Below are 144,179 nucleotides of genomic sequence, written 5' to 3' on the forward strand. Positions count from 1 at the left end.
CATACGTTCACACAGACACACACCCCAATCCTGAACTCTTTCTCAAAAAGCCCTTATTCCTGCATGGGTGAGCCCTGCCAGAGTCCCTATCGCTGCTGGTCGGACACTCCCAGGGACGCACGTCTGTCAGTGTGCCCCACCTCACAAACCCTTGTCCCACGTGTGTGACCCTGTCCTGTGTGTGTTACTGTGACCGAACCCAGGCCTCTGCCTGCTTCCCTAGCTCAGAATCTGCCGTCCTGTCTTGGGTGACAGCCAACAGAAGCACGCCCCTGTTCTTTTAACCCCACATCAGAGCTTCTTGTCATGGCCCTGCTCACCCTATATAAGACCATCACTAATTTGAAACAGAGCCCTCGGTCTCCACTTTGTGACCTCAACCCAGTGTCCATGTCCCTGCATTCCAGCATGATCTCAGAAAAGAAATTGGTCTCACCATAGGCCTCTCCCCACAGGCAACTCAGAGTCCTCGTACCTGACTTTGTGACCGCGACCTCAGAGACTTTTCCTGTGTGACACAGGTTTGTACTCTATCTTTGATGTGACCCACCTTAGTCCTTGCTGTCCCTTACCTGACCTTACTTCAAAAACCCGTGCCCTTACCTTTGTCACAACCCCTCAGACCCCATGTTTTTGCCTCTGTGACCTCCACAAGGACCTTTGAACATGACCTTTGGTGACACGCTTCAGATCCCCATGACCCTGCTCGTGTGACTCCACTTCAGTTAGTATTTTGAGGCCGGATTTGAGTCACACCCGGTGGACCCAGAGGACCACGTGAGGCCAGGACTCGAACCCTGGGCTTCGCTTCTGAGACCAGATGAAATTGGTGCCTTCAGGGTGGTGTGGTCATAGACCCTGGACTTGGCAATGCAAAACATTTGCCCACGCCCACGGAGTCCTCTATTCTGGCTTAAATTTAAGAATTCTTAAAGTGTGTTTCCTCTTTATTACTGTCAAATGCATACATCAGAGAACCGCATTCCAGCTTTGATACTTAGGCACACCTAGCAATGCTCAGGTCATTAGTCTGATAGTGTCTAACACTTTCTAAATTATTTATTAGCTGTCCTCCCGTTCATCGATTTGCTTGGCGGGCCCAGTAACGTCTCCATTTTGAGACTTGTTGTGACTGTGTTTGGCATATCGAATACGTCACGGGTAGCTTTCCTGGCTTTGCCGTAGAGGCGAGATACTGTGGTGCCTTTGCTCCTGCCACTTCTGACTGTTACTCTTTTTATTTTTTTCTCTTCCTATTTGTTTCATTTTGTTTTGTTTTGGGGCTACAGCTAGGAATGCTCAAACGTTCCTCCTGACTCTGCACTCAGGGATGTTTGGGGGACCTCTGGGGCGCCTGGAATTGAAACCCGTTGGCTGTGTGCAAAGTCAGTCAGAGCCCTCCTGCTGCCCGATCTATGCTAGCCCCCTGTTCTCTTTGTGACGGGAGTGGGAGGTGTTGGGCACAGGCAAGGTGCTTGCATATGTATTCCAGCGACCCTGTTTCCTTGTGGCACTCCCATGCATTCTGTTTGTGATGTTGACAGGGCTTGCTGCAATGTCTGTCACTTGGGCCATGCCCCCTCCCCCCGGGATTATAGCCCTTGGTGGCTGGTGTTCCACTGCACTGGCTGCAAAGAGTGTAGAGGGCTGGGTTTTGAGCACTGTCAGCATGCGCTTGGTGTAGGCCACGGCACTGGGGTCCCAGTCGAGGTCTCGTGGATGCCAGGCAGACTCACTACCCAGAGAAACCTCTCCCAGCTTGGCCCTCGGGGTCCAGCGGCTCCAACAAAACAAAGTGGGGATTCAATAGCCAGCAATGTGCTCAGCGACTCCATGAATGCTTGGCCCCAAATTTTTCAGTTTCCATGAAATCATCGAGGGAATGTGCTAGGAGGGTGATGCGATCACGAGCCTTGCGTCCCCATGAATGGAATCGTGTTCTTTGGAAGGAAACCCAGTGAGGGGCTGGAGAGAGAGCACAGGGGTGAGGCACTTGCCTTATCAGCGTTCAATCCCCTAGACTGCCCAGAGTAATCCTTGTGTACTGCTGGGTACGGCCTCAGAACAACAACAGAGAGAACAGAAGAGAGCCAGGGAGCTCTTTAGCCCCTGCCACGGGTGAGGGCCAGCAGCTGGCCAAGCCAGGGCTCTCAGGGGACACCCCTTACTAGTACCTTGAGCTTGGGCTCCTAAGCTTCTGGAACTCCAGTCAAAACCCTCGTGTGCTGTTTCTGAGCCTTCAGTTTGTGGACAAAGGGACAAAGAACCAGGACTTGCGCCGTGACAAGGCTGTGCCTGGGCGTTCTGAGCCAACCACAGTGCCGGTCTGGGTAACTGTGTCGCACCCTTTCCAGAGGCCTCGCAGAGACTCGCCAGCCCCACATCTGCCCCAGACCTTTCCAGACCGGGGTGTGTCCCGAGCATCTGACAGCTGCCTCACCCTGCTGTCTTCCTTTCAGTGCTGCTGAGGGTCCCTGTGAATTCAGCACAGCTGGGTAGGTTTGTTAAATTTTGTTCCACTTTGGTGGCCGTGCTCAGCACTTACTCCTGCCTCAGTGCTCAGGAATCACTCCTGGGGGACTCGGGGGACCACATGGGATGCCAGGAATCAAACCCAAGTTGGTCACATGCAAGGCACTTACCCGCTATACTATCACTCTGGACCCTCCTTCGTTCTTTTCTTGCACCACTTCACTAAAGCTGGCGGAAATTTACATTTCAATATGTATATGTCTCCTTTGACATTATTGGATTCTGCATCTTGATATTCCCCCATCCCTAGTGCCTCCCCAAAGCATATTCCCCTTCCCGCCCCCACACACCCACAGGCTGAGGCTGAGCCAAGTGAGATGACTTCAAGGGGTCCCTGTGAGGCAGAAGTCTCATGTGGGCTCCTGCAGAGGAAGTGCATTGAAAGAGATCTGGGGAAAATGACTCAGCACCCTGGGGTGCTTCTCATGACATTCCCTTTGGCTTCTGAGATGGTGGGGCAGGTAGGGGCCACAGGTTGGGCCCATGCCACAGAATGTGGCCTTATTTGTGCGTCTGCTGGTGATGGCAATATCATTCAGACCATTGCGCCAACAGCAAAGGTGGTGTTCCAGCTCCTCAGCTAGCCAAAATACTCCACCCAGTGGCTTGTGAATCAGGCTCAAAAAGAACAGGAGCCTTTTGCCCTGTTAGTAAAATACCAAGAAGAGTAATTGCAGTAATTGCAGTGTGTCAAATTGGCAAGAGCGGAGGACGGTACCTCACATAGTGAAGGCGGTTTTGCAGTGCGGTGTGGCCAGTTCTTATTGTGTGGGAGGTTGGTGTGGGGTGGGGGAACCTCCTGAACTATACTCAGAAGCCCCAGGGGCCCCTTCCCAGAGATTTTCTGCCAAGAGGACCAGTAGTTCAATACAAGGGGCTGTGGTAACGGCTCATGCCCTGCAGTACCAAGGATGACCCAGACCACCGAGCGAGGCTTAGGGGGTTCTCCAAGGTTACAACATATGGTACTCCCAGCCTCCAGGACTGTACCCCAGGCTGCTTGGGGGAGCCTGTGGCGCTGGGGATTGAAGTAGCGTCAGCTTCCTGCAAGGCACGTACAGTAAGCCTGTGCTCTTTCTCTCTCTCTCTCTGTCTCTCTCTCTCTTTTGGGCCCCACACTCCTCTGTTCTCTTTCCTGGGGTCCTACGTTGCATGGTTTTGGGTGTCCATTGTATTACTGGGAAGAATTGGAGGAAAAAACAATATTGTAATATAGAATAAGTAGTTTCTCATCAGCAAGAATTTAGGAAATATCTGTATTTATAACAAAGAGAGTATAATAGACTTGCCATTCTTTTACCTTGAGGTTGAGAATGTCAGAACACACACACATACACCTACACCGCACAGATGCCAACACCCATGACTGGTCAGAGGAACTCCCAGGCTGTTGAAGAGAACTGGGTACCCTATTTCCAAAGAAGGTCACCTTCTGAGTTAATGTCTGTCAATTTTTTTGTTTGTTTTTCATTTGGGGTGGCACCCAGTGGTGCTCAGGGCTGACTCCTGGATCTGCCCTCAGGAATCATTCCTAGAGGTGCTCAGGGTTCCAGATGGAATGCCAGGGACTGAACCCAGGTTGCCTCATGCAAGGCAAACACTCTCCCAGCTGTATTATCTCTGCGGTCCAAAAGACTTTTTTTAAAGAACACGGTACTGTCCCTGTCAAGAAAAAGCTCGGAGTCTTTCCCACTGCAAGGCAACTTGGCGCATTGATTACTTGTATCAGAAACTTCCCTGAGGGAGCCTTAGGCCAGCTTCCCCCGTGATCCATCCACACCTTCCTCCTGTCAGTTTGTGGGGTACTCCTCTTTTGGTCTCTTGCAATACAGTTCTGTGCAGCCTGCAAGTATCAGAGTTTGCAGTTTGAATGGCTGTTGACAATGGCCCTTCGCAAGTCCCTCCTGAGCCAGCCCAGGGGGTTGGGCGCTTGCCTTGTGTGGAGCAGCCCCAGGACTGTGTTCCCTTGTCTTGGGAAACGCATCGTGCCCAGTGTGCTTCCCCACCTCAGACACCCGTATATCTGCTGTGTGACCCCACATCACTGCCCCTTTTCCCTGCCTGTGTGACCTCAACTAAAAGCTCCCTATCCTGCCTCTTTGACCCCACACCAACGCCCCAACCCCTGCCTGTGAGGCCACAACAGAGTCACTACACTTGCCTGCATGAGCTGACCTCAGCGCCCCCTACCTTAGTACAAGGGACCCCACCTCAGATGTCCCGGTGCATGCCTTTGTGACCTCACTTAAGACCTACTTGTTCCTGACTCTGTGACCCCACAAAGACCCCCCACATGAGAGCCGTTGTCTCTTGCACTGACCTGCTTCAGAGACCTGGTCCTTGCCAGTGTGACCTCACCTCGTATCCCCCTCTCCTTGCCTGTGTGACTTCACCTCAGAGCCCAGGTTTCTGCCTGTGTGACCTCACCTCAGAGCCCTCTGTATAACATCACCTCACAGTCCCCTCCATCCCTGCTTGTGTGACCTCACGTCACAGCCCACTGTCCCTTATGTTTGTGATTCAATCCGTGTTGCTTGTCCCGGCTTCTTTGCCCACTTTAGAGTTGCCTGTGATGCCCAGAGAAGAACTGTTACCCACCTACGATTTTCCAGACCAGCAAGTGTGACCCCATGTCAGAGTCCCTCTCCGTGTCTGTGTGACCCTCTTCAGTCCCTGTCACCGTCATCACAAAAGCCCTTATTCCTGCGTGGGTGAGCCCTGCTAGAGTCCCTATCGCTGCTGGTCGGACACTCCCAGGGACGCACGTCTGTCAGTGTGCCCCACCTCACAAACCTTTGTCCCACTTGTGTGACCCTGTCCTGTGTGTGTTACTGTGACCGAACCCAGGCCTCTGCCTGCTCTCTTAGCTCAGAATCAGCCGTCCTGTCTTGGGTGACAGCCAACAGAAGCATGCCCCTGTTCTTTTAACCCCACATCAGAGCTTCTTGTCATGGCCCTGCTCACCCTATGTAAGACCAACACTAATTTGAAACAGAGCCCACGGTCTCCACTTTGTGACCTCAACTCAGTGTCCATGTCCCTGCATTCCAGCGTGATCTCAGAAAAGAAATTGGTCTCACCATAGGCCTCTCCCCACAGGCAACTCAGAGTCCTCGTACCTGACGTTGTGACCGCGACCTCAGAGACTTTTCCTGTGTGACACAGATTTGTACTCTATCTTTGATGTGACCCACCTTAGTCCTTGCTGTCCCTTACCTGACCTTACCTCAAAATCTCGTGCCCTTACCTTTGTCACAACCCCTCAGACCCCATGTTTTTGCCTCTGTGACCTCCACAAGGACCTTTGGGCATGACCTTTTGTGACACACCTCAGATCCCCATGACCCTGCTTGTGTGACCCCACTTCAGACCTTCTTATCTCTTTTTGTGTGACCTCACCTCAGAGTCCAGTGATCCTGCCCATGTGATTATACCTCAGAGACCCTTTTCCCTGCTCGTGTGACCTCCCCCCTCAGAGCCTCGAATCTTGAAGTTGTGTCCCCATATCAGAGCCTTGTATCCATACCTGTGTGATCGGAACTCAACCCTCATGTTGTTACCAGTGTGATCATCCACCTCAGATCCAGTCAATGCCACCTCCGATCCCCACAACCTTGCCTGTGAAATCACAACTGAGCATCCCATGTCCCTACTTTTATGACCTCACCTCAGAGTTGTATGTCCCTGCTTGTGTCACCTCACCTCAGAGCTGTGTACCCTGCTTGTTTATCCCTGCTTTAGAGTACCACGCCCCTGCTTGTCTTTGAGGTCCCTGTTCTGCGAATACACCTCAGTGCACATATTCCTGCCATGTGGCCCACCTGAGTCATTTCCCCTGCCCGTGTGATCCACTGCAGTGTCCCGTGTCCCTGCTTGTGTGACATCTCCTCAGAGCCCTGTCCCAGCTTGTGTCGCCACCCCTCAGAGCCTTGCTTTTTTGACCCCCCCCCCCAGCGAGAGTTCCATGTCTCCACTACTTTGACTGACCTCAGAGCCCTGTGTCCCTGCCCATGTGACCTCAGATTCCCATGACTCTACATAAGAGACCCTACCTCAGAACTATGTACCCTAATCTTTGCCCGTAATCAGAGCGCATGTCCCTGCTTGTGTGACCCCCCACTTAGAGTCCCATATCCTAGACATGTAACCTCCCCTGTGTTCTGTGTTCCTGCCTGTGTGATCTCAACTTAGATCTCTGTGTCAGAGCTGATGTCAGTGGCCTATGTCCCACACATCTGACCACCCCTCAGAGACCCTTGTTCTTACCTGTGTGCCCCCTCCACGGATCATGAGTCCCCAACCATGTGATCCAACCTCAGAACCCTATGTTCCAGTGTGTGTGAACCTTCCTCAGAGCCCTGTGTCCCTCCAAACTTGAGCCCATCTCAAAAGCCCGTGTCCCTGCCTGTGTGACCACACCTCAGATTCCCATGACCCTTCATGTGCGACTACACTACAGAGCCATGGACCCTGCTTGAGGGTCCCTACTTCAGAGAGCCATATTCCTGCTTGTCTGACCCACAAATGTCCGATGGATCTGTTCTGTGAGGCTAACTCGATGCCCTGTTTTCCTGACAACTGACCCCCACTGAGTCGGTTAACCCTGCTAGTGTGATCCTTCCTCAGAAACCCTGGCCCTGGCCCTGTGACCTGTCCCCAGAGCCCTCTCTTCCTGCTTGTGTGACCCTTGCTCAGAGCCCCGAGTCCCTGATTGTGTGACTTCAACTGAGAGCCTCTTACTCTACTCATAAACCCTCCATCCTCAGAGCCCCATGTACTCATCATGTGACCCCCCCACCCATTTCTTTTCCTTGCTGGGTGATTCCATCTTAGAACCCTGTGTCCCTGCTTGTGTGATCCCCACTTCAGAACCCATGTCCCTCCCTATGTGTCGCTCTTCAGAGACCCGTGCCCATACTTGTGTGACCTCACCTCCGAACCCCTGTCCCTGCCCGTTTGACCCCTGTTGAAAGCTCCGTGTCCCTCTTTCTCAGAGTCCCATGTCCCTGCCTGTGTGACAACTTCTCAGAGCCTGTGTCCTTCCCCAGGTGACCTCTTCTCAGACTCCGTGACCGTCCTTGTGTGACCCCTCCCCAGAAGCCCAGGTTTGTCCTCTGTGACCATATTTCAGAGCTCTGTGTCCCTCCCCTGTCACCACACCTCAGAGCCACGTATTTCTACTTATGTGACCTGTTCTCAGAACCCCTTGTCTCTCCCTCTGTGACCTCTCCTCCGAGTGCTGGACCCTACTTGTGTGACGCATCTAAGAGCCATGTGGCCCTACCCTGTGACATCCCGTGAGCAACACCTTGTGACCCTCTGCTTTGTGTCCCTCCTTTGTGTCCCTTTGTGTCCCCCCGTGACCATCCCTTTGTGATCCTCAGCTTTGTATCCCTTTATGACCACTCTTATGAGGAGTGGTCGTAAGTAGGTACAGAGTCCCATGTACCTACTTATGTGACCCCTCTTAAGAGGCATGTGTACCTCCTTGTGTTATGCTTCATCGGAGCCTCCTGTCCATACCGTTACACTTGAGAGCCCTGTGGTGCTCCCTGTGTGACCCAATCTCAGAGGTGCATACACCTAATTTTGTGACACCTCTCTAGAACCCTGTGACAGCCCCCCCCAGAGGTCTGAGAACCTACTTGTGTGAGCTCTCCTCAGAGCCCCAATCCCTTCCCTGTGACTGTATGTCAGAGCACCATGTCCCTACTTGTTTGACTCCTCAGAGTTCCCTGTATTTCCCTGTGTGACCCTTCCTCAGAGCCCCGTGTCGTCCCTGTGTGACCCTTCCTCAGAGCCCAATAGCCCTGCCCGTGTGAGCCCACCTCAGAGCCCCCGTGTCCCTACTTGTGTGAGCCCACGTCTGATCCCATGCCCCTTCCCGTGTGACCCCACCTCAGAGCCGTGTCCCTGCCTGGGTTCCGGAGGGCAGGACCATGGCCCACCTTCCACTTGTCCCAGAGGAGCCGGCCGCTTCAGGAGGAGGCAAGTGTCCCGTCCGCAGGAGTCGTTCAGGTTCCGTCAGGTTCAGGATGAGCCGTGGCTGTGCCGTGCTCAGTCACCCCCTTGAGTCCCTCCCAGGCCCTGGGTTTGATTTCTCCACGCCGAATCCGGCTCCCAGGTCCCAGTCTGCCCGGCCCCTGCAGTGGGGGCTGCTGACGGTGAGCAAAAATCTGTGCAGTCCTCGGGGAGAGGCGGGCGGTCCTGGGGTCGGCTGCCTGCGGCCTAGAGGCTTTAACACATCTACTGATCCCTCCCACCCCCTCCCCTAAGAATTGATCGAAGTACTTCCAAGTTTGGCACCAGCCCCGGTGTTGCTCAAGGTCACCTCTGACTGTTCTCTCGGGAGTAACTCCTGGGGGCTGGGGGCAGGTACGGGGTGGAACATGGGTGGGCCTTGTGCCAGACCAATGCCCGCCCACTATCCTCAGTCTCTGGCCTCGCCCCCGATGTCTCAATCCCAGTGTTGGAGGTGTTTGGATTTGGGGCTCACGGGGAGTGAGCCCAGGGCTGTCTCTGCCATGCGGGTGCCTCCACCAAGCCCCCGCCCCGTCTCTCCCCCTGGTCCTCAGCCATTCTGCTGCTTGGCTGGAGAGCACAGTGGTGCTTAAGATGGGGGAGGAGCCTGGCCTGGGACAGGGCTGAGTAGAGCTGAGGCTACCACCAAGGGGCAAGTACCCTCAGCATGGAGGAGCAGGGAGATGCGCTGAGCTTCTCAGCGCTCAGAATGGGGAGCACTGCAGAGCAACCAGCTCCTCCTTGCCCTTCCTCACCCCAACGGGGCGATGCCCGCTCACCTGCTCGGAGAGAAAAGCACAGTGCAGGCTGCACACACGTTGCAACAACTTTATTTTAGAGAAAAAAAATGCTATCATATATTCTAAGGTAAAGAACAGATTATATCGTGTGACTCATACAGAGCAGTTGATCCAAGTCATTTCTGGAACAATATGGATGGTAAAGGGAGGTGCTGAGAAACCTTTCAGACTGGGGGGCCCCAGGGTGTCTGAGTGGGGGTGTCTGACCGTGAGGCCTCGGGCCATAAGGGCCCCATAGGACCGCAGCCCCTGAGCTCTGGGACCCCTATCGCCTAAGCTTCCGGGCTGGGGCACCCTGACGCTGCTGCCCATAGGGGGCAACAAGTGACCGCTGGTGCCACACCAGCTGGGTGACACTGGCGCTCGAGCCCTGCTGGGTCACGCAAGGGGGCACACGGTGCCACGCAGGTGGGACCTGGTTGGCATGATTGATAAGTGCCTGCTGGTGCTGTGCGTGTTGGGTGGCACTCCTTTTCGAGCTCTGTGGGGGTGCGGGCACATGGGGGGGCACAGGATGCAAAGCAGGTGGGACCTGGTTGGGGGCCGCCACAAGTGGCTGCTGGTACCACATAAGCCAGGTGGCAGCACTGGCTGAGCCCTGCTGTGCTGCGGGCCTAGGCTTCAGAGTAGCAGGAGCCACAAGTGGCCTCTGGTACCCGCCCTGCTGGGTGGCAGCACTTTTCAAGCCCTGCTGGGGTGCAGGCACATAGCGGGGCACAGGGTGCGACACTTGTGGGATCTGGGTGGCGGGTGCAGGCATAGGTGCCCCCTGGGTACCGCGTGGCCCTGGTGCCTTGGGAGGCACAAGCTGCCTCGGAGGTGCAAAGTGGAACACTGGTCCGCCCTGGGGACCACTTAGCCCCGGCTCGTTGGGAGGCCCGAGCTGCCGCGGAGGTGCGAATCGGAAGGCTGGCATGCGTGCAGGGGCACCTTGGGTGCCACTTGGTCACGGAACATTGGGGGGCAGGGGCTTCGGCGCCGAAGGGAGCTGCATGGCAGGCACAGGCACAGGGGCGCCCTGGGTGACATTGGGGCCCAGTCCAGCGCCCAGCTGGTGTCTCTTACTTTGTGGGCCTTGTAGCTTCGCACGGTTGTTTCTCTTCCTCTTTGAGCGCTGCTGCGATATCCCTAGGCCTGGACGCGGGTCGCCTGGCCCTGGGGTGCAGCCATCGCAGCACGTGGCTGGGTCATGGGGACACTGGGTGGATCCACCTCCATGTCGCTGAGTGGTTCCCCTTGGGATTCAGCGTCCATGTCGCTGAGTGGTTCCCCTTGGTATTCCGCATCCATGGACTGAATGCTGCTCCCGCAGGACACAACTTCCATCGATTCCACATCACTGAGACAGGCCTGCGTGTCCTTGGTGGACACAACCTGGCCATCGTCAGGGTGCAGCTGGGGCGGGCACTGCCACCGGGAGCGGAGGCGGAGGGGCCTCCTTCTGGGGCACTGGGGCCCCCTTCTGCCCTGGGGCGGGGGTCACCGCCCGGCCATGAGGGGTCTTGTGGCCTAGCAGGGCCTGACAGTGATGCGTGCCCCTCTGGAAGCAGGGGGCTTTCCGTGGACAGTAGACCACAGCCTCGCACCAGTCTTCCTCCTTTCGAACGGGCCATCCATGCTGGTCAGAGGGTACTAACTGGGGACTCTGGCGGCGAGCCCGCTGGCCATAGTAGCCATGTCCATAGGCCCCTGTGGGCTGGCCACTGGGCCCCGGCCATGTGTAGTAAGTCGGCGGGCCGTGGACATAAGGCCCTGGATTGTAGGGATAAGGGGCGTGGGGCTGAGGATGCCCCACAGATCTGGGCCCACCGTAGCCCCGTGTGCATGGCGCCTGGGCTGGTCACGGCGTCCCCAGGTCCTGGTAGAACCACATGTCGCACGGTCTCCGCGTCATCCCGGGTCAGGGCTCTGCAGATCACAAGCCACACTCAGACCCTGGCAGCCCAGAGACGCTCACCCCCTCCCTGCCATTGGGGCCCTTTATGCACCTTTGGGTCCCCAGGTGTCACACAAAAAACATTTTATTATTTGGTCAACTTTGGGGCCACGCCCCATGGTGCCCAGGGCTGACTCCAGGTCTTCCTCAGGGGTCCCTCCTGGTGGGTCTGGGGGCCCATCTCTGGAGCCCGGGAGCGAGTTCGGGTCATACAAGTCCAGTGCTGTCAGCCTGGAAGACACCTCCTATCTGGGGACTCCCATCCTCCTCCCTATGGGCTCCCTGGACTCCTCCCTCTGGACTCCCACCTTCCTCCCTTGGGATTTACCACCCTCTTCCCTGGAGACTACCACCCTCCTCCATAGGGGCTTCTCTACCCCCCTCTTGGACTCCCACCCTCCTCCCTAGAGACTCCTTGGCGTCTTCCCTCTGGACTCCCGCCCTCCTTCCTAGGGGCTCCACACATTCCTCCCTCGAACTCTCACCCTCCTTCCTAAGGGCTCCTTGGACTCTCCCCTCTGGAATCCCACCTACCTACCCTAGGGTTTCCCTCCTTTCTCATTCGAGACTCCCACTCTCCTCCTTAGGGACTCCTTGGAGTCTTCCCTCTGGTCTCTCACCCTCCTCCCTGGGGACTCTCAATTTCCTCCCTCACTGTTCCCCATTCTCTCTGGCAATTCCCATCATTTTTCTAGGGGCTCCCCACCCTCCTCCCTTGTGGCTCCCCACCCTCCTCCCTTGGCTTCCCTCCTTCTGTCCAGGGGCTACCACACCCCCTCCCCTGGGGCCTCCCTCCCTCGGGCTGGCCCCGTTTCCCTGACCCCTGGTCCCCCATCCCCGCAGCCCCAGGTCTCTGTCCCCCCCTTGGGCACTCACCGTGGGCGGAAGGGTCTCAAAGGGGGTGATCGAGCTGCGGACAGGTGCGGGTCTGTCGCGGAACAGTCAGCGGGCAGCCCCAGGCGCTGGGAACCAAGCTGCGTCTGGTCTGACGGAGGAATTCACGTCCTGTCCCATGTTGCCAACTAGCGTCCAAGACTATCTTCCCAGTGGGAGTGTGCCAGTGCGGCGCGTCCCTAGGAACCAGCGTTCCTTCCTGGATACCCTTAGTGATGTCGGGCGTGGCCTCAGAACTCCGGGTACGGGGGTCCCGCGCAGTGGAACCACCCCATGCCCCCCCTGCCATGTGCGCGCATGGTACGGTCAGGCGCACAGAGCAGAGGGCGTGTGGGCTTGGGCTCGTGCACAGAGCGCCCAGGCGAGGGGTCCCACTGAATTGGAATCTTCCCCGGGAGCCTCACACACCTGGTACCGGGTCAGGCTTTGACCCGTTGGTTCTGCACGTGCTGGGCCTTCCCCTTCCCACTAGGAACTTTGTGCCCTCATGCTCTGCGGCCGCCTCTGGGCACTCTTTGCATCCTTCAAGCAGTGCAGGGTGCGCCCAACGGATAGGCATGTTTAAGACGGGAGTCCTTGAAGTGGGGTCCATTGGATTCCCTCTTAGGATTTTGGGCAGGGTTTGGGCAGTACCGGCCACTGCCCCCGGAGATATTCAGGGGACCGCAGCATATAGGGAATTTCACGGGACCCTCTGTGATCTCTCTGGGTCCTGTTATGGTTTAGGGTCCACCTCATTCTGTCCTGGGGCTGCCACGCCCCCTCTTCTGGGCTGCCACGCCCCCCTTGGGCCTGCCTCCCTCTGGTTCATCCCATTTCCCTGAGCCCTGGTCCCCTTTTTGTATCCTGGGGTCCCCATTCTCGCTGCAGCAGGCCTCTGCCACCCCCTCAGAGGTGGGGGCAATCACCGTGGGCGGAGGGGTCAGAAAGGGGGTGATCAAGCTGTGGGTAGGTGCGGGCCTGCGGTCCAAGAGCCAGCGGGCAGCCGCAGGCGCAGGGCACCAAGCTGGGCCTGGTCTGTAGGAGGAATTCAAGTCCTGTTTTGGCAACTAGCGTCCAGGCTGGAGGGTGCAGGTGCGGCACGTCCCTAGGAACCAGTGTTCCTTCCGGAATACTCTTAGTGATGTGGCGCGTGACCTAGGACTCGGGGCTCGGGGATTCTGCGTGGTGGAACCTCCCCGCACCCCCCACCATGTGCGCACATGGGACCGTCGGGAGCACAGAGCGGAGGGCGGGTGGGCTTGGGCACGGCCACGAGGTGCCTGGACGTGGGGGCCTGCAGAGTTGAGCCTCCCCGGGCTCCCCACCTTCTGGGGGGTCGGGGCGTGGGTGAGGCCTTATATGAACGGGCTTCAGTGGATACTCGGGGCTCATCGGGGGAGCTGGCGGCCAGCCAGGGAATTCAGGCCTGAGATGTTGCTGAGGGGCGCACCGCACGCGGCTGGGAGTTTTTGTTTGCATCCGTGTTGGGGTCCCTCCCGTTGAAGAATACGAGTTGACCCTATTTCTCTTTGCGGATAACAAACTTCAGTGTGTCTTGCCGTTGTATCTTTTTCTAGTAGGGAAGGATGACGGTGTGGGTGTTTTGCAACAAGCAAAGTGTCTCTGTCAAGTCCAGCCATGGTCCAAAGCTACAATGACCCAATCCCTTGAGTGAGTGACACCCTGCCCTCTCCAGCTCAAACACTGTTTGTGACAATGTGATGTGTTTAGCATGGGTGAAGACAGCAACAAAGTCCAAGCAATATGGCACTTATTTTTTATGCTATTTTTATTTTTGGCCCTTCTGAGGTCTGACTCTTGGCTCTGTGCTCAGGTATCACTCCTGGCAGTGCCAGGGGGCCGTGTATGATGTGAGACTGGAACAGGCGAGCACCCTCCATCCGTGCTATACTCTCTCTCTAGTGCCTCTCATATTTCATGTGAGTCTGAGGACCGTTGTTTCTCTCTACAGAGAAAAGACTAAAGCCTTCAAGTAACACATCTCTGTGTATCTCTATCAGTATGTGCTAAATATATATGTCAACCTACCTGCTGTATGCATACACACAGGAAATATATAGTGGGCTAATTATTCATAGTTATAGGATAACAATAAAATGTTATTTTGTAAACACTCATATAAACTTATATAAACGCTCATTTCCTGCTGTTTAAACTCTATGTTACATAAAGCGGAGCAAGGAAAACCTTCTAAAACTCGTGGTACTGGAAAAGCTGGCAGTCACTGTCAAAATATGAACTCACCCATTTCTAATGCCGTGCACAAAATAAAATCAATAGGAATTAAAGACCTGGATATCAGACCTGAATCCATAAGGTATATAGAGGAAAAGATTAGCAGAAATCTCCGTTATATTGAAGTTAGCGGCATCCTCAATGAGGCAAGACCACTGGCCACGCCAAACAAATCAAGAGAAACAATTGGGACTACATGAAATTCAGAACCTTAGGGCCAGAGCGGAGGGATAGGCTGCTTTCCTTGCATATGGCTGACCGGGGTTTGATCCGCAGCATCCTATATATTTCCCCGAGAACTGCTAGGAGTAATCCCTGCACGCAGAGCCAGGAGTAGCCCCTGAGCATCGCCACGTGTGACCCAAAAACCTAAATACATACATACGTACATACATACATACATTTAGAAGCTTATGAACTGCAAAAGAAACAATGACCAGAATACAAAATTGGCCCACTGAAAATGAGTGATGAGAGTAGACTATAGACCGAAAAAGATAGCCATTCAATGGCTCTTTTGCAAACCACGGCACTCAAAATGAGAAAGATAACAAAAGGGAATGCCCTGCCACAGAGGTGGAGTGGGTTGGGGGGATGGGGGAGGGAGGGATACTGGGAGTGGTGGTGTTGGAGTATGGGCACTGGTGGAGGGATGGGTATTCGATCATTGTATAACTGAAACCCAAGCACAGAACTTTGTAAGTCTACAACTGTACCTCATGGTGTTTCACTAATAAAAATTTAAGAAAAATAAAATGGCCCAATGACAAGTGGAAACCATTAATCTGACTTAGGATCAATCTCCAAGTAATATAAGGCACTGGTAGAACTTTACAAGAAAAAAGAAATCCAAGCTCATCAAAAACTGGAGAGAAGAGATGAGCAGAAACTTCCTCAAAGAAGAAATACAACCAGCCAAAAGGCGTGTGAGAAAATGCTCAACATTGCTCATCATCAGGGAGATGCCACTCAAAACAAGATGTCATCTGATGCCAAGAGACTGGCACACATCCAGAAGAACGAGAGCAACTGGGCCTGGAACGACAGCACAGGGGAGGGCTTTGGCCGACCAGGGTTTAATCCCCTGCACAACCATGTGGTCCTCCGAGCACCGCCAGGAGTAATTCCTGAGTGTAGAGCCAGGAATAACCCGAGCACCACCAGGAGCAGTAATTCCTGAGTGCCGATGTAGGTTATTCCTTGCATCTCCAGGTGTAACCCTGAAAGTCTAAAACAAGAAAACCAACCAGAACAAGCAGTGCTGGTGTGGATGCGGGGACAGGAAGCCTCGTGCTCACTGCTGGGGCAGTGTCTACTGGCCCGGGCTTTTAGGGAGACAACAGGGACCTTTCTCAATCAACTAGGAATTGCACTTCCATATGACCCAGCAGTAGGTTATACACTGGGGTCCAAAACCACAATGCAGAAAAGACTTCTACGCTCCTGTGTTCATTGCAGCACTAGTCACTCACAGGAGTCAAAATGTGGAACCAACCCAAGTGCTCAAGAGCCGATGAGTGGATCGAGGAACCCTGATACACAGTGGAATACTACTCAGTCATAGGAAAGATGAAGTCATGTCATGTGCTACCACATCAGTGGTTCTGGAGAGTTTCAGGCAAAGTGAAATGCGTCAGAGGAAGAAGCACAGACATGAATGGTCTTCCTACCGTGCAGGATATGAAGAAACAGAGTCGGGGAATAACACAAGGCAACCGAAACAGAGAATGAGAACCAGTTTCCAGCAGAAAACTTGCTAGTTGTAGGGGCTGGGGCAGGGGAGAACAGGCTACAATATGCCGTTGGCGGGGGCAGCGGTCACTTGGAGCAGAATGCAGTGCTGAAAAGAGGCAGACAGTGCGTCCACGAGAGACAGGCTCAGGACGGAAACTGGGGACACTGGTGGAGGCATGTGAGCACTGGTGGGACTGGAATGGAATATCCTATGCCTGAAATTCAATGATGAGTAACTTTGCAATTCACCATGACTAAAAAAGTACGAAAGAAAGGAAGAAAAGAAGGAAGGAAGGAAGGAAGGAAGGAAGGAAGACAGAAAGACAGAAAGAAAAAGGAAAGAAAGAAAGGAAGGAAGGAAGACAGGAAGGCAGGAAGGAAGGAAGGAAGGAAGGAAGGAAGGAAGGAAGGAAGGAAGGAAAGAAGGAAGGAAGGAAGGAAGGAAGGGACACCATTATTTTGGCTACAAAAGGATAAACCTGCTGTGAATACTAGACAATCAAATTCTCTACTATTGTGTGTGATTATAGAGAAGAGCGTGTAGGGTAAGTAACCATCTCTGAAGCAATCGCCTTAAGGACACATGCCAGGAGCACCCAGTGCAGAGTCTGACGTGGGTTCCCAGTGTTCCCACAACCATCATGGACGTTGTGAGAAGGTTCATGCGGATGCTGGGTGCGGTGGGGAAGGGCAGCCATCGACGGGGGTGCAGGGCAGAGGGCGCACCCGTCCCCTTCCCCGTCAGCCCGCGCTGGGGAGGTACAACCCCTGGCACCGGAAGAACAACCTAACTCTTCCCAGCTGCAGCCTCTTCCCGCTTTGCAGCCTGGATGCGGGGCGTTTGCAAGGTCATTTAATGCTGAGTTTCCTGCAGACCAGTCACGCAGCCCAACCTGCCCCCCCCCAAACCTGAGCAGCTGCTCAGTGGAACAGGAATATCTTGGCATTGATGGGAAGGGGGAGCCGCTTGTCTGAAGGGCAGGCGCTGTTCCCGGCTCAGCGGCCCCGCTTGGCCTTAGCAGGAGGAAAAAGGCCCGCAGCGTGGAGAGCGGCCACTGAAGGCTCCTGCTGGTGGACGCACAGACGGTGTGTGGACACGATGTTCAGGGGGCAGTGAACGCGCCTGCGCGGGCATCTCCTCCAGGTGTGCGGGGGCGCGCTGAGGTGGAGACAGCCGCCATCTGCCCCCTACCCGGGGGCACAGAGGTCCCGCGCCATGGACTCTGAGGCCACTGCCGGGTCGGACACCCCGAGAAAGCACCCGCAGCATCCTCATCCATGGGTGCAGGACTGAAAGCACAGACACGCCCACCCACAGCTGACCAGGGTCCGGAGTCTCAGCAGGGCTGGAGCCCCCAAACACTCGGTACTCCGTGCTCAGGGCTGGGCTCAGCTGGTCCGGCCACACTCGATACTCAGTGCTCAGGGCTCAGGGTGGGCTCAGCTGGCCTGGCTGGCCCAGAATTTCTGGAATTGGGGTTGGGGCTCCCCTGCCTCAGACAGACATACAAGCCAAGGAGAGAGACCCCCTAGGATGGATGTGGGGCCATATCTAGTGCCTTTACAGCCCCATGCACGGATTTTTCCCACTGAAGACACGTAATGGCCCAATCGCTTTCGTGGCAAGACACGGTAATATTGCTTCTGGTTTCTTGGCGTGTGGGGGTGGGTTTTCCTTCCTTTTTGGTACTCGCATTCATTAGGCTGATTCTTGGTTTCACAGGTATGCCAGTGGCTGGGCATTCTTCCTGGCTTTCCTGTTGAGTTTGCTGTGCTTGTGGGTGTGACAGTGTCGTCAGTGCTGGTGGTTGTATCTGTGTTGCTCGTGGTTGTGCTGTTGTGTTAGTGTTGTGGGTGTAATTTTCATTGTTGGTGGTGTCAAACCGGGCCGAGATCTCCCCAGAGCACTCACACGAAGACAAGTTGCGATACAATAAGCAAAGGGTTTTTATTAGCTAGCTCGGCTAGCTCAAGCTAGGGCCCTCATCAAGCTCACCGACACAGTGGCAGCCTTCTCAGAACGAGTGGCCCCGAGTCTCAAAACTGAAGGACTTTTCTCCCATAGCATCATGGAACAGGGACTTTCCGCAGACTACCATTTCAGCTGCAGTATGAGGGGTTTCTCACTACTTGTACTTAGCTGATTGGGTATAAGTTGGAGTTACATAGGGAAGCTTCCCTACCTGCACCTGATTGTTAACCCATCATTGACCTCACCCAGGCTATCTTGCTTCAGGGAAATCATGACTCAGCTCCAGGTATCTGTGCCCAATTCGCAGGAATTCCTGAACTGAAACCTACGCCCAGCTTTTTCTGGCTTCTGTAAGAGCCTGTCATGGCGCTGCATTTGCTTCTCTGTCTCTCATTCCTCCCTTTTCTTTTATGCCCGTGGTTGAGCACGGTTAATCTTGATTCCTACAATTGTTTCAGAGGGAAATACTTTTCTGAGTACCTTAAGATGAATGGTACTGACACGTTCTTTCACAAACTCCATGCCACCAACTCATCCAGGAAACAGGGGCCCACAGTCAGGAACAGAAGCAGGAGCACTAGGGGTCCCATGAGGGGTGGAATCAGGGTGAGAAGTTGACCTTCCCAGCTCCCCTTCCATAACAATATGCCTGTACCGGAGTCAATGAGATAGGAAGGGGACAAGCCAGACGTTAGGAGGTCATATGTGCAAACAAACCAAGTCTTCTAGCTGACCCTTGGTACAATTGCTGGGAGTCTATCCTATATTTCTGGGTTAAAATCGGCTCAGCAGGGGGAATCTTACAAATTATAGGTCCCTAAACAAACACAAGTCCCAGGATGGGCCATAACTGGTACAGACCAAGGTGAAACTGTGTAGTCTCCGTCTTTCCTGGGTGTCATTGGCTATAATTCTACCCGTCATAGTGGCAGAAAGTACCCAGTGCCAAAATTTGGGATCATAGTGAGTTTGCTTCACAGCTGAGCAAACAGAAGCAGAGAATAACCCGTGCCACTCCCTAGGATCCCTTCAATCTCTTTCTTCAGTTTTATCTTGGAGGAAGAGGCTCCAGTTGGAAGGACACACCACTGGCCGTTGTCGTCCTGTCTTCAAGGGGGGAGGCAGTTTTCACATGTGAAGCATGGACCCAGGCTTTGATTCTTTCCACCTTCAGAGTGAATGGCATGATCAGGGTTATGGGATAGGGACCTCTCCACTGAGGTTCAAGGATGGCAGTCTAATGTCACCGAACCTAGACCAGGTCTCCCAGTGAGTATAGGTGAGGAGTTACCGATGCTTTGGTCATACTCTCAAAGCCCCATATGGAGCTGGACCTGAATGACCTCTAGGGCCTGTCATAACCTAAGGTTTTTGGGGCGACCTCTAATAGCCCTTGTAGGTGTTACCATATTTGAACCCTATCAGATATTGTACGGCAATTCCGGAAGATGGGTATTTAGTGCCTTATGATGGGTCCCGTGGCCGCGAAGCGGCCGCGCGGGTCCGGAAAGTGTCCTGGAGTGTGGCGACGGCTGGGTATTGGAGGTAGTGTCGGTAGTGGAGGTCTGCCAGTGGGGTATTTATATGGTCCCGGTAGGGGTAGTGTGGGTCTTCTGTGCGCATTCCGATCCCTGGGTCTTGGGTGGTTGGTGGAAGCAGACAGGCAGGGTATTGTGGGGCTCCTGATTATAATCCCTTTGTCACCTGCGGTTGGTGGGAGCAAGCAGAGAACCTCTGTTCCTGGGTCCGTTGAGCCTGGAGTCCAAGGTCTCAGAGAGTTCCGCTTATCTTGTTCTGTGGGTCTTCAGTCATGCGTGAGTTTCGGCCGGAGCTGCCGAGAACCATTTATTAAAGGGATTATATAATGTATTCTGACCTTTTCTCTAAAGTATTTCACTTGATTTATTTCTTTCACCTGTAAAGGTGATTAGAGGCTGCCCCAAAAGCCTCCATCCCTCTCGGAGAGCCCGGCAAGGTACCGAGAGTATCCCGCCTGCACAGCAGAGCCTGGCAAGCTACCCCGTGGTGTACTCGATATGACAAAAATAGTAACAATGATGGTCCTCATTCCCCTGACCCTGAAAGAGCCCCCAATATGCCATCGGGCTACAATAGCACATGACACGGATGAAGAGAGACATTACTGGTGCCCACTCAAGCAAATTCATGAACAACGGGATGACAGCGATACAGTGACAAGGATAACATTTCTGACTTTAAAGAGTTTAGCCTTCTTTATTTGGAAATATGTAATTTTGGAGAACTACAAATCATCCCTTAACTTAAAGTTGTTTTTCTGTTTTACCTACGTCTTTTACCTTCCATTGAACACAATGCCTGCCAAGACAAACAGCCTTTCTATTTATTCTTAGTGATATTGGCAGTATGAGTATTATTCCTAAAAAATAAAAAATAATTAAAAAATATTATTCTTCATTCTGGGATAACGCTATGAGCTCCAATCATGTTAATTAAGTATGAAACTAAAACTGTTAATGTAAGCTAGTACTTAATTAGTGCTATGACTAATCCTCAAGTCCCTATATATTGAAATATGCATCACCCTCCTCCTTCTTCATGGAGAAACCTAGAGAAAAGTCCTTCAGAGTTTCCAGCATCTCAGACATTGTTTAGCTAGTTTCTGCTGTGTCTACTTCTAGTCGTGCCAAGCCTCAGCTATTCATGATGCTGCTTCCTTTCGGCAGAAACAAGAAAAGACATTTCTTATATTCCACTGGACCTCTCAGCACAAGCCATTACCTGGGTCTTGTGTTAGAAATTTGAAATTTTATCTGATGCTTCCTTTACTTTAAGAATACTGGGGCGGGGCTGGAGAGATAGCACAGCTGGTAGGGCGTTTGCCTTGCATGCAGCTGACATCGCCAGGTGTGACCCAAAAAGCAAAAGAAAAATGAAATAACTGTAATTTTGACTGTTTCAACGTAGTTTTTTACCCCCCATTTGATTGTTTGAGCCTCTGTGATTGAAAGGCAGTTAATGGTGCTTTGCGTGCACATCATCCCAACACACATCTGGCACTGGGTGCCCACCTCCCTCCCCCAAGGGCTGGGCTCAGTTTGCCCGCGTGTTGCCTTTGGCCCTCCTTGCTCCCTGGCTATGTCTCTGTAAGTCCTGCAGTGACAGAGCACCGTGTCAGCCCCTGTCCCTCGGACTGGCTGGACTGCGCATGATGCTGATGGCTCCATTCATGGGGCTGCAGGCTGCATGATTTTGTTCGTAGAGCAGAGCGGGTCCCACTGTGTGTCTATGTCTCACAACTTCTTCATCCCTTGGTCCGTGGTTGGGCCTTTGGGTGGTTTCCACGTCTGGACTCAGCACTGCAGTGGACACAGGCGTGCACGGGTCCTTTCGAATGGAAACCTTTGTGTTTGGGACGAATCATGACCTTTCAACGGAGCTTGGAGACTCTTACGAGCTGGAAGAAGTTCCTTTGGGCCCCGGGAGAAGACTCACAAAGTTTGGGCACTCTTTGCATGTTGAAAGCTCAGACTTTGAGGCTCTGGGGCCTCGCAGCAGGAATACTGAGCCTGGAGTACTTCTGAGAGCAGAAACAAATAACTTCCTGTAGCTTAGTTGTTAGTAACATGCACAGTTGTTCTGTCTAATCCAGACCACAGAAATGTCCTATTGAGGCGTAACATCGATGACGCTTACATGAAAGATATTTCAGTCAAACTTTGAATGAGATTAGTGGAAGAATTTTCTCCTCCAACTCCCATTTTAAATGAATCTATTTGTCCGGAGGTCAAGGTTTCTCAGCTTTGACACTCGATCATTTTTTTGGTGTTTTCAGAGGGTGAACAGTCGGCAGTGCTCAGGGGGAACATGCTTAGGGGGTACTCGTGGCTCTGCACTCAGTAGTTTCTGCTGGCCGTGCTTGGGGGACCAAGTGGGATGCTGGGCATCAAACCTCAGACTGCCGCTGCAAGGCATCCCACCAAATGTTCTGTTGCTCTGACCCACCCTCCGGATAATTTGTTGTTGTTTTTGAATTATCGAATCTCCCTGAGATACAGTTACAAAGTTGTTGCTGATTGGGTTTCAGTCATACAGTATTGCAATGCCAGCCCCTCTGCCATATTACATTTCCCACGACCAATGTCCCCAGTTTCTGTCCCGCCACCATCCTCCCAGCCTGTCTCTATGGCAGGCACTTTCCTTCTCTGTCTCTGTCTCTGTGTTTGTCTCTCTCTCTGTCTCTGTTTCTTCCCCCTTTGGGCATTATGGTTTGCGATACAGGTACTGAGAGTTATCCTGTGTGTCCTTTGCCTCCTTTCGGCACAAAGCTCTTGTCTAGAGTCACCATTTCCAGCTGTCTTTGTCCTGGTGGTCCCTTCTCTGTCCCCCTGCCTCTCCCCCAGCCCCTGAGGCCCGGTGGGTTGTTTGTTGGGGGCTGGCTGGCAGCAATTCTCCCCTCTTCCACCCGGTGGCAGTGGTGCACTCTCCCATCCAGGTAGTGGGACTGGTGGTTCCGCGCCTCCCTTCCCCTTCCCCTTCCCCTTCCCCTTCCCCTTCCCCTTCCCTTTCCCCTTCCCCTTCCCCTTCCCCTTCCCCTTCCCCTTCCCCTTCCCCTTCCCCTTCCCCTTCCCCTTCCCTGCAAGCAGACCGGGTGCGAGCAGCAATTCCCAGTCACCGTCATGGGTCCTTCCTATTTTATTCATGGCCTCAGAATCACAGCCAAAATCAGATCGAACAGGACTGAGCACGGCTCCTCATGATATTATGCCCCCGCACGGTCCCCTGAGCCCCTCGCAGGTAAGACCTGAGTGCAGAGCCAGGAGTCAGCTGGGCATAGCCCCAGCGACTCCCAAAAACCAATAGAAAATCATTATTATTTACATATACTTTTCCCCTAAAGGCACTCTTCTGAACCCAGTAACTATTATTAGGTTCTAAGAAACCTTCCCAGGCAGCACATTAAAAACAAATAAATGTGCCTTTCTGACATTATCCTCAGAATCTTAGATGTAGGTTTCAGATTTTCTGGATACATGGCAAGTTTCTACTGTGTAACAAAATCAGCTCTTTTTCCCCCAAATTCTAACCCCTCATATCCTATGTCCTGTCTTGCAAAGTAAGCAGCTGAAATAGTTCATCGTACTGAAGGAGTTAGGATGTGTCTCAGAGAAGACGGTTTGAACCACAGACGAATAAATTGCTGTAGACATTTGTACGCTTGCTGACTCCCCTGCAGAAAGTGGTCACTGAATGAATGTGTCCATATTTATCATAAGTTGCATAAAGAAGAATAAACTGACATCCTGTTGCTCATTGTTCAATTTTGAATAAAGTGATGGGCTGTGCTGTATCGAATTGCAAGTTCTTACCCCACAAGAGATGTGATGAATGATATCCCCTTTCAACAAATGTATCTGCTAGTTCTGGCCTCTGGGAAGGAATTAGGAGACATCTATAAAAATTCAGACACTGTCCCATTAATCCGGTGAGACTTTATGATCTTACTTTTCCTCTGTAGTGAATAAAGAACACAAACGTGAAAGATAATCACCCCAGAAGCCTTCCCGTTTTATGTGTTCTTTATGTGTTTTTAACAGACAGGAGAATACGGGGCATTTTATAAGATGAAATACAGCGAGGCTGGCTGCAATTTAATCAGCACGGTATTCCCTGTGTTAGGACAGAAGGTACCTTTGTGACTCCATTGCTAATCTGCCTCCAGTAAGCAGACATCTTAATCTTTTCACAATCTAGGTCTTGTTCAGCCGGCTCGTTGATTTCACAAGTCAGAAAACCGACTCGTCTGAGCTGAATTGATGATGGAGTTTGTTGGTATCAATCCCTATCTTAAACCTTTCAACATCCTGCCAATTCTACCCAGGTAGAGGGGATGGCGGTAAATAATTCTTGCCCTTGCTGTTTCTTCCTTTGAGTGAAAAGCTCATCCATAGTGTTAAGAGCCACCAACAATCTTTTCTTTTGCCTTTGGTCCCCAGACTAGGGCTTGCGGCAGATCCAACCTGTCTACTGTTCTTGTTGATAAAGTTTTGTAGGGACACAGTTGCATCGATGACTTTCTCTCTTGTCCGTCAAATCCAAACTGTCTGCTATTCTTGTCAGTAGTTTTATTCAGACACAGCCACATCTATTCCTCTCTGTACTGGTAAAGTCAAAGTGCCTGCTGTTCTTGTCAATAAAGATTTATTGAGGCACAGCCATATCCATTCCTTTCTCTGCTGTCTGTGATATCTGAACTGCCTGCTGTTCTTGTCAATAAAGTTTTATTGAGACACAGCCACATCCACTTGTCTCTGTCCCATCCAATTTGAACTGCTGGCTGTTCTTGTCTATAAGTTTAAGTGGGACACAGCCACTTGTCAGTAAGTTTTATTGGGACACAGCCACATCCATTCCTTTCTCTGCTGTCTGTGAAACCCAACCTGCCTGCTGCTCTTGTGAGTAAAGTTTTATTGAGACGCGGCCACATCTATCCTTTCCTCTGCTGTCAGTGGGTAATTCGGTGATGGAGCTGGGAGTTGCCATAGGGACAGTTTGAGCACAGGCTAGCAAGTATGTCCTGCCTCTTTCCAAAACACCTTGGCTGGCTCCTGCCTTAAGCTTCTCCCGTGGATTCTCCTGGCAGGTGGTGTTGCTTGAGTCTGGGCAAAGCTAGGTTCACTGTAGGTTGTTTTGGAGGCCACGCCGTGGACTTTGGAAGGGCTTCCTGATGCTAGTACATTTACTACGCTTGCTTCTAGCCATCACCCTTAGCATCTGTTTACCAGATGTGAGCACACCTTTCATTTGCAGCTTGATCAAATCTCACTTGATCAAGGGGATTTTTCCCACCCAAATCTTCCTTGAGTTTTCAACCAATAGAACTCTCTCCTTGTGTCCTAGTTTTAAATTTTATTTACAGTTTTCATGACTCGAAACAGATATTAATTTGTTCTCTTCAACATTGTGGTAATGGCTCACTTCACCAGTTAGAGCCAATACAGGATGCTTTGTTAAAATCGATTTTCAGGTCAATGGCAGACAGATCTTTAGTAGCAATGTGTCCCTTGAAGATAGAATTCAAAGTCACAGGGTGTCTTGTGTTTGAACCTGGCTACCCTCATCCCGAAGGAAAGTTTTAGTACATCCCATTTTCTAGTGGAGGTCTAGGGAAGCCAACCTAGGTCTAGGGAGCACAGACCCAGGAGTTTTCCTTTAGGACAGAGATAGGAGGAATCTAGAGCACAGACCAGGAGTCATCCATGAGCACAGAGCCAGAAGGAGCCCTGAAAACAGAGCCAGGACTCACCCCTGAGCACTGAGCCAGGTGTCAGCCCTGAGCACTGTCAGTTGTATCCCCCTGAGAGATAAGTCAACACAATGGGGAAACAGATAGTTGTTTCCAGAAGGGAGAGAAATGGATCCTGTGTTGATCCTCCTCGTGGGGTCCCGCAGGCAGAGCACTTCCCCGGGACTGTGTGCACCTCCTGTGCCCACACCAGACCCAGCGGGGACAGAGGAAGAGATCCCCGCTCCTGCCGCCCTGTGATGGGCCCTGTGGCCCTCAAGCTCTGTGACCCTGAGCCCTGTGCCACGTCCTGTCTGGGGGACACCGAAGCCCATGGTCGGGACCAGGGGTTGGCCACTCTGGACTGTGCTGTGGAGACTGTGCAGAGGCACGTGGCCGTGCGGGGAGCCGGGGGCACTGTCGGGCCGAGGCAAGGCCTGGTCGGGAAGGACCGGCCTCTGTGTTGGCCCGTTTCCTCCCCAGCTCCTTCTGCTGCCACAAGGCGCAGTCCAGCCGGAAACACCTCTTTCCCTTCCGTTCTGGCCCCAGGGAGCTTTCTCAGGCCGGGGCTGGTGAGAAGGCACTGGGCTGGACATTTATCGCCCGATAATCCCATTGCAGCTGCTTTAAGTCGTGTTGGAGCAATAATGTGGAATCCATGAGGGGTCGTTAGAGGTGGGCTGGGAGGGGGGAAGGCGAGGGCCTTGGTGCAGGGAGGGAGCACAGCGGGGTTGGCGCTTGGATATTGTGTGCCAGAAGCAACTGTTAGCAATAACTTTATGGATAACGGCAGTGTAATAAAAGTAACTTTAAAAAATTTCTAAAGCAATAAAAAGAGGAAGGAAGAGAAGGAAGGAAGGAAGGAAGGAAGGAAGGAAGAGCGGGAGGGAGAGAGGAAGGGGGAGGGAGGGAGGGAGGGAGGGAGGGAGTTCAGGCTGCCTTCATGACACTGGATCTCTGTTGGGGGTCACAGGGTACACAGCATCCCCTCAAACTTTCCCACTTGTTCATTTTGACCTCGCGGCTATTGCTGCCCTCTGGTCAGGGGAACTTTCATGCTTGTGCCACAGCCTGAACCTGCGTTCCCGGACCCTGCAGGCTCCTCAGAAGCCAGCAGCCCAGGGCTGCAAAGAGGCGTTCCAGAAGGGAGCTGCACCTTCCAGAACAATCCCCATGCAGCCCACCTGGGCCCTGGAGCTGTGAAGGGGGAAGAGCCTGAGACATGTCCACCAGGTGCCCCCAGAAACCCACGTGCAGAGCCCCGAGCCCATTTCCCGTTCATGCCGGTGTGACGCAGTGAGGCAGGGAACTAAGCCACCCCCGCTCTGGAAACCGTCCAGCGGCTGGTCACTGCGAACAGGGCTCAGTGTCCAGGCGCTCAGCGTGACTGAGGTACCTCCTGCCCGTGTATGAGCTGTTTGTCCGTGTGGACACTGGGGGGCGCTGTTTCTGCCAAAAGCTGCCTGTGACCTTTTCCTGATGCTTCTTTCATTCTATTATTTCCAAGGTTCAAGGAACATGGAAAAAGAGTGAGAGAAAGAGAGAGAATGGAAAAGAAGAAAGAAAGAAAGAAAGAAAGAAAGAAAGAAAGAAAGAAAGAAAGAAAGAGAGAAAGAGAGAGAGAAAGAGAGAAAGAGAGAAAGAGAGAAAGAAAGAAAGAGAGAAAGAGAGAGAGATAGAGAAAGGAGGGAGGGAGGGAGGAAGGAGGAAGGAAAGAGAAAGAAAAGAAAGAGAGGGCTCTAGAGAGATAGCACAGCGGGTAGGACCAACCCGGGTTCGATTCCCAACATCCTATATGAGCACTACCAGGAGTAATTCCTGAGGGTCCATGCGCTTTCTAAACAGAACAAAGCATCTATATTTATGAAGAGCACCTGTCAGTCCTTTCAATGTTTAGGAACGAAAACCAGAACACAAGTATGTTGATTTGAAGAGCATTTGTTTAAAAATGCCTTTCAAAGTGTCCCTGTGTCACATTTTCATCGTGGCACTTTGGGGAATGGGGAACACATCTGGCAGTGCTCAGGGCTTCCTCCTGGATCAGTGCTCAGGGATCACACAGGACAGCGTTTGGGGGATAAGCGACACGTTGGGAATCGGAACGGGGTTGTCTGTGTGGAAGGCTAGCACTTTGCCTGCTCCAGTGTCTCTGGCCCATAGATATATTATTTTCTGTAAACAACGCATTACCTGTTCCACATCCAAGTAGGCTGCTGAGAGGTGCCAAGTTTAAAGGTCTGTCCTTTCAGATTTAGACCAGACCCTCTCGTGTAGGTCTCCTCTGATTTGCCTGGCCTGGGGCTTCTATAAATGGAAGGTTGGGACCGAGCCAGCAACGTTTCAATCCTGTCGAGACTCGGACACTAGGCCAGAGTGTGGGACAGTGCCAGCAGCCAAGCCCACTGGGGTCCTGGCACCTTGCGGGGTTCCCCAGCATCCTCGGGAGAGATCCCTGAGCTCTGAGAGGAGGCTGGGGCTGAGCTGCAGGGACCCCAGGAGGGGGCCACGAGGCACCATGTGCCCCTCGGGGACCAGGGACAGAGAAAGGGCATCCTCTGGGGTTCTTTCCATCCAGCACCAGGGCCACGAGATATCCCCTCAGTGCAGACGCCTGGACAGTGGCCTGCTCTGTCTGCCCATCCCCCACAGCCTCATCCCACTTTCCTTCCAGACCCTGCCCTGTCCTGATGCTTGGGTCCTAGGCATTTTTAGATGTGAATTTAACTCTTTAAAATTTAGTGCTTTTTAATTTTTTATTTTAAAATCTTAATTTTAAAATTTTAAAATCTTCAGGCTGGAGTGATAGCACAGCGAGTAGGGTGTTTGCCTTGCACGCAGCCGAACCGGGTTCGATCCCCAGCATCCCATATGGTCCCCTGAGCACTGCCAGGAGAGATTCCAGAGTGCAAAGCCAGGAGTAACCCCTGAGCATCGCCAGGTGTGACCCAAAAAACAAAAATTTAAAATCTTTTTTAAAATTAAAACTTTTTATTGTGAGCTTTTAATTTTTAGTTTTTTAATTAAAATTAATTTTATTTTAATTAAATGTTTAATTCAAATTTTAGTTTTAAATTTAATTTTGTTTAAATCCTTTACTTTTCCCCCATTTAATGACGGTGAGATACACAGTGACAAAGTCGTTCACGATTGGGGGAGGGCCGTCATCTTCTGTCCCCCTTTCATGATCTTCCCCTCTGGACCCTTGAGAATACCCTGGGAATACTCTAGAGATGCTGATACAGACTAGATTTCCTGCCGAATCTAGGCACCAAACACGTCAGTCTCATTGCTGGCGATTTGGGGTAAAAGTCAATGCGAAGGGAACTCCTGGGAAGCAGTAGAAGCTGGCCAGCCTGCTGCTGGACAACCTACCTACTTCGAGGCGTTTGGAAACTGGTTTTCTCCTGGCTCAGGACCTTGGTGCAGTCACTGGCAGAGACACCTCTGCTACATCTCAACCTGGATACTGTTGCACTTAGTGAAGATCCCTCTTGAAAGATCCCGGCTGGCTGGTGACTGGTGACTGGTGCCCTACAGGTGCACACACAAACCTGCATTGCACCGTTTCCGAAGAGGCTATTCATTGCGTTGCTGGCTGATGTGGTCCTTTCGGGGAATATCTGCTTTGCAAGATCTCTTTCCTTGTCGGAAATAAGAGCATGCACAAAAACCATGTACCAGTTCCATCCCGGCCACTCCACAGGATCCCCTGTGCACCGTCAGCCACCAACCTGAGCACAGAGCCAGAAGTTTGCCCCAAGATCTAACAGCTGTGTCACAAAAACAAATAAAGAAGAAACAAGAAATCTCCCTGTGTCGAAAGGCTGCCTTGCAGCGGGCCATGATGGCCGTGGCCACCAGCGATGGGTTTGGTTCAGTTGCATCACCTTTGTACTCACCTGCAGACGTGGCGGGAGAGAGGGCAGGAAGGAGAAGCCCAGGGCCCGTGGCTCTTCCTTCTCGTGCTCCTGGCTTCTCAGTTCCTTTCCTTCTCTGGGGTGTCCAGGAAGACGGGGCTGGAGCACACTTTGGGGGGAGCAGATTGAGGGGTGCTCTGCCCCGACATTGGGGCACCCTCACGGGGGACTGTGCAGGGGGTAGGCTGGGTCCCTGCTGCCGCTGCTGCTTCCCACCAGGGCTTTCTCGAACGTGAATTCCTGCTTCTGAGAAAATATGCCAGTCTAGGGAGCAAGACTCCATATGTGACACCCTCCGTCTCCTTCCTGGGCCCCATAATCCTCGGTAACACCCTGACAATAGGGGTCAGCAGTGGCACCAAATTACGTGTGTGTGTGTGTGTGTATGTGTGTGTGTGTGTGTGTGTGTGTGTGTGTGTGTGTGTGTGCATTTCCCCCAGTTCTGGAGAGCCAGATGCCTATCTGTCCTCTGAAAAAGACAGTTCGGAGGCCAGTTATGGCCCTTCTTCTTTTCCAGGATTGCCCAGAAGACCTTAGAAAGACAGACTGAGTGTCTGGAAAGGTCCCAAGTGAGTCTGGCCAGAGACGGATGGAGGAAAAAGCAAGGAGGTCTGGGTGTTTATGATGAGATGGACAGAGCCAAGCCCTAGGATCGGCTAACGCACATCTCAAAGAAAGGGGCTTGGATCGGAGGCCGCCACAGCCCGCGCTATTGAGACCTGAGCTTGCACTTCGATCCTTTGCTGTGTCTCTTCCAAACAATGGTTGTTCCCTGGCTTCCCGCCTTGGACCCTAAGGAGGCTTTTAGCCTCGAGGCACCGGAGCCCCGAAGGTGAAAGCTCACAGGCTGGGAGGGTACTTGGTGCATGGGAGGCAGCATTTGCTTCCTGGCACCAGTCACCTCCTGCTCCTCGGAGCACTGTCAGGAGCCATCCCCGAGCACTGAGCCCTGCAGTCATGAGCACAACCAAGCCACGGAAACGAACACTGAGAGCCCAGTCTTCTACCATAGACAGATTGAATCTGGCTCTGTGAGAGAGGGCGCCTGGCTCGGATCTTTATAAGGACCTCAGAGGTTCCTAGTGACCTAGGGTTGGGAGGATGGTGGATGAGGGGGAGAGGCAGGAGCAGCGGGAGCTGGAGGGGTGTTCCGCCTGTGAAGAGACTTGCCCTGCGTGTCCCTGCGGTGGCCTGAGCAGGCTGGACCCCGGGCGCGGCTGTGCTGTGCTGGACAGGCATCCATGCGGGGCCTTGTCCTTGCCCACCCGAGTGACCGCCTTCCCTGTGCTATGCTGAATTTCCTCTCCAGATGGTATAAGGCTGTCCATACTAGGCTTGGTGATTGGCTCCCCAGGATGCACAGCAGGGCTTGTGCTTCGAGAGCACCATTGCGGGTAGGCAGGGGAGGCCGCTGGGTGTGACAAATCTTGAAAGGGAAATGGTTGAAGATCCAACTTCTGGAGTTTCTTCCTGCTGACAAAGGGATGCTGACCCTGACTGCACAAGGGGTGAAACCTCATGATAACTTAGTTTTTAATGGGCGCCAGACAATGAATGGGTTGGGTTCCTGGAATCATCAACCTCTGAAAGAAAAGATCAGACAGATTAGGCTGAGGAATATTATTAGAGAGTCTTAGACCCTGGAGGAGTAGAAGGTCTTCTCTGGCTTACTGAGGGCAAAATGGTTTCTCGTTTCAGAGAACATGAAAGTTAACAAACACAACAGTCACCAAAGCAGCATAATGGCATACCCAGTCTTACCATAAAAATGAACAGTAATAACTCCTTCACCCATGCCTTTGGTTGATAGAAAATGACTTCCTGTGTGCAAATCTGTCTAAACTACATAGAAACACCAAGCCACGTCTCTGACTTTCTCAGTACAGATCGGAAAAGCTTCTGCCTATCCATGGAAGCTATCAATAAGAACCAATGGATATTTATACCTTAAACATTTGAGCATTTGATCCTTTGCATGAAGTCAAGCTGCCAGTTGTACCCTGGATAAGTCCCTGATGTGGAACAGGTGGTGTTAGGCGGCTGTTAGACCCGAGATTTCCAAGATTTGTTGGTGTTGTTGGTCTTTGGAGGCCCAGCCATCAGGGATAAGACCAGGCCACATCAAGGGTCAGCCCTAGGGCCCGATGCATATCCAACTGTTCGATCCACTCCCTGACTCTGCTTCCTGTTTTTGATCAAAGTAACACTGTAGCACTGTCCTCCCGCTCATCGATTTGCTTGAGCGGGCACCAGTAACGTCTCCATTGTGCGCCTTGTCTGTCACTGGTTTTGGCATATCAAATAAGCCAGTGGGAGCTTGCCAGGTTCTGCCGCGTGGGCAAGATACTCTTGGTAGCTTGCTGGACTCTCTGAGAGAGGCCGGAGGAATAGAACCTGGGTTGGCCTCGTGCAAGGCAAATGCCCTACCCGCTGTGCTATCGCTCCAGCCCGTTAATCAATGTAGTCTCTTCAAAATTAGGGAGACATTTATTTATGTCTTTATATCATTTCTGATACGAGGGTCCTGATTATGTGGTGCTGCTCAAACCCTACAGTGCTAGTGTTTACGGGGCACTCCTGGCAGTGCTTGAGATTCCTGGGCTATACCCAGCCATGATGCTGGGAGAGAGTGGAGTAGACCATGAAGTGCTAGTGATCAGACAGGAGTCAGCCACATCAAAGGCATCCACACCTCAAGCATTAGATTATCTGACCCAATGATAATGGATTTTTATCTGTTCATGCCTTATTCAAAAAAGCAGAGAATGTATATTAGATAATATATGTGGAAAATTTTTGTGTTCTTGTGTCCATTTTTTTATCACATCACAAATTATATTAGGGCAAAATATGTCATTGATAACAGAAATTCATAAAAACAAGACAACTTTGACATGCTCCTAACCAGACAAATTTTTGTAAAAAGTATGCAAAGGAGAACCATTTATTAAAGGGATTATATAATGTATTCTGAGATTTTATCTAAAGTATTTCACTTGATTTATTTATTTTGCCTGTAAAGGTGAGTAGAGACTGCCCCCAAAGCCTCCATCCCTCTCGTAGAGCCCGGCAAGCTACTGAGAGTATCGCGCCCGCACAGCGAGAGTATCCCACCCGCACAGCAGAGCCTGGCAGGCTACCCAGTGGTGTACTCGATATGCCAAAAATAATGACAATGATGGTCCTCATTCCCCTGACCCTGAAAGAGCCCCCAATATGCCATCAGGCTACAATAGCACGTGACAGGGACGATTAGAGACATTACTGGTTGGTGCCCACTCAAGCAAATTGATGAACAACGGGATGACAGCGATACAGTGACAGTGATATCATTTCTGACTTAGCCTTCTTTATTTGGAAACATGTAATTTTGGAGAACTATAAGTCATCCCTTAACTTGAAGTTGTTTTTTTGTTTTACCTACATCCTTTACCTTCCATTGAACACAATGCCTGCCAAGACAAACAGCCTTCCTGTTTATTCTTAGTGATATTGGCAGTGTGAATATTAATCCTAAAAAATAAAAAATAATTAAAAATATTATTTTTCATTCTGGGATAATGCTATGAGCTCCAATCATGTTAATTAAGTATGAAACTAAAACTGTTAATGTAAGCTAGTACTTAATTAGTGCTATGACTAATCCTCAAGTCCCTATATATTGAAATATGCATGACCCTCCTCCTTCTTCATGGAGAAACCTAGAGAAAAGTCCTTCAGTGTTTCCAGCATCTCAGAGGTTGTTTAGCCAGTTTCTGCTGTGTCTTCTTCTAGTCGTGCCAAGGCTCAGCTATTCATGATGCTGCTTCCTCTCTACAGAAACAAGAAAAGACATTTCTTATATTCCACTGGACCTCTCAGCACAAGCCATTACTTGGGTCTTGTGTTGGAAATTTGAAATTTTATCTGATGCCTCCTTTGCATTAAGAATACTGGGGCGGGGCTGGAGCGATAGCACAGCGGGTAGGGCGTTTGCCTTGCATGCAGCTGACATCGCCAGGTGTGACCCAAAAAGCAAAAGAAAAAAGGAAAAACTAACTTTTACTGTTCCAATGTTTTTCCCCCTATTTAATTGCTTGAGCTTCTGTGATTGACAGGCAGATAATGGTGCTTTGCGTGCAGATCATCCCAACACACATCTGGCACTGGTTACCCAACTCCCTCCCACAAGCACCAGGCTCAGTTCACCAGCTTGTTGCATTTGGCCCTTCTTGCTCCCTGGGTGTGTTACTGTAAATCCTGCCATGAGAGATCACCGTGTCAGCCCCTGTCCCTCGGATTGACTGGACTGCGCATGATGCTGATGGCTCCATTCATGGGGCTGCAGGCTGCATGATTTTGTTCGTAGAGCAGAGCGGGTCCCACTGTGTGTCTATGTCTCACAACTTCTTCATCCCTTGGTCCGTGGTTGGGCCTTTGGGTGGTTTCCACGTCTGGACTCAGCACTGCAGTGGACACAGGCGTGCACGGGTCCTTTCGAATGGAAACCTTTGTGTTTGGGACGAATCAAGACCTTTCAACGGAGCTTGGAGACTCTTACGAGCTGGAAGAAGTTCCTTTGGGCCCCGGGAGAAGACTCACAAGGTTTGGGCACTCTTTGCATGTTGAAAGCTCAGACTTTGAGGCTCTGGGGCCTCGCAGGAGGAATACTGAGCTGGGAGTACTTCTGAGAGCAGAAACAAATAACTTCCTGTAGCTTAGTTGTTAGTAACATGCACAGTTGTTCTGTCTAATCCAGACCAGAGTAAAGTCCTATTGAGGCGTAACATCGATGACGCTTACATGAAAGATATTTCAGTCAAACTTTGAATGAGATAAGTGGAAGTATTTTCTCCTCCAACTCCCATTTTAAGGGAATCTATTTGTCCGGAGGTCAAGGTTTCTCAGCTTCGACACTCGATCATTTTTTTGGCGTTATCAGAGGGTGAACAGTCGGCGGTGATCAGGGGGTACATGCTCAGGGGGTACTCGTGGCTCTGCACTCAGTATTACTGCTGGCAGTGCAAGGGGGACCAAGTGGGATGCTGGGCATCAAACCCCAGTCTGCCACTGCAAGGCATCCCATCAATTGTTCTATTGCTCTGACCCACCCCCTGGATAATTTGTTGTTGTTCTTGAGTTATCGAGTCTCCCTGAGATGCAGTTACAAAGTTGTTCCTGATTGGGTTTCAGTCATACATTGTTGCAATGCCAGCCCCTCTGCCAGTTTACATTTCCCACAACCAATGTCCCCAGATTTTTAAATTTATTGACAGACAATAAATTTATACAGATACCCCAGTGCACAGACAGATACACAGACAGGCATATGGGAAAGCACACACATAATTGCACACAGACTCACCCAGACATATACACAGACACACCCACATGCAACACACAACACGTTCTTACACACAGACAACATGTGTACACAAGGATACAGACATAGACACAGACTGTCACATATATAAATATGTCACCACACAGATGTGCATACACAAACATCCGTAGACATTTGAAGACACAGAAATGTGCACATACCGACACAGGGACACATAGACACAAAGAGACACACATATATACATAGTCACAGACACTAGACACAAACATTCACAGAATTATATTCTGACACACATATGTGCACACACAGACCCACACAGACTTATAGATAGACACACAGACACTCAATAAATTTATACAGACACACCCAGTGCACACACAGATACACAGGGGCATATGGGAAAATACATATGCATAGAGATGCACACGCAAAGACTCAGCACATACACAGACCTATACCCACATGCACCAACTCACATTGGGATTTAAACAGACTCACAACGTGTGCACACACAGACAGAAACAGACATATACACAGACATACAGACATAATCGTAGCCACACACACAGACATACAGACATGTGCAGACGCAGACATATACGTACAGACACATGTGTATACAAACACACAAACATAGATACAGATACACACATATCCACATACTGACACAGACACAAAGATATACAAAGCTATGAATACAGACATTTACACGGACACACATGCACACACAGACAACAGATCCGCACACACACTAACTCATATACACAGACATAGATACACACACAGATACAAACATGCACACACTCAGACAACACATATACACAAATATAGACACATGCACACACACAGATGCCGTAACACGTAGAGACATATACACAGACACTGAGAAACACAGAAGCAAACACATGTATACGCAAACAGGTGTATTCAGACAGACATGCACACAAACAGAGACACAGACATATACACAAACACAAAGACATGTACATAGACACATGTATACAGAGAGCAACACACATACACATAAACACACAGCCACATGCACACACAGATATATACATGGACACACAGACTCACAGACACACAATCAAATGTACACATAGAAACACATGCACATAAGCAAGTGACATATATATGTATATATGTATACATACACACATATACGAAGATACACAATTGCATGACACATGTGTACAGAAACATACAGACCCATGCACAAAGAGACACATACAGACATATATAGAGACACACACGTGCACACACAGAATGACACAGACATACACACAGACACCAGGCATACACACACTCAAAAGACATATATATAGATACAGCAACATGCACACACAGAAATATACACAAGCACAACACATATATAGCCATAAACACATACATACAGAGACATACACTCAAGCATATATACACATAATCACACACAGACAACACAGATATATGCACACATATTTTCACAAGCACATGAACACAGAGATACAGACTCACATAAACATATACACAGACACATTGCATGCAACACAGTCACAACACGAACTTTCGCCACATGCACACACAGACAACAGATCCGCACACACACTAATTCATATACACACAATCACAACATGCACACACAGATGCACAAGACATGTACACAGCCACACACACACATGTAGACACACAGACATATACACTGACTAAATACACACAGACACACACGTATACAGACACATACATGCACATACACTGATCGAGTCACATAGACACCCGAACGCAGACATACTTATAGACGCCACATATATACAGTGTCACATCCACAGTGACACTAACATACACACATGGGCATATACGTAGACACACGCAAAGAGACATGCAAATATATACACACAGAAACACCCAATATACACACAGATACACATAGTCATCTGTAAAGACACACACAGACTCAGACAGATGGCACAGACACACACCCACTACAACAGTCACAACACGGATTTATATGTACTCACAACATGCAGACATATACACAGACATTCAAAGGAATAGACACAGTCACACATGTGCACACACATAGACATGTAAACTGACACACATGCACACACAGTGCCACACATAGACACACAAGACACACAGACATATTCACGAACGCAATTTCACACATATATACATAGAGACACAATGATACAGACATACAGACACACAGTCATATATGGAGACCACACACACAAGCACATAGACGTATACACAGATATGCACAGACAGAGATATATAGACAGACACACAAATATATATACACAGACACACCCAATGCACACAAAGATACACAGACAGGCATATGTGAAACCATACACATCATCACACACAAACTCACACGGACATATACACAGACACCCACATGCAACACACAACTCGGTCTTATACAGAGATAACATACCAACACACAGATATAGGCATATGCAGACACACACATAGATACTGTCACACACAGACGCACACAGACATACAAGACATTCATAGACAAATGTGCACATACCGACTGAGACACAGAGACACAAAGATTCACACATATATACATAGACACAGACACAAGACACAAGCATACACAGACACACACATGTGCGAATGCAAGCCCACACAGTCATATAGAGACACACAGACATATAGCAGACACACAGACACACAGTAAATTAATACTGACACACCCAATCCGCATGCACATGCATAAGCATAGACACACATATGCACAGAGATACACACAGACTCAGACATATACCCAGAATCATACCCATATGCAACATGTCACAACAGGGTCTTATACACAGACTCACAACACGTGCACATTCAGACAGACAGAAACAAATATCTACACAGGCACACAGAAATATACATAGCGACACACACATGTGCAAACACACAGAGACATACATAGACACATGCTTACACAGACACATACCTATACACAGACATACACATGTTCACACATTGACAGACACAAAGACACAAAGCCATGTACAAAGACAGCAGCGTGTATACAGACACACATATACACAGATGTATAGCTAAACACACAGAGACACAGATATATACACTCTGAAACACCCAGTGCACACACAGATGCACAGGCATACACACAGACGACACTCACAAGCAACACAGTCATAACACGAATTCATACACAGACTCACGATGCGTGTACCCTCAGACACAAACATATATACAGACACACAGACATGCGCACACACACAAGCATACACAAACATAGATGTATACACAGACACACCCAGTGCTTGCAAAGATACATCAATGAGACATATAAAAAGACACACACATATGTAGACATAGGTACAGATTCACAGGCACCCTCATGTAGCACTGTCACAACTTGTACTTATACACGCAACATTCACACACATAAAAATTGACATATTCAGAGATACACATAGCCATAGAGACAGCCATACACATAGTGTGCGGGCACATATACACAGACATATACAGATGCACACTTATACAGAGACACAGGTGCACACACAGACACACACAACATATACAGAAACACATATACACAGAATTATGCACAAATGCCTACACTTACACAGAAAAAGACAGACATACAGATATATAAACAGACACACACAAACACGCACACAAACACCACATACATACACAAACACACGTATGCAGGCACACGACAGACATACACACAGAATCAGACACAGACATATCTAGACACTCATACATGTGCACACACTGACACACAGACAGACAGACAGACACAGACACACAGACACATACTACACTGGTGTGTGTGTCTGTGTGTCTGTATATGTACGTACATAAAGAAACACATGAGTACATGCACAGACAATAAATATATGTACACAGGCAACCAGGCACTGATAGACATTCAGGCACACACCTAGAGACACGCGAGCAAATACACAGACACACATGTATACACAGACACAGAAATAAGCATGCTTATATTCAACAGACATATATACAGAATTAGACATACAAAAACATATACACGACACATAAACATTTGTACACCCACTGACACAGTGAGGCACACGCAGACACAAAAGCACAGACAGACACAAAAGCACACAGACATATAGACAGACACACAGATACACAAGATATATACATAGACACACAACACACATGAGCATTACACAAAAGACTCACATGCAGATATATACGCAAATACACAAACACGACACAGATTTAGAGACATACAGCCAGAGACACATATATAAAGACATGCCCTTGCATACACACAGACATATACACAGACACCTACATGCTCACAGACACGTTCAGATAGAGGCACATGGATACGTACACACAAGACATACACAAACATATACACACAGAGACATATACACAGACACACAGAAACACACATGCGCACACAAACACACAGAGAAGATGGATAGATTTACATACAGACACACAAATGCTCGCACAGACTCAAACAGACATATTTACAGACAATGTGCTACAAGAGCAAACACAGACATACACTGACACCGATGCATACATGACAAAGATATGCACAGACACAGACATATAGAGACATGCGCACACAAGATACACACAAGACATATACACAGATACACATACACACATATACACATAGACATCTACACAGACACACATGCACGCACACACGGACATACACACAGATACAGGGACACAAACATATATATAGACTCAGAGACAATGGACTCACATAGACACAGACTTGTACATAGCCACACACGGACCTTCACATATGCACACATAAACATACTGATACATACAGACATTTACACAAAAGCACACATACAGACATACAAACACAGGCACATAAACAGGTGAAAACATGCATGCACACACAGATACAGAAGACACACACCCACATGCATATAGAGAGACATACAAAGGCATATACACACACACAGAAGCACAAAGTCATATACAGACAGACACAGATATTTGCACAAACACACAGATGCATGAACAGACACACAGATATATTCACAGACATGCAGACATAGACAGACACAAACACATATAAAAAAGGAGACAGACACACAGACATTTGCAAAGGCACACAAACAGACATATATGCACAGAGACCCACACAGACATACAGAGACACAGTTCACACACAAGCACACAGAAACAAACAAATATACAAAGACAATCAGAGACACACAGATCTATCCATAGACACAGAGACATGCACACATAAGCAAACACCTAGACAGACACAGACAGACACAGACAGACACACAGACACACACAGACATATACACAGACACACCCAATGCATGCACAGATACACACACAGAGACTTAAAGAAAGACACACACATGCACACATAGACAGAGATACAGACAGACTCACACAGACAGACACAGACATCCTCCCACATGCAGCACAGTCACAGCATGAAATTATGTGCAGGCTCAAAACATGCACACACAGATACAAAATTGATATACACAGAAACATATGGACATCCACACACAGATGTGAAAGACACATACTCACAGACATATATGCAGACACATTACTACACAGACACAAATACACATATAGACATATACACAGACACATAGATACACAGAATTATACACAGATGCATACACTTGTGCACAAAAAGACACACAGACACAACAGACATATACAGAGACACACACACACATAACCACACACAGATATATATATATATATATATATATATATATATATATATACACTCAGACAGATACAGAGACACATGCAGATACACAGAGCAGACATGCACACACAGAATGAGACACAGACCTAATCCGCACACACACGCATGTGCACACACTGACAGAGACATCCAGACACACAGAAACACATCCAGACACACATAGAGACACGCAGACATATACACAGACACTATACACTTAGACACCTGCACACATAGAGCTACACACATGCACACACACAGACAACAAAGACATGCACACAAGCACACAGACATGTTTGTATGTCTTTTTGTGCATAAATCTGTATGTCTTCAGTGTAGGCATCTGTGTATAATTCTGTGTATCACACACAAACATACACAACATATACAGAGTCAAACACGTGCACTCCCACAGAGACATCAAGAGCACAGTTTACATACAGATATATACGTAGAAACACAGACACAGCGAGATATACAGACACACACAGATATATAAACACACAGATGCATAGACATGCACACATAACAGACACACATACAGAATAGACACACAGACATATACACAACACACACATGTGCAACCACAGACAGATACACAGATATATACTTAGACACACAACACACATGTGCACAGACACATGAACACACAGACATATAGACACACATACTCATATATAGATATATATGTACTAATAAACACATATATATACAAATACACATGCACTAAACAGATGTGCAGACACATACCCAGAGACACACACATATTTAGACATACCCTTGTGCACCTACAGACACACAGACATATACACAGACACAAACACATGCACACAATCAGACACATACATACAGACACAATATACACACGCACAAAGAGACATAACATAGGCACACATATGCACACAGACATACACAGACTTACACACACATGCACACAGACGTATTTAGGCACAGTACACGTGTGAACACAGACTTATACACTGACACAGATGTGCACGCAACACCGAGACCCACATGCACACAGAAAGCCACACAAGGACACATAAACTCTGGTACAAGCATACACACATACACTTAGACATTTATACAAACACAGAGTGACCGGCCCATCTGATTTTTCACACCTTGGCAAATGAGACAGCGTCCCTGATTCTTGATCATCGACGGTTGTCGGAACTCCGGATTCTTTCTCTCATTTGAGTGAAACGTGATATTCCAAGCATAGCTCTTTCTATTCTTCTTTGGGAGACCTGAATAGTGTTCTCATCTTGTTTGCGTAGGGCCCAGGTCTCTGAGGCATATGTTAATGCAGGAAGAACAGTGGAATCAAAGAGATGTGCCCGGAGCCGGAGGTTCTTCGTCCTCTTAGCTGTTTCTTCGACGTTCTTGAAGGCTTTCCAAGCCACTCTCTTTGTCCTGCGCAGCTCGGGTGCCAGGTCATTTGTCATGCTGACTTCTCGACCTAGGTACACATAGCTGTTGCATTCGGAGTTGGTCGTTCCATTGAGAGCGAATGGGGCATCAGGAACGAGGCTGTTTCTCATAAACATTGTCTTCGTAAGATTCAGCTGTAGTCCAACTTTTCCACACTCACGGTCAAAGTCGGCCAGCATTTGTGCCGCTTGGCTGATGTTTGGTGTTATTAAAACAATGTCATCAGCAAAGCGGAGGTGGTGTAGTTGCTGACCATCTATCTTCACTCCCATTTCTTCACATTCAAGTCATCGCATGATGTTCTCGAGGGTGGCACTGAAGAGTTTCGTTGAAATGGTATCACCCTGCCGAACCCCTCTCTTGACATCAACGATCACTTCTTTGTAGAATGGTGAGATCCTGGTAGTGAGTACTTTTGGTAGCTTGCCGGGCTCTCCAAGAGGGAAGGAGGAATCAAACCTGGATCAGCAGTGTACAAGGCAAACACCCTACCCTCGGTGCCTTCGCTCATTCCTACATTTTAATATTATTATTAATATTTCAGGTTTTTGGCTCATACATGGTGGTGGTCAGGGCTTAGTGCTGGCTCTCCTCAGGAGTCACTCTTGGTGAGGAGGGGGTCCTGGGGGTTGTCGGGGATTGAACCTGGGTCTGCTGCATGTAGGACAGACAGACGCCTTCCCCACTCTCCTGCAGCTCCGGCCCTAGTCCCTATCCGTATACTTGACTGCGTCTTCTAAGCTGCTCTATAAGCTGTGAGCTGAGTGTTCCTTCCTTGCAGTGAGGTCAGTGTGCCAGAGTCTCCCTGCTTTCTCCCCCAACTGCAGACTCACCTCATACCAGAGTATTTAGAAAAGAGGCAGCCATTTCCTTGTCATGGCAGCCCTGATCCTTTGGGTCCTCTGAACGAATCTTTCTTCTCCTAAATTGATTCAGAAGATAGGTAGAAACGTCTCTTTTTCCTCAAGAGGTGGTTGTATTTTCTTTTAGTGGGGGACACGGGAGTAATTCTAGGTTACACATATATACAGAAAAACAAAGACACACAGACATGCACACACAGAGACACACACAGAGAATCACAGATATATAAATAGACATGCACACACAGGCATAATCAAATAGACACACACATACATGCAAACAATAACACAAAACACACACAAACATGCACATATACAACACAGACATATACAAAAGAGAGAGACAGATATATAGATACACACATATGCACATAAATATACTCCCATTCGCACAACCACTTGAAGACACAGATACACACAGGCATACACAGACACCCATATGCACACACACCCTTTTGCATATAGACATATATACAGGCATACAAAGAGACAGAACAGATTCATAGGCAGACACATGTGGACATGTACACAAATACATAGACAGGGACACAAAGATGTATACACACTGACACACAAAGATACTTATAGACATGCACAGACAAAACCCACATACATATACATGAAGACATACAAAGACATATGTACAGACACACGTACACACAGACAAACACACAGACACACATGCATCGCACAGACACAAACAGCCATATAAACAGATACTCAGATATATACACAAGTATACACATACACACAGAGAGACTAACAGACATTTACACAGACAAACACAATTATCTTAGAAATAGCTAAGAGGACAAAGAACCTCTGGTTTCGGGCACATCTCTTAGATTCCACTCTTCTTCCTGCATTAACATACACCTCAGAGACCTGGGCCCTACGCAAACAGGATGAGAACGCTATTCATGTCTCCCAAAGATGAATCAAAACAGCTATGCTCAGACGCCATTGGGCCACACTAGCACACGACAGGGACAAATGGAGACGTTACTGGTGCCCGCTCGAGCAAATCGACAATTAACAGGAAGTCAAGTGATCATGTGATACACAATTGTCAAAACACAGACATATAGACAGAAACAGAGACACACAGAAGTACTCAGAGACGCATAGGCATATATACAGAAACACATGCACACAGACAACACAGACAATTACAGAGACACACACACACATAGACGTACACACAGAAATGCGTGCACAGTCACATACAAAAACATGGATATATACAAAAGAGACACGCACACATGGGCACACACAGACAGTCATACACAGACACACACAGATGCACACATACATAGACAGAGACATGCACACATAGACATCTACATAAAAGACACAGATACATAGACATACACACAAAGGCAACAGATATATACATCGGCACATACAAGGTCACACACATGCAGACACAGACTCACAGATTTATACACAGACTCACAGGCATATACAGATACAAAAGCATACACACAGAAATATACACGGCTAAACACAGATACACACACACCAAATGCACACAGAGACAACTGACAATACAGAGACACATGTGCATAACATACAGATACACAGGGACATGATATATACATAGACACACAGACATATGCACACAAAAACACACATGCTCACACAGACATACAACAGATGCACTTGGCGGCACATACAGGCATACACACTAACAGATACATAGACATGTACAGACACACAGACATTTACTGAGAAACACGTAGATATACACACAGATACAACTAGGCATACACAGGCACACACACATGCACAAACAGACATAACTCACATAGACAGAGACACACACGCTCACATACAGACATAAAGGCAGACACATAGTGACACTGATATATACATAGATGCAAGGTCTCAATCACACAGACACACATGAACATATGTTCAGACACACAGATGCACACAGATGTATAAATACACAGATACACACAGATCATTTTCACACACATAACACAGACATATACACACAGGAATATGCACACATGCGGACACACATGCACACGCTAGGCAAAACACATATACAGAGATACTTCGTGTACACAGAGACACAAAGACGTAGACTCACAAACACCCCGACATATACACACACATCCGGTCACAAAGACACACAAAGATATATACATATACAGAAACACTAAAATACACCTGTACATACCAGACATATACACAGATACACACATATGGACAAACACACCTACTTGTACCCACAGCAGGCAGTGGAGGCAGAGTGGTGAAAAAGAAAGGAGGCAACAGAAGAACAGGAGGCGGAATTGGAGGTACGGAGCCAAAAGAAGGAGTTGGAGGAGGAGGAAGGAGAAAACAGGTGGAGGAGGAGGTGATGGCGGGAAGAAGACAAGTAGAGCAGGACAACGTCGAGGAGAAATATGTCAGAAGAAGATGAAGGGGACATCAGAAGGAGTGTCTGTGGGAAGAGACATGTGAACTTGTGCATTGAATTTGTGACGGGGAGGGATGGAATGTGTGGGAAGAGTGAGACCGTGGAAGAAGAAAAGATGAACCAGAAGTAGAGGAGGAGACGGAAATGGAGGTAACAGAAAGAAGTTAGATCCGGAGAAGGTGCAGGAGCATAGGAGATGAAGAAAATGGGCAGAGGATGGGGTGGTGGAGGGAAGTAGAAAAGAAGAGGACGAGTTTGAGGAGAGGTAAGTCGAAGAAAAGAAGACGGCATAGAGGAGTCAAGGCAGTGAAAAAGAACCCCTCAAAGGGGCTGAGAGATAGCACAGCGGGTAGGGCATCTGCCTTGCATGCGGCCGACCCGGGTTCGATTCCCAGCATTTCATAGGGTCCCCTGAGCACCACCAGGAGTAATTCCTGAATGCATGAGCCAGGAGTAACCCCTTAGCATCGCCAGGTGTGGCCCAAAAAAGAAATAAAAAAGAACCTGTCAAGGACGAGGAGGTTTGGAACCAAGAGGAGGAGTTCGAGGAGGAGGAGGAGGAGGGAGAAAACGGGTGGAGGAGGTGGTGGCGGGAAAAAGAAGAGAAGAGAAAGATGAGTTCTAGGACAAGAGGAATTGAGAACTGAATGGCTGCGGACTATGGGGGCTGCAGTTGAAAATGGAACATGGGTAACATCAGAACAAGAGGACTGGAGGTACGGAGGAAAAAGGAGGATGTGAGGAGGAGGAGGAGGAGGAGGAGGAGGAGGTAGAGGAGAGAAGAAGAAGAAAGAAGGCGGCGGAGGAGGTGGTGTTGGGAAGAAGAAAAGAAGAGCAGGACGACAATGATGAGGAGAACTTTGCCAGAAGGTGAAAGGGACCTGAGAAGAAGGGGCGCATGTGGGAATTGGGATTTGGATTTGTGAATGGAATCTGTGAGGGGGAGGGACAGGAAAATATGGGGAGAAGTTAACCCTGAAGGAAGAAAAGACAGTGCGGAAGTAGGAGAGGAGACGGAAATGGAGGAAACACAAAGGTGTTAGAACGATGGAGGCGGAAGAGCATAGTAGATGAAGAAAACAGGCGGAGGATGGGGTGGTGGAAGAAGAGTAGAGGTAAGGGGAAGAAAAGATGTCAACCTAGAGGAGGCGAGGCGGTGAAAAAGAATCCCTCAGTAAGAGGAGGACTAGGAGGTAAAGACCCAAAAGATGATGATGGAGGAGGAGGACGAAGAGGGAGAAAACTGGCGGTGGAGGTGCTGGAGGAAAGAAGAGAGAAGAGGAGGAGGCGTTTGAGAATGAGGATAAGTACAAGAACCGGAAAGCAGGAGACAATGGAACCTGAGTGGTGTAAAAGAGAAAAAGAGGATGTCAGAACAAGAGGAGGATCTGGAGGTACAGAGCCAAAAGGAGGAGTTGGAGGAGGAGGAGGAGGAGGAGGAGGAGGGAGAAAACAAGCGGAGGAGGAGGTGGTGGCGGGAAGGAGAAAAGAAGGGAAGGATGAGTTTGTGAATGAGGCAAGTCGAAGAATGAAGAGCAGCAGACGGGGAGGCAGAGTGGGAAAAAGAAAAGAGGCAACATCAGGACAGGAGGCGGAGTTGGAGGTAGGGAGCCAAAAGGAGGAGTTGGAGAGGAGGAGGAGGGAGAACACAGGTGAGGAGGAGGTGGTGGCAGGAAGAAGAAAAGAAGGGGAGGATGATTTCAGGGCCGAGAGGAAGTGAGAAGAACTGAAGGGCAGGGGACTATGGAGTACTTCGAAGGCACCCTTGAGCTCTGTCCAGTGGGGATGGGTGTTGGAGAGAGACAAGGAGACAGACACGCAGTGTCCCAGCTTTGACGTCAGCTGGGCAGCTGCAGGGAGTTGCTGCTAGATGGCCACTAATTCCACACAGTATGGCTGCTGCCTGGCTCCCCACATGTGAGACCCTGGGAGCTGACAAAGGCGTTCGTGACAGTGAGCACGGGAGAACTCAGTGAATCCCGAGGAGCAGAGGGGGGCATGTGGCCCACAACCAGCTGGCAGTCTCCCCGCAAGTGCCAAGCCGTGGCAGTTTCCTATTCCATTCTATTTTATTTTTATAAAGCTACTCACAATGGTTTCTTAGAGTCAGTATTCCAACAGCAATCCCACCACCAGTACACCTTCCCACCCCATTATGTCCCAAGTTTCCAACCCCCATCCAAGCCAGCCCCCATAGCAGGCCCTAAATAATTTATTTTGTATCGTTTATTATGAAAAATTCACTAACAGTGATCAAAAATGATTTCCTTAGGGAAAAAGTGTGTGAAGATTGTTGTGTCTTACACTGGAGCCTTTAAGAGATACCTTGTATAAGCCTTGTATAAGAGATGATTACAGGTTGTTACAGGTGATGCCTTCTGTGTTAATAGTTTCTTGTCTTTCCTTTTTAAGGATTTAAAATAATTACATCACTGTCAGAGAGACCCTTTCAAAGCTGTTCCTGATTGGGTTTCAGTCATACAGTGTTCCAACATGCATCCTTCCGCCAATGCACATTTCCCGGCACCAGTGTCCCCAGGTTCCCTCCCGCCACCACCTTCTGCAGCGCCCCCCCTCTGTCTCTCTCTTTTTCCTCCCTCTCTCTCTATATATATATATCTGTCTCCCTCTCTATATATACATATATATATATATATATATATATCTCCCTCCCTCCCTCCTCTCCTCCTTACAATATTAACACTTTGCTTCCTCTTTATTTTGCTGTATGGGGCAAGGATACTCGACTATATGCTTGAGGACGGGTGTGACGGGAGCACTCCTTGCATTGAATAGGGCCAGGGACCAAACCTGTCCCGACCTATTTGAGCCTTCTGAAGCCGTGTGTCCTGAATTTATTATTATAAGCAGTCACATCTAGCCGTGCTCAGGGCTTACTTACTCCTGGCTCTGTGCTCAGGGATCCCTCCTGGCGAGATCAGGGAACCAAGTAGGGTACCAGGGACTGAACCCTTGTTGGCCATGTGCAAGCGCCCTACCCGCTGTGCTATGGCCCCAGCCTGTCTCCTGACTTTAAATAGCGCCTCCCTTGCACTCCTTCAGGATGCAATCAAAGTGGATATACAGACAGCAAAGAGCTTAGAATCAGTGAAGCGTCAGGAGCAACTGGCTCCCACAGACAGGTTCCAGAGACGCAAGACACCAGGACTCCTGCACGCTCCTCTCCCTCCTTTTGTGTGGAATTCTCCCAAAACTCATCAACTCTTTGCCTTTGCTCCTGGAACCCTCCCCTCCATGCTCCTTATTTTCTCGGTCCCTACCCACGTCCTTCCCTATCTACTCTTCCTCCCACTGCCCACGAGGTCATGGGTCTCCCCCTGTCCACCCCCTTCTGGTGCTCCCCAAAGGCGAGGATGCGAACAATCACAGCCTCTTCACTTGGAAGATCCTTGGAGGCCCGAGTTCAACCTGTTTCCAGCTCTGTTTTCCACGATTCCTTTCATCTCCCTTAGAATGGAGCCCAATGGCAACAACCACCCACCAGAAATAGAAGAGCAGGGGCTAACTAATGTCGCTATGAGCGTTAGTTTGGGTTTGGGGGACACACCTGGTTGCTTGTGTCTCCTCCCATCTCGGTCCTTCAGGACTCCCTGCATTGGGGATCCGATCCAGTCTTCCTGCATGCAAAGCGTGAGGTGCAAGGAGTGCTCTGCTATTGACCCACGAGCCCAGCCCTCAGAGACAGATATTTGTTTTGTTGGGGGCCACCTCAAGCAGTGTTCAGGGTTTACTTCTGGCTCTGCACTCAGGGATCACTCCTGGTTGTGCTCGGGGGACCCTGTGAGGTGCCAGAGATTCAGCTGCACGCCAGACAGCAAGTGTCTTGACCCTTGTACTATCTCTCTAGCCCCAGCTGACAGTACATGTTTAACAAGCAGGAAGCTCTGGGTGCAATCTCGATGAAGATGTAATAGGTATTAATGCTCAGCACCACCTGATGAGACAGATGCTGCTATTAGTGGAAACTGGAAGTGGAGTATCCAAGCCCAGAAGCTGCAAAGCTGCAATTCCCAGTCAGGAGTGTGACCCTGGACCTGCCCTTCTTGTCAGCTAGGTCCCCTGCAGCCCTCGGGTGCCAGGTTTGGCTCAGGCTGTCCACCGGCATAGCACTTTCAGCCGTTCTCTTCCACCTCTCAGCTCCGCTCTGCAAGACACAACTCAAGGGCTTCGTACTAGAGCCGTGGAGCAACAGCCTTTGTGGAACGGTTTTTCCTTCCACACTTGCATTCACAGCACTCACGTCCTGTGGTGCCCTTGGCCAAGGCACGGACGAATATTGAAGCATGGCTTTTACTGGACGGAAATATGGGCGTCAGTCCCTGCAGCCACTGTCAAAGTTCCATCGACTCTGAGATATGAACTGGCCTTATCTGAGTTCCTTTTCTGAGACACCGTGTGTGTGTGTGTGTGTGTGTGTGTGTGTGTGTTGGGGTGGGAGGGGGGCAGTACCTGGCTGTGCTCAGAGCTTACTACTCCTGATCTGCATTTGTGGATCACTCCTGTCGGCTCAGGGGGTCTATATGGGTGCTGGGGATGGATCTCTGGTGGCTGCATATAAGGCAAATGCCCTACTCACTGTACTATGGCTCCAGCCCCAAGACGTCTCTGTTTAATAGAGATTGTTTAATATGCCACTGAGCATATGGAATTTGTGGCCAACACTGTGTGGCACTTGGTGGCACTGCAATGTGATTCATGGCTGGAGAAAGGATAGCATCAGATGTCCCTTCTCCCCAAGGACTAGTAACAGCCTCCTCATGTCTCGGAACACTTGGCTCTTCAGTGTTATTGGTTGGTGGTGGGTGAGGGCGGACGGTGGGGGTAGAAAGTGTGTGTCTGAAGCAAGGAGAGCAACAACATAACAAGCCCACATATAGTCTGTGAAATGGACACGGCTTACAGTCAGACCTGGGAATGCATATGTCAAGAGACACAGCGTTTCCTCCTGTGCTCACGTGCTCCGGAAACACCCGGATTCCAGGGGTATAAGTACATGTTTATTGAGCAGTGAATCTGGAGGATTCCTGCCCTCTACCCCCAGTATTTATTTCTTATTTCAGTTACATGGACTGTTGCTGATGTATTATTGTCTCCACAGGGAAAGGGCTTTTATGTCCTCCCCTAACTTTGCTCCTCTCCGCCACCGAACTAATCCAATGGAAAGCACTCAATACGTGATTTATTAATTAAAAGAGCAGGAAGTGCCTGCAGGCTCAGAGGGCCACTGAGAAATTTCTCTGGGCTTGCCTCTGTCCGCTCAGCATTGGATGTGCCCTGGAGGAGACTCTGACAATTGCCACAAGATAAGGAATCTGATTTTTTTTTTGGGGGGGGTTGGGAATGCAACTCAGCAGTCGCGTGCCTGCGCGCGCGCACACACACACACACTCCACTCCCTAGGGCGCTTCACCATGCAATCCTGCAAACTGCCATCTTGCAACAATCCTGAACTCTTTCCATCCTGCATACGTGCACACGCACGCACACACATACACACACACTTACACACATCCCTCTCCCCAGGGTGCATCACTATGCAATCCAGCAAACTGCCATCCTGCAAGAATCCTGAACCCTTTACATCATGCATACGTGCACACACACCGCTGGGTGCCAGTGTGTAACTGTAGCCGCCCGCCCAGAGCAGGTGTTGGGGGTCCCCGGGGTGCAGGGGCCTCAGGCCCATCTGCGGAGCCCCGGGGACGGGGCAGAACCTTTGGGGCATGCGCCCTAAGCCCTCGGCCGGGTCGCCGACTCCAGGGCCGGGCTGACGTGTTCAAGGGGAGCCGGGGCTGGGGGCGCTGGGGCTAGGGGCGCAGTGGCCGCCTTCCCGCGACCGCCCGGATCCATCCCGCGCTTTAAGCCCCACCCCAAGTCCCTTTCCTCAAGGAAATCAGCCTGGGCAGCGGGGCCGCACTCAAGAGCGCCCCGTCCCTCGCAGCTCGCGTGCTCCGCTCGGCCAATAGGCGCTCGGATCCCTTTCGTACCCGCACCCTTGCGGCCGTCTCCGTGGCCCAGCGCACGGAAGGCGGGGCCTGGCCAACCCTCCGCGAGGCCCCGCCTCCCCACGCCGAGCGCCTCCTCGGATAGGTCCAGAAGGGAAAAGGGGTGGCGACAGGGGGCGTGGCCAGGAGGGGCCGGCCGCGAGACTTTGTGCTGGGTTCTCGCTGCACGCCCATCGCAGCTCCCGTGCTCCGTCCGGCCAATAGGAGCTCGGATCGCTTCCCTGCCCCGCCCCCTTGCGGCCGGCTTCCGGGCCTGCGCGAAAGACGGGGCCGGCGACCCTCCGCGAGGCCCCGCCTCCCCATGCCACGCGCCTCCTCGGATAGGTCCAGAAGGGAAAAGGGGTGGTGCCGGGGGCGTGGCCAGGAGGGGCCGGCCCCGAGACTTGGTGGTGCGTTCCGCTGTGCAAAGGCGTTGGGGTCTCTGCTGCTGGGCTCCTTTGCTGGACTGAGCAGAACCCGGAAAGGAGCCCCTGCGGCCGGCTTGCCCATTGTCCCTGGCAGCGGGCCAATCGCTCAGCGGCCGTGCCCCCTGCCGGAGGTGAGCGCCCCCGCCCGCAGGCTGCTGGCGCTGTGCCATAGACACGCAGGGCCACACACATGCGCACGCACTGAGACACAGAAATAGATACACAGACTCACACATAGATACGCAGATTTATACATAGGTTCAAAGCCATGTACAGAGACATATGTATGCACACACAGACATAAAAGACAGACACAGTGAGAAATCTACAGATACATAGACACACAGACATATAGGTATCTATAGATACATAGACACACAGACATATACAGGCACACACACAGAAACAATCACAGACACACAAAGACACACAAACGTATATACACAGGCAAACCAATGCACGCACACATCCAGGCATATACCAAGACACATACAGAATCACAGGGAGATACAGACACAGACCCACACAGACATATACACAGACACAAAGACACAGAAATATATAGAGATTCAATGATACAGAGACACAGGCTTCTACACAGATACACACAACACACACACAAGCACACAGACATATGCATAAACACACAGAATTGGCATACAGACACACACACATACAGAGACACCGATTTTGCATAGAACACAGACACACATTGACAGACCGATATAGACACAGAGAGATATACACAGACATACGCAGACACATAGATGCACATACATGCACACATATACACACATATAATCACAGACATATACAGGCGCACACACAGAAACAATCACAGACACAGAGATACAGACATATAGTGAGAGATATATACATAGATTACACACATTCATATACACAGACACTCAAACATGCAGATATGCAAACATAGACATAAGCACAGGCACAGACACACATATAGAGAAACAGATGTTTACAGTATATAGAAGCACACGACATGCAGATACACACACATACACAGATATATACACAGCCACACAAATGCACAAAAGCACAGACAGATGCACACACTGACACACGTACACACACGTACAGATATAGACACAGAGATGCAGAGACGTATACACCCAGACACATACACAACAGAGAAATGCACACGTGCGCACACAAATATACACATACTTACATAAGCACATAGACATATACTTGTTGAAATGTACACACACTGACATGCACAGACACACATGCATACACACAGATACATATAAACATACACACAAGGAGACACAGACATATTCAGACACACACACATGCAGACAGACACAGTGACGTATAGATATAACAGAGAAGCACACATGCACATATTTTTATGTACACACAAAGATATACACAAAGACCGTCAGGCACACTCAGAGACATAAACACAGCACAGACAGAGACCTAGACATACACTAAGGAACACAGAGATACAGATATATACAGAGACTCGTACCCAATGCACACACAACATACTAATACAAACATAGACACAGGTACACACACGTGCACATAGATTCACAGAGCAGAGAGAAAGACACATATTTGGAAGAAACATACACAACAGACATGTACACAGGCACACTCTGACAGAGATATATACAAAGACACACAAACATGCATACACGGACAGAAAGATATGCATGTATACACAGAACAGACATACAGACACACAAATGCACACGCAGACACACATATACACACATATACACAGACGCACAGTTCAGGATACACACGCTTACCCAGACATGTACAGACACAGACACACACTAAAACACAGAGACACACAGACATAGACATATACAAAGAAACACACATATCCACAGACACATACATGATCATAGACAGACACACAGACACACACCTGCACACCTGGACAAAAATAGACATGCACAAACACACAACCAATACCACACATGCAGACTTATACAGAGACACATGCACACTCTTGAACACACATATAGGCACAGACACACAGAGAAATGTTCCCATAGAATACACAATGTACACACAAACATATACACGGGCACACGGAGAAATGGCGACACAGGGGACACAATGTACACACAAACATATACACAGAAACAAAGACACACATGCATAGACACAAGCACAAAAAAACTCATGTACATATGCACAGGTGCACGGACATAAACACAGATATTAAGACAAACATAGCATAAAGATAGACACACATGCACGTACAGACCTGTATCCCAACACACTGTCACATGCAGACACAGACACGCATGCTGGCATATTCACAGACACAGATTGCTACACACAGGTATATACACAGACGTACACATATGCAAACACATAGACCTAGACACACGCACACAAAGATATAAGCAAACACATGCACACAGTCACAGGAAAAAATATACACACACAGATCCACCTGCACACAGAGATATATCGACACAGATGTATACACAAAAACCCACACACGCAGAAACATGAACACATATGCCCACAAAGACTGACACATACCGACACACAATCATATACACAGGCACATGCACGTGCATACACACAGAGACACAGACACACACATGAACACAGATGTAGGCATACCCAAATAGCACACTTACAAACATAGAAAGAGACTGAGTCTCACTTGCACACACACAGACACACAAACATATGTATACACAGACACACAGGCACACATATGCACCTACATAGACATAAAGACATATACTCAGATGAACACAGACACACAGACATACATACACGGAGACATTTACACATACACAGAGACGTACACACAGACATAATTACAGACACTCATAGGCAGACACAGAGAGGGAGACATACACAAGAATGAAAATACAGACACAGACATACACAAACATACAGACACTCATCCACAAGCCAAAACAGACACATGCACAAACACAGATATACAGATGCACACACAGACACACATGGACATATATACAAATGCAAATACAGACACACATACATATGCACAGACTCAAACACTGTTCACATGCAGGCACACAGACACACGTGTGCAATGACACATGCACACATATATAACAGACATAGACAGACACCCACAAGCAAGTACACAGACACAGACATATAGACATACACAAAAATATGCACAGACACGTATACAAACAAAGACGTGGAGATACAAACGGACATATATAGAGACACACAGACATATAGACTTACTTATACACACAGATATACAAACACATACACACATCAACGTACAGACACACATGCACACAAATACACTTGCATGTGCATACATACCCAGAGACATATAAATATACGCGGACACATGTGTCAACACACGAGCGCACACAGACACACAGATTTATTGGCACACACAGGCATACACACATGCACATAGAGACAGAATCGTATACACAGAGACACACAGATAAATGCAAACAGACACGTAAACACAGACAAACACATAGACGTATACACACTGACGCACAGAGATACACACAGATATATGTACAGACACAAATCACATACACATAAATGGAGACAGGCGACGACATGCACAGACACATATACACACAAATACCAACACACACACGCACACACTGCCACACAAATACATATACAGAGACACATAGACGTATACACAGTGACGCACAGAGATACACACAGATATATGCACAGACACAAATCACATACACATAAATGGAGACATACAAAGACATGCAGAGACACACATACACACAGAAATACATGCACACACTGAGAGACACACAAACACAGGTGCACACACAGAGGTACACTGACATATGGAGAGACGCATATAGACATACACATATAGTAAACATACGAACACAAGCAAACATACACTCAGACATGCACATATCATACACATAGACATATACCCAGAACACACAGACAGCAAACATACAAAGACACATACATAGGTAGACACACAGACACACAGAGACATACACAGATAGTCACGCACATGCACACACAGACACTAAATATATATACACAAACACACATACATAGAGACATGGACTGTATTCACAGAGATACAATAGTCACAAACCCCTATGCACACAGACAGACTTGAACGACATATACACATGTGCACACAGAAATATACACAGATACATATATACACACAGACACACTCAGACATGTACACAGACACACGAAGATACACAAACAGAGATTTACACAAACGCAGACAGATACGTACACAGATATAGACTCTGATCTACCTGTGCACACGAAGACATACAGATGTACAGACATGCTCACACATGCACATATAGACACACATATACACACAAATATAAACAGAGATAGATACACAAACATACACAGGATACATCTAGTGCAACACAAAGACACAAACAGGCGTATACACATGCACACAGGCATAAAGACATATATACACACAGTGACATAAACAGACATACAACACAATCAAACATGTACACAGATACAAAGAGACACATAATATATACATAACACGTGCAGGCACAATCACACATAGACACACATAAATGTATACACAGACATACAACCTATATCCAAACAGACACGAACAGACATAAGGTAGACACAGTCGGTTATAGACACAGACACAGTCACATACAGACACGCTCACACACAGAGATACAGACATCCTCAGACACACCCGGAGCACGCGTGCACACAAAGAGACACAGACATGCACACACAGACACGTACATACACTTACACCGACATAAATACAGAATCTCAGACACTCAGACACACACATCAACACACATACTTCTAGAGATTCAAAGTTACAAATACACAAGTGCACACAGACACACACACAGACTCATACACTTATGTACACAGACACACAAACAGGTAGTCACACACAGACATATGCACAGAAAAACATTCCCCACACACGTCCAGAGGCACAGACTTCCACGTAAAATACATGAGCACAGAGAAACAATACAGACATATATAGAAACACACACAGTGCACACGCACATGCTCACCTAGACATACACAGACATAAACAGACACACACAGACAGACAAATTCACACAGTCACACATAGTATATACACAACGCAGATACGCACACACACAAATACACACAGACATACACTGGCACAATCATAGACATATTCACGGAGACACACAGACATACACAGGCACAAGCATATACACATTCAAAGTCACACACAGACACACCCACACACGCACAGACACAACAAAGATGTCTACATAAACTCACACACATGCGCATATACAGAGAGACATAGACACAGACACAGAGAAACAGATATATAACACAGACATATGCGGACGTATGTGCACACTGACGTACAGAGGCACAAACATACACAGACACATAGGAGCAGAGACACATGAACCCATAGACATATAGATAGACACACAGAGACACATGACGCACATACAGACTTACACACAGAAACACACCCATGTGTGCACACACACACAGCTGTACAGTCCCACACCCAATGAGACACGTATTCACAGACATACACTCATGCACAGACATACAGACACCCACACAGACAAATACACAGATGCATATGTGAAGAGAGACACAGATACATACAGAAACTCATAGACACTGTATGCACACAATAATGCTGACATACAACAAAGGCACATGCACACAAAAGAGACACACATACAGAGATACACGCAGACACACAAATAGACGTAGAAACAGACAGATACATAGACACATACATGCACACAGAGACACACGGAAGTATACACAGACATACACACTTGTATACACAGAGACTCACACAGACATATGGATATATAAGCAGATTCGGATATGTCTGTATGTATGTATATATGGATATACACACACAGACACACAGAGGCATATGCACAAGTACATCATAGACACACTGATACAATACATATTCAGCGGCACACACATGTGAACACAGACATGTATACACAGAATATACACAAACACATGCACACAGAGTGACACACAAAAATACAGACACAAAAACACGCACATACAGTTACACCAACACACACAGACACATATACACACAGACACAAATATGTGCACACAGACATAGGCAAACTCAGACTTATAACAGACACATATTCACACCCAACACAGACATATACACAGACTCACACCCATGTACACACAAACACACATATAGATACAGATCCACATGTGCCCAGTCATGAAACACAGACATCAATAGCACACTCAGACACACACAGATGCATATCCACACATGCAGAGAGACACACATGTACACACACACAGCCACTGCACTCTCCTCCCATTGTTCATCGATTTGCTTGAGCGGGCACCAGTAACGCCTCCATTGTGAGACCTGTTGTTACTGTCTTTGGCATACCGAATATGTCATGGGCAGCTTGCCTGGCTTTGCCGTGTGGGTGAGATGCTCTTGGTAGCTTGCCGGGGTCTCCAAGTGGGGCGAAGGAATCGACCCTGGGTCGGCAGCGTGCAAGGCAAATGCCCTACCCGCTGTGCTATACACTCAGATAGATACAAACACATATAGACACAGACACTTATACAAACAGTCATATACAGAGACACACAGATATATACATAGAAACACAGACACTATCAACTAGACACATACACCATGCACGCCTTATAAACGAATGTATACCAACACAGACACACAAAACAAATGCATAAACACCCACATGCAGAGACACACAAATGTAAACACAGAAATACACATTTACAAATTTAGACACACAAAGAACAGACAAATACACAGACTCAGACACACATGCACACATACAGAGACATGCCGATATATACACAGACACACATGGTGTAAACACAAGACACAGATATATGTGCAGACATATACACAGACACACATACATTTATACACAGAGAAACAATCATACACACAGCACACCTACATGCACACACAGACACATTAGCATAGACATCAGACATATATACACACGGACTCTGACACACAAATATACACACAGACTTATACACTGACACACAGACAGAGCTAACCATAGAAACCATAGAAACATAGGCACACACAATGACATTTACACAGACACACACGTACAAAGACCTACAGACGTACACAAAGGAACACAGACACAGATATTTATATGGACACACAGACACATGCAGATACACACAGATATTTATACACAGATATATATTCATTCAGCGACACAGACTGCTCACATCGACAGTACACCCATATGCACAGACATATAGTTAGACACACAAAAATAAGACATATTCACAGACAATACACACAGACAGACACTCACTTATATAAACAGAGACACATAGGCACGTTTCTGAAACTGATATCTTTTGCTACAAGCTGTCATCCCCAGGGGAGTGTCATCCCCAGGGGAATGTCATCCCCAGGGGAATGTCATCCCCAGACTGCCCAATTAATAACTAAGACTCTCTTGGAATCCCCCAGCTGCCAACTCCTTGCCCCTTCCACACACATACACACATACACACACACACGCACACATTTGCGGGGAACATTTTCTTTCTCCTCTCTCACCTGGACCCAATAGTGTCACGAGAGACACAAAGCTACAACAGACCCGTAACTGACCCCTGAGGATGCATCTGCTATGGCTATATTGGTGCCAATTTTTTATAATCTTTATTCCTTGACCAGAAACACGAATAAGGCCCAAGGTACTTGCCCCCCCTCCCCGTTCTTATTTTATTATTTTCCCTAGATTGTTATGGAACTTTGGGGAAGGTTGGAGAGAGGGTAGAGAAAAATAACATCTGCTGAAATCAGAATTCCAGATGCCAAAACAAGTAACACCTGCAGAGATCCGAATTCCCGAAGATCCCAAAGGAATGCATCCCAGTTTGCCAACAGCACAGGGGTCATTGGGGGCAGCAGTCCTAAAGCTTGATATTACTGTCTTGATAGAAACGTTGATGCTTTAGCAGATTTGAAACAGAGGCCCCTGACCCCCAGGCCTCGCCAGGGTGAGGCTGTATCTACATAATCTTTGTAGATACAGTGCTGCACCATGCAACTCTGCAAACTGCCCATCTGCAGCAAATCCTGAACTCTTTCCATTGTGTTTACCTGCACACACAAACACACACACAAACACACACACCGTCCCCAGGGCACTTCACCATGCAATCCTGCAAACTTCCATCCTGGGACAATCCTGAAGGCTTTCCATTGTGCGCGCGTGCGCACACACACACACACACACACACACACAAACCAATCCTGAACTCTTTCCATTGTACATACACAGAAACACACCTCCCTGGGCGCTGCACCATGCAATCCCGCAAACATCCTGAGCTCTTTCGTTTGTGCATACGTTCACACAGACACACACCCCAATCCTGAACTCTTTCTTAAAAAGCCCTTATTCCTGCATGGGTGAGCCCTGCCAGAGTCCCTATCGCTGCTGGTCGGACACTCCCAGGGACGCACGTCTGTCAGTGTGCCCACCTCACAAACCCTTGTCTCACTTGTGTGACCCTGTCCTGTGTGTGTTACTGTGACCGAACCCAGGCCTCTGCCTGCTTCCCTAGCTCAGAATCTGCCGTCCTGTCTTGGGTGACAGCCAACAGAAGCATGCCCCAGTTCTTTCAACCCCACATCTGAGCTTCTTGCCATGGCCCTGCTCACCCTATGTAAGACCATCACTAATTTGACCCAGAGCCCCCGGTCTCCACTTTGTGACCTCAACTCAGTGTCCATGACCCTGCATTCCAGCATGATCTCAGAAAAGAAATTGGTCTCACCATAGGCCTCTCCCCACAGGCAACTCAGAGTCCTCGTACCTGACTTTGTGACCGCGACCTCAGAGACTTTTCCTGTGTGACACAGGTTTGTACTCTATCTTTGATGTGACCCACCTTAGTCCTTGCTGTCCCTTACCTGACCTTACTTCAAAAACCCCTGCCCTTACCTTTGTCACAACCCCTCAGATCCCATGTTTTTGCCTCTGTGACCTCCACAAGGACCTTTGAGCATGACCTTTGGTGACACACTTCAGATCCCCATGACCCTGCTCGTGTGACCCCACTTCAGCTAGTATTTTGAGGCCGGATTTGAGTCACACCCGGTGGACCCAGAGGACCACGTGAGGCCAGGACTCGAACTGGGCTTCGCTTCTGAGACCAGATGAAATTGGTGCCTTCAGGGTGGTGTGGTCATAGACCCTGGACTTGGCAATGCAAAACATTTGCCCATGCCCACGGAGCCCTCTATTCTGGCTTAAATTTAAGACTTCTTAAAGTGTCTTTCCTCTTTATTACTGTCAAATGCATACATCAGAGAACCGCATTCCAGCTGAGATACCAAGGCACAGCTAGCAATGCTCAGGTCATTATTCTGATAATGTCTAACACTTTCTAAATTATATATTAGCTGTCCTCCCATTCATCGATTTGCTTGGCGGGCCCAGTAACGTATCCATTTTGAGAGTTGTTGTTACTGTGTTTGGCATATCGAATACGTCACGGGTAGCTTTCCTGGCTTTGCCGTAGAGGCGAGATACTGTGGTGCCTTTGCCCCTGCCACTTCTGTCTGTTACACTTTTTATTTTTTTTTCTCTTCCTATTTGTTTCATTTTCTTTTGTTTTGGGGCTACAGCTAGGAATGCTCAAACGTCCCTCCTGACTCTGCACTCAGGGATGTTTGGGGGACCTCTGGGGCGCCTGGAATTGAAACCCGTTGGCTGTGTGCAAGTCAGTCAGAGCCCTCCTGCTGCCCGATCTATGCTAGCCCCCTGTTCTCTTTGTGACGGGAGTGGGAAGTGTTGGGCACAGGCAAGGTGCTTGCATATGTATTCCAGCGACCCTGTTTCCTTGTGGCCCTCCCATGCATTCTGTTTGTGATGTTGACAGGGCTTGCTGCAATGTCTGTCACTTGGGCCATGCCCCCTCCCCCCGGGATTATAGCCCTTGGTTGCTGGTGTTCCACTGCGCTGGCTGGAAAGAGTGTAGAGGGCTGGGTTTTGAGCACTGTCAGCATGCGCTTGGTGTAGGCCACAGCACTGGGGTCCCAGTCGAGGTCTTGTGGATGCCACGCAGACTCACTACCCAGAGAACCCTCTCCCAGCTTGGCCCTCGGGGTCCAGCGGCTCCAACAAAACAAAGTGGGGATTCAATAGCCAGCAATGTGCTCAGCGACTCCATGAATGCTCAGCCCCAAATTCTTCAGTTTCCGTGAAATCATCGAGGGAATGTGCTAGGAGGGTTATGCGATCACGCGCCTGGCGTCCCCATGAATGGAATAGTGTTCTTTGGAAGGAAACCCAGTGAGGGGCTGGAGAGAGAGCACAGGGGTGAGGCACTTGCCTTATCAGGGTTCAATCCCCTAGACTGCCCAGAGTAACCCTTGTGTACTGCTGGGTACGGCCTCAGAACAACAACAGAGAGAACAGAAGAGAGCCAGGGAGCTCTTTAGCCCCTGCCACGGGTGAGGGCCAGCAGCTGGCCAAGCCAGGGCTCTCAGGGGACACCCCTTACTAGTACCTTGAGCTTGGGCTCCTAAGCTTCTGGAACTCCAGTCAAAACCCTCGTGTGCTGTTTCTGAGCCTTCAGTTTGTGGACAAAGGGACAAAGAACCAGGACTTGCGCCGTAACAAGGCTGTGCCTGGGCGTTCTGAGCCAACCACAGTGCCGGTCTGGGTAACTGTGTCGCACCCTTTCCAGAGGCCTCGCAGAGACTCGCCAGCCCCAGATCTGGCCCAGACCTTTCCAGACCGGAGTTTGTCCCGAGCATCTGACAGCTGCCTCACCCTGCTGTCTTCCTTTCAGTGCTGCTGTGGATCCCTGTGAATTCAGCACAGCTGGGTAGGTTTGTTAAATTTTGTTCCACTTTGGTGGCCGTGCTCAGCACTTACTCCGGCCTCAGTGCTCAGGAATCACTCCTGCTGGACTCAGGGGACCACATGGGATGCCAGGAATCAAACCCCAGTTGGTCACATGCAAGGCACTTACCCGCTATACTATCACTCTGGACCCTCCTTCGTTCTTTTCTTGCACCACTTCACTAAAGCTGGCGCAAATTTACATTTCAATATGTATATGTCTCCTTTGACATTATTGGATTCTGCATCTTGATATTCCCCCATCCCTAGTGCCTCCCCAAAGCATATTCCCCTTCCCGCCCCCACACACCCACAGGCTGAGGCTGAGTCAAAGTGAGATGACTTCAAGGTGCCCCTCTGAGGCAGAAGTCTCATGTGGGCTCCTGCAGAGGAAATGCATTGAAAGAGATCTGGGGAAAATGACTCAGCACCCTGGGGTGCTTCTCATGACATTCCCTTTGGCTTCTGAGATGGTGGGGCAGGTAGGGGCCACAGGTTGGGCCCATGCCACAGAATGTGGCCTTATTTGTGCGTCTGCTGGTGATGGCAATATCATTCAGACCATTGCGCCAACTGCAAAGGTGGTGTTCCAGCTCCTCAGCTAGCCAAAATACTCCACCCACTGGCTTGTGAATCAGGCTCAAAAAGAACAGGAGCCTTTTGCCCTGTTAGTAAAATACCAAGAAGAGTAATTGCAGTAATTGTAGTGTGTCAAATTGGCAAGAGTGGAGGACGGAACCTCACATAGTGAAGGCGGTTTTGCAGTGCGGTGTGGCCAGTTCTTATTGTGTGGGAGGTTGGTGTGGGGTGGGGGAACCTCCTGAACAATACTCAGAAGCCCCAGGGGCCGCTTCCCAGAGATTTTCTGCCAAGTGGACCAGTAGTTCAATACAAGGGGCTGTGGTAACGGCTCATGCCCTGCAGTACCAAGGATGACCCAGACCACCGAGCGAGGCTTAGTGGGTTCTCCAAGGTTACAAAATATGGTACTCCCAGTCTCCAGGACTGTACCCCAGGCTGCTTGGGGGAGCCTGTGGCGCTGGGGATTGAAGTAGTGTCAACTTCCTACAAGGCACGTACAGTAAGCCTGTGCTCTCTCTCTCTCTCTCTCTCTCTCTCTCTCTCTCTCTCTCTCTCTCTTCTCTCTCTCTCTGTCTCTCTCTCTTTTGGGCCCCACACTCCTCTGTTCTCTTTCCTGGGGTCCTACGTTGCATGGTTTTGGGTGTCCATTGTATTACTGGGAAGAATTGGAGGAAGAAACAATATTTTAATATAGAATAAGTAGTTTCTCATCAGCAAGAATTTAGGAAATACCTGTATTTATAACAAAGAGAGTATAATAGACTTGCCATTCTTTTACCTTGAGGTTGAGAATGTCAGAACACACACACATACACCTACACCGCACAGATGCCAACACCCATGACTGGTTAGAGGAACTCCCAGGCTGTTGAAGAGAACTGGGTACCCTATTTCCAAAGAAGGTCACCTTCTGTGTTAATGTCTGTCAATTTTTTGTTTGTTTTTCATTTGGGGTGGCACCCAGTGGTGCTCAGGGCTGACTCCTGGATCTGCCCTCAGGAATCATTCCTAGAGGTGCTCAGGGTTCCAGATGGAATGCCAGGGACTGAACCCAGGTTGCCTCATGCAAGGCAAACACTCTCCCAGCTGTATTATCTCTGCGGTCCTAAAGACTTTTTTTAAAGAACACGGTCCTGTCCCTGTCAAGAAAAAGCTCGGAGTCTTTCCCACTGCAAGGCAACTTGGCGCATTGATTACTTGTATCAGAAACTTCCCTGAGGGAGCCTTAGGCCAGCTTCCCCCGTGATACATCCACACCTTCCTCCTGTCAGTTTGTGGGGAACTCCTCTTTTGGTCTCTTGCAATACAGTTCTGTGCAGCCTGCAAGTATCAGAGTTTGCAGTTTGAATGGCTGTTGACAATGGCCCTTCGCAAGTCCCTCCTGAGTCAGCCCAGGGGGTTGGGCGCTTGCCTTGTGTGGAGCAGCCCCAGGACTGTGTTCCCTTGTCTTGGGAACCGCATCGTGCCCAGTGTGCTTCCCCACCTCAGACACCCGTGTCCCTGCTGTGTGGCCCCACATCACTGCTCTTTTTCCCTGCCTGTGTGACCTCAACTGAAAGCTCCCTGTCCTGCCTCTTTGACCCCACACCAACGCCCCAACCCCTGCCTGTGAGGCCACAACAGAGTCACTACTCTTACCTGCATGAGCTGACCTCAGCGCCCCCCACCTGAGTACAAGGGACCCCACCTCAGATGTCCCGGTGCATGCCTTTGTGACCTCACTTAAGACCTACGTGTTCCTGACTCTGTGACCCCACAAAGACCCCCCACATGAGAGCCGTTGTCTCTTGCACTGACCTGCTTCAGAGACCTGGTCCTTGCCAGTGTGACCTCACCTCGTATCCCCCTCTCCTTGCCTGTGTGACTTCACCTCAGAGCCCAGGTTTCTGCCTGTGTGACCTCACCTCAGAGCCCTCTGTATAACATCACCTCACAGTCCCCTCCATCCCTGCTTGTGTGACCTCACGTCACAGCCCACTGTCCCTTATGTTTGTGATTCAATCCGTGTTGCTTGTCCCGGCTTCTTTGCCCACTTTAGAGTTGCCTGTGATGCCCAGAGAAGAACTGTTACCCACCTACGATTTTCCAGACCAGCAAGTGTGACCCCATGTCAGAGTCCCTCTCCGTGTCTGTGTGACCCTCTTCAGTCCCTGTCACCGTCATCACAAAAGCCCTTATTCCTGCGTGGGTGAGCCCTGCCAGAGTCCCTATCGCTGCTGGTCGGACACTCCCAGGGACGCACGTCTGTCAGTGTGCCCCACCTAACAAACCTTTGTCCCACTTGTGTGACCCTGTCCTGTGTGTGTTACTGTGACCGAACCCAGGCCTCTGCCTGCTCTCTTAGCTCAGAATCAGCCGTCCTGTCTTGGGTGACAGCCAACAGAAGCATGCCCCTGTTCTTTTAACCCCACATCAGAGCTTCTTGTCATGGCCCTGCTCACCCTATGTAAGACCAACACTAATTTGAAACAGAGCCCACGGTCTCCACTTTGTGACCTCAACTCAGTGTCCATGTCCCTGCATTCCAGCGTGATCTCAGAAAAGAAATTGGTCTCACCATAGGCCTCTCCCCACAGGCAACTCAGAGTCCTCGTACCTGACTTTGTGACCGCGACCTCAGAGACTTTTCCTGTGTGACACAGATTTGTACTCTATCTTTGATGTGACCCACCTTAGTCCTTGCTGTCCCTTACCTGACCTTACCTCAAAAACTCGTGCCCTTACCTTTGTCACAACCCCTCAGACCCCATGTTTTTGCCTCTGTGACCTCCACAAGGACCTTTGAGCAGGACCTTTTGTGACACACCTCAGATCCCCATGACCCTGCTTGTGTGACCCCACTTCAGACCTTCTTATCTCTTTTTGTGTGACCTCAACTCAGAGTCCAGTGATCCTGCCCATGTGATCCTACCTCAGAGACCCTTTTCCCTGCTCGTGTGACCTCCCACCTCAGAGCCTCGTATCTTGCAGTTGTGTCCCCATATCAGAGCCTTGTATCCATACCTGTGTGATCGGAACTCAACCCTCATGTTGTTACCAGTGTGATCATCCACCTCAGATCCAGTCAATGCCAGCTCCGATCCCCACAGCTTTGCCTGTGAAATCACAACTGAGCATCCCATGTCCCTACTTTTATGACCTCACCTCAGAGTTGTATGTCCCTGCTTGTGTCACCTCACCTCAGAGCTGTGTACCCTGCTTGTTTATCCCTGCTTTAGAGTACCACGCCCCTGCTTGTCTTTGAGGTCCCTGTTCTGCGAATACACCTCAGTGCACATATTCCTGCCATGTGGCCCACCTGAGTCATTTTCCCCTGCCCGTGTGATCCACTGTAGTGTCCCATGTCCCTGCTTGTGTGACATCTCCTCAGAGCCCTGTCCCAGCTTGTGTCGCCACCCCTCAGAACCTTGCTTTTGTGACCCCCCCCCAGCCAGAGTTCCATGTCTCCACTACTTTGACTGACCTCAGAGCCCTGTGTCCCTGCCCATGTGACCTCAGATTCCAATGACTCTACATAAGAGACCCTACCTCAGAACTATGTACCCTAATCTTTGCCCGTAATCAGAGCGCATGTCCCTGCTTGTGTGACCCCCCACTTAGAGTCCCACATCCTAGACATGTAACCTCCCCTGTGTTCTGTGTTCCCGCCTGTGTGATCTCAACTTAGATCTCTGTGTCAGAGCTGATGTCAGTGGCCTATGTCCCACACATGTGACCACCTCTAAGAGACCCTTGATCTTACCTGTGTGCCCCCTCCACAGATCATGAGTCCCCAACCATGTGATCCAACCTCAGAACCCTATGTTCCAGTGTGTGTGAACCTTCCTCAGAGCCCTGTGTCCCTCCAAACTTGAGCCCATCTCAAAAGCCCGAGTCCCTGCCTGTGTGACCACACCTCAGATTCCCATGACCCTTCATGTGCGACTACACTACAGAGCCATGGACCCTGCTTGAGGGTTCCTAATTCAGAGAGCCACATTCCTGCTTGTCTGACCCACAAATGTCCGATGGATCTGTTCTGTGAGGCTAACTTGATGCCCTGTTTTCCTGACAACTGACCCCCACTGAGTCGATTAACCCTGCTAGTGTGATCCTTCCTCAGAAACCCTGGCCCTGGCCCTGTGACCTGTCCCCAGAGCCCTCTCTTCCTGCTTGTGTGACCCTTGCTCAGAGCCCCGAGTCCCTGATTGTGTGACTTCAACTGAGAGCCTCTTACTCTACTCATAAACCCTCCATCCTCAGAGCCCCATGTACTCATCATGTGACCCCCCCACCCATTTCTTTTCCTTGCTGGATGATTTCATCTTAGAACCCTGTGTCCCTGCTTGTGTGACCCCCACTTCAGAACCCATGTCCCTCCCTATGTGTCCCTCTTCAGAGACCCGTGCCCATACTTGTGTGACCTCACCTCCGAACCCCTGTCCCTGCCCGTTTGACCCCTGTTGAAAGCCCCGTGTCCCTCTTTCTCAGAGTCCCATGTCCCTGCCTGTGTGACAACTTCTCAGAGCCTGTGTCCTTCCCCAGCTGACCTCTTCTCAGACTCCGTGACCGTCCTTGTGTGACCCCTCCCCAGAAGCCCAGGTTTGTCCTCTGTGACCATATTTCAGAGCTCTGTGTCCCTCCCCTGTCACCACACCTCAGAGCCACGTATTTCTACTTATGTGACCTGTTCTCAGAACCCCTTGTCTCTCCCTCTGTGACCTCTCCTCCGAGTGCTGGACCCTACTTGTGTGACCCATCTAAGAGCCCTGTGGCCCTACCCTGTGACATCCCGTGAACAACTCTTGTGACCCTCTGCTTTGTGTCCCTCCTTTGTGTCCCTTTGTGTCCCCCCGTGACCATCCCTTTGTGATCCTCAACTTTGTATCCCTTTATGACCACTCTTATGAGGAGTGGTCATAAGTAGGTACAGAGTCCCATGTACCTACTTATGTGACCCCTCTTAAGAGGCATGTGTACCTCCTTGTGTTATGCTTCATCGGAGCCTCCTGTCCATACCGTTACACTTGAGAGCCCTGTGGTGCTCCCTGTGTGACCCAATCTCAGAGGTGCATACACCTATTTTTGTGACCCCTCTCTAGAACCCTGTGACAGCGCCCCCAGAGGTCCGAGAACCTACTTGTGTGAGCACTCCTCTGAGCCCCAATCCCTTCCCTGTGACTGTATGTCAGAGCACCATGTCCCTACTTGTTTGACTCCACAGAGTTCCCTGTATTTCCCTGTGTGACCCTTCCTCAGAGCCCCGTGTCGTCCCTGTGTGACCTTTCCTCAGAGCCCTATAGCCCTCCCTGTGTGAGCCCACATCAGAGCCCCCGTGTCCCTACTTGTGTGAGCCCACGTCTGATCCCATGCCCCTTCCCGTGTGACCCCACCTCAGAGCCGTGTCCCTGCCCGGGTCCCGGAGGGCAGGACCATGGCCCACCTTCCACTTGTCCCAGAGGAGCCGGCCGCTTCAGGAGGAGGCAAGTGTCCCGTCCGCAGGAGTCGCTCAGGTTCCGTCAGGTTCAGGGTGAGCCGTGGCTGTGCCGTGCTCAGTCACCCCTTGAGTCCCTCCCAGCCGAATCCGGCTCCCAGGTCCCAGTCCGCCCGGCCCCTACAGTGGGGGCTGCTAACGGTGAGCAAAAATCTGTGCAGTCCTCGGGGAGAGGCGGGCGGTCCTGGGGTCTGCTGCCTGCGGCCTAGAGGCTTTAACACAGCTACTGATCCCTCCCACCCCCTCCCCTAGGAGTTGATCGAAGTACTTTCAAGTTTGGCACCAGCCCCGGTGTTGCTCAAGGTCAACTCTGACTGTTCTCTCGGGAGTTACTCCTGGGGGCTGGGGGCAGGTACGGGGTGGAACATGGGTGGGCCTTGTGCCAGACCAATGCCCGCCCACTATCCTCAGGCTCTGGCCTCGCCCCCGATGTCTCAATCCCAGTGTTGGAGGTGTTTGGATTTGGGGCTCACGGGGAGTGAGCCCAGGGCTGTCTCTGCCATGCGGGTGCCTCCACCAAGCCCCCGCCCCGTCTCTCCCCCTGGTCCTCAGCCATTCTGCTGCTTGGCTGGAGAGCACAGTGGTGCTTAAGATGGGGGAGGAGCCTGGCCTGGGACGGGGCTGAGTAGAGCTGAGGCTACCAACAAGGGGCAAGTACCCTCAGCATGGAGGAGCGGGGAGATGCGCTGAGCTTCTCAGCGCTCAGAATGGGGAGCACTGCAGAGCAACCGACTCCTCCTTGCCCTTCCTCACCCCGACGGGGCGATGCCCGCTCACCTGCTCGGAGAGAACAGCACAGTACAGGCTCCACACACGTTGCAACAACTTTATTTTAGAGAAAAAACATGCTATCATATATTCTAAGGTAAAGAACAGATTATATCGTGTGACTCATACAGAGCAGTTGATCCAAGTCATTTCTGGAACAATATGGATGGTAATGGGAGGTGCTGAGAAACCTTTCAGACTGGGGGGCCCCAAAGTGTCTGAGTGGGGGTGTCTGACCATGAGGCCTCGGGCCATAAGGGCCCCATAGGACCGCAGCCCCTGAGCTCTGGGACCACTATCGCCTAAGCTTCCGGGCTGGGGCACCTTACGCTGCTGCCCATAGGGGGCAACAAGTGACCCCTGGTGCCACACCAGCTGGGTGACACTGGCGCTCGAGCCCTGCTGGGTCACGCAAGGGGGCACACGGTGCCACGCAGGTGGGACCTGGTTGGCATGATTGATAAGTGCCTGCTGGTGCTGTGCGTGTTGGGTGGCACTCCTTTTCAAGCCCTGTGGGGGTGCGGGCACATGGGGGGGCACAGGATGCCATGCAGGTGGGACCTGGTTGGGGGCCGCCACAAGTGGCTGCTGGTACCACATCAGCCGGGTGGCATTACTGTCTGAGCCCTGCTGGGCTGCGGGCCTAGGCTTCAGAGTAGCAGGAGCCACAAGTGGCCGCTGGTACCCGCCCTGCTGGGTGGCAGCACTTTTCAAGCCCTGCTGGGGTGCGGGCACATAGCGGGGCACAGGGTGCGACACCTGTGGGATCTGGGTTCCGGGTGCAGGCACAGGTGGCCCCTGGGTACCGCGTGGCCCTGGTGCCTTGGGAGGCACAAGCTGCCTCGGGGGTACAAAGTGGAACACTGCTCCGCCCTGTGGACCACTTAGCCCCGGCACGTTGGGAGGCCCGAGCTGCCGCGGAGGTGCGAATTGGAAGGCTGGCATGCGTGCAGGGGCACCTTGGGTGCCACTTGGTCCCGGAACATTGGGGGGCAGGGGCTTCGGCGCCGAAGGGAGCTGCATGGCAGGCACAGGCACAGGGGCGCCCTGGGTGACATTGGGGCCCGGTCCAGCGCCCGGCTGGTGTCTCTTACTTTGTGGGCCTTGTAGCTTCACACGGTTGTTTCTCTTCCTCTTTGAGCGCTGCTGCGATATCCCTGCGGCCTGGACGCCGGTCGCCTGGCCCTGGGGTGCAGCCATCGCAGCGCGTGGCTGGGTCATGGGGACACTGGGTGGATCCACCTCCATGTCGCTGAGTGGTTCCCCTTGGGATTCAGCGTCCATGTCGCTGAGTGGTTCCCCTTGGGATTCCGCATCCATGGACTGAATGCTGCTCCCGCAGGACACAACTTCCATCGATTCCATGTCACTGAGACAGGCCTGCGTGTCCTTGGTGGACACAACCTGGCCATCGTCAGGGGCTTGTGGCCACCCTATGACTGCGGGTGCAGCTGGGACGGGCACTGCCACTGGGAGCGGAGGCGGAGGGGCCTCCTTCTGGGGCACTGGGGCCCCCTTCTGGGCTGGGGCGGGGGTCACCGCCCGGCCATGAGGGGTCTTGTGGCCTAGCAGGGCCTGACAGTGATGCGTGCCCCTCTGGAAGCAGGGGGCTTTCCGTGGACAGTAGACCACAGCCTCGCACCAGTCTTCCTCCTTTCGAACGGGCCATCCATGCTGGTCAGAGGGTACTAACTGGGGACCCTGGCGGCGAGCCCGCTGGCCATAGTAGCCATGTCCATAGGCCCCTGTGGGCTGGCCACTGGGCCCCGGCCATGTGTAGTAAGTCGGCGGGCCGTGGACATAAGGCCCTGGATTGTAGGGATAAGGGGCGTGGGGCTGAGGATGCCCCACAGAGCTGGGCCCACCGTAGCCCCGTGTGCATGGCGCCTGGGCTGGTCGCGGCGTCTCCAGGTCCTGGTAGAACTAGATGTCGCATGGTCTCCGCGTCATCCGGGGTCAGGGCTCTGCAGATCACAGGCCACACTCAGACCCTGGCAGCCCAGAGTCGCACAAACCCTCCCTGCCATTGGGGCCCTTTATGCACCTTTGGGGTCCCCAGGGGTCACACAAAAACCATTTTATTTTTTGGTCAACTTTGGGGCCACGCCCCATGGTGCCCAGGGCTGACTCCAGGTCTTCCTCAGGGGTCCCTCCTGGTGGGTCTAGGGGCCCATCTCTGGAGCCCGGGAACGAGTTCGGGTCATACAAGTTTAGTGCTGTCAGCCCAGAAGACACCTCCTATCTGGGGACTCCCATCCTTCTCCCTACGGGCTCCCTGGACTCCTCCCTCTGGACTCCCACCTTCCTCCCTTGGGATTTCCCAACCTCCTCCCTGGAGACTGCCGCCCTCCTCCATAGTGGCTTCTCTATTCCCCTCTTGGACTCCCACCCTCCTCCCTAGAGACTCCTTGGCGTCTTCCCTCTGGACTCCCGCCCTCCTTCCTAGGGGCTCCACACCCTCCTCCCTCAAACTCTCACCCTCCTTCCTAGGGGCTCCTTGGACTCTCCCCTCTGGAATCCCACCTACCTACCCTAGGGTTTCCCTACTTTCTCATTCGAGACTCCCACTCTTCTCGCTAGGGACTCCTTGGAGTCTTCCCTCTGGTCTCTCACCCTCCTCCCTGGGGACTCTCAACTTCCTCCCTCACTGTTCCCCATTCTGTCTGGCAATTCCCATCATTTTTCTAGGGGCTCCCCACCCTCCTCCCTTGTGGCTCCCCACCCGCCTCCCTTGGCTTCCCTCCTTCTGTCCAGGGGCTACCACACCCCTTCCCCTGGGGCCTCCCTCCCTCAGGCTGGCCCCGTTTCCCTGACCCCTGGTCCCCCATCCTCGCAGCCCCAGGTCTCTGTCCCCCCATTGGGCACTCACCGTGGGCGGAAGGGTCTCAAAGGGGGTGATCGAGCTGCGGACAGGTGCGGGTCTGTTGCGGAACAGTCAGCGGGCAGCCCCAGGCGCTGGGAACAAAGCTGCGTCTGGTCTGACGGAGGAATTCACGTCCCGTCCCGTGTTGCCGACTAGCGTCCAAGACTAGCACCCCAGTGGGAGTGTGCCAGTGCGGCGCATCCCTAGGAACCAGCGTTCCTTCCTGGATACCCTTAGTGATGTAGGGCGTGGCCTCAGAACTCCGGGTACGGGGGGTCCTGCACAGTGGAACCTCCCCATGCCCCCCCTGCCATGTGCGCGCATTGTACAGTCGGGCGCACAGAGTAGAGGGCGTGTGGGATTGGGCTCGTGCACAGAGCGCCCAGTCAAGGGGTCCCACTGAATTGGAATCTTCACCGGGAGCCTCACACACCTGGTACCGGGTCAGGCTTCGACCCGTTGGTCCTGCACGTGCTGGGCCTTCCCCTTCCCACGAGGAACTTTGTGTCCTCACGCTCTGCGGCCGCCTCTGCGCACTCTTTGCATCCTTCGAGCAGTGCAGGGTGCGCCCAAAGGATAGGCATGTTTAAGATGGGAGTCCTTGAAATCGGGTCACTTGGATTCCGTCTTAGGATTTTGGGCAGGGTTTGGGCAGTACCGGCCACTGCCCCCGGAGATATTCAGGGGACTGCAGCATAGAGGGAATTGCACGGGACCCTCTGTGATCTCTCTGAGTCCTGATATGGTTTAGGGTCCACCTCATTCTGTCCTGGGGCTGCCACGCCCCCTCTTCTGGGCTGCCACACTCCCCTTGGGCCTGCCTCCCTCTGGTTCATCCCATTTCCCTGAGCCCTGGTCCCCTTTTTGTATCCTGGGGTCCCCATTCCCGCTGCAGCAGGTCTCTGCCACCCCGTCAGAGGTGGGGGCAATCACCGTGGGCAGAGGGGTCAGAAAGGGGGTGATCAAGCTGTGGGTGGGTGCCGGCCTGCGGAGCCAGAGCCAGCGGGCAGCCGCAGGTGCAGGGCACCAAGCTGGGCCTGGTCTGTAGGAGGAATTCAAGTCCTGTTTTGGCAACTAGCGTCCAGGCTGGAGGGTGCAGGTGCGGCACCTCCCTAGGAACCAGTGTTCCTTCCGGAATACTCTAAGTGACGTGGCGCGTGACCTAGGACTCAGGGCTCGGGGATTCTGCGTGGTGGAACCTCCCCGCACCCCCCACCATGTGCGCACATGGGACCGTCGGGAGCACAGAGTGGAGGGCGGGTGGGCTTGGGCACGGCCACGAGGTGCCTGGACGTGGGTGCCCGCAGAGTTGAGCCTCCCCGGGCTCCCCACCCTCTGGGGGGTCGGGGCGTGGGTGAGGCCTTATATGAACGGGCTTCAGTGGACACTCGGGCTCATCGGGGGAGCTGGCGGCCAGCCAGGGAATCCAGGCCTGAGGTGTTGCTGAGGGGCACACCGCACGCGGCTGGGAGTTTTTGTTTGCATCCGTGTTGGGGTCCCTCCCGTTGAAGAATACGAGTTGACCCTATTTCTCTTTGCGGATAACAAACTTCTGTGTGTCTTGCCGTTGTACCTTTTTCTAGTAGGGAAGGATGACGGTGTGGGTGTTTTGCAACAAGCAAAGCGTCTCTGTCAAGTCCAGCCATGGTCCAAAGCTACAATGATCCAATCCCTTGAGTGAGTGACACCCTGCCCTCTCCAGCTCAAACACTGTTTGTGACAATGTGATGTGTTTAGCATGGGTGAAGATAGCAACAAAGTCTAAGCAATATGGCACTTATTTTTATGTTACTTTTATTTTGGGCCCTTCTGAGGACTGACTCTTGGCTCTGTGCTCAGGTATCACTCCTGGCAGTGTCAGGGGCCGTGTATGATGTGAGACTGGAACAGGTGAGCACCCTCCATCCGTGCTATACTCTCTCTCTAGTGCCTCTTATATTTCATTTGAGTCTGAGGACCGTTGTTTCTCTCTACAGAGAGAAGACTAAAGCCTTCAAGTAACACATCTCTGCATATCTGTATCAGTATGTGCTAAATATATATGTCAACCTACCTGCTGTATGCATACACACAGGAAATATATAGTGGGCTAATTATTCATAGTTATAGGATAACAATAAAATTTTATTTTGTAAACATTCATATAAACTTATATAAACGCTCATTTCCTGCTGTTTAAATTCTATGTTACATAAAGCGGAGCAAGGAAAACCTTCTAAAACTCGTGGTACTGGAAAAGCTGGCAGTCACTGTCAAAATATGAACTCACCCATTTCTAATGCCGTGCACAAAATAAAATCAATAGGAATTAAAGACCTGGATATCAGACCTGAATCCATAAGGTATATAGAGGAAAAGATTAGCAGAAATCTCTGTTATATTGAAGTTAGCGGCATCCTCAATGAGGCAAGACCACTGGCCACGCCAAAGAAATCAAGAGAAACAATTGGGACTACATGAAATTCAGAACCTTAGGGCCAGAGCGGAGGGATAGGCTGCTTTCCTTGCATATGGCTGACCGGGGTTTGATCCGCAGCATCCTATATATTTCCCCGAGAACTGCTAGGAGTAATCCCTGCACGCAGAGCCAGGAGTAGCCCCTGAGCATCGACACGTGTGACCCAAAAACCTAAATACATACATACGTACATACGTACATACATTTAGAAGCTTCTGAACTGCAAAAGAAACAATGACCAGAATACAAAATTGGCCCACTGAAAATGCGTGATGAGAGTAGAATATAGACCTAAAAAAATTGCCATTCAATGACTCTTTTGCAAACCACGGCACTCAAAATGAGAAAGAGAACAAAAGAGAATGCCCTGCCACAGAGGTGGAGTGGCTTGGAGGGGATGGGGGAGGGAGGGATACTGGGACTGGTGGTGTTGGAGTATGGGCACTGGTGGAGGGATGGGTATTCGATCATTGTATAACTGAAACCCAAGCACAGAACTTTGTAAGTCTACAACTGTACCTCATGGTGTTTCACTAATAAAAATTTAAGAAAAATAAAATGGCCCAATGACAAGTGGAAACCATTCATCTGACTTAGGATCAATCTCCAAGTTATATAATGCACTGGTAGAACTTTACAAGAAAAAAGAAATCCAACCTCATCAAAAACTGGAGACAAGAGATGAGCAGAAACTTCCTCAAAGAAGAAATACAACCAGCCAAAAGGCGTGTGAGAAAATGCTCAACATTGCTCATGATCAGGGAGATACCACTCAAAACAAGATGTCATCTGATGCCAAGAGACTAGCACACATCCAGAAGAACGAGAGCAACCGGGCCTGGAACGACAGCACAGGGGAGGGCGTTGGCCGACCAGGGTTTAATCCCCTGCACAACCATGTGGTCCTCCGAGCACCGCCAGGAGTAAATCCTGAGTGTAGAGCCAGGAATAACCCGAGCACCACCAGGAGCAGTAATTCCTGAGTGCCGATGTAGGTTATTCCTTGCATCTCCAGGTGTAACCCTGAAAGTCAAAAACAAGCAAACCAACCAGAACAAGCAGTGCTGGTGTGGATGCGGGGACAGGAAGCCTCGTGCTCACTGCTGGGGCAGTGTCTACTGGCCCGGGCTTTTAGGGAGACAATAGGGACCTTTCTCAATCAACTAGGAATTGCAATTCCATATGACCCAGCAGTAGGTTATACACTGGGGTCCAAAACCACAATGCAGAAAAGACTTCTACGCTCCTGTGTTCATTGCAGCACTAGTCACTCACAGGAGTCAAAATGTGGAACCAACCCAAGTGCTCAAGAGCCGATGAGTGGATCGAGGAACCCTGATACACAGTGGAATACTACTCAGTCATAGGAAAGATGAAGTCATGTCATGTGCTACCACATCAGTGGTTCTGGAGAGTTTCAGGCAAAGTGAAATGCATCAGAGGAAGAAGCACAGACATGAATGGTCTTCCTACCGTGCAGGATATGAAGAAACAGAGTCGGGGAATAAAACAAGGCAACTGAAACAGAGAATGAGAACCAGTTTCCAGCAGAAAACTTGCTAGTTGTAGGGGCTGGTGCAGGGGAGAACAGGCTACAATAGGCCATTGGCGGGGGCAGCCGTCACTTGGAGCAGAATGCAGTGCTGAAAAGAGGCAGACAGTACGTCCACGAGAGACAGGCTCAGGACGGAAACTGGGGACACAGGTGGAGGCATGTGAGCACTGGTGGGACTGGAATGGAATATCCTATGCCTGAAATTCAATGATGAGTTACTTTGCAATTCACCATGACTAAAAAAGTACGAAAGAAAGGAAGAAAAGAAGTAAAGAAGGAAGGAAGGAAGGAAGGAAGGAAGGAAGGAAGGAAGGAAGGAAGGCAGAAAGAAAAAGAAAAGAAAGAAAGGCAGGCAGGCAGGAAGGAAGGAAGGAAGGAAGGAAGGAAGGAAGGAAGGAAGGAAGGAACACCATCATTTTGGCTACAAAAGTATAAACCTGCTGTGAATACTAGACAATCAAATTCTCTACTATTTTGTTTGATTATAGAGAAGAGTGTGTAGGGTAGGTAACCATCTCTGAAGCAATCGCCTTAAGGACACATGCCAGGAGCACCCAGTGCAGAGTCTGACGTGGGTTCCCAGTGTTCCCACAACCATCATGGACGTTGTGAGAAGGTTCATGCGGATGCTGGGTGCGGTGGGGAAGGGCAGCCATCGACGGGGTTGCAGGGCAGAGGGCACACCCATCCCCTTCCCCGTCAGCCCGCGCTGGGGAGGTACAATCCCTGGCACCGGAAGAACAGCCTAACTCTTCCCAGCTGCAGCCTCTTCCCGCTTTGCAGCCTGGATGCGGGGCGTTTGTAAGGTCATTTAATGCTGAGTTTCCTGCAGACCAGTCAAGTAGCCCAACCAGCCCCCCCAAACCTGAGCAGCTGCTCAGTGGAACAGGAAAATCTTGGCATTGATGGGAAGGGGGAGCCGCTTGGCTGAAGGGCAGGCGCTGTTCCCAGCTCAGCGCCCCCGCTGGGCCCTAGCAGGAGGAAAAAGGCCCGCAGCGAGGACAGCGGCCACTGAAGGCTCCTGCTGGTGGACGCACAGACGGTGTGTGGACACGATGTTCAGGGGGCAGTGAACGCGCCTGCGCGGGCATCTCCTCCAGGTGTGCGGGGGCGCGCTGAGGTGGAGACAGCTGCCATCTGCCCCCTACCCGGGGACACAGAGGTCCCGCGCCATGGACTCTGAGGTCACTGCTAGGTCGGACACCCCGAGAAAGCACCCGCAGCATCCTCATCCATGGGTGCAGGACTGAAGTCACAGACATGCCCACCCACAGCTGACCAGGGTCCGGAGTCTCAGCAGGGCTGGAGCCCCCAAACACTCGGTACTCCGTGCTTAGGGCTGGGCTCAGCTGGCCCGGCCACACTCGGTACTCAGTGCTCAGGGCTCAGGGTTGGCTCAGCTGGCCTGGCTGGCCCAGAATTTCTGGAATTGGGGTTGGGGCTCCCCTGCCTCAGACAGACATACAAGCCAAGAAAAGAGACCCCCTAGGATGGATGTGGGGCCATATCTAGTGCCTTTACAGCCCCATGCACGGATTTTTCCCACTGAAGACAAGTAATGGCCCAATCGCTTTCTTGGCAAGACACGGTAAAATTGCTTCTGGTTTCTTGGCGTGTGGGGGTGGGTTTTCCTTCCTTTTTGGTGCTCGCATTCATTAGGCTGATTCTTGGTTTCACAGGTATGCCAGTGGCTGGGCATTCTTCCTGGCTTTCCTGTTGAGTTTGCTGTGCTTGTGGGTGTGACAGTGTCGTCAGTGCTGGTGGTTGTATCTGTGTTGCTCGTGGTTGTGCTGTTGTGTTAGTGTTGTGGGTGTAATTTTCATTGTTGGTGGTGTCAAACTGGGCCGAGATCTCCCCAGAGCACTCACACGAAGACAAGTTGCGATACAATAAGTAAAGGGTTTTTATTAGCTAGTTCGGCTAGCTCAAGCTAGGGCCCTCATCAAGCTCACCAACACAGTGGCAGCCTTCTCAGAACGAGTGGCCCCGAGTCTCAAAACTGAAGGACTTTTCTCCCATAGCATCATGGAACAGGGACTTTCCGCAGACTACCATTTCAGCTGCAGTACGAGGGGTTTCTCACTACTTGCACGTAGCTGATTGGGTATGAGTTGGAGTTACATAGGGAAGCTTCCCTATCTGCACCTGATTGGTAACCCATCATTGACCTCACCCAGGCTATCTCGCTTCAGGAAAATCATGACTCAGTTCCAGGTATCTGTGCCCAATTCACAGGAATTCCAGAACTGAAACCTCCGCCCAGCTTTTTCTGACTTCTGTAAGAGCCTGTCATGGCGCTGCCTTTGCTTCTCTGTCTCTCATTCCTCCCTTTTCTTTTATGCCCGTGGTTGAGCAGGGTCAATCTTGACCCCTACAATTGTTTCAGAGGGAAATACTTTTCTGAGTACCTTAAGCTGAATGGTACTGACATGTTCTTTCACAAACTCCATGCCACCAACTCATCCAGGAAACAGGGGCCCACAGTCAGGAACAGAAGCAGGAGCACTAGGGGTCCCATGAGGCGTGGGATCAGGGTGAGAAGTTGACCTTCCCAGCTCCCCTTCCATAACAATATGCCTGTACCGGAGTCAATGAGATAGGAAGGGGACAAGCCAGACGTTAGGTCATATGTGCAAACAAACCAAGTCTTCTAGTTGACCCTTGGTACAATTGCTGGGAGTCTATCCTATATTTCTGGTTTAAAATCGGCTCAGCAGGGGGAATCTTACAAGCTATAGGTCCGTAAATAAACACAAGTCCCAGGATGGGCCATAACTGGTACAGACCAAGGTGAAACTGTGCAGTCTCCGTCTTTCCTGGGTGTCATTGGCTATAATTCTACCCGTCATAGTAGCAGAAAGTACCCAGTGCCAAAATTTGGGCTCATAGTGAGTTTGCTTCACAGCTGAGCAAACGGAAGCAGAGAATAACCCGTGCCACTCCCTAGGATACCTTCAATCACTTTCTTCAGTTTTATCTTGGAGGGAGAGGCTCCAGTTGGCAGGACACACCACTGACTGTTGTCGTCCTGTCTTCAAGGGGGACGGCAGTTTTCACATGTGAAGCATGGACCCAGGCTTTGATTCTTTCCACCTTCAGAGTGAACGGCATGATCAGGGTCATGGGATAGGGACCTCTCCACTGAGGTTCAAGGATGGCAGTCTAATGTCACCGAACCTAGACCAGGTCTCCCAGTGAGTATAGGTGAGGAGTTACCGATGCTTTGGTCATACTCTCAAAGCCCCATATGGAGCTGGACCTGAATGACCTCTAGGGCCTGTCATAACCTAAGGTTTTTGGGGCGACCTCTAATTTCCCTTGTAGGTATTACCATATTTGAACCCTATCAGATATTGTACGGCAATTCCGGAAGACGGGTATTTTGTGTCTTCTGATGGGTCCCGTGGCCGCGAAGTGGCCGCGCGGGTCCGGAAAGTGTCCTGGAGTGTGGCGAAGGCTGGGTAGTGGAGGTAGTGTCGGTAGTGGAGGTCTACCAGTGGGCTATTTATATGGTCCCGGTAGGGGTAGTGTGGGTCTTCTGTGCGCATTCCGATCCCTGGGTCTTGGGTGGTTGGTGGAAGCAGACAGGCAGGGTATGGTGGGGTTCCTGATTATCATCCCTTTGTCACCTGCGGTTGGTGGGAGCAAGCAGTGAACCTCTGTCCCTGGGTCCGTTGAGCCTGGAGTCCAAGGTCTCAGAGAGGTCCGCTTATCTTGTTCTGTGGGTCTTCAGTCATGCGTGAGTTTCGGCCGGAGCTGCCGAGAACCATTTATTAAAGGGATTATATAATGTATTCTGACCTTTTATCTAAAGTATTTCACTTGATTTATTTCTTTCACCTGTAAAGGTGATTAGAGGCTGCCCCAAAAGCCTCCATCCCTCTCGGAGAGCCCGGCAAGGTACCGAGAGTATCCCGCCTGCACAGCAGAGCCTGGCAAGCTACCCCGTAGCGTACTCGATATGACAAAAATAGTAACAATGATGGTCCTCATTCCCCTGACCCTGAAAGAGCCCCCAATATGCCATCGGGCTACAATAGCACATGACACGGATGAAGAGAGACATTACTGGTGCCCACTCAAGCAAATTCATGAACAACGGGATGACAGCGATACAATGACATGGATAACATTTCTGACTTTAAAGAGTTTAGCCTTCTTTATTTGGAAATATGTAATTTTGGAGAACTACAAATCATCCCTTAACTTAAAGTTGTTTTTCTGTTTTACCTACGTCTTTTACCTTCCATTGAACACAATGCCTGCCAAGACAAACAGCCTTCCTGTTTATTCTTAGTGATATTGGCAGTACGAGTATTATTCCTAAAAAATAAAAAATAATTAAAAAATATTATTCTTCATTCTGGGATAATGCTATGAGCTCCAATCATGTTAATTAAGTATGAAACTAAAACTGTTAATGTAAGCTAGAACTTAATTAGTGCTATGACTAATCCTCAAGTTCCTATATATTGAAATATCCATCACCCTCCTCCTTCTTCATGGAGAAACCTAGAGAAAAGTCCTTCAGAGTTTCCAGCATCTCAGACGTTGTTTAGCTAGTTTCTGCTGTGTCTTCTTCTAGTCGTGCCAAGCCTCAGCTATTCATGATGCTGCTTCCTCTCGGCAGAAACAAGAAAAGACATTTCTTATATTCCACTGGACCTCTCAGCACAAGCCATTACCTGGGTCTTGTGTTGGAAATTTGAAATTTTATCTGATGCCTCCTTTGCATTAAGAATACTGGGGCGGGGCTGGAGCGATAGCACAGTGGGTAGGGCGTTTGCCTTGCATGCAGCTGACATAGCCAGGTGTGACCCAAAAAGCAAAAGAAAAAAGAATAAACTGTAACTTTGACTGTTTCAATGTAGTTTTTTACCCCCTATTTGATTGTTTGAGCCTCTGTGATTGAAAGGCAGTTAATGGTGCTTTGCGTGCACATCATCCCGACACACATCTGGCACTGGGTACCCACCTCCCTCCCCCAAGGGCCGGGCTCAGTTTGCCCGCGTGTTGCCTTTGGCCCTGCTTGCTCCCTGGCTATGTCTCTGTAAGTCCTGCAGGGAGAGAGCACCGTGTCAGCCCCTGTCCCTCGGATTAGCTGGACTGCGCATGATGCTCATGGCTCCATTCATGGGGCTGCAGGCTGCATGATTTTGTTCGTAGAGCAGAGCGGGTCCCACTGTGTGTCTATGACTCACAACTTCTTCATCCCTTGGTCCGTGGTTGGGCCTTTGGGTGGTTTCCACGTCTGGACTCAGCACTGCAGTGGACACAGGCGTGCACGGGTCCTTTAGAATGGAAACCTTTGTGTTTGGGACAAATCGAAACCTTTCAATGTAACTTGGAGACTCTTGCGAGCTGGAAAATGTTCCTTTGGGCCCTGGGAGAGGACTCACTAGGTTTGGGCACTCTTTGCATGTTGAAAGCTCAGACTTTGAGGCTCTCGGGCCTCGCAGGAGGAATACTGAGCTGGGAGTACTTCTTAGAGCAGAAACAAATAACTTCCTCTAGCTTGGTTGTTAGTAACATGCACAGTTGTTCTGTCTAATCCAGACCACAGAAATGTCCTATTGAGGCGAAACATCGATGACGCTTACATGAAAGATATTTAAGTCAGATTTTGAATGAGATTAGTGGATGAATTTTCTCCTCCAACTCCCATTTTAAATGAAACTATTTGTCCGGAGGTCAAGGTTTCTCACCTTTGACACTCGTTCATGTTTTTGGCGTTTTCAGAGGGTGAACAGTCGGCGGTGCTCAGGGGGAACATGCTCAGGGGGTACTCGTGGCTCTGCACTCAGTAGTTTCTGCTGGCCGTGCTTGGGGGACCAAGTGGGATGCTGGGCATCAAACCTCAGTCTGCCGCTGCAAGGCATCCCACCAAATTTTCTGTTGCTCTGACCCACCCTCTGGATAATTTGTTGTTGTTTTTGAATTATCGAATCTCCCTGAGATACAGTTACAAAGTTGTTGCTGATTGGGTTTCAGTCATACAGTATTGCAATGCCAGCCCCTCTGCCATATTACATTTCCCACGACCAATGTCCCCAGTTTCTGTCCCGCCACCGTCCTCCCAGCCTGTCTCTATGGCAGGCACTTTCCTTCTCTGTCTCTGTCTCTGTGTTTGTCTCTCTCTCTGTCTCTGTTTCTTCCCCCTTTGGGCATTATGGTTTGCGATACAGGTACTGAGATTTATCCTGTGTGTCCCTTTGCCTCCTTTCGGCACAAAGCTCTTGTCCAGAGTCACCATTTCCAGCTGTCTTTGTCCTGGTGGGCCCTTCTCTGTCCCCCTGCCTCTCCCACAGCCCCTGAGGCCCGGTGGGTTGTTTGTTGGGGGCTGGCTGGCAGCAATTCTCCCCTCTTCCACCCGGTGGCAGTGGTGCACTCTCCCATCCAGGTAGTGGGACTGGTGGTTCTGCGCCTCCCTTCCCCTTCCCCTTCCCCTTCCCCTTCCCCTTCCCCTTCCCCTTCCCCTTCCCTTTCCCCTTCCCCTTCCCCTTCCCCTTCCCTGCAAGCAGACCGGGTGCGAGCAGCAATTCCCAGTCACCGTCATGGGTCCTTCCTATTTAATTCACGGCCTCAGAATCACAGCCAAAATCAGATCGAACAGGACTGAGCACGGCTCCTCATGATATTATGCCCCCACACGGTCCCCTGAGCCCCTCGCAGGTAAGACCTGAGTGCACAGTCAGGAGTCAGCTGGGCATAGCCCCAGCGACTCCCAAAAACCAATAGAAAATCATTATTATTTACATATACTTTTCCCCTAAAGGCACTCTTCTGAACCCAGTAACTATTATTAGGTTCTAAGAAACCTTCCCAGACAGCACATTAAAAACAAATAAATGTGCCTTTCTGACATTATAGTCAGAATCTTAGATGTATGTTTCAGATTTTCTGGGTACATGGCAAGTTTCTACTGTGTAACAAAATCAGCTCTTTTTTCCCCCAAATTCTAACCCCTCATATCCTATGTCCTGTCTTGCAAAGTAAGCAGCTGAAATAGTTCATCGTACTGAAGGAGTTAGGATGTGTCTCAGAGAAGACAGTTTGAACCACAGACGAATAAATTGCTGTAGACATTTGTACGCTTGCTGACTCCCCAGCAGAAAGTGGTCACTGAATGAATGTGTCCATATTTATCATAGGTTGCATAAAGAAGAATAAACTGACATCTTGTTGCTCATTGTTCAATTTTGAATAAAGTGATGGGCTGTGCTGTATCGAATTGCAAGTTCTTACCCCACAAGAGATGTGATGAATGATATCCCCTTTCAACAAATGTATCTGCCAGTTCTGGCCTCCGGGAAGGAATTAGGAGACATCTATAAAAATTCAGACACTGTCCCATTAATCCGGTGAGACTTTATGATCTTACTTTTCCTCTGTAGTGAATAAAGAACACAAACGTGAAAGATAATCACCCCAGAAGCCTTCCCGTTTTATGTGTTCTTTATGTGTTTTTAACAGAAAGGAGAATACGGGGCATTTTATAAGATGAAATACAGCGAGGCTGGCAGCAATTTAATCAGCACGGTATTCCCTGTGTTAGGACAGAAGGTACCTTTGTGACTCCATTGCTAATCTGCCTCCAGTAAGCAGACATCTTAATCTTTTCACAATCTAGGTCTTGTTCAGCCGGCTCGTTGATTTCACAAGTCAGAAAACCGACTCGTCTGAGCTGCATTGATGATGGAGTTTGTTGGTATCAATCCCTATCTTAAACCTTTCAACATCCTGCCAATTCTACCCAGGTAGAGGGGATGGCGGTAAATAATTCTTGCCCTTGCTGTTTCTTCCTTTGAGTGAAAAGCTCATCCATAGTGTTAAGAGCCACCAACAATCTTTTCTTTTGCCTTTGGTCCCCAGACTAGGGCTTGGGGCAGATCCAACCTGCCTACTGTTCTTGTTGATAAAGTTTTGTAGGGACACAGTTGCATCGATGACTTTCTCTCCTGTCCGTCAAATCCAAACTGTCTGCTATTCTTGTCAGTAGTTTTATTCAGACACAGAAACATCTATTCCTCTCTGTACTGGTAAAGTCAAAGTGCCTGCTGTTCTTGTCAATAAAGATTTATTGAGGCACAGCCATATCCATTCCTTTCTCTGCTGTCTGTGATATCTGAACTGCCTGCTGTTCTTGTCAATAAAGTTTTATTGAGACACAGCCACATCCACTTGTCTCTGTCCCATCCAATTTGAACTGCTGGTTGTTCTTGTCTATAAGTTTAAGTGGGACACATCCACTTGTCAGTAAGTTTTATTGGGACACAGCCACATCCATTCCTTTCTCTGCTCTCTGTGAAACCCAACCTGCCTGCTGCTCTTGTGAGTAAAGTTTTCTTGAGACGCGGCCACATCTATCCTTTCCTCTGCTGTGAGTGGGTAATTCGGTGATGGAGCTGGGAGTTGCCATAGGGACAGTTTGAGCACAGGCTAGCAAGCATGTCCTGCCTCTTTCCAAAACACCTTGGCTGGCTCCTGCCTTAAGCTTCTCCCGTGGATTCTCCTGGCAGGTGGTGTTGCTTGAGTCTGGGCAAAGCTGGGTTCACTGTAGGTGGTTTTGGATGCCACGCCGTGGACTTTGGAAGGGCTTCCTGATGCTAGTACATTTACTATGCTTGCTTCTAACCATCACCCTTAGCATCTGTTTGCCAGATATGAGCACATCTTTCATTTGCAGCTTGATCAAATCTCACTTGATCAAGGGGATTTTTCCCACTCAAATCTTCCTTGAGTTTTCAACCAATAGCACTCTCTCCTTGTGTCCTAGTTTTAAATTTTATTTACAGTTTTCATGACTCGAAACAGATATTAATTTGTTCTCTTCAACATTGTGGTAATGGCTCACTTCACCAGTTAGAGCCAATACAGGATGCTTTGTTAAAATCGATTTTCAGGTCAATGGCAGACAGATCTTTAGTAGCAATGTGTCCCTTGAAGATAGAATTCAAAGTCACAGGGTGTCTTGTGTTTGAACCTGGCTACCCTCATCCCGAAGGAAAGTTTTAGTACATCCCATTTTCTAGTGGAGGTCTCGGGAAGCCAACCTAGGTCTAGGGAGCACAGACCCAGGAGTTTTCCTTTAGGACAGAGATAGGAGGAATCAAGAGCACAGACCAGGAGTCATCCATGAGCATAGAGCCAGAAGGAGCCCTGGAAACAGAGCCAGGACTCACCCCTGAGCACTGAGCCAGGTGTCAGCCCTGAGCACTGTCAGTTGTATCCCCCTGAGAGATAAGTCAACAAAATGGGGAAACAGATCGTTGTTCGCAGAAGGGAGAGAAATGGATCCTGTGTTGGTCCTCCTCGTGGGGTCCCCCAGGCAGAGCACTTCCCCGGGACTGTGAGCACCTCCTGTGCCCACACCAGACCCAGCGGGGACAGAGGAAGAGATCCCCGCTCCTGCCGCCCTGTGATGGGCCCTGTGGCCCTCAAGCACTGTGACCCTGAGCCCTGTGCCACGTCCTGTCTGGTGGACACCGAAGCCCATCGGTCGGGACCAGGGCTTGGCCACTCTGGACTGTGCCGTGGAGACAGTGCAGAGGCACGTGGGCGTGCGGGGAGCCGGGGGCACTGTCGGGCCGAGGCAAGGCCTGGTCGGGAAGGACCGGCCTCTGTGTTGGCCCGTTTCCTCCCCAGCTCCTTCTGCTGCCACAAGGCGCAGTCCAGCCGGAAAAACCTCTTTCCCTTCCATTCTGGCCCCAGGGAGCTTTCTCAGGCCGGGGCTGGTGAGACGGCACTGGGCTGGACATTTATCGCCCGATAATCCCATTGCAGCTGATTTAAGTCGTGTTGGAGCAATAATGTGGAATCCATGAGGGGTCGTTAGAGGTGGGCTGGGAGAAGGGAGGGCGAGGGCCTTGGTGCAGGGAGGGAGCACAGCGGGGTTGGCGCTTGGATATTGTGTGCCAGAAGCAACTGTTAGCAATAACATTATGGATAATGGCAGTGTAATAAAAGTAACTTTAAAAACTTTCTAAAGCAATAAAAAGAGTAAGGAAGAGAAGGAAGGAAGGAAGGAAGGAAGGAAGGAAGGAAGGAAGGAAGGAAGGAAGAGTAGGAGGGAGAGAGGAAGGGGGAGGGAGGGAGGGAGGGAGGGAGGGAGGGAGGGAGGGAAGGAGGGAGGGAGGGAAGGAGGGAGGGAGGGAGTTCAGGCTGCCTTCATGACACTGGATCTCTGTTGGGGGTCACAGGGTACACAGCATCCCCTCAAACTTTCGCACTTGTTCAGTTTGACCTCGCGGCTATTGCTGCCCTCTGGTCAGGGGAACTATCATGCTTGTGCCACAGCCTGAACCTGCGTTCCCCGACCCTGCAGGCCCCTCAGAAGCCAGCAGCCCAGCGCTGCAAAGAGGCGTTCCGGAAGGGAGCTGCACCTTCCAGAACAATCCCCAGGAAGCCCTCCTGGGCCCTGGAGCTGTGAAGGGGGAAGAGCCTGAGACATGTCCACCAGGTACCCCCAGAAACCCACGTGCAGAGCCCTGAGTCCATTTCCCGTTCAGACCGCTGTGACACAGTGAGGCAGGGAACTAAGCCACCCTCGCTCTGGAACCCGTCCAGCGGCTGGTCCCTGCGAACAGGGCTCGGTGTCCAGGCGCTCAGCGTGACTGAGGTACCTCCTGCCCGTGTATGAGCTGTTTGTCCGTGTGGACACTGGGGGGCGTTGTTTCTGCCAAAAGCTGCCTGTGACCTTTTCCTGATGCTTCTTTCATTCTATTATTTCCAAGGTTCAAGGAACATGGAAAAAGAGTGAGAGAAAGAGAGAGAATGGAAAAGAAGAAAGAAAGAAAGAAAGAAAGAAAGAAAGAAAGAAAGAAAGAAAGATAGAGAAAGGAGGGAGGGAGGGAGGAAGGAGGAAGGAAAGAGAAAGAAAAGAAAGAGAGGGCGCTAGAGAGATAGCACAGCGGGTAGGACCAACCCGGGTTCGATTCCCAACATCCTATATGAGCACTAGAGGAGTAATTCCTGAGGGTCAATGCGCTTTCTAAACAGAACAAAGCATCCATGTTTATGAAGAGCACCTGTCAGTCCTTTCAATGTTTAGGAACGAAAACCAGAACACAAGTATGTTGGTTTGAAGAGCATTTGTTTAAAAATGCCTTTCAAAGTGTCACTGTGTCACATTTTCTTCGTGGCACTTTGTGGAATGGGGAACACATCTGGCAGTGCTCAGGGCTTCCTCCTGGCTCAGTGCTCAGGGATCACACAGGACAGCGTTTGGGGGATAAGCGACACGTTGGGGGTCAGAACGGGGTTGCCTGTGTGGAAGGATAGCACTTTGCCTGCTCCAGTGTCTCTGGCCCATAGATATATTATTTTCTGTAAACAACGCATTACCTGTTCCACATCCAAGTAGGCTGCTGAGAGGTGCCAAGTTTAAAGGTCTGTCCTTTCAGATTTAGTCCAGACCCTCTCGTGTAGGTCTCTTCTGATTTGCCTGGCCTGGGGCTTCTATAAATGGAAGGTTGGGACCGAGCCAGCAATGTTTCAGTCCTGTCGAGATCCGGACACTAGGCCAGAGAGTGGGACAGTGCCAGCAGCCAAGCCCACTGGGGTCCTGGCACCTTGTGGGGTTCCCCAGCACCCTCGGGAGAGATCCCTGAGCTCTGAGAGGAGGCTGGGGCTGAGCTGCAGGGACCCCAGGAGGGGGCCACGAGGCACCATGTGCCCCTCAGGGACCAGGGACAGAGAAAGGGCATCCTCTGGGGTTCTTTCCATCCAGCACCAGGGCCACGAGAGTCCCCCTCAGTGCAGACGCCTGGACAGTGGCCTGCTCTGTCTGCCCATCCCCCACAGCCTCATCCCACTTTCCTTCCAGACCCTGCCCTGTCCTGATGCTTGGGTCCTAGGCATTTTTAGATGTGAATTTAACTCTTTAAAATTTAGTGCTTTTTAATTTTTTATTTTAAAATCTTAATTTTAAAATTTTAAAATCTTCAGGCTGGAGTGATAGCACAGCGGGTAGGGTGTTTGCCTTGCACGCAGCCAACCCGGGTTCGATCCCCAGCATCCCATATGGTCCCCTGAGCACTGCCAGGAGAGATTCCAGAGTGCAAAGCCAGGAGTAAACCCTGAGCATCGCCAGGTGTGACCCAAAAAACAAAAATTTAAAATCTTTTTTAAAATTAAAACATTTTATTGTGAGCTTTTAATTTTTAGTTTTTTAATTAAAATTAATTTTATTTTAATTAAATGTTTAATTCAAATTTTAGTTTTAAATTTAATTTTGTTTAAATCCTTTATTTTTCCCCCATTTAATGACGGTGAGATACACAGTGACAAAGTCGTTCACGATTGGGGGAGGGCTGTCATCTTCTGTCCCCCATTCATGATCTTCCCCTCTGGACCCTGGAGAATCCCCTGGGAATACTCTAGAGATGCTGATACAGACTAGATTTCCTGCCGAATCTAGGCACCAAACACGTCAGTCTCATTGCTGGCGATTTGGGGTAAAAGTCAATGCGAAGGGAACTCCTGGGAAGCAGTAGAAGCTGGCCAGCCTGCTGCTGGACAACCTACCTACTTCGAGGCGTTTGGAAACTGGTTTTCTCCTGGCTCAGGACCTTGGTGCAGTCACTGGCAGAGACACCTCTGCTACATCTCAACCTGGATACTGTTGCACTTAGTGAAGATCCCTCTTGAAAGATCCCGGCTGGCTGGTGACTGGTGACTGGTGCCCTACAGGTGCACACACAAACCTGCATTGCACCGTTTCCGAAGAGGCTATTCATTGCGTTGCTGGCTGATGTGGTCCTTTCGGGGAATATCTGCTTTGCAAGATCTCTTTCCTTGTCGGAAATAAGAGCATGCACAAAAACCATGTACCAGTTCCATCCCGGCCACTCCACAGGATCCCCTGTGCACCGTCAGCCACCAACCTGAGCACAGAGCCAGAAGTTTGCCCCAAGATCTAACAGCTGTGTCACAAAAACAAATAAAGAAGAAACAAGAAATCTCCCTGTGTCGAAAGGCTGCCTTGCAGCGGGCCATGATGGCCGTGGCCACCAGCGATGGGTTTGGTTCAGTTGCATCACCTTTGTACTCACCTGCAGACGTGGCGGGAGAGAGGGCAGGAAGGAGAAGCCCAGGGCCCGTGGCTCTTCCTTCTCGTGCTCCTGGCTTCTCAGTTCCTTTCCTTCTCTGGGGTGTCCAGGAAGACGGGGCTGGAGCACACTTTGGGGGGAGCAGATTGAGGGGTGCTCTGCCCCGACATTGGGGCACCCTCACGGGGGACTGTGCAGGGGGTAGGCTGGGTCCCTGCTGCCGCTGCTGCTTCCCACCAGGGCTTTCTCAAACGTGAATTCCTGCTTCTGAGAAAATATGCCAGTCTAGGGAGCAAGACTCCATATGTGACACCCTCCGTCTCCTTCCTGGGCCCCATAATCCTCGGTAACACCCTGACAATAGGGGTCAGCAGTGGCACCAAATTACGTGTGTGTGTGTGTGTGTATGTGTGTGTGTGTGTGTGTGTGTGTGTGCATTTCCCCCAGTTCTGGAGAGCCAGATGCCTATCTGTCCTCTGAAAAAGACAGTTCGGAGGCCAGTTATGGCCCTTCTTCTTTTCCAGGATTGCCCAGAAGACCTTAGAAAGACAGACTGAGTGTCTGGAAAGGTCCCAAGTGAGTCTGGCCAGAGACGGATGGAGGAAAAAGCAAGGAGGTCTGGGTGTTTATGATGAGATGGACAGAGCCAAGCCCTAGGATCGGCTAACGCACATCTCAAAGAAAGGGGCTTGGATCGGAGGCCGCCACAGCCCGCGCTATTGAGACCTGAGCTTGCACTTCGATCCTTTGCTGTGTCTCTTCCAAACAATGGTTGTTCCCTGGCTTCCCGCCTTGGACCCTAAGGAGGCTTTTAGCCTCGAGGCACCGGAGCCCCGAAGGTGAAAGCTCACAGGCTGGGAGGGTACTTGGTGCATGGGAGGCAGCATTTGCTTCCTGGCACCAGTCACCTCCTGCTCCTCGGAGCACTGTCAGGAGCCATCCCCGAGCACTGAGCCCTGCAGTCATGAGCACAACCAAGCCACGGAAACGAACACTGAGAGCCCAGTCTTCTACCATAGACAGATTGAATCTGGCTCTGTGAGAGAGGGCGCCTGGCTCGGATCTTTATAAGGACCTCAGAGGTTCCTAGTGACCTAGGGTTGGGAGGATGGTGGATGAGGGGGAGAGGCAGGAGCAGCGGGAGCTGGAGGGGTGTTCCGCCTGTGAAGAGACTTGCCCTGCGTGTCCCTGCGGTGGCCTGAGCAGGCTGGACCCCGGGCGCGGCTGTGCTGTGCTGGACAGGCATCCATGCGGGGCCTTGTCCTTGCCCACCCGAGTGACCGCCTTCCCTGTGCTATGCTGAATTTCCTCTCCAGATGGTATAAGGCTGTCCATACTAGGCTTGGTGATTGGCTCCCCAGGATGCACAGCAGGGCTTGTGCTTCGAGAGCACCATTGCGGGTAGGCAGGGGAGGCCGCTGGGTGTGACAAATCTTGAAAGGGAAATGGTTGAAGATCCAACTTCTGGAGTTTCTTCCTGCTGACAAAGGGATGCTGACCCTGACTGCACAAGGGGTGAAACCTCATGATAACTTAGTTTTTAATGGGCGCCAGACAATGAATGGGTTGGGTTCCTGGAATCATCAACCTCTGAAAGAAAAGATCAGACAGATTAGGCTGAGGAATATTATTAGAGAGTCTTAGACCCTGGAGGAGTAGAAGGTCTTCTCTGGCTTACTGAGGGCAAAATGGTTTCTCGTTTCAGAGAACATGAAAGTTAACAAACACAACAGTCACCAAAGCAGCATAATGGCATACCCAGTCTTACCATAAAAATGAACAGTAATAACTCCTTCACCCATGCCTTTGGTTGATAGAAAATGACTTCCTGTGTGCAAATCTGTCTAAACTACATAGAAACACCAAGCCACGTCTCTGACTTTCTCAGTACAGATCGGAAAAGCTTCTGCCTATCCATGGAAGCTATCAATAAGAACCAATGGATATTTATACCTTAAACATTTGAGCATTTGATCCTTTGCATGAAGTCAAGCTGCCAGTTGTACCCTGGATAAGTCCCTGATGTGGAACAGGTGGTGTTAGGAGGCTGTTAGACCCGAGATTTCCAAGATTTGTTGGTGTTGTTGGTCTTTGGAGGCCCAGCCATCAGGGATAAGACCAGGCCACATCAAGCGTCAGCCCTAGGGCCCGATGCATATCCAACTGTTCGATCCACTCCCTGACTCTGCTTCCTGTTTTTAATCAAAGTAACACTGTAGCACTGTCCTCCCGCTCATCGATTTGCTTGAGCGGGCACCAGTAACGTCTCCATTGTGCGCCTTGTCTGTCACTGGTTTTGGCATATCAAATAAGCCAGTGGGAGCTTGCCAGGCTCGGCCACGTGGGCAAGATACTCTTGGTAGCTTGCTGGACTCTCTGAGAGAGGCCGGAGGAATAGAACCTGGATTGGCCTCGTGCAAGGCAAATGCCCTACCCGCTGTGCTATCGCTCCAGCCCGTTAATCAATGTAGTCTCTTCAAAATTAGGGAGACATTTATTTATGTCTTTATATCATTTCTGATACGAGGGTCCTGATTATGTGGTGCTGCTCAAACCCTACAGTGCTAGTGTTTACGGGGATCTCCTGGCAGTGCTTGAGACTCCTGGGCTACACCCAGCCATGATGCCGGGAGAGAGTGGAGTAGACCATGAAGTGCTAGTGATCAGACAGGAGTCAGCCACATCAAAGGCATCCACACCTCAAGCATTAGATTATCTGACCCAATGATAATGGATTTTTATCTGTTCATGCCTTATTCAAAAAAGCAGAGAATGTATATTAGATAATATATGTGGAAAATTTTTGTGTTCTGGTGTCCATTTTTTTATCACATCACAAATTTTATTAGGGCAAAATATGTCATTGATAACAGAAATTCATAAAAACAAGACAACTTTGACATGCTCCTAACCAGACAAAATTTTGTAAAAATTATGCAAAGGAGAACCATTTATTAAAGGGATTATATAATGTATTCTGAGATTTTATCTAAAGTATTTCACTTGATTTATTTATTTTGTCTGTAAAGGTGAGTAGAGGCTGCCCCAAAAGCCTCCATCCCTCTCGTAGAGCCCGGCAAGCTACCGAGAGTATCCCGCCAGTAAAGCGAGAGTATCCCACCCGCACAGCAGAGCCTGGCAGGCTACCCAGTGGCGTACTCGATATGCCAAAAATAATAACAATGATGGTCCTCATTCCACTGACCCTGAAAGAGCCCCCAATATGCCATCAGGCTACAATAGCACGTGACAGGGACAAATAGAGACATTACTGGTTGGTGCCCACTCAAGCAAATTGATGAACAGCGGGATGACAGCGATACAGCGACAATGATATCGTTTCTGACTTAGCCTTCTTTATTTGGAAACAAGTAATTTTGGTGAACTATAAATCATCCCTTAACTTAAAGTTGTTTTTTTGTTTTACCTACATCCTTTACCTTCCATTGAACACAATGCCTGCCAAGACCAACAGCCTTCCTGTTTATTCTTAGTGATATTGGCAGTGTGAATATTAATCCTAAAAAATAAAAAATAATTAAATATATTATTTTTCATTCTGGGATAATGCTATGAGCTCCAATCATGTTAATTAAGTATGAAACTAAAACTGTTGATGTAAGCTAGTACTTAATTAGTGCTATGACTAATCCTCAAGTCCCTATATATTGAAATATGCATCACCCTTCTCCTTCTTCATGGAGAAACCTAGAGAAAAGTCCTTCAGAGTTTCCAGCATCTCAGAGGTTGTTTAGCCAGTTTCTGCTGTGTATTCTTCTAGTCGTGCCAAGGCTCAGCTATTCATGATGCTGCTTCCTCTCTGCAGAAACAAGAAAAGACATTTCTTATATTCCACTGGACCTCTCAGCACAAGCCATTACCTGGGTCTTGTGTTGGAAATTTGAAATTTTATCTGATGCCTCCTTTGCATTAAGAATACTGGGGCGGGGCTGGAGCGATAGCACAGCGGGTAGGGCGTTTGCCTTGCATGCAGCTGACATCGCCAGGTGTGACCCAAAAAGCAAAAGAAAAAAGAAAAAACTAACTTTTAATGTTCCAATGTTTTCCCCCTATTTAATTGCTTGAGCTTCTGTGATTGACAGGCAGATAATGGTGCTTTGCGTGCAGATCATCCCAACACACATCTGGCACTGGTTACCCACCTCCCTCCCACAAGCACCAGGCTCAGTTCACCCGCTTGTTGCCTTTGGCCCTTCTTGCTCCCTGGCTGTGTCACTGTAATTCCTGCAGGGAGAGAGCACCTTGTCAGCCCCTGTCCCTCGGATTGGCTGGACTGCGCATGATGCTCATGGCTCCATTCATGGGGCTGCAGGCTGCATGATTTTGTTCGTAGAGCAGAGCGGGTCCCACTGTGTGTCTATGTCTCACAACTTCTTCATCCCTTGGTCCGTGGTTGGGCCTTTGGGTGGTTTCCACGTCTGGACTCAGCACTGCAGTGGACACAGGCGTGCACGGGTCCTTTCAAATGGAAACCTTTGTGTTTGGGACGAATCAAGACCTTTCAACGGAGCTTGGAGACTCTTACGAGCTGGAAGATGTTCCTTTGGGCCCCGGGAGACGACTCACAAGGTTTGGGCACTCTTTGCATGTTGAAAGCTCAGACTTTGAGGCTCTGGGGCCTCGCAGGAGGAATACTGAGCTGGGAGTACTTCTGAGAGCAGAAACAAATAACTTCCTGTAGCTTAGTTGTTAGTAACATGCACAGTTGTTCTGTCTAATCCAGACCACAGAAATGTCCTATTGAGGCGAAACATCGATGACGCTTACATGAAAGATATTTCAGTCAAACTTTGAATGAGATAAGTGGAAGTATTTTCTCCTCCAACTCCCATTTTAAGGGAATCTATTTGTCTGGAGGTCAAGGTTTCTCAGCTTCGACACTCGATCATTTTTTAGGCGTTATCAGAGGGTGAACAGTCGGCGGTGATCAGGGGGTACATGCTCAGGGGGTACTCGTGGCTCTGCACTCAGTATTACTGCTGGCAGTGCAAGGGGGACCAAGTGGGATGCTGGGCATCAAACCCCAGTCTGCCGCTGCAAGGCATCCCACCAATTGTTCTATTGCTCTGACCCACCCCCTGGATAATTTGTTGTTGTTTTTGAGTTATCGAGTCTCCCTTAGATGCAGTTACAAAGTTGTTGCTGATTGGGTTTCAGTCATACAGTGTTGCAATGCCAGCCCCTCTGCCAGTTTACATTTCCCACCACCAATGTCCCCAGTTTTTTAAATTTATTGACAGACAATAAATTTATACAGATACCCCGGTGCACAGACAGATACACAGACAGGCATATGGGATAGCACACACATAGTTGCACACAGACTCACCCAGACATATACTCAGACACACCCACATGCAACACACAACACGTTCTTACACACAGACAACATGTGTACACAAGGATACAGACATAGACACATACTGTCACATATATAAATATGTCACACAGATGTGCATACACAAACATCCGTAGACATTTGAAGACACAGAAATGTACACATACCGACACAGGGACACATAGACACAAAGAGACACACATATATACATAGTCACAGACACTAGACACAAACATTCACAGAATTATATTCTGACACACATATGTGCACACACAGACCCACACAGACTTATAGATAGACACACAGACACTCGATTAATTTATACAGACACACCCAGTGCACACACAGATACACAGGGGCATATGGGAAAGTACATATGCATAGAGATGCACACGCAAAGACTCAGCACATACACAGACCTATACCCACATGCACCAACTCACATTGGGATTTAAACAGACTCACAACGTGTGCACACACAGACAGAAACAGACATATACACAGACATACAGACATAATTGTAGCCACACACACAGACATACAGACATGTGCAGACGCAGACATATACGTACAGACAAATGTGTATACAAACACACAAACATAGATACAGATACACACATATCCACATACTGACACAGACACAAAACATACAAAGCTATGGATACAGACATTTACACGGACACACATGCACACACAGACAACAGATCCGCACACACACGAACTCATATACACAGACATAGATACACACAGATACAAACATGCACACACTCAGACAACACATATACACAAACATAGCCACATGCACACACACAGATACCGTAACACATAGAGACATATACACAGACACTGAGAAACACAGAAGCAAAAACATGTATACGCAAACAGGTGTATTCAGACAGACATGCACACAAACAGAGACACAGACATATACACAAACACAAAGACATGTACATAGACACATGTATACAGAGAGCAACACACATATACATAAACACACAGCCACATGCACACACAGATATATACATGGACACACAGACTCACAGACACACAATCAAATATACACATAGAAACACATGCACATAAGCAAGTGACATATATATGTATATATGTATACATACACACATATACGAAGATATACAATTGCATGACACATGTGTACAGAAACATACAGACCCATGCACAAAGAGACACATACAGACATATATAGAGACACACCCGTGCACACACAGAATGACACAGACATACACACAGACACCAGGCATACACACACTCAAAAGACATATATATAGATACAGCAACATGCACACACAGACATATACACAAGCACAACACATATGTAGCCATAAACACATACATACAGAGACATACACTCAAGCATATATACACATAATCACACACAGACAACACAGATATATGCACACATATTTTCACAAGCACATGAACACAGAGATACAGACTCACGTAAACATATACACAGACACATTGCATGCAACACAGTCACAACACGAACTTTCGCCACATGCACACACAGACAACAGATCCGCACACACACTAACTCATATACACACAATCACAACATGCACACACAGATGCACAAGACATGTATACAGCCACACACACACGTACACACACAGACATATACACTGACTAAATACACACAGACACACACGTATACAGACACATACATGCACATACACCGATCGAGTCACATAGACACCCGAACGCAGACATACTTATAGACGCCACATATATACAGAGTCACATCCACAGTGACACTAACATACACACATGGGCATATACGTAGACACACGCAAACAGACATGCAAATATATACACACAGAAACACCCAATATACACACAGATACACATAGTCATCTGTAAAGACACACACACAGACTCAGACAGATGGCACAGACACACACCCACTACAACAGTCACAACACGGATTTATATGTACTCACAACATGCAGACATATACACAGACATTCAAAGAAATAGAGACAGTCACACATGTGCACACACATAGACATGTAAACTGACACACATGCACACACAGTGCCACACACAGACACACAAGACACACAGACATATTCACGAACACAAATTCACACATATATACATAGAGACACAATGATACAGACATACAGACACACAGTCATATATGCAGACCACACACACAAGCACATAGACGTATACACAGATATGCACAGACAGAGATATATAGACAGACACACAAATATATATACACAGACACACCCAATGCACACAAAGATACACAGACAGGCATATGTGAAACCATACACATCATCACACACAAACTCACACAGACATATACACAGACACCCACATGCAACACACAACTCGGTCTTATACACAGATAACATACCAACACACAGATATAGGCATATGCAGACACACACATAGATACTGTCACACACAGACGCACACAGACATACAAGACATTCATAGACAAATGTGCACATACCGACTGAGACACATAGACACAAAGATACACACATATATACATAGACACAGACACAAGACACAAGCATACACAGACACACACATGTGCGAATGCAAGCCCACACAGTCATATACAGACACACAGACATATAGCAGACACACAGACACACAGTAAATTAATACTGACACACCCAATCCGCATGCACATGCATAAGCATAGACACACATATGCACAGAGACACACACAGACTCAGACATATACCCAGAATCATACCCATATGCAACATGTCACAACAGGGTCTTATACACAGACTCACAACATGTGCACATTCAGACAGACAGAAACAGATATCTACACAGGCACACAGAAATATACATAGCGACACACACATGTGCAAACACACAGAGACATACATAGACACATGCTTATACAGACACATACCTATACACAGACATACACATGTTCACACATTCACAGACACAAAGACACAAAGCCATGTACAAAGACAGCAGCGTGTATACAGACACACATATACACAGATATATAGCTAAACACACAGAGACACAGATATATACACTCTGAAACACCCAGTGAACACACAGATGCACAGGCATACACACAGACGACACCCACAAGCAACACAGTCATAACACGAATTCATACACAGACTCACGATGCGTGTACCCTCAGACACAAACATATATATAGACACACAGACATGCACACACACACAAGCATACACAAACATAGATGTATACACAGACACACCCAGTGCTTGCAAAGATACAACAATGAGACATATAAAAAGACACACACATATGTACACACAGGTACAGATTCACAGGCACCCTCATGTAGCACTGTCACAACTTGTACTTATACACGCAACATTCACACACATAAAAATTGACATATTCAGAGATACACATAGCCATAGAGACAGCCATACACATAGTGTGCGGGCACATATACACAGACATATACAGATGCACACTTATACAGAGACACCGATGCACACACAGACACACACAACATATACAGAAACACATATACACAGAATTATGCACAAATGCCTACACTGACACAGAAAAAGACAGACAATAGATATATAAACAGACACACACAAACACGCACACAAACACCACATACATACACAAACACACGTATGCAGGCACACGACAGACATACACACAGAATCAGACACAGACATATCTAGACACTCATGCATGTGCACACACTGACACACAGACAGACAGACAGACACAGACACACAGACACATACTACACTGGTGTGTGTGTCTGTGTGTCTGTATATGTACGTACATAAAGAAACACATGAGTACATGCACAGACAATAAATATATGTACACAGGCAAACAGGCACTGATAGACATACAGACACACACCTAGAGACATGCGAGCATATACACAGACACACATGTATACACAGACACAGAAAGAAGCATGCTTATATTCAACAGACATATATACAGAATTAGACATACACAAACATGTCCACGACACATAACATATGTACACCCACAGACACAGTGAGGCACACACAGACACAAAAGCACAGACAGACACAAAAGCACACAGACATATAGACAGACACACAGATACACAAGATATATACATAGACACACAACACACATGAGCAGTACACAAAAGACTCACATGCAGATATATACGCAAATACACAAACACTACACAGATTTAGAGACATACAGCCAGAGACACATATATAAAGACATGCCCTTGCACACACACAGACATATACACAGACACCTACATGCTCACAGACACGTTCAGATAGAGGCACATGGATATGTACACACAAGACATACACAAACATATACACACAGAGACATATACACAGACACACAGAAACACACATGCGCACACAAACACACAGAGAAGATGGATAGATTTACATACAGACACACAAATGCTCGCACAGACTCAAACAGACATATTTACAGACAATGTACTACAAGAGCAAACTCAGACATACACTGACACCGATGCATACATGACGTAGATATGCACAGACTCAGACATATAGAGACATGCGCACACAAGATACACACAAGACATATACACAGATACACATACACACATATACACATAGACATCTACACAGACACACATGCATGCACACATGGACATACACACAGATACAGAGACACAAACATATATATAGACTCAGAGACAATGGACTCACATAGACACAGACTTGTACATAGCCACACACGGACCTTCACATATGCACACACAAACATACTGATACATACAGACATTTACACAAAAGCACACATACACAGACATACAAACACAGGCACATAAACAGGTGAAAACATGCATGCACACACAGATACAGAAGACACACACCCACATGCATATAGAGAGACATACAAAGGCATATACACACACACAGAAGCACAGAGTCATATACAGACAGACACAGATATTTGCACAAACACACAGATGCATGAACAGACACACAGATATATTCACAGACATGCAGACATAGACAGACACAAACACATATAAAAAAGGAGACAGACACACAGACATTTGCAAAGGCACACAGACATATATGCACAGAGACCCACACAGACATACAGAGACACAGTTCACACACAAGCACACAGAAACAAACAAATATACAAAGACAATCAGAGACACACAGATCTATCCATAGACACAGAGACATGCACACATAAGCAAACACCTAGACAGACACAGACAGACACAGACAGACACACAGACACACACAGACATATACACAGACACACCCAATGCATGCACAGATACACACACAGAGACTTATAGAAACACACACACATGCACACTTAGACAGAGATACAGACAGACTCACACAGACAGACACAGACATCCTCCCACATGCAGCACAGTCACAGCATGAAATTATGTGCAGGCTCAAAACATGCACACACAGATACAAAATTGATATACACAGAAACATATGGACATCCACACACAGATGTGAAAGACACATACTCACAGACATATACGCAGACACATTTCTACACAGACACAAATACACATATAGACATATACACAGACACATAGATACACAGAATTATACACAGATGCATACACTTGTGCACAAAAAGACACACAGACACAACAGACATATACAGAGACACACACACATAACCACACACAGATATATATATATATACACTCAGATAGATACAGAGACACATGCAGATACACAGAGCAGACATGCACACACAGAATGAGACACAGACCTAATCCGCACACACACGCATGTGCACACACTGACAGAGACATCCAGACACACAGAAACACATCCAGACACACATAGAGACACGCAGACATATACACAGACACTATACACTTAGACACCTGCACACATAGAGCTACACACATGCACACACAGACAACAAAGACATGCACACAAGCACACAGACATGTTTGAATGTCTTTTTGTGCATAAATCTGTATGTTTTCAGTGTAGGCATCTGTGTATAATTCTGTGTATCACACACAAACATACACAACATATACAGAGTCAAACACGTGCACTCCCACATCAAGACAGAGAGATCAAGAGCACAGTTTACATACAGATATATATGTAGAAACACAGACACAGCGAGATATACAGACACACACAGATATATAAACACACAGATGCATAGACATGCACACATAACAGACACACATACAGAATAGACACACAGACATATACACAATACACACATGTGCAACCACAGACAGATACACAGATATATACTTAGATACACAACACAAACATGTGCACAGACACATGAACACACAGACATATAGACACACATACTCATATATAGATATATATGTACTAATACACACATATATATACAAATACACATGCACTAAACAGATGTGCAGACACATACCCAGAGACACACACATATTTAGAGATACCCTTGTGCACCTACAGACACACAGACATATACACAGACACAAACACATGCACACAATCAGACACATACATACAGACACAATATACACACGCACACAGAGACATAACGTAGGCACACATATGCACACAGACATACACAGACTTACACACACATGCACACAGACGTATTTAGGCACAGTACACGTGTGAACACAGACTTATACACTGACACAGATGTACACACAACACCGAGACCCACATGCACACAGAAACCCACACAAGGACACATAAACTCAGATACAACCATACACACATACACTTAGACATTTATACAAACACAGAGTGCATACACAGATTTACACATAGACTTAGACTCACACACCATATACATAGACATATGCACACACAAACATACTGACACACAGACATACAAAAAACACAGACACACACAGATATAAAAACCCGGATACATAAGCACAGATGAACAGATGTGCAGACACAGACACAGAGAGACTCGTAATCACATACACACCCACACACACACACACACACACATATATAGACATCCAGACATATGAACACACATAAAGATACATACATGGACATATAGACACAGACATACACAGGTACACAAAAAAAGACATACACAGGCACAGCGTATACACAAGCACTAATAAACACAAATATACACAGACACACAGATATATGCATAGACACAAACACATGCACACAATCAGAGACATACACAAACATACACAGACCCAAACAGATCCACACACATGCACATGCACAGGCACTCAGAGACATATACAAAGACACACAGAGACAAGCACAGGCATCTACACAGATACAGAGTACAGTCACGCTGACACACACAATGCGCACAAACAGACATACACATAGATATATACACAGAGAACACACACATGGAGACATACACAGAGAGACATAAGGCGTGTGTGTACAAACAGGCATAAAGACACACATACATTTTCACAGACAAACCCACTTGCACACACACAGACATACAAAGACATATCACATACACACAGACATATACACGGACACACTGCAAACAGACACAAATAGATATGTATACAGACATACAGATATAAACAGAGACAGACAGGGTCATATACATAGACACAGAGTCACACACACAGGCAACATAAAAGTCACAAGCGTATACACAGACAGACACAGATATATACACCTACATGCAGACATATTCACAGAAAAATACTGTAAACACACAGACCCAAATACATCCTCAGACACACAAGCACACAGAGAAACACAGACATATAGAAACACACATGTACACATATACATACGGACACAAATATACACCAGCAACAGATATATACACATGGACTCTTGACACACACAGACATATTCACAGAAATATACCAACATGCACACACTTCACTTAAAATACTTAACTTCCCATTGCTCGTCGATTTGCTCGAGCGGGCACCAGTAACATCTCCATTTGTCCCTGTCGCGTGCTAGTGTAGCCCAATGGCATCTGTACGCTCTGGGAAGATGAAGAGCCTCAAATCGATCGTTCATAATCTTGATGAAGAAGTCTGACCATCTGATAGGTGGGCAGCCACGCGGTCTTTTGACATCCCGTGGAATCCAGTCGGTAACAGCTCTAGTCCAGTGGTCGTCTTTAAATCTCATTACGTGACCAGCCCATCTGATTTTCGACATCTTGGCAAATGAGACAGCGTCCCTGATTCTTCATCATCGACGGTTGTCGGAACTCTGGATTCTTTCTCTCATTTGAGTGAAACGTGATATTCCAAGCATAGCTCTTTCTATTCTTCTTTGGGAGACCTGAATAGTGTTCTCATCCTGTTTGCGTAGGGCCCAGGTCTCTGAGGCATATGTTAATCCAGGAAGAACAGTGGAATCAAAGAGATGTGCCCAGAGCCGGAGGTTCTTCGTCCTCTTAGCTGTTTCTTCGACGTTCTTGAAGGCTTTCCAAGCCACTCTCTTTCTCCTGCGCAGCTCGGGTGCCAGGTCATTTGTCCTGTTGACTTCTCGACCTAGGTACACATAGCTGTTGCATTCGGAGCTGGTCATTCCATTGAGAGCGAATGGGGCATCAGGAACGAGGCTGTTTCTCATAAACATTGTCTTCGTAAGATTCAGCTGTAGTCCAACTTTTCCACACTCACGGTCAAAGTCAGCCAGCATTTGTGCCGCTTGGCGGAAGTTTGGTGTTATTAAAACAATGTCATCAGCAAAGTGGAGGTGGTGTAGTTGCTGAACATCTATCTTCACTCCCATTTCTTCCCATTCAAGTCATCGCATGATGTTCTCGAGGGTGGCACTGAAGAGTTTCGGTGAAATGGTATCACCCTGCCGAACCCCTCTCTTGACATCAACGATCACTTCTTTGTAGAATGGTGAGATCCTGGTAGTGAATACTTTTGGTAGCTTGCCGGGTTCTCCAAGAGGGAAGGAGGAATCCAACCTGGGTCAGCAGTGTGCAAGGTAAACACCCTACCCACGGTGCCTTCGCTCATTCCTACATTTTAATATTATTATTAATATTTCAGGTTTTTGGCTCATACATGGTGGTGGTCAGCGCTTAGTGCTGGTTCTCCTCAGGAGTCACTCTTGGTGAGGAGGGGGTCCTGGGGGTTTTCGGGGATTGAACCTGGGTCTGCAGCATGTAGGACAGACAGACGCCTTCCCCACTCTCCTGCAGCTCCGGCCCTAGTCCCGATCCAGATACTTGACTACGTCTTCTTAGCTGCTCTATAAGCTGTGTGCTGAGTGTCCCTTCCTTGCAGTGAGGTCTGTGTGCCAGAGTCTCCCTGCTTTCTCCCCCAACTGCAGACTCACCTCATGCCAGAGTGTTTAGAAAAGAGGCAGCCATTTCCTTGTCACGGCAGCCCCGATCCTTGGGGTCCTCTGAACGAATCTTTCTTCTCCTAACTTGATTCAGAAGATAGGTAGAAACGTCTCTTTTTCCTCAAGAGGTGGTTGTATTTTCTTTTAGTGGGGGACACGGGAGTAATTCTAGGTTACACATATATACAGAAAAACACAGACACACAGACATGCACACACAGAGACACACACAGAGACTCACAGATATATAAATAGACATGCACACACAGGCATAATCAAATAGACACAGACATACATGCAAACAATAACACAAAACACACACAAACATGCACATATACAACACAGACATATACAAAAGAGAGAGACAGATATATAGATACACACATATGCACATTAATATACTCCCATTGGCACAAACACTTGAAGACACAGATACACACAGGCATACACAGACACCCATATGCACACACACCCTTTTGCATATAGACATATATACAGACATACAAAGAGACAGAACAGATCCATAGGCAGACACATGTGGACATGTACACAAATACATAGACAGGGACACAAATATGTATACACACTGACACACAAAGATACTTACAGACATGCACAGACAAAACCCACATACATATACATGAAGACATACAAAGACATATGTACAGACACACGTACACACAGACAAACACACAGACACACATGCATCACACAGACACGAACAGCCATATAAACAGATACTCAGATATATACACAAGTATACACATAAACGCAGAGAGACTAACAGACATTTACATAGACAAACACAATTGTCTTAGAAATAGCTAAGAGGACAAAGAACCTCTGGTTTCGGGCACATCTCTTAGATTCCACTCGTCTTCCTGCATTAACATACACCTCAGAGACCTGGGCCTACGCAAACAGGATGAGAACGCTATTCATGTCTCCCAAAGTCGAATCAAAACAGCTATGCTCAGACGCCATGGGGCCACACTAGCACACGACAGGGACAAATGGAGACGTTACTGGTGCCCGCTCGAGCAAATCGACAATTAACAGGAAGTCAAGTGATCATGTGATACACAATTGTCAAAACACAGACATATAGACAGAAACAGAGACACACAGAAGTATTCAGAGACGCATAGGCATATATACAGAAACACATGCACACAGACAACACACACAATTACAGAGACACACACACAGAGATGTACACACAGAAATGCGTGCACAGTCACATACAGAAACATGGGTATATACAACAGAGACACGCACACATGGGCACACACAGACAGTCATACACAGACACACACAGATGTACACATACATAGACAGAGACATGCACACATAGACATCTACATAAAAGACACAGATACATAGACATACACACAAAGGCAACAGATATATACATCGGCACATACAAGGTCACACACATACAGACACAGAATCACAGATTTATACACAGACTCACAGGCATACACAGATACAAAAGCATACACACAGAAATATACACGGCCAAACACAGATACATACACACCAAATGCACACAGAGACAACAGACAATACATAGACAATGTGCATAACATACAGATACACAGGGACATGATATATACATAGACACACAGACATATGCACACAGAAACACACATGCTCACACACACATACAACAGATACACTCGCCGGCACATACAGGCATACACACTAACAGATACATATACATGTACAGACACACAGACATTTACTGAGAAACACGTAGATATACACACAGATACACCTAGACATACACAGGCACACACACATGCACAAACGGACATAACTCACATAGACAGAGACACACACGCTCACATACAGACATAAAGGCAGACACATAGTGACACAGATATATACATAGATGCAAGGTCTCAATCACACAGACACACATGAACATATGTTCAGACACACAGATGCACGCAGATGTATAAATACACAGATACACACAGATCATTTTCACACACATAACACAGACATATACACTCAGGAATATGCACACATGCGGACACACATGCACACGCTAGACAAAACACATATACAGAGATACTTCGTGTGCACAGAGACACAAAGACGTAGACTCATAAACACCCCGACATATACACACACATCCGGTCACAAAGACACACAAAGATATATACAGACATATACAGAAACACTAAAATACACCTGTACATACCAGACATACCAGATACTTCGTGTGCACAGAGACACAAAGACGTAGACTCACAAACACCCCGACATATACACACACATCCGGTCACAAAGACACACAAAGATATATACAGACATATACAGAAACACTAAAATACACCTGTACATACCAGACATATATACAGATACACACCTATGGACAAACACACCTACTTGTACCCACAGCAGGCAGTGGAGGCAGAGTGGTGAAAAAGAAAGGAGGCAACAGAAGAACAGGAGGCGGAATTGGAGGTACGGAGCCAAAAGAAGGAGTTGGAGGAGGAGGAAGGAGAAAATAGGTGGAGGAGGAGGTGATGGCGGGAAGAAGACAAGTAGAGCAGGACAACGTCAAGGAGAAATATGTCAGAAGAAGATGAAGGGGACATCAGAAGGAGTGTCTGTGGGAAGAGACATGTGAACTTGTGCATTGAATTTGTGACGGGGAGGGATGGAATGTGTGGGGAGAGTGAGACCGTGGAAGAAGAAAAGATGAACCGGAAGTAGAAGACGAGACGGAAATGGAGGAAACACAAAGAAGTTAGATCCGGAGAAGGTGGAGGAGCATAGGAGATAAAGAAAATGGGCAGAGGATGGGGTGGTGGAGGGAAGAAGAAAAGAAGAGGACGAGTTTGAGGAGAGGTAAGTCGAAGAAAAGAAGACGGCATAGAGGAGTCAAGGCAGTGAAAAAGAACCCCTCAAAGGGGCTGAGAGATTGCACAGCGGGTAGGGCATCTGCCTTGCATGCGGCCGACCCGGGTTCGATTCCCAGCATTTCATAGGGTCCCCTGAGCACCACCAGGAGTAATTCCTGAATGCATGAGCAAGGAGTAACCCCTTAGCATCGCCAGGTGTGGCCCAAAAAAAAAAAAAAAGGAACCTGTCAAGGACGAGGGGGTTGGAACCAAGAGGAGGAGTTGGAGGAGGAGGAGGAGGAGGAGGGAGAAAACGGGTGGAGGAGGTGGTGGCGGGAAAAAGAAGAGAAGAGAAAGATGAGTTCTAGGACAAGAGGAATTGAGAACTGAATGGCTGCGGACTATGGGGGCTGCAGTTGAAAATGGAACATGGGTAACATCAGAACAAGAGGACTCGAGGTACGGAGGAAAAAGGAGCATATGAGGAGGAGGAGGAGGAGGAGGGAAGAAGAAGAAAGAAGGCAGAGGAGGAGGTGGTGTTGGGAAGAAGAAAAGAAGAGCAGGACGACAATGATGAGGAGAACTTCAACAGAAAGTGAAAGGGACCTGAGAAGAAGGGGCACACATGGGAATTGGGATTTGCATTTGTGAATGGAGTCTGTGAGGGGCAGGGACAGGAACATATGGGGAGAAGTAGACCCTGAAGGAAGAAAAGACGGTGCGGAAGTAGGAGAGGAGACGGAAATGGAGGAAACACAAAGGTGTTAGAACGATGGAGGCGGAAGAGCATAGTAGATGAAGAAAACAGGCGGAGGACGGGGTGGTGGAAGAAGAGTAGAGGTAAGGGGAAGAAAAGATGTCAACCTAGAGGAGGCGAGGAGGTTAAAAAGAATCCCTCAGTAAGAGGAGGACTAGGAGGTAAAGACCCAAAAGATGATGATGGAGGAGGAGGACGAAGAGGGAGAAAACTGGCGGTGGAGGTGGTAGAGGAAAGAAGAGAAAAGAGGAGGAGGCGTTTGAGAATGAGGGTAAGTACAAGAACCGGAAAGCAGGAGACAATGGAAACTGAGTGGTGTAAAAGAGAAAAGGAGGATGTCAGAACAAGAGGAGGATCTGGAGGTACAGAGCCAAAAGGAGGAGTTGGAGGAGGAGGAGGAGGAGGAGGGAGAAAACAAGCGGAGGAGGAGGTGGTGGCGGGAAGGAGAAAAGAAGGAGAGAATGAGTTTGTGGACGAGGCAAGTCGAAGAATGAAGAGCAGCAGACGGGGAGGCAGAGTGGGAAAAAGAAAAGAGGCAACATCAGGACAGGAGGCGGAGTTGGAGGTAGGGAGCCAAAAGGAGGAGTTGGAGAGGAGGAGGGAGAAAACAGGCGAGGAGGAGGTGGTGGCAGGAAGGAAAAAAAAGGGGAGGATGAGTTCAGGGCCGAGAGGAAGTGAGAAGAACTGAAGGGCAGGGGTCTATGGAGTACTTCGAAGGCACCCTTGAGCTCTGTCCAGTGGGGGTGGGTGTTGGAGAGAGACAAGGAGACAGACTCGCAGTGTCCCAGCTTTGACGTCAGCTGGGCAGCTGCAGGGAGTTGCTGCTAGATGGCCACTTATTCCACACAGTATGGCTGCTGCCTGGCTCCCCACATGTGAGACCCTGGGAGCTGACAAAGGCGTTCGAGACAGTGAGCACGGAAGAACTCAGTGAATCCCGAGGAGCAGAGGGGGACATGTGGCCCACAGCCAGCCGGCAGTCTCCCCGCAAGTGCCAAGCTGTGGCAGTTTCCTATTCCATTCTATTTTATTTTTATAAAGCTACTCACAATGGTTTCTTAGAGTCATTATTCCAACAGAAATCCCACCACCAGTACACCTTCCCACCCCATTATGTCCCAAGTTTCCAACCCCCATCCAAGCCTGCCCCCATAGCAGGCCCTAAATAATTTATTTTGTATCGTTTATTATGAAAAATTCACTAACAGTGATCAAAAATGATTTCCTTAGGGAAAAAGTGTGTGAAGATTGTTGTGTCTTACACTGGAGCCTTTAAGAGATGCCTTGTATAAGCCTTGTATAAGAGATGACAACAGGTTGTTACAGGTGAAGCCTTCTGTGTTAATAGTTTCTTGTCTTTCCTTTTTTTAAGGATTTAAAGTTATTAAATCACTGTGAGAGAGACCCTTACAAAGCTGTTCCTGATTGGGTTTCAGTCATACAGTGTTCCAACATGCATCCTTCCGCAAATGCACATTTCCCGGCACCAGTGTCCCCAGGTTCCCTCCCACCACCACCTTCTGCAGCACCCCCCCTCTCTCTCCTGCCTCCCTCTCTCTCTATATATATCTGTCTCCCTCCCTCTCTCTCTCTCTATATATATATATATCTATCTCTATCTCTCTCTCCCTCCCTCCCTCCTCTCCTCCTTACAATATTAACACTTTGCTTCCTCTTTATTTTGCTGTAGGGGGCACGGATACTCGACTCTATGCTTGAGGACGGGTGTGACGGGAGCACTCCTTGCATTGAATAGGGCCAGGGTCCAAACCTGACCCGACCTATTTGAGCCTTCTGAAGCCGTGTGTCCTGAATTTATTATTATTAGCTATCACATCTAGCCGTGCTCAGGGCTTACTTACTCCTGGCTCTGTGCTTAGGGATCCCGCCTGGCAAGATCAGGGAACCAAGTAGGGTACCAGGGACTGAACCCTTGTTGGCCATGTGCAAGAACAAGCGCCCTACCCGCTGTGCTATGGCTCCAGCCTGTCTCCTGACTTTAAATAGCGCCTCCCTTGCACTCCTTCAGGATGCAATCAAAGTGGATACACAGAGAGCAAAGAGCTTAGAATCAGTGAAGCGTCAGGAGCAACTGGCTCCCACAGACAGGTTCCAGAGACGCAAGACACCAGGACTCCTGCACGCTCCTCTCCCTCCTTTTGTGTGGAATTCTCCCCAAACTCATCAACTCTTTGCCTTTGCTCCTGGAACCCTCCCCTCCACGCTCCTTATTTTCTCTGTCCCTACCCACGTCCTTCCCTATCTACTCTTCCTCCCAATGCCCACGAGGTCATGGGTCTCCCCCTGTCCACCCCCCTCTGGTGCTCCCCAAAGGCGAGGATGCGAACAATCACAGCCTCTTCACTTGGAAGATCCTTGGAGGCCCGAGTTCAACCTGTTTCCAGCTCTGGTTTCCACGATTCCTGTCATCTCCGTTAGAATGGAGCCCAATGGCAACAACCACCCACCAGAAATAGAAGAGCAGGAGCTAACTAATGTCGCTTTGAGCGTTAGTTTGGGTTTGGGGGACACATCTGGTTGCTTGTGTCTCCTCCCATCTCGATCCTTCAGGACTCCCTGCATTGGGGATCCGATCCAGTCTTCCTGCATGCAAAGCGTGAGGTGCAAGGAGTGCTCTACTATCGACCCACGAGCCCAGCCCTCAGAGACAGATATTTGTTTTGTTGGGGGCCACCTCAAGCAGTGCTCAGGGTTTACTTCTGGCTCTGCACTCAGGGATCACTCCTGGTTGTGCTCGGGGGACCCTGCGAGGTGCCAGAGATTCAGCTGCACGCCAGACAGCAAGTGTCTTGACCCTTGTACTATCTCTCTAGCCCCAGCTGACAGTACATGTTTAACAAGTAGGAAGCTCTGGGTGCAATCTCGATGAAGATGTAATAGGTATTAATGCTCAGCACCACCTGATGAGACAGATGCTGCTATTAGTGGAAACTGGAAGTGGAGTATCCAAGCCCAGAAGCTGCAAAGCTGCAATTCCCAGTCAGGAGTGTGACCCTGGACCTGCCCTTCTTGTCAGCTAGGTCCCCTGCTGCCCTCAGGTGCCAGGTTTGGCTCAGGCTGTCCACCGGCATAGCACTTTCAGCCATTCTCTCCCACCTCTCAGCTCCGCTCTGCAAGACACAACTCAAGGGCTTCGTACTAGAGCCGTGGAGCAACAGCCTTTGTGGAACGGTTTTTCCTTCCACACTTGCATTCACAGCACTCACGTCCTGTGGTGCCCTTGGCCAAGGCACGGACGAATATTGAAGCATGGCTTTTACTGGACGGAAATATGGGCGTCAGTCCCTGCAGCCACTGTCAAAGTTCCATCGACTCTGAGATATGAACTGGCCTTATCTGAGTTCCTTTTCTGAGACACCGTGTGTGTGTGTGTGTGTGTGTGTGTGTGTGTTGGGGTGGGAGGGGGGCAGTACCTGGCTGTGCTCAGAGCTTACTACTCCTGATCTGCATTTGTGGATCACTCCTGTCGGCTCAGGGGGTCTATATGGGTGCTGGGGATGGATCTCTGGTGGCTGCATATAAGGCAAATGCCCTACTCACTGTACTATGGCTCCAGCCCCAAGACGTCTCTGTTTAATAGAGATTGTTTAATATGCCTCTGAGCATATGGAATTTGTGGCCAACACTGTGTGGCACTTGGTGGCACTGCAATGTGATTCATGGCTGGAGAAAGGATAGCATCAGATGTCCCTTCTCCCCAAGGACTAGTAACAGCCTCCTCATGTCTCGGAACACTTGGCTCTTCAGTGTTATTGGTTGGTGGTGGGTGAGGGCGGACGGTGGGGGTAGAAAGTGTGTGTCTGAAGCAAGGAGAGCAACAACATAACAAGCCCACATATAGTCTGTGAAATGGACACGGCTTACAGTCAGACCTGGGAATGCATATGTCAAGAGACACAGCGTTTCCTCCTGTGCTCACGTGCTCCGGAAACACCCGGATTCCAGGGGTATAAGTACATGTTTATTGAGCAGTGAATCTGGAGGATTCCTGCCCTCTACCCCCAGTATTTATTTCTTATTTCAGTTACATGGACTGTTGCTGATGTATTATTGTCTCCACAGGGAAAGGGCTTTTATGTCCTCCCCTAACTTTGCTCCTCTCCGCCACCGAACTAATCCAATGGAAAGCACTCAATACGTGATTTATTAATTAAAAGAGCAGGAAGTGCCTGCAGGCTCAGAGGGCCACTGAGAAATTTCTCTGGGCTTGCCTCTGTCCGCTCAGCATTGGATGTGCCCTGGAGGAGACTCTGACAATTGCCACAAGATAAGGAATCTGATTTTTTTTTTGGGGGGGGTTGGGAATGCAACTCAGCAGTCGCGTGCCTGCGCGCGCGCACACACACACACACTCCACTCCCTAGGGCGCTTCACCATGCAATCCTGCAAACTGCCATCTTGCAACAATCCTGAACTCTTTCCATCCTGCATACGTGCACACGCACGCACACACATACACACACACTTACACACATCCCTCTCCCCAGGGTGCATCACTATGCAATCCAGCAAACTGCCATCCTGCAAGAATCCTGAACCCTTTACATCATGCATACGTGCACACACACCGCTGGGTGCCAGTGTGTAACTGTAGCCGCCCGCCCAGAGCAGGTGTTGGGGGTCCCCGGGGTGCAGGGGCCTCAGGCCCATCTGCGGAGCCCCGGGGACGGGGCAGAACCTTTGGGGCATGCGCCCTAAGCCCTCGGCCGGGTCGCCGACTCCAGGGCCGGGCTGACGTGTTCAAGGGGAGCCGGGGCTGGGGGCGCTGGGGCTAGGGGCGCAGTGGCCGCCTTCCCGCGACCGCCCGGATCCATCCCGCGCTTTAAGCCCCACCCCAAGTCCCTTTCCTCAAGGAAATCAGCCTGGGCAGCGGGGCCGCACTCAAGAGCGCCCCGTCCCTCGCAGCTCGCGTGCTCCGCTCGGCCAATAGGCGCTCGGATCCCTTTCGTACCCGCACCCTTGCGGCCGTCTCCGTGGCCCAGCGCACGGAAGGCGGGGCCTGGCCAACCCTCCGCGAGGCCCCGCCTCCCCACGCCGAGCGCCTCCTCGGATAGGTCCAGAAGGGAAAAGGGGGTGGCGACAGGGGGCGTGGCCAGGAGGGGCCGGCCGCGAGACTTTGTGCTGGGTTCTCGCTGCACGCCCATCGCAGCTCCCGTGCTCCGTCCGGCCAATAGGAGCTCGGATCGCTTCCCTGCCCCGCCCCCTTGCGGCCGGCTTCCGGGCCTGCGCGAAAGACGGGGCCGGCGACCCTCCGCGAGGCCCCGCCTCCCCATGCCACGCGCCTCCTCGGATAGGTCCAGAAGGGAAAAGGGGTGGTGCCGGGGGCGTGGCCAGGAGGGGCCGGCCCGCGAGACTTGGTGGTGCGTTCCGCTGTGCAAAGGCGTTGGGGTCTCCGCTGCTGGGCTCCTTTGCTGGACTGAGCAGAACCCGGAAAGGAGCCCCTGCGGCCGGCTTGCCCATTGTCCCTGGCAGCGGGCCAATCGCTCAGCGGCCGTGCCCCCTGCCGGAGGTGAGCGCCCCCGCCCGCCGGCTGCTGGCGCTGTGCCATAGACACGCAGGGCCACACACATGCGCACGCACTGAGACACAGAAATAGAGACACAGACTCACACATAGATACGCAGATTTATACATAGGTTCAAAGACATGTACAGAGACATATGTATGCACACACAGACATAAAAGACAGACACAGTGAGAAATCTACAGATACATAGACACACAGACATATAGGTATCTATAGATACATAGACACACAGACATATACAGGCACACACACAGAAACAATCACAGACACACAAAGACACACAAACGTATATACACAGGCAAACCAATGCACGCACACATCCAGGCATATACCAAGACACATACAGAATCACAGGGAGATACAGACACAGACCCACACAGACATATACACAGACACAAAGACACAGAAATATATAGAGATTCAATGATACAGAGACACAGGCTTCTACACAGATACACACAACACACACACAAGCACACAGACATATGCATAAACACACAGAATTGGCATACAGACACGCACACATACAGAGACACCGATTTTGCATAGAACACAGACACACATTGACAGACCGATATAGACACAGAGAGATATACACAGACATACGCAGACACATAGATGCACATACATGCACACATATACACACATATAATCACAGACATATACAGGCGCACACACAGAAACAATCACAGACACAGAGATACAGACATATAGTGAGAGATATATACATAGATTACACACATTCATATACACAGACACTCAAACATGCAGATATGCAAACATAGACATAAGCACAGGCACAGACACACATATAGAGAAACAGATGTTTACAGTATATAGAAGCACACGACATGCAGATACACACACATACACAGATATATACACAGACACACAAATGCACAAAAACACAGACAGATGCACACACTGACACACGTACACACACGTACAGATATAGACACAGAGATGCAGAGACGTATACACCCAGACACATACACAACAGAGAAATGCACACGTGCGCACACAAATATACACATACTTACATAAGCACATAGACATATACTTGTTGAAATGTACACACACTGACATGCACAGACACACATGCATACACACAGATACATATAAACATACACACAAGGAGACACAGACATATTCAGACACACACACATGCAGACAGACACAGTGACGTATAGATATAACAGAGAAGCACACATGTACATATTTTTATGTACACACAAAGATATACACAAAGACCGCCAGGCACACTCAGAGACATATACACAGCACAGACAGAGCCCTAGACATACACTAAGGAACACAGAGATACAGATATATACAGAGACTCGTACCCAATGCACACACAACATACTAATACAAACATAGACACAGGTACACACACGTGCACATAGATTCACAGAGCAGAGAGAAAGACACATATTTGGAAGAAACATACACAACAGACATGTACACAGGCACACTCTGACAGAGATATATACAAAGACACACAAACATGCATACACGGACAGAAAGATATGCATGTATACACAGAACAGACATACAGACACACAAATGCACACGCAGACACACAAATACACACATATACACAGACGCACAGTTCAGGATACACACACTTACCCAGACATGTACAGACACAGACACACACCTAAACACAGAGACACACAGACATAGACATATACAAAGAAACACACATATCCACAGACACATACATGATCATAGACAGACACACAGACACACACCTGCACACCTGGACAAAAATAGACATGCACAAACACACAACCAATACCACACATGCAGACTTATACAGAGACACATGCACACTCTTGAACACACACATAGGCACAGACACACAGAGAAATGTTCCCATAGAATACACAATGTACACACAAACATATACACGGGCACACGGAGAAATGGCGACACAGGGGACACAATGTACACACAAACATATACACAGAAACAAAGACACACATGCATAGAAACAAGCACACAAAAACTCATGTACATATGCACAGGTGCACGGACATAAACAAAGATATTAAGACAAACATAGCATAAAGATAGACACACAGGCACGTACAGACCTGTATCCCAACACACTGTCACATGCAGACACAGACACGCATGCTGGCATATTCACAGACACAGATTGCTACACACAGGTATATACACAGACGTACACATATGCAAACACATAGACCTAGACACACGCACACAAAGATATAAGCAAACACATGCACACAGTCACAGGAAAAAATATACACACACAGATCCACCTGCACACAGAGATATATCGACACAGATGTATACACAAAAACCCACACACGCAGAAACATGAACACATATGCCCACAAAGACTGACACATACCGACACACAATCATATACACAGGCACATGCACGTGCATACACACAGAGACACAGACACACACATGAACACAGATGTAGGCATACCCAAATAGCACACTTACAAACATAGAAAGAGACTGAGTCTCACTTGCACACACACAGACACACAAACATATGTATACACAGACACACAGGCACACATATGCACCTACATAGACATAAAGACATATACTCAGATGAACACAGACACACAGACATACATACACGGAGACATTTACACATACACAGAGACGTACACACAGACATAATTACAGACACTCATAGGCAGACACAGAGAGGGAGACATACACAAGAATGAAAATACAGACACAGACATACACAAACATACAGACACTCATCCACAAGCCAAAACAGACGCCTGCACAAACACAGATATACAGATGCACACACAGACACACATGGACATATATACAAATGCAAATACAGACACACATACATATGCACAGACTCAAACACTGTTCACATGCAGGCACACAGACACACGTGTGCAATGACACATGCACACATATATAACAGACATAGACAGACACCCACAAGCAAGTACACAGACACAGACATATAGACATACACAAAAATATGCACAGACACGTATACAAACAAAGACGTGGAGATACAAACGGATATATATAGAGACACACAGACATATAGACATACTTATACACACAGATATACAAACACATACACACATCAACGTACAGACACACATGCACACAAATACACTTGCATGTGCATACATACCCAGAGACATATAAATATACGCGGACACATGTGTCAACACACGAGCGCACACAGACACACAGATTTATTGGCACACACAGGCATACACACATGCACATAGAGACAGAATCGTATACACAGAGACACACAGATAAATGCAAACAGACACGTAAACACAGACAAACACATAGACGTATACACACTGACGCACAGAGATACACACAGATATATGCACAGACACAAATCACATACACATAAATGGAGACAGGCGACGACATGCACAGACACATATACACACAAATACCAACACACACACGCACACAGTGCCACACAAATACATATACAGAGACACATAGACGTATACACAGTGACGCACAGAGATACACACAGATATATGCACAGACACAAATCACATACACATAAATGGAGACATACAAAGACATGCAGAGACACACATACACACAGAAATACATGCACACACTGAGAGACACACAAACACAGTTGCACACACAGAGGTACACTGACATATGGAGAGACGCATATAGACATACATATATAGTAAACATACGAACACAGGCAAACATACACTCAGACATGCACATATCATACACATAGACATATACCCAGAACACACAGACAGCAAACATACAAAGACACATACATAGGTAGACACACAGACACACAGAGACATACACAGATAGTCACGCACATGCACACACAGACACTAAATATATATACACAAACACACATACATAGAGACATGGACTGTATTCACAGAGATACAACAGTCACAAACCCCTATGCACACAGACAGACTTGAACGACATATACACATGTGCACACAGAAATATACACAGATACATATATACACACAGACACACTCAGACATGTACACAGACACACGAAGATACAGAAACAGAGATTTACACAAACGCAGACAGATACATACACAGATATAGACTCTGATCTACCTGTGCACACGAAGACATACAGATGTACAGACAGGCTCACACATGCACATATAGACACACATACACACACAAATATACACAGAGATAGATACACAAACATACACAGGACACATCTAGTGCAACACAAAGACACAAACAGGCGTATACACATGCATACAGGCATAAAGATATATATACACACAGACATATACACACAGTGACATAAACAGACACACAACACAATCAAACATGTACACAGATACAAAGAGACACATAATATATACATAACACGTGCAGACACAATCACACATAGACACACATAAATGTATACACAGACATACAACCTATGCCCAAACAGACACGAACAGACATAAGGTAGACACAATCGGTTATAGACACAGACACAGTCACATACAGACACGCTCACACGCAGAGATACAGACATCCTCACACACACCCGGAGCATGCGTGCACACAAAGAGACACAGACATGCACACACAGACACGTACATACACTTACACCGACATAAATACAGAATCTCAGACACTCAGACACACACATCAACACACATACTTCTAGAGATTCAAAGTTACAAATACACAAGTGCACACAGACACACACACAGACTCATACACTTATGTACACAGACACACAAACAGGTAGTCACACAGACATATGCACAGAAAAACATTCCCCACACACGTCCAGAGGCACAGACTTCCACGTAAAATACATGAGCACAGAGAAACAATACAGACGTATATAGAAACACACACAGTGCACACGCACATGCTCACCTAGACATACACAGACATAAACAGACACACACAGATAGACAAATTCACACAGTCACACATAGTATATACACAACGCAGATACGCACACACACAAATACACACAGACATACACTGGCACAATCATAGACACATTCACGGAGACACACAGACATACACAGGCACAAGCATATACACATTCACAGTCATACACAGACACACCCACACACGCACAGACACAACAAAGATGTCTACATAAACTCACACACATGCGCATATACAGAGAGACATAGACACAGACACAGAGAAACAGATATATAACACAGACATATTCGGACGTATGTGCACACTGACGTACAGAGACACAAACATACACAGACACATAGGAGCAGAGACACATGAACCCATAGACATATAGATAGACACACAGAGACACTTGATGCACATACAGACTTACACACAGAAACACACCCATGTGTGCACACACACACACAGCTGTACAGTCCCAAACCCAATGAGACACGTATTCACAGACATACACTCATGCACAGACATACAGACACCCACACAGACAAATACACAGATGCATATGTGAAGAGAGACACAGATACATACAGAAACTCATAGACACTGTATGCACACAATATTGCTGACATACAACAAATGCACATGCACACAAAAGAGACACACATACAGAGATACACGCAGACACAAAAATAGACGTAGAAACAGACAGATACATAGACACATGCATGCACACAGAGACACACGGAAGTATACACAGACATACACACTTGTATACACAGAGACTCACACAGACATATGGATATATAAGCAGATAAGGATATGTCTGTATGTATGTATATATGGATATACACACACAGACACACAGAGGCATATGCAAAAGTACATCATAGACACACTGATACAATACATCTTCAGCGGCACACACATGTGAACACAGACATGTATACACAGAATATACACAAACACATGCACACAGAGAGACACACAAAAATACAGACACAAAAACACGCACATACAGTTACACCAACACACACAGACACATATACACACAGACACAAATATGTGCACACAGACATAGGCAAACTCAGACTTATAGCAGACACATATTCACACCCAACACAGACATATACACAGACTCACACCCATGTACACACAAACATACATATAGATACAGATCCACATGTGCCCAGTCATGAAACACAGACATCAATAGCACACTCAGACACACACAGATGCATATCCACACATGCAGAGAGACACACATGTACACACACACAGCCACTGCACTCTCCTCCCATTGTTCATCGATTTGCTTGAGCGGGCACCTGTAACGCCTCCATTGTGAGACCTGTTGTTACTGTCTTTGGCATACCGAATATGTCAAGGGCAGCTTGCCTGGCTTTGCCGTGTGGGTGAGATGCTCTCGGTAGCTTGCCGGGGTCTCCAAGAGGGGCGAAGGAATCGACCCTGGGTCGGCAGCGTGCAAGGCAAATGCCCTACCCGCTGTGCTATACACTCAGATAGATACAAACACATATAGATACAGACACTTATACAAACAGTCATATACAGAGACACACAGATATATACATAGAAACACAGACACTATCAACTAGACACATACACCATGCATGCCTTATAAACGAATGTATACCAACACAGACACACAAAACAAATGCATAAACACCCACATGCAGAGACACACAAATGTAAACACAGAAATACACATTTACAAATTTAGACACACATAGAACAGAAAAATACACAGACTCAGACACACATGCACACATACAGAGACATGCCGATATATACACAGACACACATGGTGTAAACACAAGACACAGATATATGCACAAACATATACACAGACACACATACATTTATACACAGAGAAACAATCATACACACAGCACACCTACATGCACACACAGACACATTAGCATAGACATCAGACATATATACACACGGACTCTGACACACACAAATATACACACAGACTTAATCACTGACACACAGACAGAGCTAACCATAGAAACCATAGAAACATAGGCACACACACTGACATTTACACAGACACACACGTACAAAGACCTACAGACATACACAAAGGAACACAGACACAGATATTTATATGGACACAGACACATGCAGATACACACAGATATTTATACACAGATATACATTCATTCAGCGACACAGACTGCTCACATCGACAGTACACCCATATGCACAGACATATAGTTAGACACACAAAAATAAGACATATTCACAGACAACACAGACACAGAGACACTCACTTATATAAACAGAGACACATAGGCACGTTTCTGAAACTGATATCTTTTGCTACAAGCTGTCATCCCCAGGGGAGTGTCATCCCCAGGGGAATGTCATCCCCACGGGAATGTCATCCCCAGGCTGCCCAATTAATAGCTAAGACTCTCTGGGAAGCCCCCAGCTGCCAACTCCTTGCCCCTTCCACACACATACACACATACACACACACACACCTTTGCAGGGAACATTTTCTCTCTCCTCTCTCACCTGTACCCAATAGTGTCACGAGAGACACAAAGCTACAACAGACCCGTAACTGACCCCTGAGGATGCATCTGCTATGGCTATATTGGTGCCAATTTTTATAATCTTTATTCCTTGACCAGAAACACGAATAAGGCCCAAGGTTCTTGCCCCCACTCCCCGTTCTTATTTTATTATTTTCCCCAGATTTTTATGGAACTTTGGGGAAGGTTGGAGAGAGGGTAGAGAAAAATAACATCTGCTGAGATCAGAATTCCAGATGCCAAAACAGGTAACACCTGCAGAAATCCGAATTCCCGAAGATCCCAAAGGAATGCATCCCAGTTTGCCAACAGCACAGGGGTCATTGGGGGCAGCAGTCCTAAAGCTTGATATTACTGTCTTGATAGAAACGTTGATGCTTTAGCAGATTTGACACAGAGGCCCCTGACCCCCAGGCCTGGCAAGGGTCAGGCTGTATCTACATAATCTTTGTAGATACAGTGCTGCACCATGCAACCCTGCAAACTGCCCATCTGCAGCAAATCCTGAACTCTTTCCATTGTGTTTACCTGCACACACAAACACACACACAAACACACACACCGTCCCCAGGGCACTTCACCATGCAATCCTGCAAACTTCCATCCTGGGACAATCCTGAAGGCTTTCCATTGTGCGCGCGTGCAAACACACACACACACATACACACACACACACACCAATCCTGAACTCTTTCCATTGTACATACACAGAAACACACCTCCCTGGTCGCTGAACCATGCAATCCCGCAAACATCCTGAACTCTTTCCTTTGTGCATACGTGCATACATGCACACACCCCAATCCTGAACTCTTTCTCAAAAAGCCCTTATTCCTGCGTGGGTGAGCCCTGCCAGTCCCTATCGCTGCTGGTCTGACCCTCCCAGGGACGCACGTCTGTCAGTGTGCCCCACCTCACGAACCCTTGTCCCACTTGTGTGACCCTGTCCTGTGTGTGTTACTGTGACCGAACCCAGGCCTCTGCGTGCTTCCCTAGCTCAGAATCTGCCGTCCTGTTTTGGGGGACAGCCAACAGAAGCATGTCCCTGTTCTTTTAACCCCACATCAGAGCTTCTTCTCATGGCCTGTTCACCCTATATAAGACCATCACTAATTTGACCCAGAGCCCTCAGCCTCCACTTTGTGACCTCAACTCAGTGTCCATGTCCCTGCATTCCAGCATGATCTCAGAAAAGAAATTGGTCTCACCATAGGCCTCTCCCCACAGGCAACTCAGAGTCCTCGTACCTGACTTTGTGACCGCGACCTCAGAGACTTTTCCTGTGTGACACAGATTTGTACTCTATCTTTGATGTGACCCACCTTAGTCCTTGCTGTCCCTTACCTGACCTTACCTCAAAAACTCGTGCCCTTACCTTTGTCACAACCCCTCAGACCCCATGTTTTTGCCTCTGTGACCTCCACAAGGACCTTTGGGAATGACCTTTTGTGACACACCTCAGATCCCCATGACCCTGCTTGTGTGACCCCACTTCAGACCTTCTTATCTCTTTTTGTGTGACCTCACCTCAGAGTCCAGTGATCCTGCCCATGTGATCCTACCTCAGAGACCCTTTTCCCTGCTCGTGTGACCTCCCACCTCAGAGCCTCGTATCTTGCAGTTGTGTCCCCATATCAGAGCCTTGTATCCATACCTGTGTGATCGGAACTCAACCCTCATGTTGTTACCAGTGTGATTATCCACCTCAGATCCAGTCAATGCCAGCTCCGATCCCCACAGCCTTGCCTGAGAAATCACAACTGAGCATCCCATGTCCCTACTTTTATGACCTCACCTCAGATTTATATGTCATTGCTTGTGTCACCTCACCACAGAGCTGTGTACCCTGCTTGTTTATCCCTGCTTTAGAGTACCACGCCCCTGCTTGTCTTTGAGGTCCCAGTTCTGCGAATACACCTCAGTGCACATATTCCTGCCATGTGGCCCACCTGAGTCATTTCCCCTGCCCGTGTGATCCACTGCAGTGTCCCGTGTCCCTGCTTGTGTGACATCTCCTCAGAGCCCTGTCCCAGCTTGTGTCGCCACCCCTCAGAGCCTTGCTTTTGTGACCCCCCCCCAGTGAGAGTTCCATGTCTCCACTACTTTGACTGACCTCAGAGCTCTGTGTCCCTGCCCATGTGACCTCAGATTCCCATGACTCTACATAAGAGACCCTACCTCAGAACTATTAACCCTAATCTTTGCCCGTAATCAGAGCGCATGTCCCTGCTTGTGTGACCCCCCACTTAGAGTCCCACATCCTAGACATGTAACCTCCCCTGTGTTCTGTGTTCCCGCCTGTGTGATCTCAACTTAGATCTCTGTGTCAGAGCTGATGTCAGTGGCCTATGTCCCGCACATCTGACCACCCCTCAGAGACCCTTGTTCTTACCTGTGTGCCCCCTCCACAGATCATGAGTCCCCAACCATGTGATCCAACCTCAGAACCCTATGTTCCAGTGTGTGTGAACCTTACTCAGAGCCCTGTGTCCCTCAAAACTTGAGCCCATCTCAAAAGCCCGTGTCCCTGCCTGTGTGACAACACCTCAGATTCCCATGACCCTTCATGTGCGACTACACTACAGAGCCATGGACCCTGCTTGAGGGTCCCTACTTCAGAGAGCCACATTCCTGCTTGTCTGACCCACAAATGTCCGATGGATCTGTTCTGTGAGGCTACCTGTTTCCCTGACAACTGACCCCCACTGAGTCGGATAACCCTGCTAGTGTGATCCTTCCTCAGAAACCCTTGCCCTGGCCCTGTGACCTGTCCCCAGAGCCCTCTCTTCCTGCTTGTGTGACCCTTGCTCAGAGCCCCGAGTCTCTGATTGTGTGACTTCAACTGAGAGCCTCTTATTCTACTCATAAACCCTCCATCCTCAGAGCCCCATGTACTCATCATGTGACCCCCCCCACCCATTTGTCTTCCTTGCCTGGTGATTCCATCTTAGAGCCCTGTGTCCCTGCTTGTGTGACCCCCACTTCAGAAACCATGTCCCTCCCTATGTGGCCCTCTTCAGAGACCCGTGCCCATACTTGTGTGACCTCACCTCCGAACCCCTGTCCCTGCCCGTTTGACCCCTGTTGAAAGCCCCGTGTCCCTCTTTCTCAGAGTCCCATGTCCCTGCCTGTGTGACAACTTCTCAGAGCCTGTGTCCTTCCCCAGGTGACCTCTTCTCAGACTCCATGACCGTCCTTGTGTGACCCCTCCCCAGAAGCCCAGGTTTGTCCTCTGTGACCATATTTCAGAGCTCTGTGTCCCTCCCCTGTCACCACACCTCAGAGCCACGTATTTCTACTTATGTGACCTGTTCTCAGAACCCCTTGTCTCTCCCTCTGTGACCTCTCCTCCGAGTGCTGGACCCTACTTGTGTGACCCAACTAAGAGCCTTGTGGCCCTACCCTGTGACATCCCGTGAGCAACTCCTTGTGACCCTCTGCTTTGTGTCCCTCTTTTGTGTCCCTTTGTGTCCCCACCGTGACCATCCCTTTGTGATCCTCAGCTTTGTATCCCTTTATGACCACTCTTATGAGGAGTGGTCATAAAAAGATACAGAGTCCCATGTACCTACTTATTTGACCCCTCTTAAGAGGCATGTGTACCTCCTTGTGTTATGCTTCATCGGAGCCTCCTGTCCATACCGTTACCCCTTGAGAGCCATGTGGTGCTCCCTGTGTGACCCAATCTCAGAGGTTCATACACCTAATTTTGTGACCCCTTTCTAGAACCCTGTGACAGCCCCCCCAGAGGTCCGAGAACCTAGTTGTGTAAGCTCTCCTCAGAGCCCCAATCCCTTCCCTGTGACTGTATGTCAGAGCACCATGTCCCTACTTGTTTGACTCCTCAGAGTTCCCTTTATTTCCCTGTGTGACCCTTCCTCAGAGCTCCGTGTCGTCCCTGTGTGACCCTTCCTCAGAGCCCTATAGCCCTCCCGTGTGAGCCCACCTCAGAGCCCCCGTGTCCCTACTTGTGTGAGCCCACATCTGATCCCATGCCCCTTCCCGTGTGACCCCACCTCATAGCCGTGTGTCTGCCCGGGTCCCGGAGGGCAGGACCATGGCCCACCTTCCACTTGTCCCAGAGGAGCCGGCCGCTTCAGGAGGAGGCAAGTGTCCCGTCCACAGGAGTCGCTCACGTTCCGTCAGGTTCAGGATGAGCCGTGACTGTGCCGTGCTCAGTAACCCCCTTGAGTCCCTCCCAGCCCCTGGGTTTGATTTCTCCACGCCGAATCCGGCTCCCAGGTCCCAGTCAGCCCGGCCCCTGCAGTGGGGGCTGTTGACGGTGAGCAAAAATCTGTGCAGTCCTCGGGGAGAGGCGGGCGGTCCTGAGGTCGGCTGCCTGCGGCCTAGAGGCTTTAACACAGCTACTGATCCCTCCCACCCCCTCCCCTAGGAGTTGATCGAAGTACTTTCAAGTTTGGCACCAGCCTCGGTGTTGCTCAAGGTCACCTCTGACTGTTCTCTCGGGAGTTACTCCTTGGGGCTGGGGGCAGGTACGGGGTGGAACATGGCTGGGCCTTGTGCCAGACCAATGCCCGCCCACTATCCTCAGTCTCTGGCCTCGTCCCCGATGTCTCAATCCCAGTATTGGAGGTGTTTGGATTTGGGGCTCACGGGGAGTGAGCCCAGGGCTGTCTCTGCCATGCGGGTGCCTCCATCAAGCCCCCGCCCCATCTCTCCCCCTGGTCCTCAGCCATTCTGCTGCTTGGCTGGAGAGCACAGTGGTGCTTAAGATGGGGGAGGAGCCTGGCCTGGGACGGGGCTGAGTAGAGCTGAGGCTACCACCAAGGGGCAAGTACCCTCAGCATGTAGGAGCGGGGAGATGCGCTGAGCTTCTCAGCGCTCAGAATGGGGAGCACTGCAGAGCAACCGACTCCTCCTTGCCCTTCCTCACCCCGACGGGGCGATTCCCGCTCACCTGCTCGGAGAGAAAAGCACAGTGCAGGCTCCACACACGTTGCAACAACTTTATTTTAGAGAAAAAAATATGCTATCATATATTCTAAGGTAAAGAACAGATTATATCGTGGAACTCATACAGAACAGTTGATCCAAGTCATTTCTGGAACAATATGGATGGTAATGGGAGGTGCTGAGAAACCTTTCAGACTGGGGAGCCCCAGGGTATCTGAGTGGGGGTGTCTGACCGTGAGGCCTCGGGCCATAAGGGCCCCATAGGACAGCAGCCCCTGAGCTCTGGGACCCCTATCGACTAAGCTTCCGGGCTGGGCCACCCTGACGCTGCTGCCCATAGGGGGCAACAAGTGACTGCTGGTGCCACACCAGCTGAGTGGCACTGGCTCTCGAGCCCTGCTGGATCCCGCGAGGGGGCACACGGTGCCACGCAGGTGGGACCTGGTTTGTATGATTGATACGTGCCTGCTGGTGCTGTGCGTGTTGGGTGGCACTTCTTTTCGAGCCCTGTGGGGGTGCGGGCACATGGGGGGGCATAGGATGCCATGCAGGTGGGACCTGGTTGGGGGCCGCCACAAGTGGCTGCTGGTACCACATCAGCCGGGTGGCACCACTGGCTGAGCCCTGCTGGGCTGCGGGCCTAGGCTTCAGAGTAGCAGGAGCCACAAGTGGCCGCTGGTACCCGCCCTGCTGGGTGGCAGCACTTTTCAAGCCCTGCTGGGGTGCGGGCACATAGCGGGGCACAGGGTGCGACACCTGTGGGGTCTGGGTGGCGGGTGCAGGCACAGGTGCCCCTGGGTACCGCGTGGCCCTGGTGCCTTGGGAGGCACAAGCTGCCTCGGGGGTGCAAAGTGGAACACTGGTCCGCCCTGGGGACCACTTAGCCCTGGCACGTTGGGAGGCCTGAGCTGCCGCGGAGGTGCGAATCGGAAGGCTGGCATGCGTGCAGGGGCACCTTGGGTGCCACTTGGTCACGGAACATTGGGGGGCAGGGGCTTCGGCGCCGAAGGGAGCTGCATGGCAGGCACAGGCACAGGGGCGCCCTGGGTGACATTGGGGCCCGGTCCAGCGCCCGGCTGGTGTCTCTTACTTTGTGGGCCTTGTAGCTTCGCACTGTTGTTTCTCTTCCTCTTCGAGCGCTGCTGCGATATCCCTGCGGCCTGGACGCGGGTCGCCTGGCCATGGGGTGCAGCCATCGCAGCGCGTGGCTGGGTCATGGGGACACTGGGTGGATCCACCTCCATGTCGCTGAGTGGTTCCCCTTGGGATTCAGCGTCCATGTCGCTGAGTGGTTCCCCTTGGGATTCCGCATCCATGGACTGAATGCTGCTCCCGCAGGACACAACTTCCATCGATTCCACGTCACTGAGACAGGCCTGCGTGTCCTTGGTGGACACAACCTGGCCATCATCAGGGGCTTGTGGCCACCCTATGACTGCGGGTGCAGCTGGGACGGGCACTGCCACTGGGAGCGGAGGCGGAGGGGCCTCCTTCTGGGGCACTGGGGCCCCCTTCTGCCCTGGGGCGGGGGTCACCGCCCGGCCATGAGGGGTCTTGTGGCCTAGCAGGGCCTGACAGTGATGCGTGCCCCTCTGGAAGCAGGGGGCTTTCCGTGGACAGTAGACCACAGCCTCGCACCAGTCTTCCTCCTTTCGAACGGGCCATCCATGCTGGTCAGAGGGTACTAACTGGGGACCCTGGCGGCGAGCCCGCTGGCCATAGTAGCCATGTCCATAGGCCCCTGTGGGCTGGCCACTGGGCCCCGGCCATGGGTAGTAAGTCGGCGGGCCGTGGACATAAGGCCCTGGATTGTAGGGATAAGGGGCGTGGGGCTGAGGATGCCCCACAGATCTGGGCCCACTGTAGCCCCATGTGCATGGCGCCTGGGCTGGTCACGGCGTCCCCAGGTCCTGGTAGAACCACATGTCGCACGGTCTCCGCGTCATCCCGGGTCAGGGCTCTGCAGATCACAGGCCACACTCAGACCCTGGCAGCCCAGAGACGCACACCCCCTCCCTGCCATTGGGGCCCTTTATGCACCTTTGGGTCCCCAGGTGTCACACAAAAAACATTTTATTATTTGGTCAACTTTGGGGCCACGCCCCATGGTGCCCAGGGCTGACTCCAGGTCTTCCTCAGGGGTCCCTCCTGGTGGGTCTGGGGGCCCATCTCTGGAGCCCGGGAGCGAGTTCGGGTCATACAAGTCCAGTGCTGTCAGCCTGGAAGACACCTCCTATCTGGGGACTCCCATCCTCCTCCTTATGGGCTCCCTGGACTCCTCCCTCTGGACTCCCACCTTCCTCCCTTGGGATTTACCACCCTCCTCCCTGGAGACTACCACCCTCCTCCATAGGGGCTTCTCTACCCCCCCTCTTGGACTCCCACCCTCTTCCCTAGAGACTCCTTGGCGTCTTCCCTCTGGACTCCCGCCCTCCTTCCTAGGGGCTCCACCCATTCCTCCCTCGAACTCTCACCCTCCTTCCTAAGGGCTCCTTGGACTCTCCCCTCTGGAATCCCACCTACCTACCCTAGGGTTTCTCTCCTTTCTCATTCGAGACTCCCACTCTCCTCCTTAGGGACTCTTTGGAGACTTCCCTCTGGTCTCTCACCCTCCTCTCTGGGGACTCTCAACTTCCTCCCTCACTGTTTCCCATTCTCTCTGGCAATTCCCATCATTTTTCTAGGGGCTCCCCACCCTCCTCCCTTGTGGCTCCCCACCCTCCTCCCTTGGCTTCCCTCCTTCTGTCCAGGGGCTACCACACCCCCTCCCCTGGGGCCTCCCTCCCTCGGGCTGGCCCCGTTTCCCTGACCCCTGGTCCCCCATCCCCGCAGCCCCAGGTCTCTGTCCCCCCCTTGGGCACTCACCGTGGGCGGAAGGGTCTCAAAGGGGGTGATCGAGCTGCGGACAGGTGCGGGTCTGTCGCGGAACAGTCAGCGGGCAGCCCCAGGCCCTGGGAACCAAGCTGCGTCTGGTCTGACGGAGGAATTCACGTCCCGTCCCGTGTTGGCGACTAGCGTCCAGGACGAGCGTCCGAGTGGGAGTGTGCCAGTGCGGCGCGTCCCTAGGAACCAGCGTTCCTTCCTGGATACCGTTAGTGATGTAGGGCGTGGCCTCAGAACTCCAGGTACGGGGGTTCCACGCAGTGGAACCTCCCCATGCCCCCCCTGCCATGTGCGCGCATGGTACGGTCGGGCGCACAGAGCAGAGGGCGTGTGGGCTTGGGCTCGTGCACAGAGCGCCCAGGCGAGGGGTCCCACTGAATTTGAAACTTCTCCGGGAGCCTCACACACCTGGTACCGGGTCAGGCTTCGACCCGTTTGTCCTGCACGTGCTGGGCCTTCCCCTTCCCACGAGGAACTTTGTGCCCTCACGCTCTGCCGCTGCCTCTGCGCACTCTTTGCATCCTTCGAGCAGTGCAGGGTGCGCCCAACGGATAGGCATGTTTAAGACGGGAGTCGTTGAAGTCTGGTCCCTTGGATTCCCACTTAGGATTGTGGGCAGGGTTTAGGCAGTACCGGCCACTGCCCCCGGAGATATTCAGGGGACCGCAGCATAGAGGGAATTGCACGGGTCCCTCTGTGATCTCTCTGGGTCCTGATATGGTTTAGGGTCCACCTCATTCTGTCCTGGGCTGCCACGCCCCCCTTGGGTCTGCCTCCCTCTGGTTCATCCCATTTCCCTGAGCCCTGGTCCCCTTTTTGTATCCTGGGGTCCCCATTCCCGCTGCAGCAGGTCTCTGCCACCCCCTCAGAGGTAGGGGCAATCACCGTGGGCGGAGGGGTCAGAAAGGGGGTGATCAAGCTGTGGGTAGGTGCGTGCCTGCGGTGCAAGAGCCAGCTGGCAGCCGCAGGCGCAGGGCACCAAGCTGGGCCTGGTCTGTAGGAGGAATTCAAGTCCTGTTTTGGCAACTAGCATCCAGGCTGGAGGGTGCAGGTGCGGCACGTCCCTAGGAACCAGTGTTCCTTCCGGAATACTCTTAGTGACGTGGCACGTGACCTAGGACTCGGGGCTCGGGGATTCTGTGTGGTGGAACCTCCCCGCACCCCCCACCATGTGCGCACATGGGACCGTCGGGTGCACAGAGCGGAGGGCGGGTGGGCTTGGGCACGGCCTCGAGGTTCCTGGACGTGGTGGCCCGCAGAGTTGAGCCTCCCCGGACTCCCCACCCTGTGACGGGTCGGGGCGTGGGTGAGGCCTTATGGGAACGGGCTTCAGTGGACATTCGGGGCTTATCGGGGGAGCTGGCGGCCAGCCAGGGAATCCAGGCCTGAGATGTTGCTGAGGGGCGCATGCACGCTGCTGGGTTGGGGGGGATGGAGGAGGGAGGGATACTGGGACTGGTGGTGTTGGAGTATGGGCACTGGTGGAGGGATGGGTATTCGATCATTGTATAACTGAAACCCAAGCACACAACTTTGTAAGTCTAAAACTGTACCTCATGGTGTTTCACTAATAAAAATTGAAGAAAAATAAAATGGCCCAATGACAAGTGGAAACCATTCATCTGACTTAGGATCAATCTCCAAGTTATATAAGGCACTGGTAGAACTTTACAAGAAAAAAGAAATCCAACCTCATCAAAAACTGGAGAGAAGAGATGAGCAGAAACTTCCTCAAAGAAGAAATACAACCAGCCAAAAGGCGTGTGAGAAAATGCTCAAAATTGCTCATGATCAGGGAGATGCCACTCAAAACAAGATGTCATCTGATGCCGAGAGACTGGCACACATCCAGAAGAACGAGAGCAACCGGGCCTGGAACGACAGCACAGGGGAGGGCGTTGACCGACCAGGGTTTAATCCCCTGCACAACCCTGTGGTCCTCCGAGCACCGCCAGGAGTAATTCCTGAGTATAGAGCCAGGAATAACCCGAGCACCACCAGGAGCAGTAATTCCTGAGTGCCGATGTAGGTTATTCCTTGCATCTCCAGGTGTAACCCTGAAAGCCAAAAACAAGCAAACCAACCAGAACAAGCAGTGCTTGTGTGGATGCGGGGACAGGAAGCCTCATGCTCACTGCTGGGTCAGTGTCTACTGGCCCGGGCTTTTAGGGAGACAACAGGGACCTTTCTCAATCAACTAGGAATTGCACTTCCATATGACCCAGCATTAGGTCACATACTGGGGTCCAAAACCACAATGCAGAAAAGACTTCTACGCTCCTGTGTTCATTGCAGCACTAGTCACTCACAGGAGCCAAAATGTGGAACCAACCCAAGTGCCCAAGAGCCGATGAGTGGATCGAGGAACCCTGATACACAGTGGAATACTACTCAGTCGTAGGAAAGATGAAGTCATGTCATGTGCTACCACATCAGTGGTTCTGGAGAGTTTCAGGCAAAGTGAAATGCGTCAGAGGAAGAAGCACAGACATGAATGGTCTTCCTACCATGCAGGATATGAAGAAACAGCGTCGGGGAATAACACAAGGCAACCGAAACAGAGAATGAGAACCAGTTTCCAGCAGAAAACTTGCTAGTTGTAGGGGCTGGGGCAGGGGAGAACACGCTACAATAGGCCATTGGCGGGGGCAGCGGTCACTTGGAGCAGAATGCAGTGCTGTAAAGAGGCAGACAGTGCGTCCACGAGAGAAAGGCTCAGGATGGAGACTGGGGACACTAGTGGAGGCATGTGAGCACTGGTGGGACTGGACTGGAATATCCTATGCCTGAAATTCAATGATGAGTAACTTTGCAATTCACCATGACTAAAAAAGTATGAAAGAAAGGAAAAACAGAAGGAAGGAAGGAAGGAAGGAAGGAAGGAAGGAAGGAAGCAAGGAAGGAAGGAAGACAGAAAGACAGAAAGAAAGAAGGAAAGAAAGAAAGGAAGGAAGGAAGGAAGGAAGGAAGGAAGGCAGGCAGGCAGGCAGGCAGGCAGGCAGGCAGGCAGGCAGGCAGGCAGGAAGGAAGGAAGGAAGGAAGGAAGGAAGGAAGGAAGGAAGGAAGGGACACCATCATTTTGGCTACAAAAGGATAAACTGCTGTGAATACTAGACAATCAAATTCTCTACTATTGTGTGTGATTATAGAGAAGAGCGTGTAGGGTAGGTAACCATCTCTGAAGCAATCGCCTTAAGGACACATGCCAGGAGCACCCAGTGCAGAGTCTGACGTGGGTTCCCTGTGTTCCCACAACCATCATGGACGTTGTGAGAAGGTTCATGCGGATGCTGGGTGCGGTGGGGAAGGGCAGCCATCGACGGGGGTGCAGGGCAGAGGGCGCACCCATCCCCTTCCCGTCAGCCCGAGCTGGGGAGGTACAACCAACCCCTGGCACCGGAAGAACAGCCTAACTCTTCCCAGCTGCAGCCTCTTCCCGCTTTGCAGCCTGGATGCAGGGCGTTTGCAAGGTCATTTAATGCTGAGTTTCCTGCAGACCAGTCACGCAGCCCAACCTGCCCCCCAAACCTGAGCAGCTGCTCAGTGGAACAGGAATATCTTGGCATTGATGGGAAGGGGGAGCCGCTTGGCTGAAGGGCAGGCGCTGTTCCCGGCTCAGCGCCCCCGCTGGGCCCTAGCAGGAGGAAAAAGGCCCGCAGCGTGGAGAGCGGCCACTGAAGGCTCCTGTTGGTTGACACACAGACGGTGTGTGGACACGATGTTCAGGGGGCAGTGAACGCGCCTGCGCGGGCATCTCCTCCAGGTGTGCGGGGGCGCGTTGAGGTGGAGACAGCCGCCATCTGCCCCCTACTCGGGGGCACAGAGGTCCCGCGCCATGGACTCTGAGACCACTGCCGGGTCGGACACCCCGAGAAAGCCCCCGAAGCATCCTCATCCATGGGTGCAGGACTGAAGGCACAGACACGCCCACCCACAGCTGACCAGGCTCCGGAGTCTCAGCAGGGCTGGAGCCCCCAAACACTCGGTACTCCGTGCTCAGGGCTGGGCTCAGCTGGCCCGGCCACACTCGGTACTCAGTGCTCAGGGCTCAGGGTGGGCTCAGCTGGCCTGGCTGGCCCAGAATTTCTGGAATTGGGGTTGGGGCTCCCCTGCCTCAGACAGACATACAAGCCAAGAAAAGAGACCCCCTAGGATGGATGTGGGGCCATATCTAGTGCATTTACAGCCCCATGCACGGATTTTTCCCACTGAAGACAAGTAATGGCCCAATTGCTTTCTTGGCAAGACACCGTAAAATTGCTTCTGGTTTCTTGGCGTGTGGGGGCGGGTTTTCCTTCCTTTTTGGTGCTCGCATTCATTAGGCTGATTCTTGGTTTCACAGGTATGCCAGTGGCTGGGCATTCTTCCTGGCTTTCCTGTTGAGTTTGCTGTGCTTGTGGGTGTGACAGTGTTGTCAGTGCTGGTGGCTGTATCTGTGTTGCTCGTGGTTGTGCTGTTGTGTTAGTGTTGTGGGTGTAATTTTCATTGTTGGTGGTGTCAAACCGGGCCGAGTTCTCCCCAGAGCACTCACACGAAGACAATTTGCGATACAATAAGCAAAGGGTTTTTATTAGCTAGCTCGGCTAGCTCAAACTAGGGCCCTCATCAAGCTCACCGACACAGTGGCAGCCTTCTCAGAACGAGTGGCCCCGAGTCTCAAAACTGAAGGACTTTTCTCCCATAGCATCATGGAACAGGGACTTTCCGCAGACTACCATTTGAGCTGCAGTATGAGGGGTTTCTCACTACTTGTACTTAGCTGATTGGGTATAAGTTGGAGTTACATAGGGAAGCTTCCCTACCTGCACCTGATTGGTAACCCATCATTGACCTCACCCAGGCTATCTCGCTTCAGGGAAATCATGACTCAGTTCCAGGTCTGTGCCCAATTTGCAGGAATTCCAGAACTGAAACCTACGCCCAGCTTTTTCTGGCTACTGTAAGAGCCTGTCATGGCGCTGCCTTTGCTTCTCTGTTTCTCATTCCTCCCTTTTCTTTTATGCTCGTGGTTGAGCAGGGTCAATCTTGACCCCTACAATTGTTTCAGAGGGAAATACTTTTCTGAGTATCTTAAGCTGAATGGTACTGACACGTTCTTTCACAAACTCCATGCCACCAAATCATCCAGGAAACAGGGGCCACAGTCAGGAACAGAAGCAGGAGCACTAGGGGTCCCATGAGGGGTGGGATCAGGGTGAGAAGTTGACCTTCCCAGCTCCCCTTCCATAACAATATGCCTGTACCGGAGTCAATGAGATAGGAAGGGGACAAGCCAGACGTTAGGTCATATGTGCAAACAAACCAAGTCTTCTAGCTGACCCTTGGTACAATTGCTGGGAGTCTATCCTATATTTCTGGGTTAAAATCGGCTCAGCAGGGGGATTCTTACAAGTTATAGGTCCCTAAACAAACACAAGTCCCAGGATGGGCCATAACTGGTACAGACCAAGGTGAAACTGTGCAGTCTCCGTCTTTCCTGTGTGTCATTGGCTATAATTCTACCCGTCATAGTGGCAGAAAGTATCCAGTGCCAAAATTTGGGCTCATAGTGAGTTTGCTTCACAGCTGAGCAAACAGAAGCAGAGAATAACCCGTGCCACTCCCTAGGATCCCTTCAATCACTTTCTTCAGTTTTATCTTGGAGGGAGAGGCTCCAGTTGGCAGGACACACTACTGGCCGTTGTCGTCCTGTCTTCAAGGGGGGAGGCAGTTTTCACATGTGAAGCATGGACCCAGGCTCTGATTCTTTCCACCTTCAGAGTGAACGGCATGATCAGGGTCATGGGATAGGGACCTCTCCACTGAGGTTCAAGGATAGCAGTCTAATGTCACCGAACCTAGACCAGGTCTCGCAGTGAGTATAGGTGAGGAGTTACCGATGCTTTGGTCATAATCTCAAAGCCCCATATGGAGCTGGACCTGAATGACCTCTAGGGCCTGTCATAACCTAAGGCTTTTGGGGCGACCTCTAATCACCCTCATAGGTGTTACCATATTTGAACCCTATCAGATATTGTACAGCAAATCCAGAAGATGGGTATTTAGTGATTTATGATGGGTCCCGTGGCCGCGAAGCGGCCGTGCGGGTCCAGAAAGCGTCCTGGAGTGTGGCGACGGCTGGGTAGTGGAGGTAGTGTCGGTAGTGGAGGTCTGCCAGTGGGGTACTTATATGGTCCTGGTAGGGGTAGGGTGGGTCTTCTGTGCGCATTCCGATCCCTGGGTCTTGGGTGGTTGGCGGAAGCAGACAGGCAGGGTATGGTGGGGCTCCTGATTATAATCCCTTTGTCACCTGTGGTTGGTGGGAGCAAGCAGAGAACCTCTGTTCCTGGGTCCATTGAGCCTGGAGTCCAAGGTCTCAGAGAGTTCCGCTTATCTTGTTCTGTGGGTCTTCAGTCATGCGTGAGTTTCGGCCGGAGCTGACGAGAACCATTTATTAAAGGGATTATATAATGTATTCTGACATTTTATCTAAAGTATTTCACTTGATTTATTTCTTTCACCTGTAAAGGTGATTAGAGGCTGCCCCAAAAGCCTCCATCCCTCTCGGAGAGCCCGGCAAGGTACCGAGAGTATCCCGCCTGCACAGCAGAGCCTGGCAAGCTACCCCGTAGCGTACTCGATATGACAAAAATAGTAACAATGATGGTCCTCATTCCCCTGACCCTGAAAGAGCCCCCAATATGCCATCGGGCTACAATAGCACATGACACGGATGAAGAGAGACATTACTGGTGCCCACTCAAGCAAATTCATGAACAACGGGATGACAGCGATACAATGACAAGGATAACATTTCTGACTTTAAAGAGTTTAGCCTTCTTTATTTGGAAATATGTAATTTTGGAGAACTACAAATCATCCCTTAACTTAAAGTTGTTTTTCTGTTTTACCTACGTCTTTTACCTTCCATTGAACACAATGCCTGCCAAGACAAACAGCCTTCCTGTTTATTCTTAGTGATATTGGCAGTACGAGTATTATTCCTAAAAAATAAAAAAATAATTAAAAAATATTATTCTTCATTCTGGGATAATGCTATGAGCTCCAATCATGTTAATTAAGTATGAAACTAAAACTGTTAATGTAAGCTAGTACTTAATTAGTGCTATGACTAATCCTCAAGTCCCTATATATTGAAATATGCATTACCCTCCTCCTTCTTCATGGAGAAACCTAGAGAAAAGTCCTTCAGAGTTTCCAGCATCTCAGACATTGTTTAGCTAGTTTCTGCTGTGTCTACTTCTAGTCGTGCCAAGCCTCAGCTATTCATGATGCTGCTTCCTCTCTGCATAAAAAAGAAAAGACATTTCTTATATTCCACTGGACCTCTCAGCACAAGCCATTACCTGGGTCTTGTGTTAGAAATTTGAAATTTTATCTGATGCTTCCTTTACTTTAAGAATACTGGGGCGGGGCTGGAGCGATAGCACAGCTGGTAGGGCGTTTTCCTTCCATGCAGCTGACATCGCCAGGTGTGACCCAAAAAGCAAAAGAAAAAAGAATAAACTGTAACTTTGACTGTTTCAATGTAGTTTTTTACCCCCCATTTGATTGTTTGAGCCTCTGTGATTGAAAGGCAGTTAATGGTGCTTTGCGTGCACATCATCCCGACACACATCTGGCACTGGGTACCCACCTCCCTCCCCCAAGGGCCGTGCTCAGTTTGCCTGCTTGTTGCCTTTGGCCCTCCTTGCTCCCTGGCTATGTCTCTGTAAGTCCTGCAGTGAGAGAGCACCGTGTCAGCCCCTGTCCCTCGGACTGGCTGGACTGCGCATGATGCTCATGGCTCCATTCATGGGGCTGCAGGCTGCATGATTTTGTTCGTAGAGCAGAGCGGGTCCCACTGTGTGTCTATGTCTCACAACTTCCTCATCCCTTGGTCCGTGGTTGGGCCTTTGGGTGGTTTCCATGTCTGGACTTAGCACTGAGTGGACACAGGCGTGCACGGGACCTTTCGAATGGAAATCTTTGTGTTTTTGACAAATCGAAACCTTTCAATGTAGCTTGGAGACTCTTGCGAGCTGGAAAAAGTTCCTTTGGGCCCTGGGAGATGACTCACTAGGTTTGGGCACTTCTTTGCATGTTGAAAGCTCAGACTTTGAGGCTCTCGGGCCTCGCAGGAGGAATACTGAGCTGGGAGTACTTCTTAGAGCAGAAACAAATAACTTCCTCTAGCTTGGTTGTTAGTAACATGCACAGTTGTTCTGTCTAATCCAGACCACAGAAATGTCCTATTGAGGCGAAACATCGATGAGGCTTACATGAAAGATATTTAAGTCAGACTTTGAATGAGATTAGTGGAAGAATTTTCTCCTCCAACTCCCATTTTTAATGAATCTATTTGTCCGGAGGTCAAGGTTTCTCAGCTTTGACACCCGATCATTTTTTTCGCGTTTTCAGAGGGTGAACAGTCGGCGGTGCTCAGGGGGAACATGCTCAGGGGGTACTCGTGGCTCTGCACTCAGTAGTTTCTGCTGGCTGTGCTTGGGGGACCAAGTGGGATGCTGCGCATCAAACCTCAGTCTGCCGCTGCAAGGTATCCCACCAAATTTTCCTTGCTCTGACCCACCCTCTGGATAATTTGTTGTTGTTTTTGAATTATAGAATCTCCCTGAGATACAGTTACAAAGTTGTTGCTGATTGGGTTTCAGTCATATAGTATTGCAATGCCAGCCCCTCTGCCAGCTTACATTTCCCACGACCAATGTCCACAGTTTCTGTCCCGCCACCCTCCCCCCAGCCTGTCTCTATGGCAGGCACTTTCCTTCTCTGTCTCTGTCTCTGTCTCTGACTCTGTCTCTGTCTCTGTCTCTGTCTCTGTCTCTGTATCTGTCTCGTCTCTGTCTCTGTTTCTTCCCCCTTTGGGCATTATGATTTGCGATACAGGTACTGAGAGTTATCCTGTGTGTCCCTTTGCCTCCTTTCGGCACAAAGCTCTTGTCCAGAGTCACCATTTCCAGCTGTCTTTGTCCTGGTGGTCCCTTCTCTGTCCCCCTGCCTCTCCCCCAGCCCCTGAGGCCCGGTGGGTTGTTTGTTGGGGGCTGGCTGGCAGCAATTCTCCCCTCTTCCACCCGGTGGCAGTGGTGCACTCTCCCATCCAGGTAGTGGGACTGGTGGTTCTGCGCCTCCCTTCCCCTTCCCCTTCCCCTTCCCCTTCCCCTTCCCCTTCCCCTTCCCCTTCCCCTTCCCTGTAAGCAGACCGGGTGCGAGCAGCAATTCCCAGTCGCCGTCATGGGTCCTTCCTATTTAATTCACGGCCTCAGAATCACAGCCAAAATCAGAACGAACAGAACTGAGCACGGCTCCTCATGATATTATGCCCCCGCACGGTCCCCTGAGCCCCCCGCAGGTAAGACCTGAGTGCAGAGCCAGGAGTCAGCTGGGCATAGCCCCAGCGACTCCCAAAAACCAATAGAAAATCATTATTATTTACATATACTTTTCCCCTAAAGGCACTCTTCTGAACCCAGTAACTATTATTAGGTTCTAAGAAACCTTCCCAGGCAGCACATTAAAAACAAATAAATGTGCCTTTCTGACATTATAGTCAGAATCTTAGATGTATGTTTCAGATTTCCTGGGTACATGGCAAGTTTCTACTGTGTAACAAAATCAGCTCTTTTTTCCCCCAAATTCTAACCCCCCATATCCTATGTCCTGTCTTGCAAAGTAAGCAGCTGAAATAGTTCATCGTACTGAAGGAGTTAGGATGTGTCTCAGAGAAGACGGTTTGAACCACAGACGAATAAATTGCTGTAGACATTTGTACGCTTGCTGACTCCCCAGCAGAAAGTGGTCACTGAATGAATGTGTCCATATTTATCATAGGTTGCATAAAGAAGAATAAACTGACATCCTGGTGCTCATTGTTCAATTTTGAATAAAGTGATGGGCTGTGCTGTATCGAATTGCACGTTCTTACCCCACAAGAGATGTGATGAATGATATCCCCTTTCAACAAATGTATCTGCTAGTTCTGGCCTCCGGGAAGGAATTAGGAGACATCTATAAAAATTCAGACACTGTCCCATTAATCCGGTGAGACTTTATGATCTTACTTTTCCTCTGTAGTGAATAAAGAACACAAACGTGAAAGATAATCACCCCAGAAGCCTTCCCGTTTTATGTGTTCTTTATGTGTTTTTAACAGAAAGGAGAATACGGGGCATTTTATAAGATGAAATACAGCGAGGCTGGCTGCAATTTAATCAGCACGGTATTCCCTGTGTTAGGACAGAAGGTACTAAGTCACTTTGTGACTCCATTGCTAATCTGCCTCCGGTAAGCAGACATCTTAAACTTTTCACAATCCAGGTCTTGTTCAGCCGGCTCGTTGATTTCACAAGTCAGAAAACCGACTCGTCTGAGCTGCATTGATGATGGAGTTTGGTGGTATCAATCCCTATCTTAAACCTTTCAACATCCTGCCAAATCTACCCAGGTAGAGGAGATGGCGGTAAGTAATTCTTGCCCTTGCTGTTTCTTCCGTTGAGTGGAAAGCTCATCCATAGTGTTAAGAGCCACCAACAACCTTTTCTTTTGCCTTTGGTCCCCAGACTAGAGCTTGGGGCAGATCCAATCTGCCTACTGTTCTTGTTGATAAAGTTTTGTAGGGACACAGTTGGATCGATGACTTTCTCTCCTGTCCGTCAAATCCAAACTGTCTGCTATTCTTGTCAGTAGTTTTATTCAGACACAGCCACATCTATTCCTCTCTGTACTGTTAAAGTCAAAGTGCCTGCTATTCTTGTCAATAAAGATTTATTGAGGCACAGTCATATCCATTCCTTTCTCTGCTGTCTGTGATATCTGAACTGCCTGCTGTTCTTGTCAATAAAGTTTTATTGAGACACAGCCACATCCACTTGTCTCTGTCCCATCCAATTTGAACTGCTGGCTGTTCTTGTCAATAAGTTTAAGAGGGACACAGCCACTTGTCAGTAAGTTTTTTTGGGACACAGCCACATCCATTCCTTTCTCTGCTGTCTGTGAAACCCAACCTGCCTGCTGCTCTTGTGAGTAAAGTTTTCTTGAGACGCGGCCACATCTATCCTTTCCTCTGCTGACAGTGGGTAATTCGGTGATGGAGCTGGGAGTTGCCATAGGGACAGTTTGAGCACAGGCTAGCAAGCATGTCCTGCCTCTTTCCAAAACACCTTGGCTGGCTCCTGCCTTAAGCTTCTCCCGTGGATTCTCCTGGCAGGTGGTGTTGCTTGAGTCTGGGCAAAGCTGGGTTCACTGTAGGTGGTTTTGGATGCCACGCCGTGGACTTTGGAAGGGCTTCCTGAGGCTAGTACACTTACTACGCTTGCTTCTAGCCATCACCCTTAGCATCTGTTTGCCAGATGTGAGCACATCTTTCATTTGCAGCTTGATCAAATCTCACTTGATCAAGGGGATTTTTCCCACCAAATCTTCCTTGAGTTTTCAACCAATAGAACTCTCTCCTTGTGTCCTAGTTTTAAATTTTATTTACAGTTTTCATAACTCGAAACAGATATTAATTTGTTCTCTTCAACATTGTGGTAATGGCTCACTTCACCAGTTAGACCCAATACAGGATGCTTTCTTAAAATCGATTTTCAGGTCAATGGCAGAAAGATCTTTAGTAGCAATGTGTCCCTTGAAGATAGAATTCAAAGTCACAGGGTGTCTTGTGTTTGAACCTGGCTACCCTCATCCCGAAGGAAAGTTTTAGTACATCCCATTTTCTAGTGGAGGTCTAGGGAAGCCAACCTAGGTCTAGGGAGCACAGACCCAGGAGTTTTCCTTTAGGACAGAGATAGGAGGAATCTAGAGCACAGACCAGGAGTCATGCATGAGCACAGAGCCAGAAGGAGCCCTCGAAACAGAGCCAGGACTCACCCCTGAGCACTGAGCCAGGAGTCAGTCCTGAGCACTGTCAGTTGTATCCCCCTGAGAGATAAGTCAACACAATGGGGAAACAGATTGTTGTTCGCAGAAGGGAGAGAAATGGACCCTGTGTTGATCCTCCTCGTGGGGTCCCGCAGGCAGAGCACTTCCCCGGGACTGTGAGCACCTCCTGTGCCCACACCAGACCCAGCGGGGACAGAGGAAGAGATCCCCGCTCCTGCCGCCCTGTAATGGGCCCTGTGGCCCTCAAGCACTGTGACCCTGAGCCCTGTGCCACGTCCTGTCTGGGGGACACCGAAGCTCATAGTCGGGACCAGGGCTTGGCCACTCTGGACTGTGCCGTGGAGACTGTGCAGAGGCACGTGGGTGTGGGGGGAGCCGGGGGCACTGTCGGGCCGAGGCAAGGCCTGGTCGGGAAGGACCGGCCTCTGTGTTGGCCCGTTTCCTCCCCAGCTCCTTCTGCTGCCACAAGGCGCAGTCCAGCTGGAAACACCTCTTTCCCTTCCGTTCTGGCCCCAGGGAGCTTTCTCAGGCCGGGGCTGGTGAGAAGGCACTGGGCTGGACATTTATCGCCTGATAATCCCATTGCAGCTGCTTTAAGTCGTGTTGGAGCAATAATGTGGAATCCATGAGTGGTCGTTAGAGGTGGGCTGGGAGGGGGGAGGGCGAGGGCCTTGGTGCAGGGAGGGAGCACAGCGGGGTTGGCGCTTGGATATTGTGTGCCAGAAGCAACTGTTAGCAATAACTTTATGGATAACGGCAGTGTAATAAAAGTAACTTTAAAAAATTTCTAAAGCAATAAAAAGAGGAAGGAAGAGAAGGAAGGAAGGATGGAAGGAAGGAAGAGCGGGAGGGAGAGAGGAATATGGAGGGAGGGAGGGAGGGAGGGAGGGAGGGAAGGAGGGAGGGAGGGAGTTCAGGCTGCCTTCATGACACTGGATCTCTGTTGGGGGTCACAGGGCACACAGCATCCCCTCAAACTTTCCCACTTGTTCAGTTTGAACTCGCGGCTATTGCTGCCCTCTGGTCAGGGGAACTTTCATGCTTGTGCCACAGCCTGAACCTGCGTTCCCCGACCCTGCAGGCTCCTCAGAAGCCAGCAGCCCAGAGCTGCAAAGAGGCGTTCCGGAAGGGAACTGCACCTTCGAGAACAATCCCCAGGAAGCCCTCCTGGGCCCTGGAGCTGTGAAGGGGGAAGAGCCTGAGACATGTCCACCAGGTGCCCCCAGAAACCCACGTGCAGAGCCCCGAGCCCATTTCCTGTTCAGGCCGCTGTGACGCAGTGAGGCAGGGAACTAAGCCACCCCCGCTCTGGAACCCGTCCAGCGGCTGGTCACTGCGAACAGGGCTCAGTGTCCAGGCGCTCAGCGTGACTGAGGTACCTCCTGCCCGTGTATGAGCTGTTTGTCCGTGTGGACACTGGGGGGCGCTGTTTCTGCCAAAAGCTGCCTGTGACCTTTTCCTGATGCTTCTTTCATTCTATTATTTCCAAGGTTCAAGGAACATGGAAAAAGAGTGAGAGAAAGAGAGAGAATGGAAAAGAAGAAAGAAAGAAAGAAAGAAAGAAAGAAAGAAAGAAAGAAAGAAAGAGAGAGATAGAGAGAAAGAGAGATAGAGAAAGGAGGGAGGGAGGGAGGAAGGAGGAAGGAAAGAGAAAGAAAAGAAAGAGAGGGCGCTAGAGAGATAGCACAGCGGGTAGGACCAACCCGGGTTCGATTCCCAACATCCTATATGAGCACTACCAGGAGTAATTCCTGAGGGTCCATGCGCTTTCTAAACAGAACAAAGCATCCATATTTATGAAGAGCACCTGTCAGTCCTTTCAATGTTTAGGAACGAAAACCAGAACACAAGTATGTTGGTTTGAAGAGCATTTGTTTAAAAATGCCTTTCAAAGTGTCACTGTGTCACATTTTCATCGTGGCACTTTGTGGAATGGGGAACACATCTGGCAGTGCTCAGGGCTTCCTCCTGGCTCAGTGCTCAGGGATCACACAGGACAGCGTTTGGGGGATAAGCGACACGTTGGGGGTCGGAACGGGGTTGTCTGTTTGGAAGGCTAGCACTTTGCCTGCTCCAGTGTCTCTGGCCCATAGATATATTATTTTCTGTAAACAACGCATTACCTGTTCCACATCCAAGTAGGCTGCTGAGAGGTGCCAAGTTTAAAGGTCTGTCCTTTCAGATTTAGCCCAGACCCTCTCGTGTAGGTCTCCTCTGATTTGCCTGGCCTGGGGCTTCTATAAATGGAAGGTTGGGACCGAGCCAGCAATGTTTCAGTCCTGTCGAGATCCGGACACTAGGCCAGAGAGTGGGACAGTGCCAGCAGCCAAGCCCACTGGGATCCTGGCACCTTGCGGAGTTCCCCAGCACCCTCGGGAGAGATCCCTGAGCTCTGAGAGGAGGCTGGGGCTGAGCTGCAGGGACCCCAGGAGGGGGCCACGAGGCACCATGTGCCCCTCGGGGATCAGGGACAGAGAAAGGGCATCCTCTGGGGTTCTTTCCATCCAGCACCAGGGCCACGAGAGTCCCCCTCAGTGCAGACGCCTGGACAGTGGCCTGCTCTGTCTGCCCATCCCCCACAGCCTCATCCCACTTTCCTTCCAGACCCTGCCCTGTCCTGATGCTTGGGTCCTAGTCATTTTTAGATGTGAATTTAACGCTTTAAAATTTAGTGCTTTTTAATTTTTTATTTTAAAATCTTAATTTTAAAATTTTAAAATCTTCAGGCTGGAGTGATAGCACAGCGGGTAGGGTGTTTGCCTTGCACGCAGCCGAACCGGGTTCGATCCCCAGCATCCCATATGGTCCCCTGAACACTGCCAGGAGAGATTCCAGAGTGCAAAGCCAGGAGTAACCCCTGAGCATCGCCAGGTGTGACCCAAAAAACAAAAATTTAAAATCTTTTTTAAAATTAAAGATTTTTATTGTGAGCTTTTAATTTTTAGTTTTTTAATTAAAATTAATTTTATTTTAATTAATTGTTTAATTCAAATTTTAGTTTTAAATTTAATTTTGTTTAAATCCTTTATTTTTCCCCCATTTAATGACGGTGGGATACACAGTGACAAAGTCTTTCACGATTGGGGGAGGGCTGTCATCTTCTGTCCCCCTTTCATGATATTCCCCTCTGGCCCCTTGAGAATCCCCTGGGAATACTCTAGAGATGCTGATACAGACTAGATTTCCTGCCGAATCTAGGCACCAAACACGGCAGTCTCATTGCTGGCGATTTGGTGTAAAAGGCAATGCGAAGGGAACTCCTGGGAAGCAGTAGAAGCTGGTCAGCCTGCTGCTGGACAACCTACCTACTTCGAGGCGTTTGGAAACTGGTTTTCTCCTGGCTCAGGACCTTGGTGCAGTCACTGGCAGAGGCACCTCTGCTACATCTCAACCTGGATACTGTTGCACTTAGTGAAGATCCCTCTTGAAAATCCCGGCTGGCTGGTGACTGGTGACTGGTGCCCTACAGGTGCACACACAAACCTGCATTGCACCGTTTCCGAAGATGTTATTCATTGTGTTGCTGGCTGATGTGGTCCTTTCGGGGAATATCTGCTTTGCAAGATCTCTTGCCTTGTCAGAAATAAGAGCATGCACAAAAACCTTGTACCAATTCCATCTCGGCCACTCCACAGGATCCCCTGTGCACCGTCAGCCACCACCCTGTGCACAGAGCCAGAAGTATGCCCCCAGCTCTAACAGGTGTGTCTCAAAAACAAATAAAGAAGAAACAAGAAATCTCCCTGTGTCCAAAGGCTGCCTTGCAGCGGGCCATGATGGCCGTGGCACCAGCGATGGGTTTGGTTCAGTTGCATCACCTTTGTACTCACCTGTAGACGTGGTGGGAGAGAGGGCAGGAGGGAGAAGCCCAGGGCCCGTGGCTCTTCCTTCTCGTGCTCCTGGCTTCTCAGTTCCTTTTCTTCTCTGGGGTGTCCAGGAAGACGGGGCTGGAGCACTCTTTGGGGGGAGCAGACTGAGGGGCGCTCTGCCCCGACATTGGGGCACCCTCACGGGGGACTGTGCAGGGGGTAGGCTGGGTCCCTGCTGCCGCTGCTGCTTCCCACCAGGGCTTTCTCGAACGTGAATTCCTGCTTCTGAGAAAATATGCCAGTCTAGGGAGCAAGACTCCATATGTGACACCCTTCATC

This window comes from Sorex fumeus, unplaced genomic scaffold (assembly GCF_029834395.1).
Source record: "Sorex fumeus unplaced genomic scaffold, SorFum_2.1 ptg000111l, whole genome shotgun sequence".
NCBI lineage: Eukaryota > Metazoa > Chordata > Mammalia > Eulipotyphla > Soricidae > Sorex > Sorex fumeus.